The sequence below is a fragment of the Emydura macquarii genome, unplaced genomic scaffold, assembly GCF_026122565.2.
Source record: "Emydura macquarii macquarii isolate MOO-44397 ecotype Brisbane River unplaced genomic scaffold, CSIRO-AGI_Emac_v2 contig_1230, whole genome shotgun sequence".
NCBI classification, from domain to species: domain Eukaryota; kingdom Metazoa; phylum Chordata; order Testudines; family Chelidae; genus Emydura; species Emydura macquarii.
This window is the reverse complement of record NW_027131367.1, coordinates 14,762,837-14,875,602: the sequence shown is the minus strand read 5'-3', so window position 1 is coordinate 14,875,602 and position 112,766 is coordinate 14,762,837. Positions and strand designations below refer to the sequence as shown.

General features: G+C 47.8%; 2 protein-coding genes across 11 annotated transcripts; both read left to right on the top strand.

Annotated features, from left to right (window-relative positions):
* The first annotated feature begins 4,522 nt into the window (after window positions 1-4,522).
* MXRA7 (matrix remodeling associated 7) lies at window positions 4,523-56,813 on the top strand. Of its 4 annotated transcripts, none has more exons than XM_067547622.1 (5): window positions 4,524-5,165; window positions 29,928-29,988; window positions 36,988-37,087; window positions 37,806-37,890; window positions 49,608-51,349. In XM_067547622.1, the coding sequence occupies exons 1-4, from the start codon at window positions 4,671-4,673 to the stop codon at window positions 37,867-37,869; spliced, it is 720 nt and encodes a 239-aa protein (XP_067403723.1). In that variant the 5' UTR covers window positions 4,524-4,670; the 3' UTR covers window positions 37,870-37,890; window positions 49,608-51,349. The 4 variants fall into 4 exon arrangements, with proteins under 4 accessions (XP_067403722.1, XP_067403723.1, XP_067403725.1 ...); XM_067547624.1 differs by lacking the exon at window positions 37,806-37,890 and adding an exon at window positions 41,893-41,973 and having other exon boundaries at window positions 4,525-5,165; XM_067547621.1 differs by lacking the exons at window positions 37,806-37,890; window positions 49,608-51,349 and adding an exon at window positions 55,581-56,813 and having other exon boundaries at window positions 4,523-5,165.
* A 3,198-nt stretch (window positions 56,814-60,011) lies between these two features.
* Window positions 60,012-105,106, top strand: ST6GALNAC1 (ST6 N-acetylgalactosaminide alpha-2,6-sialyltransferase 1). Of its 7 annotated transcripts, XM_067547620.1 has the most exons (12): window positions 60,012-61,954; window positions 64,249-65,034; window positions 65,861-66,039; window positions 68,312-68,381; window positions 70,310-70,404; window positions 94,999-95,167; window positions 95,846-96,017; window positions 96,664-96,799; window positions 98,947-99,050; window positions 100,898-100,987; window positions 102,611-102,710; window positions 103,770-105,106. In XM_067547620.1, the coding sequence occupies exons 4-12, from the start codon at window positions 68,321-68,323 to the stop codon at window positions 103,938-103,940; spliced, it is 1,098 nt and encodes a 365-aa protein (XP_067403721.1). In that variant the 5' UTR covers window positions 60,012-61,954; window positions 64,249-65,034; window positions 65,861-66,039; window positions 68,312-68,320; the 3' UTR covers window positions 103,941-105,106. The 7 variants fall into 7 exon arrangements, with proteins under 7 accessions (XP_067403721.1, XP_067403720.1, XP_067403715.1 ...); XM_067547619.1 differs by lacking the exon at window positions 60,012-61,954 and having other exon boundaries at window positions 64,034-65,034; XM_067547614.1 differs by lacking the exons at window positions 60,012-61,954; window positions 64,249-65,034; window positions 65,861-66,039 and adding an exon at window positions 89,598-90,141 and having other exon boundaries at window positions 66,744-68,381.
* Window positions 105,107-112,766: the final 7,660 nt, after the last annotated feature.

The following is a 112,766-nucleotide window of genomic DNA, read 5'->3' as shown; positions in this document are numbered from 1 at the left end:
ATGCTAGAAGAGCAGTGTTCCTACACAGCTGCTTAGGAAGGGCCACTGAAACAGCACTAAATACCATGTGGCTGCCACAGTTGGACTGGGGGAGTCCCTGTTATTAAAATAATCAGGTGCATATATACTGGCCTTTCCATGCAGGGATCTCCTGGTGCTTTACAAGACACCACCCACAGCACCCAGCTGCACCTGGTTTGTAAATTTTGGACAAGGGCAAACAGGCATGTCTGGCTAATGTTTTCCATTGGCCTTAATGAGTTTTGGGAACCCAACATGAGACTCCTGGTGTGTGGTTTTCATAGAAGCTGGACTCATAACGCCAGCTGATGGCAGTAGGAGTGCTCAGTAGTTCTGAGAATGAGGGGTTCAGGTTGGCCACTCAGAAATGAAGGCACCCAGAGGTAGCAGATGCTTGAAAATGGTGGCTTATGTGTGTGAGTGGGTGCAGTCAGCACAGAATCTGCAGTGAGCAGAGACAGATGATACAGTGATTAAAACAGCAGTAGCTGATCTATGCTAATTTTCCTGCCATTGCTAATGGAGATGCCCTAGTGCTAGAGCAGAGTAGGGGAATTTCCGAAGCACCTCTGTGCAGATGCAACCTAGGCCCCAGTCTCTTGTTTGACAATAGATGTGACCACAGAACTACTGGGCTGTAATTGAAACTGATTTGGTTCCTGGCATGGATGGAGTCAAACTCCTCTCAGTGCTTGTGACAGAAAGCATGATGGGTCCCTAAATTATAAGTCAGTTTGGCCTTCCCTTTGGGGACATGATCATTCTAGTCATTTATTTAAAATAGTACAGCAAATAACTGCTGTCAGGACCCTATGCTAGCAAAACTACTATGCTGGAAGATCATGTTCTATATGTGTTGAGGGGACTGCTGTCTACCCTAGCCAGAAAACAATGCTAGAACCCTCTCAGCACCAGCTGTGGGTATTCACCGGGGGGACTGCCCCTTGCCATTGTATCCCTCAGCCTGGACCCAAACTATTTTCAACCTCACTTTGAGAGAAGGCGGGGTTGATGGTGCAGAGGGGCTGTCGTTGACACTTGGGTCATTTCCCTACTACAGCCACCTCCTCTGAAGTTGTCCATCTGCTTCCAGGGGCCATGTCTGATGAGCACTCTGCCTTCCTATGTAGGCTCGGCTCTCTCCATGGATTATATTTCATACCCCTTTTCACAGGAGGATGTCTGGGGTGTACACACAACCTTTTCCCTCTAGAAGGCAGCATGTTCTTCAAAGATGGCTCACAAACACACTCTGGCTTTCTCGGAAGCTAGCACTGCCCATTTAAAAAGGGCTTTACCCGCTAACAAACAACACTAAAAAGGTGGGCAGCCCTAGGGAGTCGAGCTCAGGTTGATGTATGTTCCCAGAGCATTAAACACCATCCTGGTTAGCACTAACTAATTCCCTTGCAGGCAATGGTAGCAAAGAGGTCAAAGATTCAATGGACACACAGAGTGGAGGGGTGGCCCACCCTGGGCAACCTATGCTGCCAAGGACCCTGCTAACTCCTTTTACACAGGAGACAGGAGCAGTGCTGGAGCAGGGCAACAATCAACAGGGAGGGGATCCTAAACAGCTAATTTGGCAGCTAACCTGAAGATCCAGCAACGCGGAGCAAGCTGAATGTTTCCACCTTGTGTTCTTGCTATTTGAATTCCCGGCCTCCTGTCCCTTAGTCTGTTGCAGTCAGACAAAAGCTAGGGGCATTAATCCTGCTGCTGGCTTGGACTCCCCTCCTCATCTTGGTCTCTAAAGGGACAGGAAGAAGATCTCCCCCCTTGGCAGCCCTCCATTGGGATCCAGGAAGGGAGCTCACTTAGGGCTAAGATCCCTGTGAGTCCAGACCTTCAGGGAGGCTAGTGGAGGAAGCAGCCAGCTTATATGAGCTTGGCTTTCCAGGGGCCTAGCGCGCACACAGGTGTCAGCCTCACAGGGCAGTTTAGAGGGGCAGCAGGCCTAGCAGTGAATTTATGTTAGGAGGAGATTGGGGAGCCTGGTAGCCTGCCCAGCCTACTTCTCCCCCAGAAAAAAAAATATACCCCTGGACTGGGGGTAGGTCTGTCTGGCTCCTGCAAAAAAAGATGCATGATAAGCCAGCATCCAGCTGCCCCTTGAGAACAACAGAAGGGCAGGGAGGGCCACCAGCCATCTTCGGCAGTGGATGAATGTGTGTGGTGTATTCAAGGCCTGTTGTGGGAGATTGTTATTCGGAGCATATGCAGCAATCACATACAGGAAACCAAAGAGCAACTGAAGGGTGGAGGGAGAGCAAGGTCTAGTGGTTAGAGCCAGAGACTGGTCTCAGAAAATCTGAGCTCTCTTGCTGCTCTACGACTGATTCACTGGGTGATCTTGCGCAAATTGCATAGGGTGACCTTTTAAAAAATGTCCCAGTATTACTGGGTGCCAAACTTCCAAGACCTATGGCTGGTTTTTCAGAGGTACTGAGCCCCTGCAGCTCCCACTGACTGTAGCTGGAGTTGTAGGTGCACAGCATCTCTGAAAATCAGGCTCAGGTGTGTACAGTTGGGCACCTGAAAAATGAGGCTCTCAAACCAGAGGCAGCTATTGAACAATTTGGCCTTAACTCCTCTGTGCCTCAGTTTTCCCCTTCTGTAAAAAAGGAACAATGTTACTTCCCTGGCTCACATGGGAGTTGTGAGGCTCAGCTCATTTGTAAAATGATGTGAGATCCCCTGTGATGGACGGTGCTAACTGAGGCGTGATCTCTCCCTAGGAATATCAGCCAGAGCCAAAGACTGGGGTATTTGCCTTGCCTTAATAATATTCCTTTCAGTGCAAAAAAGGGAGCCGACAGAAGCCAGGCTCTCAGTCTGACAAGGCCTAGGTGGGGAACACTGGGCCATTATAATGGGAGACAGAGGTAGCCCCCACCAGCAATAGTACATAAAGCAATTGAGGTGATGGAGGATGCTTTCTGTGGCATGCAGCATTCTTTCTCCATTACCTCTATTTAACTAGTCAAATCTCTGATGCCCATCATTGTACCAGCCCCAAGGGTGGAGGGGAGAAGTAACAACAAATGTGGCTGGGATTCCTGAGACACTGCACTGAATCTCTCTGAACCCCACCGAGTAACTGTAAATCATTCATTGTTGTTTGAGTTGAGCTGTAGTCTAGCTATGATGATCTCCCATGAAACCTAAAGCTGCACAGAGAAGAAGATTAAGTGCTGTGGTTGTTTGTTATTGAGAATACAATTATCCATAGGCTAATGATCTCTTGCTTGATAGGATTACCCATAGCAGCAAGAATGGGCTCCAGACCATTTCCCCCCTCCACTGGGATTTAATCTGGATTTTTTTTTAGCAGGGTGGGGGCTATTTTTTTAGTCAGTCGATAAAACACCCACTCACACATATACAATCACTGAGTGTTTGCTGATGTAGAGCTGGGAGCCAGATTCCCACGTCTGCTCCCCTGGTATGCTCCGATTGTGGCAACAATAATTAGCACTCATATAGCACCTGCTATTTTCAAAGTGCTGTGCAAACCTTAACTCATCCTCCCACAAGCAGAGAATCCTGGATGGCAGAGACCTGAAAGGCCTGACAAATCACCCAGCCAGCCTCCCTGCCAATGCAGGATTGTTCCCCGAGAAGCATTTTGTCCAGTCTAGTTTTAAAATGTCCCAAGCCTTGTGCCTCCTTTCGGGAGACCATTCCACAGCCTAAGTATAACTAACCCCTATTTTACAGAAGCAAGTAATACAGGCATTTACTTTTCCCCGCTTGTCCTTTTTATCCAGGCAAAGGACGGCCTGCCCAGTCCATGAGCTAGGGTTTCCTGTCATTCCAGCATGGAGAGAGGAAGAGGAGGCATTTTGGAGCATTGGCATAGTATTACCTCCAGATCCACCCTTCCCAAGGGGTGCAAGACCAGCCCTTCCATTGCCAAAGGGATAAGACCGTGCAAACTGTGCATGATAGGGTCCCCCAATCCTGCAGTCAGATCCAAGTCGGAGATCCCCGGGCACAGCCCCACTGAATTTAATTGGGCTCCAGACGGAGCAGGGTGTGTAGGAAAAGGGTAGGGTCTGAGTGCTAGGAGCTCTACAGACAAGAACAAGGGTGCTTCCTAAACAATGCTACGGTCTAAAGAAGGCTCATTGCAGTGAATACTTAGATGACTTCCTAGGACTTTCTGGAAAGAACCCTTTGAACACAGCCAGCTTCCTGCAGAGCTGATTATTTCCATCAGGCTAACTTGCTTGTTCCAAAAATCACCACCCAAGACAAACCCTTTCCGAGGGGAGTGGAGACCCGGTTCCCAATCGTCTGGGGGGAATGGACCCGGGCGGAAACTAAAATGAAGGAGAAAAGGGGATCCGAGAGACAAGGGAAAGAGAAAAACATCCTAAGTTGGGCTGTCTTTCTGCGTGGTGGAAAGGCAGCTGTGGGCAGGGCCTCGGGAGAAATGACGCTGTGTTGTGAAACCCTATCCCGCTCCAGCAGAGCAGGGATTTCGCGAGCAGCTGGGGGCAGATTTGCGCTGCCCGTTGAAATTAACCAGAGCTGGTCAGACCCAGGCAGCAGCGCCAGGGAGGAGAAGGGGGCAGAGGCGGAGAGACAGCAGCGCCCTTGGTCAATTGCAAGCCGGGTCCGCGGGGTGTAGGAAGGCCGCAGGGATGGATGTGGCCGTGGATTTGTACCTGGCGGTCCCGCTGCTGCTCACGGTCCTGGCGGTGATCCTGGCTTCGCTCTTCGTGAAGCTGAGATCGGCTGAAGGGGACAAAGTGGCCGAGGCGGGCAAGGGGGAAGAGTCCCAGGGCGAGGAGGCAGGAGCGGGCGCCGCAGCCGATCAGGGCGAGGGGGGGGAGGAAAGAAAGGACGGCGAAGGGGAAGGGAAGGAGGGAGAAGAGTTGAAGGGAGAGGGAGACAAGAGGGGTGAGAAGGATGAGGAAGAAGCGAAGGTCGAGGGGAGAAGGATCCCGGTGGAGGAGATTGGGGCAGGCGAAGGGAAGACGAAGAGAGCCGAGGAGAATGAGAAGCAGCAGCCGGAGGCGGCAGCAGCAGCAGCAAGGAGCTCGGAAGCAGAAAAGCAGAGTCACCCTCAGGAGATGAACATGCCCCGCCGGGCTGCGGTGGAGGAGGAGGAGGAGGCCGAGGAGGACGAGGGCAAGGTAAGGTCGGGGAGCTCTGCGGAGCGGAGCGCCGCTTCCCGGGGCGGCTTTGGGAAGTGGTTTTGGAACCTGCGGCCAGGCCCTGTGGGGTGGTGCGGGACTGGCCCCGCAGGTAGGCGGGCGCTGGCGGGCGTGTGTCAGCTGCAGCAAATGCTACAGCGAATGCTACCCTTGGCCCGAGAGCTCCTGCTGGTCCTAACCCCAGGTCAGCACATGCACCCCCTGCACGGCCGCCTGCACTGCCTGTCCAGTTACTGCTGCCCCCGCATCTCACTCCCTCTGCACAGAAATGCCGATAACCAGCCCGTTTTGTTTCTCTTTGTGGCTTCCAGATCATCCTGCCACCTCCTTCCCTCCTCCCCCCCCCCCCCCCCCCCCCCTCAGATCTATTTAATCTCTCCTTCCCACCTCCACTGATCTAATGAGTTATGACAGGGGACCGGCTTGTTGCTTCTGAGAGTGTGAGAAAAAAATGCTGCTTCGTGTTGCTCCACTGAAATTTTGATTTAGGATGTTCGCTCCCAGCCCCCTTCGCCCCCATCCCTCCATAACTCTTCTAAAAACAGATTCTGGGACCTTAACGCAAGCCAAGTTGAGCTGACTGGACTTTGCAAATCTGGTTTGTGAGACTCCTCCCTCTCCATCACTGGCTTAAAGAGAAGGGGTTCAGAGGGTCCATCCCCCCATCTCCTTTTTTCACCTTCTATCTAGATGTCTCTGGTGGAAGCTGTCAGGACTCCCGGGTCCTATTCCTAGCTCTGGGAGGGGGTGATTCCTAGTGGCTAGAGCTGTCTTCTTGCTGCTCTGAGTGCAGTCAGGATGGGCCTTTGTGGAGTTGACTCCAGTGCCCCTTCTCTCCCATGCCAAGGAAGGTGAGATTTGAACACACTGTTCTGCAGTTTCCGCATGAGACTAGTCCCAAAGTCTAGACTCAGCGTCAGAGTAGCCCTGAAAAGTGCCCGGAGTATCTGCAGTGTGTGCGTGGCAGCCAAGCCCACAGACCCCCAGTGGTATGCAGGAAAAGTAAATCCTCCCACAGCACCAGATCTTGGCTGTTTAAAAATAAACGAGCGATCCAAGGTGCATGAAAAGTTCATGCTTCACTGCTACCTGTCCTCCAGCACAGCAAGGACTCCTGGCGGGCAGTTACCAATGGGCGGTAAACTGGAGTTGTTGCTTTTCTCACTCTCTCTTTTAAACGTGAATTGTCTGAACCTAATACATTGCCGTTACCAAGCGCTTCCCCCTGGGATTTGCCTGGCAGTTATTTTCAAGGGCACTTTGCATCTGTGGGTGATTGGGTGCGTAGCTTGAGGGTGGCTTTAAAGAAAAAATAGGGAAAAACTTCTATTTAAAATCCCCCTTCTAGATAGGTTGTCTCAGTGGAGAGAGCACAGGCCTGGGAGCCAGGGATGCCTTGTTCTGTTGTTATTGGTTTTACTTGTAAAATGTCCTGGCCGCTATACAATAGACACAACAGAGCCAGCCCCTGCCCTGGAGAATTTACGATTCTTGGCTCTGCCACCAACACATTATGTGGCCTTGGCCTACTCACTTTGTTCCTTCATAACCTCATTTTATAGACAGGGAAAACGCTTTGTAATGGGCTTTGAGCTCGATGTATGGAAATCTGCTAGGTGATGTGCCAAGCCTTAGTAGTTAGTACGGAAAGATCGAAGCAGGTATTTTAACCTTGTCCTTCCTGGTCTGTAACCTCTCTGTAGCGGGGCCTATGCAGCATCCGTCCTAAACTTTACTTAGCTTCTCACTTTCAGAGATGCTGAGCTCCCGCAACCTCTCCTGAGTTCAGTGGAACCTGTGGACGGGCAGCACCTCTGAAAATCAAGCCCACACTAGCGTGGTGGGTAGTTCCTGAGGACATCCTTATCTCTTGTGCCACTGAGGATTGCCCCTGTCATTAGTCTTGTAACGTGGGTACATATGCCTCCAGGTATCATTGTCTTTATTCTAGTGGAAAAGTTGGGGAGATACTAGACCTGGTGGTACCAGACCTGTTCACCAAGCCAGCTGCAGGGTCTGCTATGTGTCCTAGCTTTTCTGGCTGGAAATAGGCAGCATCCCATTGAAGCCACTGACTTTATAGAGAGTTCCCGACAGTACCCTTGGCTTCCCTCCAGGCTTAGTGGTGCTGTTGCAGGACTCTTTTGTTTGAAGGGCTCTTCATCCTCTCTTGTATAGCTGTTCTGGAGCCCAGCTCTCTCTCTCATACATACAATATATGCACACCCTCACCCCACACACATTCCCTCTTTCAGAACGTCACTAACCAAAGCATCTCGGATCCTTTTAAACAAACACGGCTCTGTTGGGGTTGGATGCTTGGGCTCACACCAGTAACTCAGTCAGGGTGACCTTTACCATGCACCTTGGCTTGCACCATCCCCCAGCTTGCTCAGCGTTCACTCCCGAAGCTGGCTGGGTTTGGTCAGTGGGCGGAGAATCTAGCCAGGTTTTCCAGGCCGAGTGACAGGAGCTTGCCAGCTTTGCTCACAAGGAGAGCAACTGCAGCTGAAGGCGGCTCTTCATGCTCCGCAATGGAGCTGGGCAAATGAGATGAGACCACCATCCGCAGTGAAGACGTCTCACCTAGCTTCTGTCTGGTCTCCCTGCCCTGTGCAATCCACAGGCTTGCTGGCAGTTACATTTCTCTGCCTCTCTACCCTGGCCCCATCTTAAAACAAGGCTTGTTTCCCCAAAACTTGTTTAACCCTCTCAGCACCTTGAATTGTGTCCTGGCTGTCTCCTTGGTAACGTGTGGGAAGAAGTGTGTGTGTCAGGCACAAGAGAGACCATAAAACATGGGGCATATGTGGGTGGATTAGGGTCGGTGCCAGGGCCAAGCCCCAGCACCTGTAGGCTTGGCAGTTCATAGCCCCGGCACCTCTGGGTGGCATCCATTATGAATGTAAAAAAATGGCTTGAGTCCCGGTACCTCTTGATTTACAAATGAAGCATTGGGTATGGGGATGTGTACACCAGAGAGGTCTCCTACAAACTGTCCGCCAACGTGCTCTAGAGGGAGAGGCGTATACAGGGGCAAGGTGTGTCTTCAGGCACAACGTAGAGAGTCCGTGAGGGAGAGTCTGTCTGTTTGTTTGGAAGAGCAGGAGCTGCGGAGTAGGGGGCTCCTGCACCCCCAGCGTTGAGCTCGCGTGAAGGGATAGAGCAGGCCGGTGCTAGATGAGCGCAGGAGGAGGCGAGCATGAGGAGGCCCATGAAACAAGCAGATGGCAGTGGAGGGGCTGGATCCTGAAGCAATTTAGGGAGCCAGAGAGATGAGTGAATCCAAGTGATGCCCCCTTGCATGCCTGCAGCTTCCTGTGTTGCTTGAAGGCTGGTGCACTTTGCTCCCCAAAAGAGCCCACCGTCAGTGAGAGGAGCGCAGCTGGGCCACTGACCCCACTGGGCAGGGATTCACAGCAGCGCTTCCTTCGACCAAACAGGCTGAGGGAAACTGTTCTGTGTCACCAAGAGAGGGCCCGGCCTGCCCTGGCGACCCCCACGAGCAAAGCCGAGTTGCGTGGCCAACACGTTCCCAAGGGAAGCAAACTTGGGGCCGTAGTTTGGTTCCCTGCTCTGCCATTTTCTCCTCTCCCTGCCCACCCTGCTCCCTGACAAGCACACTCCTGGGCTGGGCCTTCTTCCCTCCTCATCCTCTCATCCCTACCCCAGCTTCCCAAAGCAAGTTAAAATAGGCCCCCTCTGCCATGCAAAGCACTGTTTTGTTTGGGTTTTTTTTGGCCTGGAAAGAATGACTTCATTCCGGTCACACTGCAAACAGTGGTGGACCTCAGAGGAGGCCGTGGACGGAGAGGGTGGGTGGGAGACACTTTTCTGTGCTGAGCAACTGTGTGTCTGTCTGTCCGTCCTAGCTTGTGCTAGGACTCCTCTGAGCAGGCCGTTTGTTTAGCTAAAGCCGTTGCTGTCAAGCTAATCTGATTCAGGACAGCAGTGGAGGGAAGATGTGCCGTCCAAAAGGGGGGGGTGCGTTGGGGAGGGGTGGCTGGGACTTAGCTCTTTTGTATTAACACCCCATCACTCAGCAGCTGCTCACCTAGACAGAAAGGCATCTTTCTCTGACTACTGTAAAAGAAACAGAGTTTCGGTCTTGGGGCAGGTATTTAGTTCACTCGACGCCCCCTCTTTCAGATGAAGTTTCAGAACATGCCACGTACCCCAAGGTTGGGGGGTAACTCTGCCAGTGACTAGCCTAATGAAGACTCTCCCAGCAGCCGACTGTCTGGGTCTGAGAGCCCTCACTCTCCTCCAGCTGCTAACCTTACCCTGCACCCCTGGAAAGGAGGGGCCAAGAGAGGAAGGGTGAGTGGGGGGATGGCAGCTCTGGGTCATGTTTGTTTGTGAGCGGCAGGAATGTATGGCAGTCGTCACAACAGAGCCCAAACAGAAGGTGTTTGGGGCAGCAGTGGGCATTCTTGTGCCCAATAACTTGTGTTTAATGGACACAAAACATGCCCCGGAATGGGGAGGGGGCCTAGAGAGGTAGAATGGAGGTGGGCTAAGCTGGTGCTATCCAGATAGCACCGAAGTCAGAATCAGGAGTGTGGAGCTGTGCCCAAACCTCAGGAAGGGTCTGGGTCTAGATTCAGGTCCAACATCAGGGCAGCCCGTGTCTTATGGGCAACTTTTGGAGCTGGTAGAAATGTGTCCTATCGAATGGGTCCAGTCTAAATCTGGAAAAGTGCAGTCCCCCGGTGACTCAGCACACAAGATTCCCAGACGCTGTCTGCTTGGCTGCCTGTTCCATAGCAGTGGCGAGGGTTTGCTGGGCGGTCTGAGAGCCTTTAGAAATGAATCAGTACATCAGAGCTGGGGCAGAGGGTGTTCTACGGCGTCAGTGTGAGTTTCTTCCCTTGACTAGAGGACTGACTGGTCCGAGTGGTCCAATTTCACTGCAGACATTATCCAATCGACCAAAACGTTGATGGAGAAACACGTCTTCTGAACAAGCAGCACTGGTGTGTCTTTGTCTTTTAGTGCTGGCTGGCTGGAGTAATGAATTCTGTTGTGTCTCAAGGCAGTGATGATTTTCCCTATCATATGCTAATGGTATGCTGTGCTTTCCCGTAGCACTGCTCGCCAGCAGTGTCTGTTTAACATTCTTTCCTCCTCTTCCTCAAGTTGGGCAGACAACTTCAGGTGTAGGCAGTGTCGTAGCCATGTTGGTCCCAGGATAATGGAGAGACAAGGGGGGTGCGGTGATATCTTTTATGGAAGAAGTTGGTTCAATAAAAGATATTACTTCTCCAACTTTCTCTCGCTTCAGAGTCTGTTACTCTTCAGTGTACCAAGATGATGTGCAATCTTCTGGCTAGAGAAGTGGAAGTGGGTACCAGGACTCCTGGGTTCTATTCCTGCCTCTGCTGCTTACTGTGTGAACTTCTGGAAGCCCCTTAGGAGTTCTGTGCCTCAGTTTCCCCTTTTGTGCTCTGGCTACAATTGGCCCCACATCACTGGGGTGCTGTGAGGCTTAGCTAATGTCTGTAAAGTGCTTTGATACCATACGACGGTATGACAGAGATCTCACCTCTGCTCCCCCTCCCTCCCTCCTGAAGATATCAAGACTGCCTGGCTTGTTTTTTCCACTTGTTTTGATCTATGTAGTCTAGTAGGATGGAATGCAGTGACCCCTCTGCTATGGGGTGGGGGGGTGAACAAATAGCATGCGCTCTCCCCACCTCTGCTCTTGCTGGCCCTGGCTGCAGGGTGAGTCATTGCAGGGGCCAGGCGGCCAGAGGCGCTTGCGTCTAAGTGTCTTACCGCCGGGTGAGCTGTCTTGGGCAGGTTCAGAAGCAGTTCAAGCTTCCCATCTGCTTGTCATGCTACAAAGCTTTGATGTGGAAGCAGTTTTAAAAGGGATCTAGCGCCTGGCCGATAACTGTTACGGATCAGATGGGAAGGGAGCTGCCCCCTAGCAAAGAGTAGATGAGACAAGGCCTGGGGTAGCTTGAGGCTAACAGAAGACCACACTCATCCTTTCTACGCACACGGCCCTTACAGACACAACCTCGTTTAATGCTAGTGGAAAGGAACAGAAATTCAAAAGCCATTAGGGCTTTACAGAGTACTTTCCGTCCCTAGATCTCAAAGTGCTTTGGAAAGAAGGGTGGGGGAGAGGTGTTACCATCCCACAGGCAGATGGGTAACAGATGCAGTGACCTAGCCCGAGGTCCTACAGTAGGTCAGTGGCAGATCTGGGAACAGAACCCAGGTCTTCTGACACCCGGTCTAGGGCCCTTGCTACCAGACCCCACTTGCATATGAGAATCTCCCTCTCCTTCTGGTGACTTGAAGTTTTTTATAGACAGTTTGTCCATGTGTTGTTCTGAAAGTGAGCTCTGTGTCTGTTTTACACACGCACACACTCTCTCTCCCTCTGCTGTTGCCTTCTCCAGATGCTTCCAGCTGTGGGTGTGAAAACATCCAGGCAGGCACCCAACTTCACTGGGAAGATCCTAAACCAGAGCAGCTGAGGCCACCACTGAGTGAGAAAAAGGGATCAGACCCTCACCAGCGGGGCAGATAAATGCTCCAAATGGCTTTATTGTTTTGGCTGTCACAATCTGCTTTGCTGGCAGAATCCTGAGAGCTGGGAAGTATGCGAGGTGGGGGAGCAAAATGTCTCTATTCTAACAGAGATTCCTACAAGCTGCCCTGTCCTGTAAGGTGCTGAACATCCTCAACTCCTACTGAGGTTAATGGCAAAGTGCAGCACTCGGCACCTTGCAGGATTCAGCCCTAGGTGAATATAATGCTCAGCACTTTTTGTGGAAGGATCTCAAAGCATGCTACATTCATTTTGTGAAACAGGTAAAGATTCAGCCTCATTTCACAGATAGGGACACTGAGGTGAAGCGACTTGCCCAAGCTCACAAAGCAAGTGAGTGGCAGAGCGGAGGAAAAGAGCCAGGAGTCCTGACTTGTTTAATTCCCAGGAACACTTCTCCCTTCCTTTGGTAAAACTGATCACGCCGAAGTACTTTGTTTTGATTGGTGTATAATCGTCTGCTCTCTGATAATCACCGCCCACTCATGATGTCATCTCCATTAACAAAAGATGAGTTTATATCATGAATTCCTTCCAAGTGTGAGAACCAAACAAAGCCATCTTTGAAATTGTACAGCACCTAGCATCATGGACCCCCAACAGCGGTTGGGGCTACTACAATAAGAATAGAAGTGGGATTTTCTGATTAAATTTCTCACAGGAACCAGACTGGTCGAACACCTACTGAGAGAGAGAGTTCCTGCCCTGGAGATCTTATGATCCAAATAGACAAGATGACAAAGAGTGGGAGGAAAAACAGAGGCTGAGACAGGATGTCAGTTGCCCAAGTTCAGCCAGCTGGTCTGGTGGCAGAGATGGGAATGAAGCCCACGTCTCCTGACTCCCAGTCCAGTGCCCCAGCCACTAGGGAACCCTCCTCCCCTGCAGTCTGTTCTGATGAAAGCCTCAATACCATTGTCCGAGGCACGAGAGAAACGTTACAAAGCACTGGTCAGCCCAGAAAAACCACCTTTTGCAATTTTCCCATGTGAGTAGCCCTAGTAACAAAAACCAAAATAGGGAAAGGAGGTAGGGGTGAGGGGGAACAGACAACAGCCCCGACAGAACAGTCTTTTAAAGGGATTGTTTTCCCTGAGGCAGCAGAGAGGATGCCTGAATGTCTTGGGATAGGACGTCCTCACATGGCAGAGGTCTCCGGCAGTTAGAGATATGGGCAAGGTAAACAATCTCCAAGCCTGTTCCTTTCCTGGGTACCTCTCCCTGTGCTTGGGATTTGTGATCTCCAGCCCACCTGCTGCCTTATCCACAGTCCCCTGAAGTCAATGGGAGGTTTATGGGGTTTTTTTTCCGGTGACTTCAGTGGGCTTTGCATTAAGCCCGTGTCTTACAGAGGGTTAACCACCAGGTCCGAGCGCTGCTGCCTTACACTAGACAATGCCTTACACTAGACAGCGCCTGTCGGCCCAAGCAACCAGAGCAAAACAATGACTGCAGAGCGTGAGCAGGTTTGGCTTCTTGCAGGGAGCCCTGGCTGCGAGAGGGCAGGCCACATGGAAGGTGAACCGTGCTAAGACAATGCTGGCCTTCTTCTCGGGATGAACTGACACTTCCCCCCTGCCAAGTCAGCTGGCCTCCCACCTGGGGTATCACTTTGCAGGCAGACAAGGCCCTGATTGATGGCTCGGGGTGGATATTAGCCCAGCTGCTCTGCTGGGCCTGCTGTGTCCGTGGCTCTGAGGCAGTGATGGCTACCCCTGGCATCAGCTGGGCATGGGGCAGCTCTTCTGAATAGCCCCTTGGGAAGCTAAGACTGGGATTTGAACAGGGCCAAAAGGGGTGGAGAGAAACTGTTGAGAAACTTAGGAAGGAGCAGAGTTTGTGTGCGAAGGAATCCAGCTGCTGCTGTACGTAAGCCTCAATCCTGCAAGCTGCCCTGTGGAGCCCATCAGTTCAGCATGCCGGATTGGGACCCAAGTCAGAGCAACTTTGCAAATCATCAGGAAAACATACCAGCTCTGGCACAAAATGCACTTGTCCAGATGCTTCCCCCCCACCCCCCTCCCCACCCCATAGCGTGAGTCATGCCAGCATCGTTATTACTATGTGCACGCACTCACCCACAATGCATTGCAGCTTTTATTTTCTTTGGATTCACATGAAACATTGCAAAGCACTCATCCAAGGGCTCTGGGTGCCTCTGGCATATTGTATGTTTTAAAAATATGATTGCCCTGCTACAGACAGGGATAAACCTAGCAGCCTCCCCTGCACCAGGAAGTAGCTAGTTCCTCCCGCCAGTACCAGTTCTTGCCATGCCCCTCCCTTCCCTAGTGCCTGAGGGACTAGATCTTGCATTGTCATAATGTCTCATGAGACAGGCTTGAAGTGGCTACCAGCAGCTCTTTTTGGGGGGATTTGGGCTTGCTCCATGCTGCTGCAGGAGTATGGTATATGCCCTTCCGTCCCCTCCTCCTGATTTGGCCTGATATGGGCTGCTGATGAAAACCACCTTTTCCAATAGGCTTCCGAATAAGTAATTTGGGACATGAGTGGGACCTGAATGTCATCTCCCCTTTGTGTGTGTCTATCTCTTTCTCTTCCTTGTGTCCCTGTCTTCCCCCAAATCTGTGGTGTGCTCTGGATGGTCTGATGAGACTGCCTACGTTGGCATGTAGCCAATCGGTGACTGCTGGCAGCAAATATCCTTAATGGCTGGTGATGGGACAGGAGATGTGGAGGGCTCTGAGTCACTGCAGAGAATTCCTTCCCAGGTGTCTGGCTGGTGGGTCTTGCCCACATGCTCAGGGTATAACTGATCACCATATTTGGGGTCAGGAAGGAATTTTCCCCTGGGTCAGATTGGCAGAGACTCTGGGTTTTTTTCTGCCTTCCTGTGCAGCGTGGGGCCTGGTTCACTTGTGGGTTTAAACTAGTGTAAATGGTGGATTCTCTGTAACTTGAAGTCTTTAAACCATGAATTGAGGATTTCAGTAACTCAGCCAGAGGTTAGGGGTCTATTTCAGGAGTGGGTGGGTGAGATTCTGTGGCCTGCAATGTTCAGGAGGTCAGACTAGTTTCTTGGTCAAGGTATAATCAAGATTCAGACTCCAGAGAAAATAATTTAAAGGAAAAGATAACCATGACAATAATAAGGAAATACAAAGATTTTAGGGTCTGTTCAAAAGCGTCTGGCGGTCCAGATTTGGCCTGCAGTCTGCCTGTGGACTACCCCTGCCTTAAAGTTTTATGCATCTATGATGAGGTACTAACTCTAGAGCTGTTACTGTGTTGTACACTGTAGCCACTTGGAATTTCCTGAAGGGATAGAACTCTGATCCTCCTGCTCTAAGAAGCACAGGCTCCGTCTGCTGGAGCTAAAGGAAGATCGCCGTTAGCAGTATAAGGTCTATGATGCCCTATCACAGTTCTGATTCCAGCCAGTAGCGGGCAGTGGTTCACAGAGACACCAGCCAGTTCATGGCACTACTAGATAACTACTCCACTGGGTCTGGGTGGAGAGTTAGCATATATAAGCTCCTTTCTTTCCTCTGCGCTCCCGAATTCAGTTTTCTTGCTAGCCACTTGCTAGGTTTTTGAATCCAGGATGTCCATAGCACTTGCAGATTTCCTTGGAGGAGGAGGATATACTTTGTACTTAGAGCCTTTTTAGCCAAAGATTTTCAAGTTCTTTTCAATCAGTGTGTAGGTTTTATTCCAGCTTTACAGATGGGGAAACCGAGGCACAGTCAGGCGCTGTGACTTGCCCACGATCACACAGTGGGGGACTAGAACTCACTGACTCCCCCTCCTGCCCTCTAACACTGACTTAGTGAATCGCAGTAGGAACGTAGCTAGGGGCCTGGGGTTGATGGGCACAAGACCCCTCCAGCAAACTCACCCACTCAGGCAAGACATCCCAAGGAGACAGAGGGGTCTGACTGCAACGTCACCCTTCTGACACCGCTCACAAGGGAGGTCAGAGAACTCAGGCAGGGAGGGGAATAAATAGCCGAGATTTGTGCAGCTAGAAATCTGACAGTAAAGGAGCTGCCTGGGCTTGGTGCTGCCTTGGTGATGATGCCCCACTGGGACTCTGTGAGGGTCTAGGTGCAGCCGGCACAGCTGGTGACTAGCTCCTGAGAGCTGCAGGGTTCCTGGACTGCCTTGGGGGAGCCGTGTGTGCACAGCTTTCGGTGCTAAAAAATACAGGGACAGGCTAAAAAAGTGCCTGCGGTGCTGAGGCCTGCGAGTCTCCCCTGGGTGGACCTGCCCCTTTAGCCAGTTCAGCATACACCTTCGCCGTGAGCGCAAGGCCCGTGGCTGGCAAGCTGCAGCTGCTCAATGGCAGTAACTGGTGGGGGGTGGCTGAGCCAGTTGTCCTGAAAGGAAAAGGCGCTCTCCAAAGCAGGGAAACGTGTAATGTATGCGTGGCACTGGGGAGAGAGAGAGATTGCTGGCATTGTTGCCAGCTGAGCACCGGGAAGTGGGGGAGGAGAGGTCAGCTGGGCCAGTGGTTTAATCAAGTGATTTACAAAGCAGATGAGCAAAAGCCCTGTCTCGGCTTTGACTAGATGAGCAGTTTTCTTGTAGCTCTGCCCCTCTTGCTCTAGCCCAGTTGCTGCTCCACTCCTGCTAGCAGGGATGATAGGACAGACCAGCCGCTGGTGTTTAACTCCCCTGCCCAGAGCAGGTCTGCGTGACACCATGGTTCAAATGTCAGCAGCTGGTCTGCGCTAGCACCCCCAATACCACCAACAGCAGTACGGACGGCAAGAGGGGAACGTGCTAACGCAGATGAGGCCTGAGGGAGGCTTGGAGGCTACTGGGTGGCTCGGGGGCCAGTGGTGGGTGCAAAGGAACAACAATCCGTTGGGGCAGTTGGACTCTCCCTAGGAATGGTTTATTAAACCCTCGCTGCCGTCTGGCTCGTTCCCCAGGCGGCTGTGAGCCAGGCTAGGTCCCCCAGCCCCAGAGCACAATGATTGCATGGCGTCCCCCCCACCTGCCGGGGGAATGATTCAGCAGGATGGGGAGGCCAGCAGCAGGGCTCACCCAGCCCAGGAACGTCTATAACAAGGACGCAAACGTAGGTTAATTCAAAACCACCCTGGCACAGGGCTCAACCCTCCGTCCATGAGCATGGTGCCTGACTCCTTCCCCAAAATACTTCCTGGCACTGTAAGCGCCAGTTCATTGCCCTTCCCCTGAATGTTTGCGCAAGGAAAGGGGCGCCTGAGCTGAGGATCAACCCCTCAGTCACCAGGGACCAGCCAGTGCCTCTGCCCTGTCTCACACCCAGAGCAGCCCTGAATGTGGCTCATGAGACGGTCTAGGTCCCCAGGTCTGGGCTTCACGCAGCTCTGGTCTCACAGTCCTAGGAATGAGAGGTGGGAAAGAGACATCTAGTCATGGTGCCTACCCCCAGCGTCCGGCCCAGCCCAACTCTCTGCCCCCTGTTACCTCAGGATCTAGCCCCAGCAAAGTGCTGTCTTGGCCGAAAGGAAAGGTGAGTGCAGCTGGAGAGCTGCCGGCCGTGGCCTCCTGGCTCCCTGGCAGCCCTCGGCGCTGTCTCACGCCACCACGGTTAGGAAAAGCTTTGGCAGTTGGTGGAGGCATGGAGGGTGACACCCCCCCACCCCAGTGGCATCTGCCCGGCTGCTCCCTCGGGCCAGGTCTGGAAAGTGCCAGTCTGGAGAACGCTACCCTGTCCGAAACGGTCACTCAGCCCCTGGCCCGAGAGCTGCTCCTCAGATGCTCACGTTCACCGGCTCTCCAGCCGTGTCCGGGATCTCCATGTCACAGAGCTGCACCGCAGCCGGCGAGGCGTTGCTTTGCGTAGAGCCCTGGCGCCCTCGTGCTTTCGTCTGGCTGAGCCCTGCTTGGGGAGAGGCAGGCAGCGCTGGGTCCCCGTCTCAGGAGTGTGAGCGAGTTATGGTACCTTTCCCCCTCCTGCCCCCTCCTGGAGGGCAGCTTTGCCCAATCCCTTCATCCTCTGATGCGCGTGACTGACTTACCCATCACGTCCCGGCATCTCCCCCCTCCTCAGTACGTCAGACTAGCACAGGAGCTGTTTGAGTGTCCTGGCCAGGCTGGCGGTGCCAACAGCGGACCCCCAGCTTTCAGGGCTGCCTGTTAAAGGGGTGGGGGAGAAGAGCATCCCCCAGCACTGGGGGAGGGTGCTGCGGGAGCTCAGTTGCATGCCCAGTCCCAGAATGCTCCTCAAGCTCTCAGGTGGGCTAGGACCGGGTGCTGCTGCCCCAGCTGGCCAGAGCCCGTGGAGGAGCAGAGCATCTGGAGGTGGGATCTGGGGCGGAGTGGCTCGGTCACTCCCAAGTCAGGATGTGAAACAAGTCCCGGCCACCAAGGATCTGCCTCTTCCCTAGTTCTGTCCTCTCCCCTCACCTGCTCAGAAACTCCCACCCATGGAGCTCTCCGCACGCTCCCCCCAGCCTTTTCACCCAGCTGATAGATACAGGTACGTTTGGGCACAATTAGACTGGGCAAGGCAGAATTCGGTGCCTCCTTATGGACTGGAAGGGAAGAATATTGCCCCATGGATTCAGTGGGGCTCCTTTGTCCAGGCAGCTGCCCACTTCCTTCTGCAGCTCTTTCTTGGTGCATCGGAGATCTAGAACGCCCCAGCTACTTGTGCTTGGGACGGGGGCGGCACTGAGCAGGTGACTGGGTTGGGGGTAGATCTGGGAGCTCTCTGGAGGATGCCTTTATGCACCGAATAGCTGCCAGGCCTGAGGTGGCTGCTGAGCCTGGAGGGGGGCTTCCTCCATTCAAAGGCATGTCCCTCCTTGGACCCCCAGATCCTCACTGGCCAGGATTATGTCATGGGGGAGCGAGGAGGCTTTCTGCTGTAGCAGTGGCTTTCCTAGACGCCCAGACAACAAGGCTGTGCAGTGACTGTCTGCTCGGCCAAACTCCTGCAGAGAAGAAGCCCCGTCTTTCCCCTTTTCCTCCCTTTCCTCTCTGTCTGCCCCCTTCTTTCTCTCTCTTGCAATGTCTTGCATCAGGCTTGGATCAGAAAGCGCAGCCATAAATGGCAATGTGTTACTCACATCTGCGTTCGGCCTGGGAGGCTACTCCAAGGCATGCTTTTCCTCCCCTCCCCTGCAGGCTGGGGACTCGATTCTCCCTCCTCTCCCCGAGGTGAGAGACGCACTATTCTTTCCCAGCTTCTCACAGTGAAGGGTGGCTAGATGCACAAGCCCATTTGGCTCTGCCAGATTTCTGTTGCCCCCTTTGCTAGAGGGAGGGGAAATGAGCTTTAGAGAGCTCTTAGCAAGGAGGGTTTGGGCAGCGCAGAGGAAATGGGAAGAGATGAGGTAATGGTTCTCATTGTCCAGCAACGAGTTTAAAAACAAATGACAATCGACTTGTGCAGCAAAGAGCGAGCTAAGCCTCCCTCCCTCAGAACAATCTCTTCTTCTGACACTTTCCATTTCCTCTTTCTCTCACTTCCCGGTCCAGGGGTTAGCACTTGAAGTGGGTTAATCAGTAACGTTGGTATGTGTTCAAAGCACTGCACAGCTATTAGTTAAATCAGCTGCAAAACGAGTGGGAGGGTAGGTGGTTCACTATTGTTATCCTGATTTTACAGGTGGGGAAACTGAGGCAGAAGGTTATGTGACCTGTCTGTCTTAAGGTTTTACACTGTCATGTATATTGAGTGCCTTCCACATAAGATCAATAGCAAATTCCCTAGCAGACTTCTAGGGTACAGAGTGGCAGAGCCAGGACTAGACTGCAGGACATCCTAATTACCAGCTCTGGGCACGTTCCTCTGGACCACCCTCCCTTTACTTAAGTCATATAAAGGCCAAACTTTGCTCTTAACTTTTTTCAGCATTGCAGCATTCTTGCAATTCAATTGCAAATCTCATGATGATTAGTGTTCTTCTTAAAGCCTCAGCTGCTAGAGTCATGTGAATACATGAGAAGCTCCGCTGTTATTTAAAAAGCTCCAGAAAAGTATGTTTCTAGTTTGGGTGACCTAAGTTCACCATAAAGGTTCAAACACCAGAAAGCAAATAATAATAAAAAGAACCAACTTTTTTTTTTTTAGTATTATTATTATTATTATTATTTTAAAATCTCATGATTTTTAAGCCAACCTTGTGGTTTTTGGGGGTGCCTGATTCAGGATGTTTTTCACATTTGGGGTTGACAAGACTGTCTTTTGAAGCATGCTGTTTGGTGTTTTTTGGTTTTGGTGGTGGTTTTTTTTAGGGGCGTCTTGGAAAGTTGTCTTGTGGTCATGTTGGGAGTCAGGACACTGGATTCTGTTCCCAGCTTGAGTGCTGACTCTCTTTGACCTCAGGTGGGTCACTTAGCCTCTCTGTGCCCGTCTCCCGGCGTGGAATTATAACTCGCGTGTGCTGTGAGTTGTGATTGTCTGCAGAGTGCTTTGAGATCCTGGGAGAGCAGACATTTCATTGCAACGTCATTATTGTGTGGAGGCACCAGCAGGGGATGTGCTGTAGAATGGGTCAGGCATGGCAAGGGTGGGCAGAGGTCACTGAGAGTGGCATTGGCCAGGATGGCTGATCTGTGTCTCTGGGTCTGGGCAGCTGCTGCGTAATGAGGCCTGTCATTAAGTCTGCAGTAATGTGATCTTGGTGTCTTAGAGCAGCTGGCCCAAGCTGCCTGTGTAACCGTCCTCCAGATGCTCCTAGATAATTATCTCTGTGTCCTGCCCCCCCTATGGCAAGCAGGGTTTTTCACTGCCTCTTTTCTGCAGGGAGGCATCCTCCCTAGGAGCACTGTGCTTGCTGACGCAGCCAGCAAATTGTGGGGAGAAGACAGGCCGGAGGAACACAGGGTTTATGGGCTTGCCTAGCCAGGGTGCTTCAGATTCTGCTGCCAGCTGGACTCAGTCCCTGCTGCTGACCCGTGGTCATGTTCCCTTCTCCTGGCTTGCAGTAGGGTTCCCTTTGCTGGCAGGGGTGGCAGGCCCTGAATGCTCTAAGACGTCTCCCTGCGCCTCCTCAAATGGGCCGAGCGCAGGGCCCCGCTTCGCGCAGAGCGTGGGCCGTCTGCCTGCTGGAGCTGCTGCCGTGGGCTCAGGTCCTGGAGCCTCAGTCACACTCAGGACATGGCCGAAGTTAAAAACCAAACCCCAGCCTCTTGACTCCGGCCACATCTGCAGTGACTGCAGTGTCCAGGCAGCGCTGCCGCCTGCTCGGAAAGTATGGTGAAGCCCTGCCCCTCCATTTCATACTGGGGACGTAAATGTGGGTCCGGAGGTAACCCTTTTTATGAGCTGATTGTGCTGGGCTAGGGATTCGGGAGCTCTCCGTTCAGTTCCTGGCTCTGCCTCAGGTTGACAGCTCAATGTCAGGAGCTGCCCAAAGGAAGCCAAAGCTGCTGTCAGAGCGTAACAACCAGTTTCCCTGGTCCTGAGAGAACCCAGGAGCTGTGCCACATATTCTAGTGTACCACCTGCTGGCCCCTTCTCTGTTGGCCAGCTATTTACATCCCACTGACTTCCGGTCTGACCTTGGGCAAGTCACTTAGCCCCTCTGTGCCTCAATTCCCCACCTGTATCATTTCAATTCCCCACCCTTTCTCCCGCCCGTGGGCTTGTCCATTTAGATTGTAAGCTCTTTGGGGCAGCGAGGAAGGGCACCAAGCCCGCCAGCTACCCCCATTTTCCCAGTGTTGCCTCAATAACCCCCCTGCCCTCGCTACTGGCTCTATTCCCATGCCATAAAGGCCTCCATGCGCTACTGACGGCCCCTCAGAGCAGTGGGGTGTCCTCAGGCCTCTGCCACTGGAGTCCCATCTGTCAGGCCAGAGCTCCCCTCTCCTTTGTGGAGCTACAGGCCCTGCGTCCCGAGCCCCCTCTCTCTGCCTCCTGTGTCGTCCCTGGGGCTGGTGCGAGGGGGAGAGCAGGCGCTCTGGTGGCTTGAGAAGCTGCCTGTCTCCCCCTGCGGGGAGGCCCCCCCAGCTGTAAACTGTGGCTCTCAATCGGTTTCTTGGTATGTTCTTCTCGGAGGGGCAGGCAGTGCTCAGACCAAACTCCCTCAGAGAGGTTGTGGGGAGGGGAGGGGAGGAGACATCCCCCTTTCTCCCCTCCCAACGCTGATACCTTCTCTGGGCGGTTGCTGCAGCTCTTGGCCTGGTACAGCCCGTTGTGAAGCAAATCAGCCACGCTGGGGAGCAGATTCTGTTTCGTGAAGTGTTGACAGGGGTGGGTGGGAAATCGAGCCGGGAAGGAAGGAATTAAACAAATGTCAAAACATCTGCACGGCCGAAGCTGGCGTGGGTTTGAGCAAACGGGCGCACCTAGCTCCGTCGCAGACTGGGCAAGTTGGCAGGTGGCTGACGGGCTGCTAAGACCCTCTGGAATGAGCAGCTGTCAGGGGCGGCTAGTCTGCCACACAGACCCTGCGAGCGCTAACTGAGTCAGGAGCCTCTCCAAACCTCTTCCTTCCGCCTGCTAGCCCAGACTCAGTGCACTGGCATCCAGGGGAGGGGCTCTGATCTCCCTGCCAGGGAATCCAGACACGCCAAGCCTTGCAACAGCCGCAAGGTCTTTGCCTTACACGTGCTTCCAGTCGCTTCCAGTCGCCCTTCGGAGCCAGTTCTCTAGCTTGGACCCGCAGTTGTATGTGCTGTTGGGAAAACTCACCACTGTAGGTTTGCTTGGCTCCTTGTATTACCCGAGTCCAAATCCTGGCAGGGGTCACAAGTGAACCAAGGTCAATCAGGGCCCAGGAGAAGCCCAGGAATGGAATAGTGGGGGGGGGGACTGCAAGTCAGCTAGGTCAGTGGTTCCCAACCTTTTTGACTTGAGGGCCACACATATCATTTTTACAACCTAAAGGGCCACCAGTCTCCGCCTGCAGGGCCTCACCCCAGTGCAGCCAGACGGAAGGAGTTAAGTGAGGAGGCTTCCTCCTTGCTAATCTCCTCTCCCTCTGGCTCCAGCAGGGCCCCCAGTGCCTAGGGACCCAGGCAGAATGCTTTGCCCTGCTCCCTGCTACAGCTAGGGGAAGGGGAGCGCTCATCTCCCATCCCCTCGGCTGCAGCAAGGAGCCTGCACTGGTCTTTTAGCTCGCGCTCCATCTGGGTCTTGAGCAGTGGCTCCCTTCTGCAGCCAGCAGGAGGGGAGCCACAGGCCACTTTGGAAGCCCCCATGGGCCACTTTTGGCCCTCGGACCACAGGTGGAGAACCAGTGAGCTATGGAGTTTGCCGCATAATGCAAAGGTTGATAACTCCAAGTTAGACATGGCCACAGGCTTGCCCTGCCATGGGCTTGCTTTCATGGGGTTTGCCATATCAGTCCAGATGCTGCTTCTGCACTTCTGGGATCCAGCCTGTATGTATCAAAATAAGGGTACACATCGCCCACCAACAGCTTTCGAATGGGCAGAGGCAATTCCAAGAGGGGCAGGAGCGCAGCTCTGGCCTTGTCTGGTGGGATTCCCCTTCAGCGGCGGCTATTTTGAAAAGTCAATTAGAGCACCATGAACTTAGCCAGGGGGGTGGGCCTGGGATGGGTGGCAGGGCTGCTGCTGCAGCTGCCTGTGAGCAATGGCAACTTAATTTTACTGAGTCCTGTATTGTCTTCACAGCTGAGGAAGTGAGGGAGGTTCCCAACCCTGAGCCATTCTTTTTAGGTGACAAATCTGAGGAACCATCCCAGATTGAGGTGTCATTAGAGGAGGTCTTGGAACTAATTGATTAAATAAACAATAATAAGTCGCCACAACCGGATGGTATCCATCCAAGAGCTCTGAAGTGAAATTGCAGAACTACTCACTGTGGTATATAACCTATCATTTAAATCAGCTTCTGCACCAAATGACTGGAGGGTAGCAAATGTGACACCATTTAAAAAAAAAAGACTCTAGAGGCCATCTGGGCAATTACAGGCCGGTAAACCTAACTTCAGTACCCGGCAAACTGGTTGTGAAACTATAGTAAAGAACAGAATTATCAGACACATAGGTGAATACAATTTGTTGGGGAAGAGCCAACATGGTTTTTGTAGAGAAAATCATGCCTCACCAATCTACTAGAATTCTTTAGGGGATCAACAAGTATGTGGACAAGGGTGATCCAGTGGATATATAGTGTAGTTAGATTTTCAGAAACCCTTTGACAAGGTCCTTCACTAAAGGCTCTTAAGCAAAGTAAGCGGTAACAGGATAAGAGGGAAGGTCCTATCCTGGATCCGTGACTGGTAAAAAGATAGGAAACAAAGGGTAGGAATAAATGGTCAGTTTTCAGAATGAAGAGAGTTAAATAGTGGTGTCCCCGAAGGGGTCTGAATTGGGACCAGTACTGTTCAACATATTCATAAATGATCTGGAAAAAGGGGTAAACAGTGAGGTGGCAAAATTTGCAGATGATATAAAACTACTCAAGATAGTTAAATAGAAAGCAGGCTGAGAAGAGTTACAAAGGGGTCTCACAAAATTGAGTGACGGCAACAAAATGGCAGATGGAAATTCAATGATGATAAATGCAAAATAATGCACATTGGAAAACATAATCCCAACTATCCAGATACAATGATGGGGTCTAAATTAGCTGTTACCATTCGAGAAAGAGATCTTAGAGTCTTGTGGATAGTTCTTTGAAAACATCCAGTCAATGTGCAGTGGCGGTCAAAAAAGCTAACAGAATGTTGGGAATCATTAGGAAAGGGAGAGACATTAAGACAGAAAATATCATATTGCCTCTTTATAAATCCATGGTATGCTCACATCTTGAATACTGTGTGCAGATCTGGTCGCCCCATCTCAAAAAAGATATATTGGAATCGGCAAAGATACAGAAAAGGGTAACAGAAGTGTTATGGGTATGGAACAGCTTCCATATGAGGAGAGTTAAGACTTAATTAAACTGGGACTTTTCAGCCTGGAAAAAAATGAATAAGGGGAGATATGATAGAAGTCTATAAAATTATTATTGGTGTGGAGAATGTAAATAAGGAAGTGTTAATTTACTCCTTTGCATAACACAAGAAGTGGGGGGGGGGTCACCAAATAAAATTAATAGGCAGCAGGTTTACAACAAACAAAAGGAAGTATTTCTTCACACAACACAGTCTGCCTGTGGAACTCTTTGCCAGAGATGTTGTGAAGGACAAGATTATAACAGGGTTTCAAAAAAAAAAAACCTAGATAAATTCATGAAGGATAGGTCCATCAACGGCTATTGGCCAGGCTAGGCAGGGATGCAAGCCCATGCTCTGAAGTGTCCCTAGCCTCTGTTTGCCAGAAGCTGGGAATGGCCGACAGGGAATGGACTACTTGATGATGACCTGTTCTGTTCATCCCCTCTGAAGCACCTGACATGGGCCACTGTTGGAAGACAGGCTACTGAGCTAGATGGACCATTCGTCTGATGCGGTATGGCCGTTCTTAGGTTCTTATTGTTTCAAGCTAATGCCATCTGCAGTGGGGTGAAGCCCACATAGTCATGTGATTAAGATGATATCAACTACTTTATAAAGAGGAGCGAGTCTACGGGATATAGAGTCGCTGCTTATAGAATGTGCACATTCATTTCTAAAGTACAGTGTCATTCTAAAGTACAGTGGTGGCCATTTCTAAAGTCATTTCTAAAGTACAGTGGTGGCCATTAACACCACTGGCCACATCCTTGGCTGGTGTAAGCTGTTGTAGCTCTCCTGATTCCCATGGAACTGCACTGATTTGCACCAGCTGAGGACAGGAAATAAGGTTTGCTTCCCGGCTGTCTGTTCTCTATTTAGGGTGGGTAAGGGCTTGTCTATGTGGGGAAACTGACTGGCATAACAACTCCCATGTGGCCACTGTATACCAAACAGTGGGGTGCAGTCTATGCACACAGTACATGCACTGTGTGCCCATGTAAACACTGAATTTCATTTCCTGATCAGCTGTGCCTGGGGGATGATTCCATCCAGCCCCCGAACATGCATGGAGGATGCCATTTGGGTGTCCTCCATGCAGTGTGACCTCACACGTGCTGTGCACGTGAGGTGACGCCTAGCATGCAAGTGTAGAATTGCATGCATTACTGAAGATGCCCTGGCACAATCCTGAGTCCAGAAATAAAAGTATCTTTTCATTCAGGAATAATTACTCCACTTCCCACAGTGTATATTTATTCTGGAGCTACCCCTGTAGTGTGTGTGTGTATGGGGGGAGAGGGATCCTGGAGACAGGAGGGAGGGCTGGCTCAGCTAAGATGTCTATGGAGTGATGGGGAATCAGAGGTGGGAGTAGAAGGGTTGAAATGGACAAAATGAGTTGGGAGCTAGACTAGCTGACCCTGGTGGTCCCTTCTGATCCTATGATTCTATGACCCTCCCCACCAACAGCAGCAGGAACTTCCCAGGTCTGGGGGTTTCATGGTGCTGACAGAATGCAGTTCTCACATCTGGCTCAGGCAATTCATGCAGGAAAATGTTGCTCCCCAGTGTGCAGAGCTGTCAGCTGCCCAGGGAGGGATGGGGCTGTGCTCGGATGGGTAGTGCCTTCTTTCTAACTGGAGTCTGAGCTGGCCTGCTGCCGGCTCTAAGGATGCTGGGCTGGATTCAAAAGCCCTCATTATTCATTGCTGCAGATATTTCTTCCCCTGGGCTGGAGCCGAGAAATTCTTCTCCAGAGGCGTTATGGGGCTGCAGATTCTGGCTGGACCCAGGACCTCAGTATGTCCCTCCCGGCTTGGTGGAACCCACAGCTCCTGGTAGAGGCTGTTTTTCCCACTGTTGGTGCCTTCCTGTGTAACGCAGGCCAGGGGGTGCACCCAAGGAATGCCTGGTATCTGTGACCACTGGGGCCCCCCACCTACAACCCTCTCCCAAAAACATCCCAGGAGTCCCAGTCCGGTGCTAGGCAGCTGGCTCGTGTCAGTGCCGTTCTAGGGCTGCGCACCACCTTGGAGGGGTTACTCTGAGGGGGAATGGAGAACGGAGCCCTTGGGGCTGAGGAATAGTCACCTGGCCCATCGCTGCAAAACTATGCTGGACAAAAAAATCAAGTCTGGGCCTGATTTTTTTTTTTGAGGAGATGAATGCCCTCTAGAAGAACCGGACAGGTCTGAAAAAGCAGGCACACAACATCCGGGAGAGAACAATCCTGTCTCCGCTTGGAGATGGACTGGATGAGCCCAGTGGGCCTAACCCATCACCCCCCTCCTCTGATTCAGTGTGGTAGCCCCTGGCAAGAACAGAATCGTCTGGGGGCACCACTGCCCCAGCCTCGGTGCAGGGAGACGACACCTCTGCAACGAAGCTCTTCGCGTTCCTGAGGCCTGAGCCGAGTCGCCGTCCCTGAAATGCCACTGACATTCTTTCCGACGCTGTTCATGAAAGAAAGGGCTCTGTGGACTCCCCCCATCCCCCCCCCCCCCCCCGCCCCCACCAACACGGGTGTGGGAAGAGATGAATGTAGCGTGAAAGGGAGTTTCCATTTTTGGAAGCATGGACTGAAATAGCTGCCATGGGAGTGTGTGAGAGATGCAGGGCGTGTGCGCTGTCTGCGAGCCAGGGACCGGAGGTGCAAGATGAGCCCAAATGGCCATGAATAATGCTCATTCCCCACTGCTGACATAACGTACCCGGGTCCGGGCTCTGGGGTATATGCCAGAATCCTGATGCTTATATAAAACTCTGCTTAGAAACCCCAGCAGCCTCTTATGCAAGGGGGGAAGCTCCTGTCCTGCCTCTCATCTCTACATCCCTGACTGAGCTCACCTGACGACGCCCGGGGGTCAGCGAGTCCGCCCTCACGGCCATCTTGTTCTCTTTGTCTCCTCGCCCGCACGACTTCTCAACCCCCTTCCTCCCTAAGGGAGTTTGGCAGCTCCCCATGGCTCTTTCTCCTCACACACAAGCCCACCCCCCTGCCCTTTGCACGTCCTGCGAGCTGGGGCAGCCGGGGAGGAGCTGTCGCTTTGAATCAAACGTGGGAAGCCAGACAAGCCAGGGGTGGAGGCAGGAAACGGCACCGCATGCCCTCTAGATTCTGACAGGCTGCGGGTCTCCTTGACAGTGCTGGGAAGGCCTTCTGCTCGCTGCCTTTCCGATGTGAATCTGAGTGTGAGACTGTCTGCACCCGTGCGTGTGTGTGGGAGAGGGGATGGGATACACTCTGGGGGCATCGCTATGATTTTGGAGTATGACGGCTGTGGTTCTCGTCTCCCTTTTTTCCACCCCACCCTCTGTGGAGAGTATCCTGATCAAAGTGTGGGGCGGTTTTCTTCCCAATCACAGTGTCCCCTCACAGCCCTCTCTGAGGTGCCATGGGGATTTTGGATCCTGCCCCATGATAAGTTTTAAAAAAATACGGTGCCTTATTCATTACTCCTTTTTATTTTATAGTTGTTAGCCCTGGCCTGGCCTTTGGGATAGAGAATATGGGCTCATTTCACACCGGACAATCGCCAGTGGGACAAGGATGAATCTGGCAGTGCTTCTACCCCTTCACATTGTTAAAGTTGCCTGACCCTTCCCATGACAAAACCCTGTGTTCAGTGGCTTATATCTTTGCCAAAATGTAATCGTTTGGGCTGACGTTTTCCAGGTTGGGTGTCTGCCTGAGGCTGAATTTTTGGGGAAAACTTCAGCCAAAACAGTTCAGCTGTTTCCAAGAATGAGGCTAGGGGAAAAAATACATTGCTTTGCTAATGTTAAAAAATTCGGGGCGGCTTTATTTTTTAAGACGCACCCCCACGCGTTGGAGCCAGGTCTTGAAATGGGGCAGGGAGATGGCCGCTGTATCAGAGATGCACCTTTTGATGTACTTGTGAAAATCTGCTTGAATGTGGCCATGTCGTAAGCCTTTGAAAACTCGCAATTGGCTAATGCAGGGCAGTGACTTGCTAGAGCTTCACTGCTTCATTCCCTGAAGAGTCCTTCCTCACTGAGCATGCACCTGCCTGGGACTCAGCAGGACTTTCCCTGCAATCGCAATTCCTGGGCCATGCTGGGTCTTGTCCAGGCACAGGAAATGAGAGGAGGGAGCTTGTCTCTCTTGTGCTCTACGTGACACCCCGCACACCACTGACACCCAGGCACGGTGAAGGAGAAAGCTGATTGAATCCAATTCGAAGCAGAGAAGAGCCAGACCTGAGGGACCTGGGGGGGGAATAGATTGGGATATTGAGCCTAGATGGGGAGGCGGGGGCTGGAAGCTGATGGAGGGGGAGAGAGAGGGAAACTGGCAGTGGGAGTTGGGCGGAGACTGGGAGGAAATAGGACTGGTTGGCCAAAGAAATTGGGACTGGAAGCCAAGGAGGGAAATGGGTGAGGTGACTGAGATTAGACTGGGGGGACTGGGACTGGACAAGATGACAGACTGGGAATCAGTGGGGTGGAAGAAGGAGGTTGTGGGTGGGGATGGGAGAGCGGACAAGGAGCCAGGGTCTGATTTGCAAAAGTGCTGAGCACTCTAACCTGCAACTGAGGTCAATGGTGCTTGACTCTATAAAGTCCTGTGTAATGCTACATGGGCTGAGAAAACAGGTCCTGCTTATCTCAGGTTGGGAACCCAAAATTAGTGGAAGCTTTTGACCTTAATCTCTCTGTGCCTCAGTTCCCCACCTGTAAAACGGGGATGATGATGATGATGATACCTCCTCATCTCGCAGGAGAGCCTCGAAAGATAAATGAATGTTTGTGGAGCGCTTAGATACTATAGTCCCAGAGAAAAGCCCAAGAGGAAATGAAGAATTCTCTCTTCAGGGCAGGATTTGAGTGGTGTGCCGTAAATAAGACCTATGGCCACCCATGGAATAATGAAGAGAACACAAAATATTGAATAGTTGAGCATTAAGTGGACACTGTCCATCTTGTGCAATGAATGAGGCAGGGGAAAATATAGCATGTGACAACGTCCTTAAGGATTGCATCATCATGTATGTGCACAAGGCGGGTAAACTAAGGATGCACAGGCAACCGTAATGGTCTTTTAAAATAGTTTTTGTGTGTGTAAGATATAATTTTGTTAATTAAAACCGGCTCTTTTCATCCACTGATCTCAATATCATTATCCCCATTTTACAGCTTGGGAAACTGAGTCACAGAGAGGCAGTGATTTGCACAAGCTCACCCAATAGCCAAATGGCAGAGCCAGAAATTGAACCCAGGTCACCTAAGTCCTAGTCCATTGTCTTATCCACCAGGCCTTGCTGCCTCTGTGAGCGCGGGTTGTTCTGCACATGGTGCTCACCCTTGAACTGTTCTGCTCTTCATCCTCTCCAGGAGGAAGATCAAGACTGGGAAAATGAGAGACTGGTGGTCAAGGAACCGGATGTGGATGATGGTAAGTGCTGGGCAACACAACGGCTGGTGGGAAAGAGCTAGCGGCCAGCTTTGGTCTGAACCGGAAGTTCCTGACGGCTCTGAGAGTGACATTTCTCTCTTCCAGGAAAAACAGGGGAGACAAAACTGGAGTGACCAGGGTCATAAAACACAAGGAGGAAAAACTATATAAAAAAACCCTCCAAACACACATTGTGGGGACTTTTTTCATACTCCATAAAAAAGCAATATCCCTGCTGTGCTCCCGTCCCACAAAATAGAGTGGCGGGTGACACCCTCTCTTCCCCTCCCCCGACCTGCCCATACAGATCACCTTTTGGTTTGGGGGGTGTTTTTCCTTCTGCCGCCCCCAAACTCTCTGGAAACACACTCAGTGCTGCAGTAACACAAGGGGCACTGGCTTTGGTGTGCACAATACAATCAGACCATGGGGACAGTAGGGGGTTCGGCCGACTGACAATTCCCAGTTCTTGAGACTCCAGTGGCAGAATCCAGGAGAGAGCCGGGCTAGACAGAGTGGTCTAATAGAAAGTGGCTTAATAGAAAGCACAGATGTGGGGTGACATGAAACAAATTGCAGCCTGGCCAGGGCAGGGGTTCACAACAGAACTCCGCCGTTTAGATCAGAACCTGATCAGTTTACACCTTCACTTCCTCAGAAACTCTGTCCCAGCAAGAATGAGGCTGAGGTCTCTGTCACTTTAAATTCCCAGCTGGCAGAGAGAGTGGAAAGAGAAGGGAGGGCTGCAGGAATGCAATAGCCTAGGCATTCCTTGCCTGGCTCATTGTGTGCCAGGCACAGAGTCTGGGGTGGGGAGGGTCTGTTCTAGGACAATGCTGGGCTCCTGGGGACCAGGGCAAAGCTGTCACTTTCTATAAATACAGCCCCTGGTCAGGAAGGACTGAAGGCTGCTCAGCTGCAACCCTCTTGGGGGAAGGAAGAGGATTAGCTCCCCTGAGCAGCTGACAGCTTCCTCTTCCTCCTGATTATTGAGCTGTTAATTCGTTCTGCTGGGCTGGAGTCAGCGGAGCACAAAGGCGACAGATAGCATCGCTGGCATTTGTCATTGTGGCAGCAGCCTGGCAGGCCCTGGGGGATGGCTGGGGAGGGGATGGGGGTGGGGATCTGGATGAGCCATGCTGCTGCTGCGTTGGATGGAGAGCTGGGGACAGGCCAGCAATGTACGAGCACAGCTGCCCCCATCCAGTTCCTCATCCTTTAAAACTGCGTGTGGCACTCCAGCCCCAAGTCCGGCTCTTGTGGGGTCCTCTCCCCACCCGACCACCCCCCTCTCCTTGCAGGCCTCCCCAGCATTCTGGTTTCACTCCAGCAGCCCCTTCCCCTGACAGATGTACCGGTGCTTTCTGCCTCCAGCCATTGGGATGACACAAGAACAAAGCCTGCCAAAAAGCTCCGCGAAGGCACGCTGTGTGTGTGCGGAGTCTCCAGAGGGTTTAGCTAGAGCACTGTTAAACTGATTAGTCAATTACTTAATTAGAAAATGATTAATTGACTAATTGGGACAGCAACACAGGAACGTCGCTCATAACTCCCGCCCCTTCCCAAAACAGAGGGTTACCGGCAAGTGTGTGTGTCCTGGAGACTCACTTCCACATCGTTAGTGTGATGGCTTCCAGAAAAGGCTCCATCCGGGAGGGTTTGGGTGGTGGGAATCCCTCCTCCCTGTCCCAATTTCTTGCTCGCCTGTAAGGCCCCATGTCACAATCCCTCTGGCTCAGGAGGCTTACGGTTAATACTAATAGGCAAACGCTAATCCTTGCAATGTGCCGTCAAGGCAGGGAGCTGTTAGTCCCATTTTGTAGATAGGGAAGTGTGTGTGTCTGTGTGTGTGTGGGGGGGGGGGGGGGCGGAAGGGGGTAATCTTGGCTCTGTGAGCTGGCCTGACTTGTCCAAGGGGACACAGCCAGTTGGTGGCGGAGCTGTACCTGGAACCCAGGTATCCTGGTTCCCAGTCTGGGCCACATGCCACTCAAATGCGCTGCCTTTTATCCGGAAAAATTCCCTTCGCCACCCGCAGACCTAAAATGCTACTGAAATGCAGCCACCTCTGGGGTGCGAGGTGACACACAGCATGCAGCACAAGGGAGGGAGGGGGAAGTTTGGGCCAAGGATATGGCGGCAAACTGCAGCTGCTCTTGCAACCAGTCTGTTGTTCAAATTGTACGGGAGGCCCACTCCCTGCCTCAGGAGGTGGTCAGGCCGGGCAAACGACACTGGGATTGGAACCTCTGCTATCAAGCAGTGGAGGCTATGGCGAAACCATTGCCCAGGTCACTGAGCCATCCGCTCGTAGCGGGGCAGGATTAGAATTCCCTCTATGGGCCATTGGCGCCCCTTTTAACTGGCTGGTGAGGTCAGTGTTGAGCAGCTCACGGTTCTTCCTTCTTTTCTTCTTGCCTCTGGAAAAAGCACCCCCTCCCCCTGCTCTGGGGTGAATGGGCTGCTCCAGCCCCTCAGCGCAAGGCTCTGTGCAGGGTGTCTTCTGCAGGCCGCTTGCCTGCCGGTACAGAGCGTTAGCAGTTTGTTGCCAGAGCGGCTTGTTTTGCTAAACGAGGGCCTTTGCAATGGATCGAGGCTCCAGCCTTTTCCACACTGTAAAAATACCATTTCTAGATTCTCCTTTCTGCTTTCAAGAGCCTGGGTGAACATTAACAAAGCACTTAGGCCGAGATTTTCCACGCTAAATTCCTTTGGCTCTGTTGCAAATCCCAGCCAGGGAAACTGATCAGAATCTCACTAAGCTGCCTGTCTCCAGTCTCTGCATTTCCCTTCCCAAACTGCTGTTTGCTAGGATAGTCACTGGGTTTTGTTCCCAACTCTTGTCCTGATCCACCCAGCGCTCTCCGGTTTGGTTTCTCATCATCATCATCAATCATCATTATTATTTTATTAGTTTGTTTAGAGTTGGTTAAAAAATGGTCAGTATGGGGGTTTTTTTTTTTAAATGAAAATCTTTTGGTTTTGACACTTTCTTTTGCAATATTTTTTGAGATGGGGGACCTTTCTGATTTTCTTTTTTTCAACAACGAAAACAAAGAAAAAACATAATCTGAACCCTTTTCTCTCTGCAGATTTTTTCCTCCTGAACCTCCTTGTTCAGTGGTAAAATGGGGAAAGAAGGTGAAATAGGGAACCCCATTCTGCCTGCCTGAATCCCTCCAGCAGTTTGAAATAGATGCTGAAATAGTTCCTGTCCTAAACTGTATTGCTGGGTGCTGTTAAAGTCTTACTATGTTCCACCGCTGAAGTGGCTGCATTTCAGGGTTAGGTTAAGTGATCCATTATCCACTGCCAGGATGGGGAGGCAGGGGGAGTTGTAAGTCTTAACTAACTTGAAGTCCTTTCTGTCCTTGGATAAATGGTGCTGTAGACGTGCAGGCTGCTATTTATTCCCTTTTAAAGGAATGTTCTAAATAATTCAGACATTTTAATGGGCTACATAAGATGCTGCCTCAGTCTGGCCAGTGAGGATACCAAGCCATGAGTATGAATCTAATATAACCAGAAGGGTCTAGGATTGATTGCCAGCTACCTTTTTATTTCTTTAATGCATTTCCTACCTAAGCACTTATGTGGCCTCCGTCACAGTAGTATCTGAGCACCTCACAGTCATTAATGAATGCATCCTCACATCTTCTGTGAGTTGGGAAAGTATTATTGTCTCCATTTTACACACGGGGAAACCGAGACACAATGAGATTAAGTGATTTACCCAAGATCACACAGGAAGTCTGTGGCAGAGCAGGGAATAGAATTAAGGTCTACCTAAATACCAGTTTAATGGCCTAAACACAAGACCATTCTCTCTCTTTTCTTTCAAGAAGTAAAGTTATACAGGAACCTCTGGGGAGCTGGCAGGTTCTTGGAGTTATTAGAGCCAAGGTTTCTGGGAGAGTAAGAAGCACTGGCTGTGGAGAGGTAAATTTGAATCAGGACTCTTTTCCTTTACAAAATGACAGCCAATAAGAAATAACCCTGTGAGCCCAGTGTCTTGGCAATCTGCAGACATTGGAGGGGGAAATACACAAGACAAATGTCTTTTTTAAAACTAACCTCATGGCCGTTCTATTTAAGTAGGTCACTTCATACTCTTAAATATTTTGCAGTTCATGTGACAAATCATGCCTAGAATTTTCAATGTGTTTCCTGAAGTTTGTCTGCAATCTGCAGAGAAAGAGAGTCCCCACACGCTGAAAAGTTCCAGCTCCCTCCTTCAAAACTCACATGTCGCCTCCTTTGTACAAGGACACGTTGGCAGGCAGATGGACGGATGGCAATTCCCCTTCCCCTCAATACCTAGAGTCCCTTATTCATTCTGATCTGAACTGCCCCTGTTCAGGGAGGATAAACCTGCTTGGTTTTCTATCAAGCAAAAGATTTTAAGAATAAAGATTTCTGATGTGAAGGACACAGACGAGGCCTGATTCTCCTTTGACGTACCTCAGTGAAACCACTGACTTCAGTGAAATTACTCCTGATTTACGCCAGTGTAAGTTATAGGAGAATCAGGTCTAATATCTCCCCGAGCAACAACCAGGTAAAGGCACATTTCGACAGCACTTTTAAGGCTAATTTTTAGTGTCTGATTAACTGAACTAAGTTTCTGTTTGCTTCCAGTTGGGCAGATTTGTTTGGCTGCCAGTGCTGAGGTTTTTCCATTGAGGGAAATGGGATTTTACTGAGTTGCGTTTTCTAGGCTGTGGGGCGAGGGCACCGTGGCAGGCTTAGGTTTGCTGAGCATACTGAAGACTGTTGGGTGATGGGTGAATGTTGCTTTTCACAAGAGGCCAGACAGCAGCCTTGGTTTTCACTCCAGCGCTACAGCTAATGATTAGCCCTTGATTTGGAACCTTCCCCAATGGAAAACTGACCAGGAACAGTGTGATGTGTGCTGACAAGCTGAGGTGCGGAGACTTGGGAGTGAAATGTGAAATATTTGTGGGGGTGGGGGATGAGGACAGGAGAAGCTCTGTCTGGGAACCTCTGTTTCCTGTTAAGTCTGCAGTTTTAGCAGGTTTTACTAGTAAACATCGGTTCACACTAAAACCTGGATGCATGCTCCAGGGTTTTTTGTTTTTTTTTTTGCTCTAGCAATGACTATCATGTAACAACTAGGACACCTGGGTTCCAGTCCTGGCTGTGCCTGTGTGGCCTTGGGCAAGACAAGGTGGGGGAGGTGATATCTTTTAGTGGAGCAGCTTCTGCTGGTGAAAGAGACAAGCCTTCCAGCTTACCCAGAGCTCTTCTTCAGGTCTGTGTAGCTCAAAAGCTTGTCTCTTTCACCAGCAGAAGTCGGTCCAGGAAAAGATATCACCTCACTACCTTGTCTGCTCATATCCTGGGACCCACACTGCCACAACACCACAAGTGGCCTTGGGCAAGTCATTTCACACCTGTCTCTCTCCTCCCCCACCATTAAAGGGAGGCTAGTACTTGCCTGTTCCATGGGTATGCTGGGGCCTGGAAAGTGCTTTGAGCTCTGCTGTTGACATATACCCCAGAAAAGCAGTGGGGTGACAATTTTTTAAATCTGTTTCTCCAGCCCTTGAGCTTGGGGAGTAGGAGAAAATGCCTTGATCAGGCACGGACCAGAGGAGGCTTATACAGATTAGCTTCCGAGGTTCTAAAGTTCTCTGCTTCTCTCACTAGCTAAGGCAGGTACCAAGGGTATTTACAACCCCGGTGGTCTGTATCCTTCTCCTGTGCTGGAAGGAGCCATACTAGAATGTCGGGCAGAAGGCAATATGGCACTATGGCCCCTGGAGTGTCGACTTTATCATAACACAACCCTTAGACGTTTTATTTTTTATGAAGCCAACAATATGCACAAGCCCCTACCCTCCTGGGATGCATTTTGGGTTGAGTTCCTGCAAGAGATAACCCAGATGAGTGGTTTTAAAAATAAACTAAGAGCCAGAGAAAAATCTGCTTTGAAAAGATAAAGCTCTGGCTCCACATCTGTGCGCTGCAGAGATGTGATCTAGGGGCTTGGGGCAGATGAGCAAATGCGTGCACTATCGTAAAGGAAGGCTACGCAAACTGGTTAATGTCCTGTGGTGTGGAAAGGGGATCTTTTTCCCATTGTGTCTATCCATTGGCCACAGAGGGACTTTGGCACCACTGTAATCACAAGCTGTAGATCCGGTCAAGAATGCTTTTGACCATCTCTGTTTATAGCCCGGGAATTTGCAGCACGGTGTCTCCCTTTTCCAAGGCCGTTTCTCAAGCTTTCTTGACATGCTCCTGGTTGGCAGAATGTTGTGATTTCAAAGCCCAGGTCACAGCCGGGATGACTGAACCATCATGAGTTGAAATAGATTGTGTTGCACATGCCTGGTGCTCTTGTAGCATGGTCTCCGGAGTGATTACTCACAAACCTAAAGCATGAGCCAGGGGGTCTTAGCTCCTGGGGAATGGGAAGAGGGGGGAAATCAATGTCGAGACAGAAATAACATGAATGCTGCAGGCTAATCAAAGTGGGGGTTAGCATCCTCCTGATAAGCCCAATGGGTCTCCAGAGCTTTGACTCCAAGGGAGAGAAATAACCCAACAGTAGGTCCCTATGCGCCAGGATTTAGTTGCATCCCATTCCGAAAGGGATAGATCACTAACAATGGATCTCAGGTTGGTGCCAACTCTATGTCAGTCGGGCAGACCCAGTGACTCCAATGGCATTAGATGGTTTCTGGTGTCAGTCAGCTGCAGGTAGGACTCTGATACTGGCCCCTGAATGACCAGGCTGGGCTCTTGTCAAAGGGACCATCGGTCTCCCACTGAAATCGTGCAGTTTTGTTGAAGCTGCTCGTGTCTCCAATCGGTCGTGCTATTCAGCTGTCAAGGGTGCTCCTAGGGTGGCCTGTCTCCCAGTCTGGGGGGAGGGGGGGGCAGGGAGGAGCACAAGGGATCCATCCATCCCACTGGCCACCTGCCAGAACTCACCATGGTCTCCTTTCTCATGCGGCTGCTCTCTTTCCCCAGCCGCAGATGAGCAGATCTCCTTTAAATACAGTCCTGGAAAGCTGAGGGGGAACCAGTATAAGACGATGATGACCAAAGAAGAACTCGAGGAGGAACAAAGGTACATTCAGCTTCCTCTTCCTTTTAGCACAAGGCCACCTTGTGGCCATCCTCTTGCAATACGTTGTCCATTTTAAGCTATGGCCTTGAGGATCAGCGGTGGGAGCTGTGGTGTGAACATCTGGCCAGTGTATGTGGTGCACACCTGTCCCTTCCAGAGAAGCTGGAGAGTTGTCAAAAGCTACCTGGATTTGGAAGGTGGAGGGATCATGACACTGAGTTCTTTTGTATCTGTGCAAGCTCCTTCTGTAAACATATAGGGTCAGATCCTCAAAGGCATTTAAGTGCCGAACTCGCATTGTAATTAGTGGGAGTTAGGTGCCTAAATACCTTTGAAGATCTGAGCCTCAGAGACAGATCCTCATCTTATGTAAATTGGCACAGCTCCACTGAAATTAAAGGGTGGATCCTCATCTGGTGTAAATCAGCATTGCTCCACTGACTTTACCAGAGCCATGTCGATTTACTCCAGCTGAGGCTTTGGCCCTCATCTCCCTCACTTACCTGCCACGTTTTCCTGGAAGGTCTCAGAAATGGGAATGTTCAGAATGAGATTGACTAAAACCCCGAAATGCTGGAACCCAGAAGTGAATGTAGCTTTATTGTTATTTTGTATGAATACAATAAATTGTGCCCTGCAATCTGAATGTAAAGGGATGATAATAGCCATTAAAGGAACTGTAAAATCGAATGAGACAAAATACCCCCAGACATTCTAGGGCACAACCCAGACAGGGTTTGGTCGGGGAGAACGACAAAGAACAAGCCATTCGGAAGTGCTGAGCACTCACATAATCGACGGAGGTCAGTGGGACGTGCAGGTGTTCAGAACTATGAAACCCAGGCCCTAGCTGGCCTCGTGGCTCTTTCCCATCTCTCATGTCAAGGTAGTGATTTCACTTTCAGTTGCTGGGCGTGCCTGAAGTTCGCTAGTCCTCTAGCGTTCCACCTGGGGCACCTGTCAAGGCTCTTTCCATGGCAGGGCTTTCTGCAGATTACAAGTGGCCACCTTGCAACCTGAGAAACCCCAGACTAAGCCCCCGCCAAACCACAGCCTGTGAGTAAAACCCCATTTTGCATCAACCGCTGCTCTCAGTTCAGTGACTCTGAGCAGTGGCACCAGTTCACATACTGTATTTGTTAGGCAGAGCAAATTCCATTTCCTCCCCCCCCCCCCCAACAGCGGGGACCCCATTCCAGTCCCCACTCATTTCCCCCCCATGCTTCCCCCACAGGGATCCCTCAGCCAGGGCGTCTCCTCTCTCTCTTACCTACACAGTGGACAGGCTGGGGCTACCAGGAGTCAAGTTCTTGGTGACTCCCATGCGCTCTGTGGAACAGGAAGAGACTCCCTGGGAACCAAGTTGCAACACCCTTTGGTCTGGCCCCCCTGTGTCTGGACAGAGGGGTGGCTGGGCCAAATTTGAGTGGCATCGCAACCGCAGGCACCAGGATGTGAAGCCACTCGTGGGTCAGATTTCAGTGGCACTGTGACCATGCAGCTGGAGCAACGCTCCATACTGCTCCAGCGCAGCTGTCTGGTTTAAAAGTGGTCGGGCCATGACCCACCTGGCTCCACAGCCTAAGACATTTTGTGCCAGTGCAAAAACTTTAGTAGTGGGGACATTCCCCCACACCCAGTCCCTCCTAACTGGTTCCACTAACTACTAGCAAACTGGTGTATATGTTGCTGGACAGTCACAGCTTCTCTGCATTCTGTTAACTGGGTATGTTCTTAACAATTACCTCCAGACAGCGTCTAGAGCGATAACTTTCTTTATTGCACCTGCTACCCACCCAACTTCTGCAGTTCCCTTTCATTCAGGCCAGGGGGTAGGATTTGCTTTATCTCAAAACAGAGCCCAGATTTTCTCCCTACATAGCACAACATGTTCCGGGTTTTATCCATTGCCTTTTCAAAACAGTTCTGAAAGTTGCTTCGCTGACAAATTCTCAAAGGCTGCCTAAGGGACTCTGCCTGTTCATCCCCACGCAGATGACTGTCTCCACTGCGCAAACACACACACACGAATCTCTCTCAGCTGTCTGATGGACTGAATTTTCTTGGGACAATTACAGTGGAGCAAAGTTTTCCAGACCCAGTGTTTTAGTATGCTATAAAAGTCTAAGATAGATCTATGGTTACTAAAGACTTGAAGTGAAGTGAAGTGAAGGAGGTTTATACCCTTATCATTGCATCACATACTAAGCTGTTAGGCAAGTCTAGCTTCAAGGCCTTTATGATTCCTGCTGTTCAGTGTCCAAGGTTGGGGATAATGTTGATTTTCTCACTTACTAACTTGCAGGGTAGTAAGACAGGCAGCTCTCTTCCATTGGCCTTCATGATGTGATGAGTGGGGTTCAAATGATTGTCCTTCCATTTGAAAGTCCACTTGACCTATGCTATAGTGAAGCAAATACCCACCTCTGCTTCTGCAGTGGAAGCCCTGGAGCCTGATTCTCGGTTCCTGTGCACCTTGGGTAGTCACTTATGCCAGTGCGGAGTGGGCATAAAATGCTGCTAAATCGGAAGGGTAACATTTAAATCTACTCTGTACTGGTGTAAAAGCCTGCACAGGATGTGGGGCAAGGGAGGCTCAAGCCCTCTGTTTTATCCCACTGCTCTGTGTGTTGGGGCATGGAGGAGCCATGGTCTGATGACCTGTTGAGAGCAAATTGGGGACTTGTGACGCAGCCAGTCTACCAGAGAATCCAGCCCAGGACGTGGGTATCACAGGCCAGGTTCCTGTGGTCTTGGGAGGTATAACTGAAGGCAAATGAATCATAGGTGGCTGCCATCTTGACCCCTGAGCCGGAACCAGCAGTCTTATGGGATTTTCTCCTCAGAAATCCTTTAAGACTGTTTCTTCTTGTGATGAGATCCTAGATATCGTCTTTTCAGTGCCAAGCAGTGAGGGAGGGGCCTCGCCGGCTTTGAGGAGGTAAAGGAGCAGGGAATGACTCAGTGTCTTCCTAGTCTCCTAGAAGATTGTCATGTCCGCCTTATAAAATGCACCTTTGGGATCAGATGGGTCTAGTTCAGTTAGTGCTGTCCCTCTCTCTGGGAGGGAGGGTTATAATCTTAGGGGAAGATGCGCAAGATAGTCCAGCAATCAGGGGGTTATGTGCAGAGAATGCCTCGTGAAACCAAGCAACCACTCAAGCAAGCAAAAAAAAAAAAAAAAAAAAAAAAACCAACCCCCAAAAACAAAAAAAACCCCACTAGGATTCCTGTTGTATGCCCTGCAGTTAGATTCCCAAGACTGAGCCTTGCTTTCCCCTGGTAACCTTTCCAGCCCACTGGGTGGAGATCACCTTTAACAGTTACGCTGCACTAGAGTTAGAAACCTTCAGGTGACCTTGCAGCCTGATGGCATTTTACCCGCATCCTTCTTACTGGCACATTGGAAAAGCCAGCTCGATCTAATTAAAGTGCTGGCATAGTCAGAAGAGTGATTCTCCACATAGATGACACTGTGAGGTTCTGTATTTAGTCTTGCTCCAGATCAAACTTGCTCCAGTATATAACTCAGGAGAGGATTTCTCCCCCTGCACCCTGGAAGTTTCAAACTCCCCTTGGGAACTGAGAGTCATGCTGGGCTCCTTCTATCTCTTGCACCATCATCAGTAGTAAAGAATCTGGAACAAATCTTTGCAGCTAGTTTTGTTGCTGATTCATGAGGCAGAACAGGCACCAGCTAGCTCTGTTGTAGCTATAGTGAACCCTGTATTGGTGACAGCAGTAAAAACTTGATTTGCATTTCCCCTTTCTTTATATTTCTATCCCGACCAAACTTTCCACTCACTAACCTGTGGCAAGTTGGTCATGTCTGGTAGCTCCATCCCATCATTTCCACTCAGACAGAGCCCTTGTGGACAAGTCCTGTAGAACTGAAAGTGAATGAAACCAATAGGATTTTTTAGAAATTGAAAGACTATCCTACTACAGAAATGTCTAAACCAACCTCTGTCACACAGTGTGCTCTAGCTCAGCCAGACGACATGGGTTGGATGCAGGACTTACTGTTTGAAGTTCCATGGCCTGGAATTCCTGTTGTGCAGGAGGTCAGACTAGATGATCATAAAAGGCCCTTTCTGGCCTTAGACTCTGTGACTGAAATCCTAGCCCCACTCAAGTCAATGGAAGTTTGGCCATTGACTTAGACAGGGCCAGGATTTCACCCTGTGAATCTATTAATTCTGTAGAAAGATTGATTCTGTAAGATGGCATCCTCATCAGGTGCCTTGACACACCACCCCTCGCCTTCCTGGCACACACAGGATCCACCAGGTATTTCCATTTAGCTCATTTTTCAAGAGGTTTCCCGTGTGGTGTCTTTGCACCGGGAGCCTGTCGAGAGCCCTGGAGTTGGCTCTGCCCCTTGGGGGTTCTTTTCAAAGTTCTTCTCAGCGTTCCACGTGAAGGGGCCTCGGCAGACTGTTGTATTTCTGCCAACTGCTCCTTTATTTTCTTGTCAATGTTCCATATTTCTGTGTGTTTCGTGTTTTTGTTTCTGGTTTCTTTTCCTCTGGATCTTGGCTTGTGGCATCAGCAACTTTTCATTTCAGGCGTCACAGCTTCCTCTTCTCTAGCTGCTAGATTGGGGCAGGGCTGCCCGCAGGTAAGACGCTAACCAGATCAGTTGAGGGTAGCCATGCAGCTCAGCCTCCTCCTTCGTCCTGCCTAATACCCGTTTAATACCCCCTCCCTCCCCCCGCACACACGTGCAGCTCGGTGCTGGCAGGCACCTCCAGACAATGCTGCTGGTTTTGATATGACCCAGGTTTGCTGCGTTTATATTGCAGGATTGAACTGACCTCTGACCTCACATCCCTGTAGCAAGTACCTTAGGTCCTCGGCCACAAACATTCTTGCAAATCTTTTTGGTAAGGAGACGATGTTTCTTAGAAGTAGTGGTCCCTCCTTATAACCTCTGCGAATGTGTTTTTTTTGAAAATGAAGTAACCATGTCTGTCCCACCTCCCGCACCTCCTCCCCACTTCCTCCTCATAACAAATTAATAAATCTGCCCTCCTCCGGGCCCCCATCTCATTTTCCATGAGCACCACAAATTGATCTAGAGAAACGGGCTAGACAGACCTTTGTCCCCTCTTGCTGTGGCTTGATCCTGCCTGTACTGAATATCTGTGACCCCTGCAGTAAAAGCCACGGGTATTCGGCCTCTCTGAGGCTCTGTCCGTTACAGCCATGTACTCAGCCTTTGAAACTTGGAAGCCTGAAGTCAGGCGCCTAAATCCACTTTGGTTTGAAAACTAGGGCCACAGATGTGGTGACTGAGCCATCGTGAGTTGTGCTTTAGGTTGCACAGGCTAAAGTTGCACAAAGAGGCACTCTGGTGGTTTTTCGGGTAGCGTCTCTGGTCTGTGCATGGAGGAGTTGTCAGCTGAATTTTCAGCACAATCACCTTTCCCTGGTGGGTGTCAAGCATCATAGATGCTTCTAATTCTTGCGTGGGCTGCAGTGTTAGGAAGGGGCAGTCCATGCGCTCCCTACATTCTTGGGTGAAACTTTATGGTTACAGCTTGTAGTGGTGTCGGGATGGGCTGAGGGAGGCCATTAGAAATGGAGCAGGGAGGCATTGGTCCCCAGTTTTGCTCCTGGGAGAGGTTGGTCCCAGTAGCGTCAGGAAGGAGAGTCGGAAGCCAGATCCTGAGTGTGGAGAATTCCTCCCCAGCCTTTGAGCTTCAGGGTGTTTTTTTTTTCCAGCGAAGACATAACATGGCTAGAGTAGGAGTGCCCTCTACAGGGTGAAGTGAACCCTTTTGACTTCAAACCCACAAGCAGGACAAACTAGTTCAGAGGCAAGATTCCTTAGTATGTGAGTTTGCTACTTAGTGGGAGCAGATGAAAGTAGGGATTAGATGATCCACTCCGCTGTAGTTCCTCGATCCTGCCCTGATTATTTCACGTGTGTTGTACAGCTGAATCTGCAATTGCCTTGAGAAATCCTTGCCTTGCTCAAGGCTGCAGAAAGACTATGAGGATGGGGCTGACTGTCCCATTTGATGAAGTGGGATCATTATCCAACTAGCCAGCTGAACTACAGGAGGGAAAATTCTCTCCCTCCTGCTGACCTTCCCCCCTCCCCTCCGCTCTGCTGGCCAGTTCTTAGTAGAAAAGAGCAGAGGGTGTGCTATTTGGATATGGGTTAGGTTTAGGCTAGGGTTCAAGGCTAAACTGGAGTCCAGGCCCGTGGGAGCCTGAAAGCAATGAACTGATCTCATGAGATTTCCATCTTGGGCCACAATTTAGAACTGGAAAATTGGCCCCTCCCACTTTGGATCCAGACTGGAATCTGAAGTTTTAGGGTTTTGAAATTCAGAGGGATGGGGTGGGAGGGCAGGTTTTCTGCTTCGTGCTCACCCCTAGTTTAGAATTGGGGAGGAGAGACCCTGCCCTGAGCCACCATCACAGCATGAACCTAGGATTGAAATGGGGCTGGAGCCGGACCTTCAGAGGGAAAGTTGTTGTTTTAGAATTTGGGGTGACGACTCCTCCGGAATGGACAAAGGCCGCCGGGGGCTGGTTGACGGTCCGACAGTCTTAGTCTATTTGCTGTCTTTATTTCAAACCCCTCCACTACTATTTCCCCCCAGGAACAAAACTAGGTACAAAGGGGTGGAGCTGTATCTGGACAGGTCTCTGTTAGCACTCCCAGCCCCTGGGCTCTCCCAGCATCTCCATCGCATGCACCCCTCTGCTTGCTCCTCCATGCATTCTGCTTGCTTTCTTCTTTGTGTAGCATGGGGACGGGACGGGCATGTTCCTCCTCCATCATCTCTCCCCCTTTGCTGCTTGCTTTCTCCCTTGCCCCTTCCTTGGCAGCTGTGCTTTCCTGACCAGCATGGCGCTTCTATTGGATGAGAGAGGCTGGTAAGTTTTTGTTGTTGTTGTTCCTTTTTTTGCTTTTCATCTTCTGCAGCACGATAGGTGTCCTGGGGTGAGGGGCGAGCTGCAAGGAGAAGTGGTTGGCACCCGCTGTTTTATTTAGGTCAGAACGATGGCCCGGCCTAGCAGCAGCGGGCTTTATGGGCGATGCAATGCAGATTGCCATTCAGTCAGACGGAGATCCAGCCCCAAGAAATGTTTTCCCCTCCCCACCACATCTCTGATGTGAGTCATACATTTCTTTTGTGGGTCTATGTTGGTCCCTTTACTCAGATCTGCCACACTGCTGTTGAGGTTAATCCACCCCCTTGCATAGCTGCAGAAGTGCCAACCCTCCTCTATTTAGGAGGGATAGTCCCTTTTCTGGCCAAATATTTACTTCTTTCCACTATGTCCCTACCAAAAAGGCCTTCTAATCTAAAAGTGTTAAGCTCTGCCCCATTTATTGTTTTCCAATGTAGCCACAAATCTCACTGCAGCCATTAACGATGCTTCCATAACAGCCAACAGCGTAGTGGAAAAGGCCTTGTCTGCCACTCTTCTTTTCTTTTTGTATGTGTCTCCCTCTCCCTCCCCACGCTTAATACCCAGACTTAAACTATTCTGGGGCAGGGGTCACATAGTCCTCTCGGAAGAAAGCAAACCTCCCATCCCCCCTTGGGTAGATCACTCTCTACAAATGGGATGTTGCACATAAAACAAACATATATGAGTCACATACAGAAAATATTGCTCGGGTCCTGTGTGTGGCAACGGGAGAGCTTTGAGAGCTCCTGGCAGCTTTTCCATAAGCTTAGAGTCTCTTCTCCTGCACTATGTTGGACTGAGAATATGAGCCCCTCTTTGATATGCTGGGTTCTTTCTTTCTTTCTCTGCTCAACTCCCCTGTTCTCCTCTGGCTCACAGCTGCTTCTCTGTGTCTCCCTAGGCCATTATTCATGACATGTCTTCATCCGCTTCTGCTTTGCTTAATCCTGTGTTCCCATGGGAAGCTTGCCATTCTTCATCTGCTAACTCACTGGGAGTCTAGGACCGCTGGCACGCCTGCATCCTCCCATATCAGGGAGCAGCAGTGGGCTGTGGAGAAACTTGGGCTGAATACCAAGGCAATGCATAAGTTACAAGCCAGTAAGTGGGTGTTCAGACCAAAACCTAGCGTAATTTATGTGCCAAGGGGCCAGTATAAGCCTGCCTCTTGCTCCACTTTGCCCATCACTTTGGAGTCTGGCCCTTTGGGCAAGATTTCCAGAAGTCGAAGTGACGTAGGCCTGGTCTACACTAGAAAAATCAGTTGGTTTAACTACGTCAGTCAGGGTGTGAAAAATCTCCACCCCTGAGCGATGTAGTTAAGTCCATCTAAACCCTGGTGTACATAGCGCTAGGTCAATGGAAGAATGGAACTCTCGAGGAGGTGGATTCCCTATGCTGATGGGAGAATCCCTGCTGTCGGTGTAGGTAATGTCTACACTGAAGCTCTACAGCACTGTGCCGCTGTAGCATCTGCAGTGTAGACAAGCCTCTAGGAGCACAAATCCTATTGAAAGTCAATGGGGCTTGTGCGCCTAAATCATGGAGGCTCTTTTCAAAATACCACTTGCCCCTGTGAAATGATGGCTAGGGTGGAGCAGCTGGGCGCTTCTGGAGGTCACTTTGTGTATTTAGCCTTTTGACTTCTTGTTAAACGCCATGCGGCAGGAGGCATGTGGCCTCATGTTGATTAAAGCTCATTCCCTAGCCCTTCACCTTCCCTCTTCTTCTCTCATTCTAAGCATAAACTATCTCTAATGTTTTCTCTACACTGATGCAGTCTCTCCATGCCTGTCCCACCGCAGAAGCAACTGCCCCTTTTGTGGCTTTAGAGAGAACTCAGATTTGATGCCTCCTTCCTCAGGTTCAACAAACCCTCACAATGCTGTGGTGAATCAAGAAGAACATTTCTGTCCCAGCCACGGTGGGCGTTTAGGTTCAATGGGCGTGCCAGGCTAGACGGACACTGCCCCAAATTTAAGATGGTAATTAAAAAGGGGCTCGGTAGCGGCAAAGGAAGGTATGGGGGAAAGGTGATGGTGGGGTGCTGAGAGAAGCTTTGCCTGGTGGCAGCTCTTCCACCCAATGTCACGGCCTACCCAGTCCCTGTGGCCCTTTGTCATCGAAATCCCATCAGAAGCGAGAGCGTTTGCATGCTGGAACGGGAGAGCGGGGTGGCCCTTCCTGGAGCCAGCCAAGCATCTACTGCCCTTCCTGGATTCCATCGGCATCAAAGGCTGAGCGTCTGCCGCTCCTGGCAAAGTCAGCGTGGGTGAAAACCAGGCCCGAAGTGATTCAGCTGCCACAATATGCAGCCTGAAAAGGCATTCCTATCTCCTTCAGTGAGCAAACGGGACCTGCTCTGGGCGCTACGCCATTTCCCCCGCAAGTCTGGGTCTGTACCCGTACGTTTAGCAAAGGTTAATCCAAGTGCTTAATATCTGGCCCTCCTGGTGTGGTTTTCATGTGTCTGAGGGTCAAGCTGACCACACGGTGCCGCACATCTACCCTCTTCTGCCAGTGTGTAGAAACTGCCTTCCCACCTTACCCTGTCTGCACTGCTTAGGCCATCCCACTGTCCCTAGAGGCTGGTGCTCAGTCCCATTTTATGGCTGAGGAAACAGATCCACAGAAAGGCTAAGGGACTCTCCCAAAGCGCCAGAGGAAGCTTCAGGTTTCAACTGAACCCTGATGTATTAGTGTTGGACGGTGAAGCAGGGAGGTATTTGAAAAGGAGAAGGAAGGAAAAGGACTCCGGAGCTTTTAGCTCCAGTCCCTCTGGCCAGTCGCTAGACCGTGCTTCTCCCCTGTTTCTCTCTCCTCCATGGGTAGGCCATGGTGCCACCATTTCCACCCCACCCAGCCAAACACCCGGACTGGAGGAACTTCTCAGCGGGCACCTAGCGTGGAGCCCTGTTATCTCCCATGGACTGGAGTGAATTCCACACCCTGTCTACTGTGCCCCTGCTGCGACACATCAGCTGTGGGAAGAGGCAGCACTACCCACTACCTCTGAAGAGGGAGCTACATGGCCAGAAGTCTTGAAACCCTTCACTCAGAGGTGACCAAACAGCAGGGCCAGAGCATCCCGTAGAGTTCTACAGCCTGGCCTGCAGCTGCTCTCATCTCTACTATGGAGGTGCCACCCATGGACACTGTATGTCTCCGCCTGACAGGATTCTGCGGGGATCAAGATGGAGCATGGCCTTCTGGGACCTGCAGCATCCAAACCTCCCCTCATGCTAGGTAAAGGTGGCTCTGCTAGGTGCAGTTTTAAGCCAGCTGGGTGCAGTTCTGGGCGAGTTACCAATTTGGCCCTCGGGCGGGGGAAGTTTGGACAGTCCCTGCCCCAGCTGAGGGGTTAGGCCTCCCTCTGAAGGAGAAGCCTAAACTGAGCCTTCAGCACCGTGTGAACTCATGTGCCATTGAGTTAATGACATTTGGCACGGAGAGAGACTTTGTAGCCGTGAGATGAAAGTGTGGGGTGAGGGGTGTGGATCTCCATTAGCGCCTCCCTTGAGGAGACTTCCAGGCTTCGATGCCCAGACAGTATGTGACAATCTGACTCTCTCCGTCCCAAGCTATTTGGGGCTCTTTGGACTTCATTGCAATGTGCACTCCCCATCTTCCCACTCCCTCGCCCATCATATTTAAAAATCTGGGTACAAGGTGAATTTTCCATGCCGTGTTTGGGGATGAAAAGCCGGAAGGGAGGGGGGTGGAAGAGGAGACATTTAAACCTTGCTGCTTTTTAAAAGATACGTTTTGTGCTTTAATCATCTAACAGCTGCAGCGGCCTGGGTCCTAGATGGAGAGGTTCGCTGAGAGGCTCCCTCAATGTGTACAGCCACGAGCCAGTCCAGAACAGGAAGTCTGGGTTCTACCTGTCCACAGGAACCCAGAGCAAGATCCTCATTTACGTTACGGTCCCTTTAGCCCATGCTGGCACCTTAAAGAAGGTGTAAATGTGATTTACTCCCACTTTAAAGCCAGACCAGAGTGGTGCAAAGGGAGCCAGTGTAAATGGGGATCTGGGCCATAGGGTTTGCCCTATCAGATCACAACATCTCATCTTGTCTGGAATCCTGCCCCTGGCAGTAGCCAATACCTGAGGCTTTGGATAAACCCCCCTCCTGGGATCTTCCCCACCCACACACTCACAAATTTATACACTTAGCCAGATGGACCTTTCTGGCCGTGGCGAGGAAACTCCTTATTCCCTGAAGCATGACATCTGATTCTCCTTCTCTTCCCAACCATGGTTGGACAATGATGACCTGACTGCCTGCACAGTGAATCCCCCCGAACAATTGTCCCCTCGGAAGGATTTCCTTTATTTGTTCTAAACTGGCCAGCCGCGGAGCTTGCTTGGGCATGGCACAGTAGTAGAGACACCTGCCTGATGCTCAGTGTGCATCTCCAATCTAGAATCTAGCCCATAAACTGGGCTCACTTAACTGTTGGAAGTGTGAGGGCATTTTGCACGGGGAGGTCTGTGCCCTTGCCTGATGCTGAAGACACCACGATACTATAGGTGTGGAGATCTGTTTCAACTGAAATTACGAGCAGAAATACTTCAAGTGGGACTTAGCCTATGAAAGAAGTGGCCGTGCAGCTGAACAGCTGAGGCTTGTTTGGGCTCTTCTGCTTACCTTTGGAAGTTGTTCCTGCCTGCTCCGACAGGCATCCTATAGAAAGTTTGAAAGTGCACTAGAAATGAAGCTAAGCCTTTCCAAGAATGGAGCATTCCTAATGGCTCGAGGCGGAGAGTAGTGGCAGAGCTACTGTGTTCTAGTCCTGGCTTTGCCAATGACTTGATATGAGACCTTGGGAAAATCATTTAGCCTCTCTGCACCTCAGTCTATCCATCTATAAAACGAGTCTAACGAGTCTCCCCTGCCTCAGTGGGATGTGCTGAGCTTTACTGCTCATAAAGCAATTTGAAATCCTCCAATAAAAAGCAAAGTAGTAGTGTTTATGGATTGCCCCCCAGGCCTGCCATGTGACTGTGTCCTGTTTCATACAAAAAGGGGAGGCAGTGCTAGAGCAATATTTTTGTAGGAAGATTTTAGAAAGAACAATCTTTATTCCTTTTGCCTTGCATGCTCACTCCTGCAGCCCATAGCATGAGAACGTTAGAGAAGCAGTCATATATTCATGACAAGGCTTGCTTCCCCCAGTTGGCTTGGTATGAACTGAGGAATATTCAGACAGGCAGGTAATCCAGTTGCTCTGGAATGCTCTGGGCCGACTCATCATAGGAGCAGCCACAGCGCCCAATTTGTAGGTCAGGAGGGTTTGAATTGGATTGGGTTCTAATCTAAGCAAGAAGGTGCGCAGTCATTTGGCTCGCTCTGTTGCATGGGTTTAGACTATCTTGCTGCAATCGATGAAGCAAAAGGCCTCTTACTTTGAGGAACTACAGTCTGCAAATGGCTCTTTGTGATTGAGAAACTTTCTTTGCCTCCCCCTCCAGCACCAAGTCCTTTTCCCTTGCTCGTTACAAAAGTAATTAACAAACCAAACTCAAAAGGTGAAATGACTGAAATGAATTATCTTCTTTTCTCCTTGTTTCTCTTTGCAGACCTGAAGACTATATGAAGTTATCCCTAGCCTCCTCCTAAAGGCTTTTCCCTTGGCATCTTAAAGGCTTGACAGAAATACCAAAACCAACCAAACACAAACAAAAGAAAAAAAATAAATCCCCAAAACTCGGGACTTTCTCCTTGGCTGAAGTTGGGTTCTTCAAAATAACTCCTTGGGATATCAAGGTTGAGGGGAACCGCTCGCTTGGGTCCCTGGACGCAACCATGCTAGAGCCGTGACTGGAGTTGTGTTTGGGGATTCAAGACCTAACATGAGACTGAGACCCCCCCCCCACCCCACCTCCAACAGAACCCAAAGCGGACACCAAAAATTCAGTGAGTCTATCGAGTTGTTAATCACACTCTATCTGCCCTACCCTGAAAGCTGTATTGTTCTTTTAGAGGGAAAGGACAAAGGCCAAATACTATCTTAGATCAACCCCAATGTTATACCAGACTATCCAACCCATTTCCTCCAGGGACCAAACTCATCCTTTAGCTTTGAAAACTACAGCTGAAGATTTAAAACCTTGTGTAGCATTTTTAGAGGGTGGGGTGGCAGGCTCTAGCTGGACTGACTTAATCTTTCTCTGTAATCATTTTCGCAGAGAGCTGATCCTTTAGTTTAGGTAGGAGGAAGACCTGAGAAGTGAGATTGGTTTGTCTTGTAGCTGTACTGTTTGTGGTGAGTTCCCATTTAGGTGCCCAAGCTTTGTTAACAATTGGTAGCGCCTAGATTTACTTTTCCCTGCTTCAGTTCCCAAGAGGAGAGACTTGAGGCGGTAGCCCTGCAATTGAGGGCTCCTTCTGGATTTTGATGGGTTTCTGGGGGTGCCAACAGAGATGTCCCATTCCCTTCTCCACACCACCGTGGTGTTCCAATATCCTTTTCTTTCCGATTCCTTTATGTCACTGTTGCTGGCCTGCCTGCTTTGCCCAAGGCTCAGATCCTCTTCTGAGCCTTGCTATGTACAGGAGGTGAGCTCTACTGGGCATCAGCACCCGCTCCATTGAGATGTGACTTCACACGGGGTCAGGTTGGATTGCAGGAAGTCCTGCCGTGGGAAGAGGATCTTGAGTCCTCTGCTGATATTCCTTCCTGTTCTGCAGCATGACAAGCTTCCATTCATTTGTGTGGAGAGGCTGCCTCTTAGCTAAAGCTTCGAACATATCAAAAACTAGGCTGCTTTTTTTTTTATTCCTACACAGACAATACTTGAAACTATTTCCTCAGTCGTTCTTTGCAGCGCCTGGGTTTGGAGAATGTTTGTCTGTAAAAAGGGCTCATTTAATGAACGGCAGGAGGCTTCAGCTTTAAGGAAGCTGCCCCTCCCAAACCAGTAACTGCTAGCGCAGTAAATGGATTGCTTATGAATCCTAGACACATAAGGACACTCTGCTTCGAGGTACCCACCATTACTGGCCACTCTGTCTCCAACTCATGCTGGCTGGCAGATTCGATGTTCCAAGCGTGTGACTATGCAAAGAATGCCTTATCTACATATATGTTTAAGTTATATGGAAAAGTGTACATCAAGCAAGCAAAGTCTATAGCCAAGCCCAGATTTTGCTAGTGGCAGTGAGTTAAGCTATTTCTTCAACAACAAAAATAGCTCTCTGGGTATTTTTTACTTTTTTTTTTTTTTCATCTGAAGGTGGCTCTTATACACAGGACTGTAATTCTAGTGGCTTGAAACTGTAAATTGCCTTTGTTCAGTCCAATAAACCTTTGAATAGTTTATTTGGATGGGCATTGCGTTGTTTTTACCTTTTGCTTCCCTTACTCCCGTCTTCCACAGATTAAATTACTGCCTTTCTTGTCTAGTTCTGGTTACTTTCTAGGGGTGATTTATAGCAGTACATCTGCTTCACGTATCCTTCACTGCTTTTGCAGGGAATTCTTATTCAAGGGAAAATACCCAATAAGGACTAGGTATTGTATAGAATGTGGAGGAAGAGTCTCTGTCCTTGCTGCAACAAAACAATCATGATGTTTTTACAGGATGTTACTACTGTGGAAAGTAACTATAGAGAAATTGTAAAGTCTTATATTCAACACATTTGCTTCCTGTGTGTGACCATAGTCTGGGCTTTATTGAGAGAGGGCCAGACTGTGTGGTACCCTTAGTCACGCTGAGTGGTATCTTACTCCACAAGTAGTCCCATTGCCTTCAGTGGGAACAGAGTTAGGCCAAAACTATTAAAATCACATCCTGAAATCTTTTTATTTTACTACTGTTGGAGCTAGACGGAGCCAGCAGAGCTGGGAGAGATGAGTTGTGCTCTGTTTGTGCTCCTGCATCATCAGTAGTATTAGTGAGGTCCCAATCTTTGGCCAAGATTTTCAGATGTGATGAGTGATTTTGGGTGTCTCAATTTTTGGGTCGCCAAGACCTTGTACAAGGGCCTGATTTTCAGAGGGTGGGTGCTCCGCACTTTCTGAAAATCAGGTTCATTTACAGTGTCTCAAGTTAGGTACCTCAAATCACTAATTTCTTCTTTTGAAAATCTTGAGTTGGGATTTTTAAAGAGCTAAGGGAATAAGGAATACTATAGACTTTCAACAAGAGTTCAACTGCTTTGAAAATCCTCGTCTTAGCCTATTTGGTCAGTGATGAGTGAAAGCCAACTGGATTTCCAAATTCCAAGCTGGTTGTAAGAATAGCAGTTAGACACACACACACACACACACACACCATCTTTCTACTTGTAAGTGGAACGGATCTGATCTGGAATCATTCAGACAATAAACATGGAGTACGACGATTCCATTTTTACAAGATCACCTTTCATATCACAAATACCCTTTACGTTCAGTTTCACTTTACAATACTGATAACTCTTCTACTTGCCTTCCAAGACTCTCTCCCCCAATAACCTTTGTCTTCCACTCAATGCTATGGAGAATAAGTTCATGGGATGTCAGCTGTCTTTATATTTCTGTTTGTAGATCTGTAACTGATTTTTAGGGTAATTTCTGTCAAAAGGTCAACCAGAATGCATTGATGTTGGGTTGAAACAAAAAAAGCACACTTTGAGACTTTCTGTAACCATTCTAGATTAAAACTGTTGATCACTGAAGGTTGCAATAGTGTTTAAACTTTTTCCCAGTCTATTAAGTTTCTTGGAACAACAAGGAAAAGAACCAGAACTAGTTTTTGTTCCCAGCTGGAATAAGCCTCAAAGATGCCTGTGTAAAGAGAAGAACATATACTGAATTTCTCTGACCTAGAATGGAGATTTGCCCCCTGGAATCCCATGAAGTTCTTAATATTTTAATCAGTAGCTGCTCTGCCTCCCTCCCCTTTTCCTATTCTGAAAAGATCAGTTTAATGTGTTCTCATGCAAATGAGAAAAGTATGTGAGAGATGGGGATTCTTGAGGTTTATAAACTTGAGATTCCATTGTTTCAGCAGGGGTATAAGCTCAGTTCCAAGGCAAGGTTGTACAGAGAAGCTTTCATTTAATAAGAAAATGATCCCAGTGCATTAACAGAATGTATATAGTCTTTAAATGCTACAACCAAATGCATTTTGATTGTATAGAACAAAATAATTGGCAAAATAGCTGCTGCTGTTTGCTAAGCTCTGCTTTTTCAGAATTCTGTTTCCACTGCAGGTGATAGCACCGAAGATAAAGCAGGATGAGAAATGCTGTTTGTCACCATTTCTGATAGGTATTAGTGTTTATCAGTAGGTGTAAGGAAACTGCACAACCCTCCCAGGTTATGCTGGCAGATGGAAAGCTCTTCTGTTCACCTGTGACTATGGCCCGTCTCCTACCATTGATTTTGTTTTTTAATGCAAAATTCCCATTGGGATTGCTGTTGATGGATCAGTGCTGTACTCTGTTGTTTCCCACACAAATTGAACCTGTTTCTGTCTCTAGAGAGAGAAGGTGGGTAAGGTAATATTTTTTTATTGGATCAACTTCTGTTGGTGAAAGAAACAAGCTTTCAAACTACACAGAGCTCTTCTTCAGGTCTTCTCTAGACATCTATATCACTCCCATCACCACAATTTCTAAGCAACTTCCCCCCCCCCCCCCCCAGGTTTTAAGCAGCCATATTCCTAAAACTGTGATTTCACAACAAGAAAAGGTGTATTTCTACATCAAGATAATTATCTTTATGTAAAATCCTAGTGTAGACAAGACACAGGTAATTTTTAACTTCATGTATCTAGTTGAGGTTAGGTGGTGGGATGGGTATAGGATTTTCCTCATCTAGCTATATTAACTTGTCTCCCCTAGGATTCTATGTTGATATCATGATCTTGATGTAAAATCATATTTTATTTCAGTGAAGACCTACCTTAACACAGGCTGAGTTCCAGGCTTCCATCTTCTTGCGCTTGTGAGATTGTCACTTGTAATATTTGCTTCCCAGCTCAACCGACAGAGATTCATTCTATTGGTATTTTAGCCTGAAGTGAAACAAAGTTATCATGCTTTCATTTTCTTTTGCTGCAAACTCTCCCATTGTCAGTTTCAGCTGTGGCAAAAGTTTGAACAAATGAGATGAGTCCCTAGAAATTTTTATTACTAGGATGGGGTGCCAGAATATCTGGCAAAGACGGAAGGGACTTGTCAGAATAGGTTTGGCTATTGAAATGAGAATGAGATACTACTATTATAGGCAGGAGGAATGACTCTGGCAGAAGAAGAGAATCCTGGGAAGGTTGCTTTTGGGACTGCAGAAAGCAAAGGCCACCTACTGTCAGCAGTCTGCTCCAGGGACCAGTGATGCTGATGAGGTAGAGGGGGGTTGAATCTGTGTGGAAATCACCAGATCTGCATTTCTGAGCTGTTGTGGGTCAAGGGACTTTCTTCTCCGGTGAGTAGAAGAGCAGTAAGAGCTTTAAGGTGCATATAATAATAGGAAAGCCTTGTTCCTCCCTTGTTACAGTCATAAGACACCACAGCTCCTTTAGTTCTTATAATCTTATGTAGGAGAGCCAAGGACTGTATGTAATAGATGAGGAACTTGCAGAACTCACAATAGCTTGAGAGACTTGCAGTGAGACTACATCATTCCTGTAATCAGTCCTAGGTAATAATGAAACAGCTCCTCTTTCCCCCTAAAAAAAATATGGATACATATAACAGAATATGGCCATCTGCTAGGTTCAGGGCCAACTCCTGTGTCAAACCAGCATTGGAGGTTGAAATATATTCTACACCCCCTCCCTCTGTGTGCGCACACACATTTGATAATAGATATTTATATGAGCAATATAATCTGTAGTTATGCTTTCTCAGATAAAACTGTTCAACAGACACCAGTCTTCATGCTGCAGGACATAAGCCACCTATTAACCACTTCAGGTTAGAAAGAAAGACAGGAATCTGGGCTAGATGGTCTACTGATCTGACGTGTTACGGCAATTCCTATGTTCCTCTAATGAACGTGCCAGTGCTGAATTTGCTACATGACCATGTATTTTGTGTTTCATAATGAAAGGATGCTCATTACTCAACACTGAAAAGAAACCTAGTAAATCCCAATGCCAAGATTGATTTCTCTCTCTGATCACGCATTTCCCAGTAGCAGACTAAGGGCTTGTATACATGTGGAAGTTAATTTGGTAGTGTTAAAGTAGTATTTACAGTGTAATAACTATTCCAGAATAACTCCGTGTGTGGACATGCCTATTCTGGAATAAGCATGTCTGGAGACAAGTCCTAAGAAAGCTCAAAATAAGGGGGTATATCTGGGAATAAACGTGATTGCTTTGAAGAATTAGTTAACTTGCAGTGTGTGTATATACACACACATGCACGTGGGAGTGGGTATTAAGGAGATGAAGGACTCGGGATCAAATCCTGATCATTTTATATGTGCAGATTTGCTGAAGTCAACAGGACTGTAAAGTGAGCACCATGTGGCTTCGTGTCTCATTTGACTCCATTGTTCCTACTCTCAGTGCCGCGTGGAGAGTGGCTATTTCTCCTTTCACTTTTCTTCTTGACAGGGTTCAGAGAGAGCAGCTGGCTGCCATCTTCAGGCTCATGAAGGAAAACAGTGAGACATTTGGAGCGATGTCTGAAGGAGACATGAAGGAGCAGCTTAAACTTTATGACATGTAGACTTCAGCCACTGCAGTCTACGCTAGGGCCTGCCTGCTGGCTCAGCTCTTATCATTCGAGACCCTGGAGACTGTAGTGCTATGAACACGTCATGAAGTGCATAATCAGTTTAATATTTTGGATGGTTTGCAAAATTGTATAGGCCTCTTTCAAAGACTTGCAATTTCTATCCCTTTTTACTGATTTTCCTAAAGGAGCTATTGCTGTATTTTTGTCTCATGCAGAGACATTTCATCTCTTTCTGGCCAGTGAGTAAGAGCCAGTCCATTCACCACGGTGGAATTTGTAACTGTATTCTGACTATGCTTTGTACATATGCATTTCTTTACTCCAATCTTCCACCACCTTGATGTCTGAAGGAATCAGAGTACAGTAAAACAGCAGCTGCTGCACCCTCGAAGATGGATAAAATGGAAGGTTACTCTTTCAGAGTATGTGTGCACAGCAGCTTCCTGGTATGGATAGATAGACACACACCAGTGTGAGCCAGGGTGGCACAGGCAGCAGCTTGGGCTAGCCACCCAAGTGTAATCATGCTCAACCACCAGTGTACGTACGTGGGCGGCTAGTCTGAGCCAGTGCCCATGCTACCACGGCCACGCTGCTATTTTGGTGCACTAGCTCACGCAGAGCTAGCATGTCTGTCTACCGATGGGGGAAGCATGTCTTCCCAGATGCAGTGTAGACATACACTTAGTCAGGATCATGCCCATCGATTATTCAGACAATATGGGGCTGATGGCAGATGATTCACAGAGGTGTTTGGCTGGAAGCCAGTGATTCTGAAGGAGGATAAAGCTACCAGGCACAGTATGTGAATAACTTCTTTAAGTGCATCTTTGCTGTCATCCTATCATTCCAGATCTTATATTTAGAAGGGTAATCAAGTATCTGCTTATGGGTATGTTTTGCATCTGTAATCACCATCGAAACCTACCTGGAACTGAATGTTCATGAATCTTTCAGGCAAATAACTTTTCCATTCCAGTTTAAAAAGTGTCATGCCCCTCAAATTTTGCTTCTCAATAAAAGTGTGGGGCAACTTCTGTTTTTCTCATCACATAATGCAGAAGCAGAAAAGGCCACGTTTCTTAGAAATTTTGAGTGGAAGCAAGACTGTGGTCATCTTTGAAACTGATCTTTGGTCAGAGGAAAGAGGATGGGAAGCACAGTGAGAAACTGATTTGCATTTGATTTACATCTGAGAAACTGATTTATGTCATAGCCCTTTGTGAGAGAGCGCAGGGTTTAGATATAGTTAAAGTAGGTTGCAGTTGTAGGTAAGGGATGGGGATCAGGTGAGGTGGTGTAGCTGATGGTGGAGGAGAAAGGGTAGAATATCCAAAGTTTGGGGATACTGTTCCTTGGATGAATAATGGGCTTGTGATGTAATTTTCAGTATGGATCCTAGCCATGGTCCTAGGCCCCACATAAGGAACAGAGCACACATCAAGAACACTCATCAAATGAGGTTGTCGGTCCTGCTGCTGGGTGCCCAGCCATGCTCTGACAAGAGTGAAAAGCCACCAGCATAGATGCCAGCAGGCATGAATACCTCTTGCAGATCGTAAACTCTTTGGGGGCAGAAACTGTCTTTTTGTTCTGTGTTTGTGCAGCACCTAGCACAATGGGGCCTGGTCTATGATTCAAACTTCTAGGCACTATCATAATACAAATAATAATAATAATAATTAATAAGGGGGCATCAGCATCAAGAGGGGCAGAATTAGACAGTTCACTCACAGTCTGGTTCCCAATCCCACTGTTTATTAAATAAGTAGCCAAATCTAATGCATTAGTTCTTAGATTAGGGGTCTGGTCCAGTTTCTTGTATTTTTAAGGGCATTTTTCTTCCTCCTCCATAACCTAGCCTTTCAAAACAAGTCAAGATGGTTGCTCCTGATCCTCTTGAGTGCATAAGCTCTGCCAATCAGGTAGCCTGAAAAAATACCATGTAACATCAACCAGGTAACAAAACCCTCTGGTAAACACACTACCAAAAGATGCACTGAAATTATCAAGCGGAATTACCATGCCCAACTTGGATTAAATGTGCCCTGATGTGGGAAACTGCATTTCGTGGAAGCACTGTGAACTCACAAAAAAGGGCATGTTTCAAATGTGTTTTATTTCATGATAAGTATTTTGAACGGTTCTGACCAGCTGTTAGCACTTTTAGTTCATCAATAATATTGTAGTGCACTCCATATATTCTGTATGCACCAGTTTCTCTCACTTCTTTTATGAAATCCTTTAAATCCCTTGATTTCAGGGAAGATTTCTCAGTTTATGCTAGTGCTGATATCACCCAACTTCCATTTATCTTTTTCAGCCCCATTCTAAGGAATAATTGAGTTAAAAATTAAAATTTCTTTACACTAGCCCTTTGGGTTTGAGAAACCATCTCACTAGCTGAACACTTCTTCACCATGTATAGTCCATAACATAATAAGAGAGAACTTTTTAAAAAACATCTTGCTTTCTAATTTTTTTCACTTGGATGGAGGACTTTCCTGCAGGCATATTTACTATGAGATCATGCTAGCTTTACCATGAAATCATGGTTTAATTTGATTTTCATGTCTGAAAATTACCTCTTTTTAAATTATATTATTGGGGAAATAAGTAAGCCAGAGAAGTTGCTTGATGTGAAAAATCAAGCAGGCTAATAACTTGCTTTGCATATGCAGTAATTTCTTTGTCAAATGATTTGTACATGAAGAAAAAATATATTAAATAATCTCTGATACAGATATGTATCTTCTCCAGAGTTTGTGCCTGTTCTAATTTTCACTGAAACCAATAAGGTGTCTCGCTATTTACTTTAATGGAAGTGGGAGATGACCCTTAGTCTTTGTCTCCTGTAGTTTCAGGATTATTCCCTCAGCTTTTTTGTTTTTTCCTTTACATTTGGGCTGCTTCTACCTCTGTCTGATATTAGTTTGTCTTGTAGAATAGAAACACAGTCACTTTGTGTGCAAGAGTTTGAAGGTACAAAAACTTTGGGGAAATCCCCTTCTTTAATAACCTGACTACAAGTTTCTTCTCCACTTCTGATCCACCAATAAGGGCTTGTCTACACTTGAAAATTTACCAGCCTTACTATACTGGTATAATTATACCACTGTAGTGATACTGCTATAATTCCCCATGTAGACAGTCTTATTAGGAATAAAAGTAGCCTTTTTCTCCTAAACTAAACCAAAAAAATGGCCACTGTTATTCAGAATAACACTGGCCATTTTTTTTTTGGTTTAGTTTAGGAGAAAAAGGCTACTGTTATTCCTAATGATACTGAATAACAGTGTCCCCACAGGGAGCTATATAAATATAGCAGTATAATTATATCAGTATAGTAATGCTGGTAAATTTTCCTGCTGGGCAAGCCCTAAAATCCAGAGATGGGATTTCAAGGGAAGGCAGTTCCCACTTGACAGGTTGTGGTTCAATATTGCAATTTTTTCTTTTTAAATCTACAGGCCACCTTTAATTTGGATATTACTGATTAAATGTATCTGAGGCACATTGAAGGAAACTGTTCATTTAAATTTTAAAAAGGACCAACAGTCCACTATAGCAGCCACTTTAAATAGCGTGCCCCCATTCTTTTTTAATTCCTTAAACATTTATATGAGTTTTTCCGCTCTAGTGTTGATGTCTATATGAGATTTTCAGCAAGGAAAATGCTGATTCATTGATCTGGTTTTATACTGAGACACTACAAACTCTTTGGTTATGTTTGTACAGCACCTAGCACAGTAGGAACCTGATCCACAGCTGAGGTTTCTGGCTATTGCCACCATATAAATTATGAATGACAATAATGTTCAGGGAAAGCAGCAACTGGTTGTACTCCGGGCGATGGCAAACACACGATTAAACCTGGAACCTGCTCCAGAGCGGCAGCCAGACACAGGGCGCTGCCATGGGAACCCGAGCTAAGACCCTGTATGGCTGCCATGGGAACAGAGACCTGTCCTGTCACCATAGTAACGCCAACCTAAGCCTATGTGTCGCGCCATGGGAACAGAGACCCTGGCCTGTCACCATGGCAACCCGACTTGTAAGCGTCTGGGCGCCGCAACACCTCCCAAGCTGTGGGGAGATGCCGTCGGCGGCGGCATCCACGGGCGAGGATCGAGGGCACGCCCACCACTTCCAGGGTGTGACGGCCCCCCCACTCCCCAACTAAACTGTGACTTTGGCTTGAACTGTCCCTGGCAGGCTGCCGTAATCAGCCCACGGACCCGGCTAAAACAAGTACTCCGCATGCGCGTTCGCACCACCCCGATGAAAAATATGCTCGGTGCGTCTCCCGCCTCAAGAAGCGGCTGGAAAAAAAAACCCACCAAAGTTATTCGCGTGAGCCGTTTTAAGAGCCGCCCTAAAGCGCGCTCTGCGCGTGGGCGGCGGGGGAAAATGCTCGTATTCTGCGCATGCGTGACGGCCGGACGATCCCGAGATCTTACCGCTCTAAACTTCATACGTGACATGCGCAGGTTGAAGGGGAGCCGGGATGGACGTATGGGGGAACTCATTGTGCGCATGCGCAGTGGCAACATGGTGTGCACTGGGCTGGGGCTGGACCTGTGCAAACCGTGGCTGCTGCTGTGTAGAGCCGAGCCAGGTAAGTAGGCGGTTGGCGCGGCCCCGCCCCGCCCCCAGCCTCTCTCCAAAGGGGAGCGTTTCTTGTCTTCGTTGGTTTCTGTGTCTTCGCTCCTCTCCCCGCCCCCCCCCCCGGCCCCGCGTGTCCCGTCTTCGCGGGGGGCAGCCCGGGAAGAGCGGCGGGGTGTGAGGGGTGCCTGTGGCGTTAGCGGGCGCGGGGCTCTGGCAGTGCGGGCGGGCAGGGCAGCCGGCCCGCGGGTGGGAGACCAGGAATTCACGCAGACGACGCCGGGCTGTTCGGTCACCATGGGTGCTCGGAGCTGGCGGTGGGCCAGAAAATCAGCTGCGTGGCCTAGGGAGTGTAACGGTCCGAGCAGCCTCCAGCCCCGCCTCAAGACCCATGGCCAGCCCCGTGAGCGTTGCGTGGGCAAGGCAGGTGTGCCGGTAGGAGCGGGGCGAGTTGACACTCCGAGCCTAGCAGGGAAGGATGTTTGAGGGCAGCTGGGGGCGGTTTCAAGTCTCTGTCTATTAAGGAAACCGGCCTGCTCATCATGGGCGTGGTTTTTACTCTCTCCTTGTTTTCAGGAAGACATCACCCTTATTTATATTGGATATTTATAGTTTTCAGTCAGCTGGACCGGTTTTACTGGGGTGATGGAGTATAGACCTTATAGGGTCCGTACAATGACTAACTCTGTGGTATTTTATTTTTAGGAGGTGGTAACTTTATGCGAGCCGAACCAAAGGAATTACAGATTTGTGGCCATTGTGTGATTTTGGTGACAAAGAGGAGGGCAGGCACTCATCCACATGGGCTGCAGCTGGGTTTCCCAAGTTCAAGTGCAGTTTTGTATTGGCATGGCATACAGACAATGCTGTGGGATCAGCTCTTGCCTCTTCTTCATGACGTTTATCTCAGATCTTTTCTGTCAATTATAGTATTTCACCTTGGGGAAAACGATCTGGTGCAACACACCAGTATGTGTCTCATTGTCAAAATGAAAAATGACTTGGGCATCCTTAGAAGGGCCTTCCCTGATGCCCATATAATTTGTTCTTCTCTATTGCTAAGGCGTTTTTGGAAAGGAGCTGAAAAACCAGTGAATATAGAAAAGGCACAGAAGGGGATTAACAGGGAAATGTCCCATTATTGCAGTGAAAATGGCATAGTATTTTTGCAACATGTTTTAATCACAGTACGCCAGATATGTTCCTGCCTGATGTAGATGATCTGTCTGATGTAGGATTTGATGTTTTTTAAGCAGATTTGAAAGGGGCCCTGCATTCCTGCCTGGGCTTTGGTAAAGGCTAATCAGCTTTTGTCTGGGGAAATTAATTTTTCAGAGCTATCCCATTTGTGCACGGGAGTCTAGGTTTTTGGGGGCAGGGAGGGGAGATGGTCATGCTAGTTGAAAGTTAAAGCTTTGCTGCTTGAAACTGGCAGGAAGGAACATTCTGCAGTTGCCTGCACATCTCATTGTACTTGGCAAGTTGTAGATGTGGAGGAAATTGGGTTGGAAGCCCAAACCCACCTCATGGAGTTTCACAGGCCTGTCAGGTTTATGCTCAGGAGACTGTGGTAACTGTGGAATTACCGACCCCCTACCGCCATCAAGAGGGGAGACTGAACAAATAACCTCATGAGCAAGTTAAGGTATATTAATTGTGTTAATTATATTGTTCATTTTGATCCCTCATAGCAGTATTCTTCTAGATGATAAACTGTGATGCAGGATTTATGAATGTGAGATGGCTTGTTCACATGTTTCCAGTTTAAATTAGGTGTGTGTGGAATAAACCTTGCATTAATTAGAAGTTTGTAAATAAACACGTGCACACACCATAACACATTTAAAATGTAAGAGGCTAGCATGATATGCATTCTCTTATTCTTTGGTGTAATAGACTTATTGTTGGAAAGTTTTATGGAAATTAGGACTATGACTAAACAGACTGTTTCCACACACCTAATAGTGTTAGTATTCATAGAAATATAGGGCTAGAGGTAACCTCAAGAGGTCATCAACTCCAGCCCTTTGCTCTGAAGCAGGACCAAGTAAACCTAAACTGTCCCTGTGTTTTTTAAAAACCTTTAATGATGGGAATTCCAGAATCTCCCTTGAAAGCCTATTCCAGTGCTTAGCTATCCTGATAATTAGAAAGTTTTTCCTAATATCTAACAAAGTGCTACGCAAGTAAAACTTAATTCTTTTGATTTATAAACAAGTCAAATAACAAGTTTGTGTTACTCTTATGAACTGCTGTATTCTTTTCTATTTATGAACGAGTCTTGTATTCTTATCTCGTAAGTTGCACTTTCCCACAGATATATAGCAGCAGTTTATGTTGAGTACTTGCATTTACTTAGGAAAGACAAGTATCTTATTGTTTTCAGTGTCTGTAATAATACTTAAACTTACATAGAGCCTTTATCCGTAGATTTCAAAGTACTTTGCAGACTTGGGTAAGTATCAGTAATGTAAAGAAAAGAGAAGGGAAAATTGGAACATAATTATTAGTGCATATATGTGTATGTGAATGTATCATTTTTGTCTGGTTGTTGCTGACAATTTAATAGTTGATATGAAAATAAATATGTTCAGAGTTTTGGCTTTGTTGCTGTATTCTATTTTTCTGGAAACTACATAGTGAACCCAGGTTGTCCTATAGTCCTTGTCCATGCAACGATTACTTATAGGATACTAAATATGGGTATGCCATGCCCTCGGTGAGGAACTGTGACATTACCCAGTGTACAATGTGGACAGCTGTGTCTCCTCAAATCTCCAACCTGGCGTGTCCTTTGCACTGCTTTGCTGTGAGAACAACCACTCCTGGTCTTTCTCACACACAGCCTCTAGCATGCAAAATCACTCCCAGGTGAATTACACAAATCCTCTGGCCAGTCACTCATGAATTGGCAACACCAACAATCAAGTCCCAGACTTATCGAGAAATTGTTTACTGGACAATGCAAACTCATATAAAGTCTGTCATTTCATCAAAGGAAAACACTTGTTATCTCAAGTGGAGGTTCCCAAATACTTGAATCCAAATACAAACTGGTTTAGATAAAACAAGTTTATTAACTATAGAATGATAGATTTTAAGTGATTTCAAGTAATGAATCATAAACTTCAGAATTGGTTACCAAGAAAATAAAAAGAAAACTCAAACTAATACCTACCTTAGCGAACTAAATAGATTAAAAGCACAGGTTTTTCTCACCGCATACCCTTTGCAGTCTTTTATTGGCTGGAAGCATCTAAACCAGGACTCCTCCCTCAGTTCAGTATTTCTTCAGGCATTGTTGCTGCCATGAGCAGAGAGGAATGGTAATTTGTGTTGTGTATGTTCTCTATTCTTGTACCTTTCTCTCCCTTGAGAGTCATCTCCAGCTGGGGTTCAGATGACAGCCAGTCTGTTTACATGGGAATCCCCAGCTGTTTTCCACTGCTAATATGTAAATTTTTCTTATTTACACCCTTCCTGCCAAAGAATGGCTTCTTAACTAGGTGATAGTCTACGTGACTTTGTTGACACCTGGCTGGTTTGTCTTTTGTTTTCCGAGGAACTGATTGGTGCCTGCTTTTTCTAAACTTGGAGCATGTTACAGCAGTGTTATACAGTAGAATCTTATAACTTTACATACAATGTTGATACATACATTTTACCAGGACAGTAATGTTCAGCAGATTGAGTTTTAAAGTGATACCTCACAAGGCATACTTGGTACAAAATATATCATGGTCTTGTAAAAAGGATGGACTTAGGGGTACGGTCTGTCACAGGGTCACTGCATATACAGAACCTGATCCAAAGCCCATTGAAATTAGTGGAGTTTGACTTCAGTGGGCTTTGGCTCAGGCCCACAATCAAGTAAAACTGTTTATGAGATGGCCATTGGCTAAACGGTTATCTCTTCTTCCTCCTCTTATGTCAATGTAGTCTTCATGATAGCCTTGGAAAACGCTTGGACTGACAACTCTGGAAACAGCTTCTCTCTACAGAAAGATACATTTGGAGCAATGAAAGGTGTCCCATGTCACCCCCACCAACATTCCTTGTTGGACAGCATACTGGAATGAGGACTGGACAAATGTCATCCAAGACAACAGAAGGCGGCAACTTTATTTTGATGTTTACAATTACAGAATGTACATATCCCTGCCCTCATAATAACTGTACTATAAATCTGGAGTTAGTCCTGGTAGATTAAGGGGCAGACTGTGCTATGGTGATCTTCTGCTGGGTGGAGCCAAAGGAGTGCTGTCAGAGAATCATGACTGGCTCGCTGATTTTCTCCCCCAATCCTGATGCAAGTTAGAACAGCTCTTAGGCCAGGGACTGCTGGAGTGTTACCCATTTGGGAATCTCCCTTTCCCTGAAAGAGATGTTTCCTTTGCACTAGGGCCTGCAAAGAGGGAGCTCTTTACATATTGAGCATTCTCCCACATGGGGATTTGGCAGCAAGGGACTTGTGTGGATTTGTACTGCCTGAGTGCAAAGATACTGTGCAAAGACGGAGGTCAGGAGCAGTGAGTCTGCCCCTAAAACTTGAAAGGGTCTTAGTACAATCAAGCTGTCAAAGCTATGGCCCACTGGTCATAAATTGTATAAAATGATATGTTGCGATAACTCTAGACACTCTCAACTTGCCTTATCAGTTTGATCAAACTACCAATACTCAACTCCAACTCTGCCTGTTAGAGGAGAATGCAGCTAGATCAGAAGGTAAGAAATAGCCAGAACAACAGACTGTTTGGCATTTTGTTTGGCTGCTATCTGAAATTAATATTTAAGAGTGCCTCAAGCAATGGGTGGAGATTGGGGTGATGAAGTTTGAACTAACCTCTGCTAAATGCATTTTATCAGAACAAAATAGCTTGTGGCATGGAAAAAAGTCATAAAGAACTCAGGTTCGTCCTATTGCAGGATTTTTATTTATTTATTTTTAAGGGAATATTCTTTCGATAAAATCACGTGTTTGAAAGCCTAGAACCAGAAAACTTTGAACTGTGGGAATGCACACCTGTGGCCACTCAAGCAACCTTAATGCTACCCCTGTACCCTGCCAACTTTCCGTCATCTCCAGCTGTTCTTAAAGAGTAAGATGGACACCTTTTAATGCAGGGCTTTAAAATGAAGGTGGTTTTGGTAAGGACTTTAAATTCACAGCCTGTGGCTGCAGACATCTTAAATCTGCTCCTGTCTGCCTGTGGGCTTGAGGAGCTGTGGCGTGTGTGGGTTTGGTTTTGTACAAATTTATCCAATATGAAGGTGTGATCTGCATCACACTGGCTCATGTAAGCTACCTAATTTTTTAGTCTAGCATTCATAGTTCCAGGTACGGTAATTGTCTATGCTAAGGGTTGAAGTAAGGCGCTCTTTGGGGCCTTGGTAATTTTCTGAATATGATCCATTTTCAGTGCAGAGATGCAGTAGTGTGCTCTGCTGGCATGGCCTCAAAGACAGCAGAAGCCATTGTAGATGTAGCCATGTGGCTTTCTTTCAGTCCTAGACTGGCATTTGAGCGCTCAATGTAGCTTTGTTCCTTTAGGCTGCACCCCTGTGTTTCCTGCCCGCTGCCTTCCCTCTCACTGTGGCCGTCTGCATTGGAGTCATGTCTTTGCAAACAGCATCTAAGCCATAAGGTATGGCGATGCATTTTGAATAACTTCCACCAAGAAGTTCCTCAGGACTAATCAAAGGCAGCAGTTCTCATTAAGATACTACAAGGTAAAACAATAAGGAGTTCCTAGGCCAACCCATTGGGGAGTTATGATGAGCTAAAATAAGTTCAAGAAGTCGGATCACTTTTTAAAAAAATTTAAACCCTCATATTTCCTAAACTCCATATCCAGTTTTACTCTTTATTTTCTAGGGTCCTAAGATCACAATCTGTAAAAATGTTCTCAGTCAAAATCAGATCACAGGTAATAAATTTGCCATACTATAGTAATCAGTGTTGTGTACTGTAAGTTATAGCAGTTTTAATCAGTTACTTCACTCTAATTAGGTCTCTAACCAATCCTTTTCTTAATAATCAATGAGATTAGGAAATATGTAATCATTGCTCTAAACAACACTGTTGGTAATCAGACATTAACAAGAGAATGCATGCTGAATGTAGCTTGCAAGTTGCAAAAGCAGCACTTATTTTTTCGCCAGTATTAAAGAAATGATCATCAGTGCCAAAGAATCATGTATTGACAAGGCAGAAGGAATGTATCAGGACTGAAAGGACAAAAAGGCTTTTCAGTTGCTGCAATGTTAAGGTTATAAAATTATCTATCTAGTTTTTTAGAGGGGGCTGCCCATCACTGTAGTGTCTGAACACTGCAGTCTTGGGAAAAATATTAGGACTGGTATTTACCTTTTTTTGTTTTGTTTTTATCAACTATTTGGATTTAGTTTCTTCCCTCAAAGATAAGACTTATATAGATTTTGACTGATTTTGTGGATATGATCTCTTGTGTAAGTCCTCTCTAAATGTCAAATGGAGGAGCCAAGTTATTGGCTCCTGGGCATGTGCACTTTTCCAGATGACATTTGTGGAAACGAATTTACAAAGTTCAAGGTAAGTCCTAGTTATAGGAATGCTTTTTTTCCAGCAAAGTATCATGTATCACAAACTCTGAATCCCTGAGTGTTCCCCAGAAACCAAATGCTAAGGTTGCAGGTTGAGCTGAACATATAGTGTAAGGCACAATATGGAGTTGCTATTTGAATAAAAATGTCAGCTGCTGAGAAAACAGATTAAATTTTGGCAATTATGAAGTTGGCATAGCAGAAATTCAGAAAGATTCTGAGAACTAGAATGTCAGTAAAGAGGAGACTAATCTGTATAGGAGAAGATTGAAGGGTGGCACCATATGTCATGTTTACAGTATGAATGATCTCCAAAGTGTCAAGTACAATTTGGGCTGCATGCACAGAGACAAGTCAAAAAGCAGGAGGTAACATTCTCTTACACATCTCCAGTGCAGCTGCACCTGGAAATAACCCTTTCGTTTTTAGACAGCTCATAACCAGCAAGCTAGTTGGAGTTCAGAGAAGGACACTACAAATGATTAAGGTGTGGGGGTGTGACTTAGAAAGATTAAAACAGGTAAATGTGTCTAGCTTTCACAAATGATAGGTGACGTGAGTTAACAAATGTTTGAGATGAGTTTTAGTGTGGTGCACAAGGATAGAACTAAGAAGTTGACAGGGAAACTCAGAATTGTAGGAAAAAAATTCTTGATCATGAGATGCTTTGGGTTATGGAATAGTTTTGTAAGGGAAAAGGTGGAAGAACTAACCCTTAAGACTAGGCAGGGGAGAGCACTAGAACATATACTGTAGGGAACAATGTGAGATTGGCAAAGGGACTACAGGCATATTCTACTGGGTCTTTTCCACCTTTGCTGTCTGACATTGATGTATTTAGGGTTGTGTGTTGTGAAACGGGGGGGGGAACGTATATTTGCTTTAATTTACTGTAGTCCAAAATGAAGTGTGCTCAATCTTGTCTTCTGCACTTGGTGTTTGTATCCAAGCCCCTGTGCCAAATATTTCAAATAGTCGTGAAGACGCAAGTTTAATCTCTGAGAACTTTATAGTCACTCACAGTGAAGCCTTTTAAATAAAAAAACTCGTCTAAATAAAATCTAGAGGAAACTTAGTTTGTATCTGCTATGGACTTAACATAGCAGCTTTGTGAAAGCTGTTCATTAAGAAGCCTAATATTTATAGGGCCTGATTTCAGAGGTGGTGAGTATCCACACCACCATTGGAAGTCACTGGGAGTTGTAGGTGCTTGGAGCGTCCGAAAACCAGGTGTGTATTGACTTAGAAATATTAAATGCTTCCACTGAAATACAGTCGTCGTCTGGACTCCCAGTTTTTTAAAACTTTGAAAGGCAGACCAGGGACTGCAGCTTGTATGTTTGTTTAGTGCCAAGCACAATTGGGCCCGACTTGGTTGTGATCATTAAGCATTACCATAATGTAAATGTTAAACTTCCAGGTGAGAAGGATGGGTGACAATACAGAGAGCCCTGCAAGCTGGAAAATCTGGGACATCTCTCTTCCAACAGGTAAAATGGAATCCTGTCCTTTCCATGTGCTTTTCTCCCCCTAGTAATAGATTGGGAAGGTGGCTGTTGAACTGTTTTATGTGTAGTAAAAGGAAATGGAAGTGTCACCTGTTTCAGATTTGCAATGCTCCTGGTTACTGGTGCTTGTTAACTACCAAACTGTATTGAAAATGGCAAAAATAAACCAAGAAAAGATAAATATCTTGTATTCAGTCCGTCTGTCTTCTCCTTATTTCCATCTCCAAAGAGGCAGCTAAACATGATAAAAACAACCTGCACTTTCTGTTGGCAGCAGCCTGTTAATTTTCTTGGCTGTGACTGGTTTTTATATAGTAGACCAAACTACTGGGGACATTAGGAAGGGAAGACGTGAAGAAGCCAATCACTTCCTCTCTGGAAGAACCGATAGGATCTCACTACAGCCCCCAACCTGGCAGCGCTGACTGGGGGAGGGGGGCGGGACATGTTGCTAAGATTTGATATATGTTGCAGCACCATGAGAGATGAGCAAGTAATGCACAGATGTGTTTTGCATTGCGCTGTTAAGAAGTTCGGGGGGGTAAGTGCAAAAGTCATCCTGAAGGTGGCAGCAAGGGATCGTGACATCCTTGTTTAGAAGGCAGTGACTTCATTCACTTCTGTCTTATTAAAAATGGAAAGAGTCTGTCAGAGAGCACTCTTCCTCTGGATGGATCTTAAAGTATTTTGGTAGGTTGCCTGCATCTGCAGCTTGGAAGGTGGAGCTATTCAGCAGCACACAGCAATGCTATCCTGACTTTTAGGAGAGAAAGCAAAAAATACAGTGTCCAGATGCAGCTGCAGCATGAGCCATTTCTGCTTCTCTAGCCCTGACTATTTCCCAGTTGCTGGAACTATTGCTAATAGCCAAACTGGAATTTGGTCAGGGCATTACTTCAGGAAAAAAATGCTCTGAGTTTGTGACCACAAGTGGTCACGGTCTTGATTAAACAGCTCATCCTGGAGCTGGTACTTCTAGTAGGTTAGTGCCTCCCACCATTATGCTAGATAGAGCACTGATTTAGTACTTACTCAGGGTAGAGTGCCACAGATTGCATCACCAGCACTGCTTCTCTCAGCATGTTGGGTTTTTCTTGAAGGTCTCCCCTGCAAATATCAGCCAGACCTGACTCTAGCTTATGAGGTCTGACGAAACAGTGAGTAGGTATGGCTGCAAAGGATAACAGGAGGTGTGAAGGTTGCATCTGTCCAGGATTTGAAGATAGGCTGGTGGTGTTGAGTGGTTCCTCCCTTATTTATGTGGGATGGTTCCTCGCTTCAGTGACTTCAATGGGCATATTGGGGAGTAAAGCCCTGTTCAAGATGAAAAAAGGGATCGGAGTCTGTCCTTCTCCTTCGGTTCTCACCTTATGCATAAGGCTCTCAGACTCAATGGAAGAGTTCCCTGCTGGAACGTTTTAACACATGCCTTCTAACTTTCTGCCTGTTACCTAAGCCTGAATCACTTGTAGCTGACAAATGTGTATTGAAAAATATACATCCTCCTTTACATGCCTTTTTTGAAAATCTGGCCATTCAAATGTGAATGAATCTGGGACTCCTGCATGTAACAACATTTCCAGCCACAGAAAGGATATTTCCAGCAGAGAGGGAAATGTCACAACCCAACAGTTCCCGGTGACAGTTACAAATTTCAGAGAGGGAATTGATTTATTATGGAGATGAATGATAAAGGGAAGAGCAGGACTGCCTGGGAATACTGGATGTGCATGTGTTTTTGCTGTTACTCACAAGTGGTGGAATGATTGTTTGGCTTAGTTTAAAGACTTCTAAAAAAATCTCTCTGCTCAGCCAAGGCTGTTTTATGCGGGTTGGGTGTGAGTTCTGGAAACTGCTGAGATGTGCTGCCTGTGGTGGCAAAATAACTATGCACTTGTTTCTCTCCACAGCAGATCATTGGATTTCCTGCCAGCCTTGGTTGGTTGGTTATTCTTACACAGATTATCTCGCCGCCGCCACCATGCCCTTGCACTTTGAAGCGGATGTGAGTTGGCTTTATTGTTTTATGGTATGATGTGCAGATATGATCCTGTTGAGTGAAGTGCACAGATGTTCCGCCTGACAGTAACAGCGTGAGCCATGGAGAGCTGATGAGAAATATCTGCATGCAGTAGAACTGGTTGGGGGGAATTTTCCCCTTCTACTGAAAATTTTGACAATGTGTGTGAAGGGGGGGAAAGGAAGAGAATGGAAGCGTAAGACACCCAAACTGCAACTTCCGTGGGATGTTGTAGTGCTATTTTGAATCAAAACATTTTGATGAGATATTTAAATATTCTACAGAAATCAGACACTTTTGATGAAAAATTTCCCTCAAAACAATTTCAACAGAATATTTTAGCCAATTCTAACACACAGTTCTCATTTTTTTCACTTGGCTGCTTGGCATAGCTCCCAGGTATCTGAGGGGTTTCTTGGGTTCTCAAGGCTGCTGCACAACCTCAAAGTAAGGCCCCACAGGTCTAAACCCAGGCCTCTAGAGCTACACCAGGCAACTGACATTTCCAGGCTGCCACTCAGTAGCAGCTGTAACTCATTTGCACTGCACTTCCTTTGACCTGCTGTGGACACAGATCATGGGAAGTACCGTCTCGGGTTTGACTGACAGCAGCCTCTTGGTTCCTGATTGGCTCCCTACTTTATAAAAACCCCAAGGACGTTCCGGGAAGTGGTCAGGCAACAGCACAGATCTTCTGTCGCTGCCATGGTCACTCCAGCTCCTTGCTCTTGAATTCCTGGTTTGACCTCTGCTTGATTTGGACTTCGCCTCCTGACTTGAACTGTGAAACCTGACTCGGACTCTGACCCTTGGTATCGACCCTGGCCTGGACCTGTCTACAAACTCTTCGGCTACTCCTACCCCCAGTTTTGCCCCTGCTCTGACCCTTGGCCCTGATTGCCCTTGTTGGGATCCTGACACGTGTCACAATGGAGGGTAGCGCTACTGTGACAGTGGCGTTAAATAGAAGAACAGAGGAGGGCTGGAAACAAGACAGTTTTGGAAGTTTGAGCCCAACTTTTGTCTAAGTTCACTTCATGTGTGGGTTGTAGTCCTGATCTAAAAAAACCATTTAGTCTCTTCTCCACCCCTCCCTCCCCCAAAAAATTTAAAAAGCAACCCAGCGAGGAAACCATATGGTGGTAGATGTAGCTGAGAGGACAGGCAGGTCTACTGTAGTGGCATGGCAAAACATTCACTGTGATCCAACCTTTGCTTTTTGGCCATGCAACCTAGACCTTGGAGAGGTCTCCATGTGTGGAGACTCCATTATTTGAAAGCGGGAAATCTTGCATCTACCCTGGGATACGGAAAATGGGTACCCAAGGATCCTGCTTCAGAGTTGTTCATCACTGAGAAAAGCACTAGCCATCTTTTTTTTTTCTGGGAAAGTCCCATCCATGGCACTCTACTTGTTGAGAGGGCTTGTCAGGGCAGGGCTCTGGGTGGCTACCATGCTATTTCATGCTATCTCATGCTTCTCAGAGATTGTTCACACAATGTGTTACAGACACCAGCCCATCTGCACTACTGCTTTCACTGTTGCTACCGCCAGAAGTGTGGCACCAATGATCGTAATGGTTGGAAATTGCAAAAGGAAAGAAGTCTAGTGTAGACAAAACTCCACATAAGATCTGTCCACTGTGTGGTGGAGGGGGGCAACGCTCTCTAGTTCTCAAGCACAATCCATTTCAGGGGATGGCACCCTAGCAAAGTTGAAAGTGAGGATCTTGCTGGGAGGAAGAGCACCAAGGTCTGACCAAAGGTGGGCTCTGCACAATAGGAGGAAAGGATGAATGCTGCCCAGTATGTTACTGGGGGCTCTAGTGGACCTTTTCTCCAGCTCATCCTACAGCCTTTTGTGGGCTCTAGTGCTCAGTAAGTCAGCCCTCTTATTTCCAGAGGGAGTGACTGTAGCTGACAAATCTTCCATGGCAGGCTGAAAATGCATTCATATTTGTAGTGAAATACCTGCAGGTTCTGTACCAACTTTCTCATTAACCTTCCCAAGAAAACCCCTGTTCAGGTCACTGGCCTAGATAAGCATATCGAGGCAAGTCCTGCCCTCTGCTGCTGTAGAGGAGGTCCTGAAAGACTGCAGTGGAAGCAGCATAGTTCTGCTGCATTGGGAGAAAGTGGGGGGAGGCAGGATATAAAGAAACAGTGCGATAGTCCCCAACTGTTCTTCCTGTCCCCCGTGTGGGAGGATAGAGGGCAGCATCAGGACTATGTAGATCCACCCACCATTCTCCCTTCTGGGGTAAAGGCTCGCCATGCTTTGGAGGAGTATGGAGGGAGATAGGGAAAGGGTTGTGGCAGGGGAGGGAATTCATCACCCAAGAAACTTGCCAACACATGGCAGGGATATGAGTTCTGGGCCGTGCAATCAAGAATTCACCCATTAGTGCAAACCTCCTTCCCCACCTCCCTCCAATAAATAAATAAAATAAAAATAGTGTGCACACCTTGCCCCGCCCCCAATAACAACAAAATCTCTACCTTAATGCAGTAAAGTTGAGTATTTGGTCACACAAGAGTTGGGACATTCAGCATCAGACATTCCCCTAATGTCCTTAACTCTGCCCCTTTGTGTGCATGAAGTGCCATGCAGCCTTTGATCACAAAAGACACAAAGGCAGTACTACAAAGAGCTGCATATGTGTATCTAGAAAAAAGAGTGGGTTAGAGACCAAAGCACACCCCTGAGGTTATTTACAGTAGTGCTAGAAAGTACGTGATTAAAAGTCAAGTTTAAATGCAGTTATAATCAGGAAATGGACGGTGTGAAAATGGCACATTCTCATTTCCCAACTTTGCTCCCCGCAAGTATCATTTCCACTTGATGGTTTTAGTGACTCTGCTTCTTTAGTCCCGTTAGCCCTGTGGAGCCAACCTGGCCCTGTGTGGTGGGAGCTGGACTCTAGTTTGACTGGTGCATCAGCACTAGAACTGTGAATTGAGTTCCCATGGCTGGCACCAGGGTAACTGAGGCAGAATTTGGCCTGCAGGAGTCTTGTTACTGGTGACAATGCCCAAGGCAAAGAGCCTGGCTTGAATCTGCCATTCTAGGTGGAGTTTGCAGAGCTGGCAATTAGAATAAACATCATTTTGCTTGTAACTTGAACCCATTTAGCCTAGAGGCCCTGCTACACATTGAATATGGAGCCCAGGATGCTATGTTTGAGTCTCTGTTCAGAGCAGAGATGTACTTTAAGAACATCTGCAGGGTACAAAGTGCTAGTTACAGAAGATTGGGCCAAGAGGCTTTTTATGTAACGGTGTTTACTTTATAAGCATAAACCAAACATTCCCCATTAAATAAACTGAAAATGTTACGAGTTGACAGTACTTTGCATTCTGCAGGAGGCATGCGACAGCTGGCAGGATTGGACTCCTTTTTTCTGAAGGAGCAGTGTTACAATTGTCATTGAAGTGCATATGCAAGAAATAAGATCATATGGTAACGGATTGAAAAGCCCATCTCCTTGCTAGCGTAGGGGATAGTCTTTCTGGCACACAGGATATGTTAGATATTAAACTGATCATATATGAGATTTGAGGTTAAAAACATAGAAGACACAATTTTACCTAGGTATATTTACCTTGTATAGGGGGAAAGTTCAGTTCTTTTTTATGATGTTATTATGTAGTATTGGGCAAACAGCATGTCAGGTTACTTAGTGTTCGATTATAGCTGATCCCCAAATCCAAACATACAGGTGGGGCCTCTGCCATAGTCGAACTTGTGCAAGTGACAAATTAAAGTTTATTGTATTTATTTAACATGTTACTAAGGCACCTGTTAAATACATTCTAAATGATATCTAATAAAATAAACCTATTGCCTGGAGACGTTGTCAGCTAGTAAGAAAAGATTGGGCAAAAAACAAACCCAGAAACCCACCCCAGATGTATTGGTGGTAATTCAGCTGACGGCACTCCGAGTCAGGACTGTATCAACGATCTGGGGTACAGTGATAGAGGACAGTGTGGCAATGGAGGTGCCATCTTTCACATGAGGTCTAAAGCCAAAATACTTGTGACCATTACATATCGTATTACTCTTTTGGCAAGAGTAGGCCTGTTAGCATTGCCCTGACCAAATTCCAGTTTGGCTAGTTACATTAGATCACTCTGTACTCTCTCCACAGTTTCTCCTGGCTACTGTGTTGTTCTTTACTTCCCCCTCTAAAGTGTTGCATGCTGTTAAACAGCTGTTGCACTCCTTCACAGAGATGACTGCATTTCAAGAGTGAGTGAAGCAACTGGAGTTTGTGGCTTGTAAAGTGTTTTAGGATGAGGTGTGTCATGGGGTGACATTGACCCTTTAAGAGGGAAGAGGTCAGTACATCTGTGACAGGTGATTTGACCCTCACTGGGCTTAAAGGAGGACACCTGGGGCCTCGAGAGGTGAGGCTGGCAGATGAGGCCTGCCAGAGACCAGGAGCCTGTTAAAGGTTTCTGGGGGAAGGCTGAAGGTTTTGCCAGTTGACCTCCCAAAGACAGAGAGCCAGGGCTGAAGGGAGCTGCCTGCTGACTTCTATGCCAGAGAGATGAAGCCAAGGGCCAGAGATAACTGAAGGCAGAGTAGCCGCGGAAGGGCTTACCTGCTGATGTCTCCATCCTGTAGAGGGCTGATGGTCAGTGGGAATGAAGGATGCTCCCCTGGTGAGGATGAACTCCTAGCGGAGTGGCCATGGAGGTTCCCAGTGGAGGAGCAGGCTTACACTGCAGCTGGAAGGGCTGGGGTGGCTGTCCTGGTAGGAGGACAGAAGACCAAAGAAGAGTCCAGGTGTGCTGGAAGACATCAGAGTGTGATATGTGCTATGCTGACGACCTAGAGAATGTGGGATTTGAAGTACTATATGGCCTGTATTTGGGACTTTTGTTATGGATCATTTGAACTATTTTTTGGTAATAAACTGTCCCCCAAGAGGGTATTAATGAGTCAAGAAAGCCTACGTGGAGTTACTGGGGACTCTGAAAGATGGAAACTGAGATGGGTGTGCTTGTTCCGCCACTGGAGGGGGTGCAAGGTGGGGTGGGGGCGCCCTATTACAAGGTGCTACATAAAGCTAAGAAACCATAACGTCTGTTATCTGTGAATAGACTTTTACATACTTTGCCACACAGTTAAGGACAGCAACAACAAACATTAAAAGGGATACATTATACCTCCCCATCCCCTTCCCACATCATTATTTTCTCCTGTAGTTGCCTGCCTGCCTCTTACCCTTAAATAATCTAAAAAAATTACTTTGCCTTTTTTTAAAACCTAGCTAATTGTAAAATCAGTCTTTTGTCAAGACCTTGTTTTCTAAACATGTTTTTATAAACACTGCCTTAGACAAATCCTCAATATCAGATGGCTAGGAAAAAAAACACAAAAGAAGAGCTTTGGAGGATGAGGAAACAAATTGATAGGACAGAAAATTATGGAACGAAAATGGAGAGAGCTACAACACAAATGGCAGATAGAACCAAACAACATAACAAGACAGGCACTGGACTGGAATCCCCCGGGCAAGAGGCAATGAGGTAGACCAAGGACAACCTGGAAATGCACAACAGAAGCAGAACTGAAAACTATTAATGCCAGAGGAAGAAGCTAAGACTGCAGCAAGAGACCTCCAAAGATGGAAGGCAGTGCTGAAGGCTCTGTGTTCTACATAAAATCATAGAAGAATAGGACTGAAAGGGACCTCAAGATGTCTTCTAGTCTAGTCTCCTGCACTCAAGGCAGAACTAAGTATTATCTAGACCATCCCTGACAGGTGATTGTCTAACCTGCTCTTAAATACCTCCAATGATGGAGATTCCACAGCCTCCCTAGGCAATATATTCCAGTGCTTATCCCGTCTGACAGTTAGGAAGTTTTTCCTAATGTCCAGCCTAAACTTCCCTTGCTGCAATTTAAGCTCGAAGGTTAAGGAGAACAATATTTCTCCCCCTCCTTGTAACAACCTTTTATGTACTTGAAAACTGTTATCCTGTCCCCCCTCAGTCTTCTCTTCTCCAGACTAAACAAACCCAATTCTTTCAGTCTTTCCTCCATATTTTCTAGACCTTTCAGTCTTTCCTCCATAAGTCATATTTTCTAGACCTTTTAAATGATCCATCATTCTCTTACTTAGCGTCTGCTCCAGGAATCACTTTTATGATTCTAGCCTCCCTGGCTAGAGCTGGGCAATGGGCATCTGGAGATCCATTTCCTGCTCTGCCACTCACTGTCTAACTTAAGCGAATCCCTTAACCTCTCCTTTGTCAGTTGGGAATAAACCTCCTTTATTCAGTGTAGATCCTTGAAGGGAAAGTGCTGTCACTCAAAGTAGTATTGTCCCTCCATTGATGAGGCAGCACCACCTCCCTCTTCTGAGTTGGCTATGAAGCCCTATCGGTGGACCAGCTGTTCAAGACGGTTATGAGCTGGGTGAAATCCTGTAAGGGGTTGAGTTAAAACCCCATTGAGACTGATAAATGTTAACACAACTGTAAGTAAAGATCCACCTATGACAAAAGGTGTGTGAGTGTGCATACGAGAGAGAGAGCCTGCCTGCCCGCCCAGGAGTTTTTTTCTGAGTATTGTTTAGTAGATGTGTTGGGGGTGGGGAACCGGGAAGACAGGCTTCTCAGAAACTGACCAGAACGGACTGAGTCGCAGAGACCACCTGAAGGAGCAGCTGAAAGCACGGTGCCTGACTCTGGAAGAGAGCTGGGAAGAGGTTGATGGGTCAGGCGTGCAGGCTGAAAAGTGTGTTCTTGGTCTTGAGAGCAAACAAAGCTGTTTCCTGCTCGGCCTTCAAAGGACGTCGTACATTCTTCATAAATAAACAAAACTGCATCAAAGAAATACCCAACTACCACCAACTTCTGCTCCCAGCTGGAACCTGCACATGGCCCCAAACTTTGACTAGACTGCTTAGGTTGAAAAGGGGGCAACAAGACTGTGCTAAAAGAAAAGTGACCCGCGAGCTCTGTGACACTGGCCCCTATGTCGGCACTGGATTTAAGCTGGGTAACTCCATTGGATACAGAGGAGTTACGTGCCCACAAAGTGCTGCTGAGTGCGTCCTAAGATGCTTCCACCCTTCCAGCACAATGCACTATTCTCCTGGCCTAGCCAACTTCTTGTTTGAGACTTCCCAGCAGGAGACGGGTAGGTTTTCCCAAAACATGGTTTCCAGCATGGTGGCAAATGACCAGACTTGCTATAAGGCTGGAGTAGACTCTGCCACATGAGCTGGAGTGGGATGGAGGTGATGATACTTGCTGTTGCTTGACACTCATGCCTGACGGCTGCCGCGTGCCTTCATAAAACATGAGAACTCCTCTGTGCTGGCGTTTTAGCCTCTGATGGAAATGGGGAATTCACTGGTGTAGCTACCTTGGTATAGCTGTGCCAATGGCTTAACACCTTCATGTAGACAAGCCCTTACTCTGCTCCAGTCCTAGGCATTGTTTCACGCAAAGGATATTTTGCCCATTTGATTCAATTGTATTTGTCACGCTTTCTGGGTAATTGCTCCTTTGACCCCCTCCTTGGTCTGTTTTAGGAATGCCTATCCAGGTCTCAGGCCTCTAGTCTTCACCTCTCTCTGGGCACAGACCTTCATCCCTCCTCTCTTTAGCTCTGGGGTTTAAAGCTGCCATTCCCTGTGGTTCTCCCCAGCAAGCAGATGTGACTGAGTTCAGCCCATGTGTGGTGTTTTCTCTCCAAGAGCTATAAACGGTTTATGCCAGCAGTTACAAGTTACCACACAGCTCTTTGCAAGCAGCGCATGTGTTCAGGATTGAAAACAAAAGGATTTATATGTATCAGAAATCATCCATCAGTCCTAGGGAGCCCTGGCAGACTAAAGTCCTTCCAACCCTTTAGCAAGGGCTGCCCCCAACTCCTGCTCTGGATGAAAGATGATGTCTGTTTGTTGGATTAGAAAGAGGGTCCTGAGTCTCTCTAACTCAGCCTCCATATCTCAAAACTTTTCCCTCCCAGCTTCTTGAAAGCAGGTAAAATCTTCTGTTCCCCAGGTTCTCAGGCTGCAAAGGCAGGTATCTGCATAGCCAGCCTTTGAGATTTTGCAGTAATCCCCTCGTGATTCCAGATTTCACAGCTCTCCCCTTCCCCCCCATCTCCTCCTCCCCTGCAGGCCAGAAGCATACACCTCCAAGTCACCACTGTTGATAGTAAGGGTGATGAATGTTCTGTGGCTCAGACTGCTTGGCCCATCTCAACAGAATGGTATGTTGAGGTTTTCATACGTTAAATATAAAAGACAATAAGGTTCTCAAAACCAGTGCAGGTGTTTGCAATACCTTTCACAGTATTTACTTAGTGGCAGGACTCAGCCTTATCCCATTCTTCGATCATTGTGAGGAGTCTTCTGTCAACGTGTGGCTGGCTTGAGTTTGGTGAATGATACAAATAATTTCCTGCATTCTGCTTGCAGACAGCTGCTTTTTTCCTTTGAAATGATCCAAGGATGGCTAAGTTCACAGATGGCTAGATAGATAGATGTGCAATGGTGCTATCTATAGGAAGTGCACATAGATATAACTCCTTATGTTTCCTTCAAGGAGACACAGAGAAAGATCATGTTAGCTCCTTCCCTCCAATGACACTTTTTTGAACAATGGAGTCAGGGACTTGCATAGCCAGCTTGCTTTTTCTGCAATCTGATGCAAAATCAGCCTCTCCTGCAGCCCTTTCTAGGATCTGGTTTGTTTACTTGCAAAACAAGTAAATATATAGTTTTTGCACATCCAATGTGTGTAATGAAATGTATTGGATCACAAATTAGAGATGGAAAAGTTCCACCAGATCACTATCTCATTCACCTTCAAAAGCAAAATATAGTCCACAGATATAACATAGACTGGATGAGCTAATACTAGATTTCATTGGAAACTCTAAATACCTTTTTGTTTTCAAAGTAGGTTTTATATCATCTAGTATCAGTAATGTGCAGGCGAAACATTACCCCAGGCCTGTTTTCATTACTTATGAAGATAAAGGGGAAACTATCTGTTTTCAGTGGAGAGAACCCTGTGTATCTCTGGAATTATACTATCTTTATTACCAAAGAGCGTTATCCTCAGGGCTGACTTCCTTCAACTCCCACTGAAGTCACCCCTGAATTTTGGTCCTGGATCAGAATATTACAATACAGGCCTATGTCTGGTTGGATCCATCCTGTGACCGTTCACATATCTGAATGAAGTGATCTAAACAGGCTAGCTGGCTAAGATCCATGGCGTGTCATTTCCAGCAAACACTGTTGACAAAAACCCCAAGGCTGTTGACCTTGAACTAATACTACAAGGGAATTAATGTCTACAAGGAGTTTGTCTTTGTAAATCCTCTTTCAGCTTCTCCTAGAAGTTTATTGTTAGTTTGACAAACTTGTCTTTTGTCTGGTGTGGAGCTGAGCAAATAAGTAATTTTTTGGTTTGTGGGGCGGGGAGGAGAGGAGCTGAGCTGAAGAAACAAACTTGTTTAATTTGAACCAAAGTGGAATCTTTTTTGGTTTTCATGCCAAAAATAAATTTTTGTTTTTTAATTGACAAAACACCAAAAACAAATAAAAAAAAACAAAATTTTGAGAGCTTTGTTTTGTGTTTTCAGGTGTCTTTCATCCTTTTTTAAAAAAATATAGAGCTACATTTTGAAACAAAGCAACATTTCTAAATGAAAAGTTGAAATGTTTAGTTTTAAAATGGTCATTACAAACCATTTTGACTTTTTTTGTTAATCCATTTCTTTTTCACCTGAAACTATTCACTGAATTCATCCCCCAATTCACAAATAGTTTTGGTGCCCTGAAAAATGCAAAGTTTCACCCAGCTCTAGTCTGGTGTACCTGCAGCAGATTCAGACACGTTACAGTCCCACTCTACCCTATCTAATGAGTCTTATCGCTGCCATCTCTGGCAAAATTCCTTAACAGAACAAAGAAAATATTTCTTTTCCGATCCCCAGGGACCTTGCTAACCCTAAGGTGGCTGCTTTCTGTGTAACGACAAGCATGCAGGGGTAACATGGGATTTCTTTTACATCTGTTGTACTGCATCTGTGTTCCAATTTCTTCAGTAATTAGATGCCCACTCTTAATAATCGGAGAAAAATTCTCAGCTGATTTGGTGTCTCTGGTCATACGCTATTTGCATGTGTTTAGAAATTCATGCTGGTAGAGATATAAAGGCCAGAAGGTTTGCAGAAACTGCTGACTTTGGTCCCTCATTTTTTGGGTCTGGCTTTTCATAGATGCAAAGATTTTAAGGCCCAAAGGGGACCATTATGATCATCTAGTCCAGTGGTTCTCAACCAGGGGTACGCGTCTGCCTGAGTGTACATCAACTCATCTAGATCTGTCTAGTTTTACAATAGGCTACATGAAAAGCACTAGTGAAGTCAGTACAAACTAAAATTTCATACAATGACTTGTTTATACTGCTCTAAATACTATACACTGAAATCCAAGTACAATATTTATTTTATAATTATATGGTAATGAGAAAGCAATTTTTCAGTAATAGTATGCTGTGATATTTTTGTATTTTTTCTGATTTTATTAAGCAAGTAGTTTAAGTGAGGTGAAACTTGGGGGTATGCAAGACAAATCAGACTCCTGAAAGGGGTACATAGTCTGGAAAGGCTGAAAGCCACTGATCTAGTGTGACATCCTGCATAGCACAGTCCACAGCACGTCACTCATTGTTTCATGTACTGAGCCCAATAACAGCTGAGACACTGAGGGCCAAATTCATCCTTGGCTTAACACTATTTTTCTCCTTTGCAGTTATGCCAGGGTTCAATTTGGGTCTTAGGTCCTGATTTTCAGAGCGGCTGAGCACCTGCAGCTCCCAATCGTTCCGCTTGGAGCAGCAGGTGCCGTGTGAATGAGTGCAGCATGGGTGTAACTCCTTGAAACCAGATTTCCCTGTAATGACTTTACTACAGACTTCAGTGAAACGAACAACTTCTCCTTTTTTTAACTAGACTGGTTCTTACCCAAACACTACCTTGAATGTTCTCCTTTCAGGCCTCCTTTAATTTCACCGTCCACACAAACATTTGACTGATAGCTGTGCTTAATGACTGATAAGAATTCAACAGAAGGCAGTCTTTCCACTGAAACAGTATGATCCTGTTCCCTCTAACCAGCAGGGTTAATACTTTAACCTTTCCCTGTAATAACTTATCTAATCCTTATAATATAATTTATCCTTATAATATGCAAAACAGCCTGTGTTGGTGGTGGTGATTTTCTGTTGTTGTCTGTTAGAATAAAGTGGGTTGGGACAGGCTGTTCGTTGGGATAAAATAAATGCATGAACGTGTGGAGAGAGTTATTTTAAAATGTCCAAGCTCCTTTGTTTGGGTGGAGGTGGTTCAGTTTATACACAGATCAATTTGAGTAGGTGTGACATTACTAGGGTATAATCTGGACTGATGAACAGCGGTGGCCCTTTAGTTCTCCAAGCTGGGGTGCCTTTTACACTGCTTCGCTGTGAGAGTGACCATGCCTGGTCTGCTCTCACATGGCCTCCAGCGTGTCAGTTACTCCCAGTTATGGTGTGAGAGTGCTGTAGCCAGCCACTCATGAATTACATTGCAGAACAACACCAGCAAATCCCCAGTCCCAGACTTTTCCCCAGAAATGTACTGCTTGTACTGCCTAGCTCTCCCCTGGACAATACAGCTTCATATAAAGTCTGTCATTTTATTAATAGAAAATGATATGCACTAATCCTGTTACCCCAAATGGAGTTTCCCAAACACTTCAGTCCAAACACACTGGTTTATGGAAAAAACAAGTTTATTAACTACCAAAGAGAGATTTTAAGTGATGAGGCATAAAAGTCAGAATTGGTTACGAGAAAAATATAAGAAAAATGCAACTAATGCCCAACTTAACAAGCTAAGTGAATTCAAAGCAAAAATGTCTCTCACCACATGGTTTAGCAGTCCTACTGGCTGAATCACTTTCAGTCAGGATCACTCCCCAGTCCAAAGCTGCTTCCTTTGTTTTCCAGGTGTTGTGGATACCCTGGATAGAGAGAAAGGGAGGAATAACATAGGGTGTCTCCTCTTACAGTCTTTTCTCCTCTTCAAAAATCCTCTTCAGCAGATGTTCAGGAGACAGAAAGTCTGTATGGACAGGAGCTGTTTCTTTGTCACCCACATCCTCTTTCCTGCCAAAGAATAGCCACTGAACCAAGCGATGGACTATTTGATTTTGCTGACACCTGGCTGAGGCATTGCCTTTTTTCTCTGGGGAACTAGTTTGTGGCTCCTTCTCCCAGATTGGGAACGTGTCTAGTAATACCATAGAGAGGAATCATATAACTTTACATGCAGTGTTGCGACACATAATTTACCAGGACAATAATGAGCAGCAAGTTATGATTTTTTAAATGATACCTCACAAGGCATACTTTATACAAAAATTATCACAGTCCTGTAAAAGGGGTGAACATAGGGGTAGAGACAGTCACAGTAGGTTAACTAAGGTAGCATGGTAATCATACAGGAGTTGAGAGAGCATCACATGGGACAAATGAACCAGAAGCTGAATTCGTTCTGAATCTGACTCTGTGATAATGGGCTCCATTGGTCTCAGGTGTACCTCCATTGAAGTTGGTGGAGTCATGTCAGGGATGAATTTGGCGCTGGGAATTTAACGACTATATTTCACCACTCAAGCTGTATTTTGACTGTTGTTAATTGTTAAGGCTCCAGAGCTGCTTTGCAATACGGCTGGGTGGGCATGGAGCCAGGCTGAGCCCAGGTACCATAGTCTGCCCACCTATCACTCAGTGTGGAATTGAGACCTTGGTCGACTCTTGAGGGACTGATATACAATTAGGAGAGTGTCTCATCCACGAGAATATATTGAAAGTGGTTTTTTTTTAAAAAGCAAATGAATGGTTCTTTAGGGTCGATTCTCCTCTCCATGTGCCGGCTGGGATGGGGGCGAGAAGTGGGTTACACGCCTGTCCACTGCATGGCAGGGAACCAATGAAATAAAGGTAGTTCTCCTTGTCAGTGCTATTCTGAGATTCTTTGTATTAGACCTTTACAGGGTTAGGAGTATTGTGGTAACAGAACAAGCTTTCATGCTGATCCTGGTTTTTAAGAGGTGCTGTGCACCTGCAGCTCACATTGGAGTCAGTGGAGCTGAGGGATGGGTAACAGCCCTGTGGGTCAATCCCATTTTGAGTAATTTCTATAGACAAAGAGTTAATACTGTGTAAATGGAGATCTGTGACGAGGTTGAATTGTTCATGAGTTTTAAAGGAACAATGGACCTGATTTTCTATTTCTTTGCAGCTGGTATAGTCATAACACCAGTGCAAATACACAAGATTCTCTGGACAAGCCATTGAAAGGACTGTTAGAGCCAAGTGTGAATCACAAACCGTGATAACGCCTGTTTACAATAGCAAAATGTCTTGCCTGCATATGAAAATTAGGTAACTGCATGCACAAACGAGTGCTTGTGTGGGAAATTACCTGAGCTGGGCACACAAAAATGGAGGAAGAAGGGGACTGCACAGCTCAATAATTTCCCAGGGTTTTTGCCCGTTTAGTGTCTTAGAAAAGTGTTGGAAATGCCTTGAAAAATCATGGTGATGCAGTGTTCTCCTCCTGAAGTTTGTAAGATATTATAGGCATGCTGTATGTTCTACAGTACAGCCATCAAACCTGGATTAACTGTACTGATGCATGGGGGAGGGCCTCTTGTTAAAATGCCACTGTGAAAATGAAGACCACTTTGGGGTGATTTCCCTGCCTCTCGAGGAATTCACTGCTCTCTCTTTCCAAGCTGCTAAATTACCCCTCCCAGAGATGATAATGAGCCCTGTGGCTCATAAAAATACCTCCAAAGAGCAGATAGTTTTGCCTTTGAAAGGGGACAGATTGTACCAAGTCTCAGGTACTGCCTCCTCCCATTTGTAATTTCACACACTGAACGCAGTTGTCCTATCCACACACCCATGTTCAAATCCAGCCGTGGCCTAACTCAGTAGTGATCAAAAGTTGTTGTCCAGGGGCCTGTGTGAAATGGAGAGGTGGAAGTTCAATACAGTTCCCAGTGGGACAGAGGCCCGTTGCTCAAAAACCAGTCCCACAACTGGCCGTAATGAAGAAGCAGTCTGACTGGTAGTCCCAGCAGAGAGGTCACAGGCCATGGAGACTATCCTGTCCACATAGCTTTATAAGTGGTTCAGAGTCAAAGCATGTAGGCAGTGGAGCTGGGCAGACAAAGGTCACTCTTTCATGGAGGATTTTGGTATTTCCAAATTTGGTTTTGGTGCAAACCCCATAAATTTTGAAATTTTCCACAAAAAGGAGCGGAGAACTGGCTCCACCACTGTCCCCCAGTAGGCTGCGCGGGCGCTGCAGACCCAGGGAGCCTTGGGGTCCCTGACTCTGTGGCTGTCCGGCAGGTAGGCTGCCCATAAGCTGGCAGGAAATCAGGCAGGGTTTGAAATTTGCCTGGCTTCCATTGGAACTCGATCAAAGTCACACCATCTTTGCGGAACATTTGATCCCGACAAATCGGTAATTTCCAATGAAAACATTCCAAGTAGACAGGTCTGGGAGGGTGGGAGGAAGCTTACATTGCCACTGCCAGTACTGTACTTGCTTTCGAGACGAAGAGAAAATTCCCCTCCTCCCCCAGGCCTCTTAATGTGGCATTTTACACAAGTACTAAATTAACTTTAAAAAACAAATCCATTATCAGGCCTCAGGAATTTAACTTTAGACTTACTTATGGGTCATCTTGGGCCATGTTTAAACTATGGCCTGTGCTATACAGGAGGTCAGACTAGATGATCAGAATGGTCCCTTCTGGCCTGGGAACCAGTGTACAGTATCTAGCTATTAAGCTTTTTCGGGCAAGGACTGTCTCTTACTGTGTGTCTATACACTGTCTGGCACAATGAAGGCCTGGTCTTAGCTGGAGCCTCCAAGCATTAGTGTAATAATATAGACAGGTCTTGGGACACAGCTGGAACTGACCTGAACCCATACCTAGATGCTTTCCTGAAATCTAGTCTCGCTGCCCTTTAAGTGTAGCTAACCATGTCATTCACACAAGCTTTTATTTGCTCTTGTTTTTGCCTGCAAAAGAGAAAAGGGTTTTATTTTACATCAATCATCAAGAAACACTTGCCAAGCAAAAGAGAGCTGAGCAGATCTACCTATTTGAACAATAGGTGTTTCTCTGGCCAAGCCCCCAGAATCCTCACAAAGCTGCAACAACATTGACATGGGAAAGAAACAACAACAACAAAAAATCACCCAACCTCTTCTTTTGGCAGAGAAAGCTCAGCATACAGAATTTATTGCTATCCCTGAGTGTTGGGACAAAGGGTGTGCACCAACTGGCCAGGGATATCTGAGGAGTGAATCAGCCCGCATGTTCATTGTGCAATGCACCTGGGAAAGGGAACAGCTCCAATCCAACCTAGAGTGAGACTATGCGGTTGCTCAGGTGGAGATATGCTAACGTGCCCCGGTTGCTCCTGTGGCCCATCTTTGTGACAGCCTTTCTGTTCCTCATTGTCTCTTTTGGCTCATTCTTCAGCTGTACAGAAAAACGCCTTTCCAGGTAAGAGATCCAGCGCCTTCTCAGACATGCTATCCATGCTGTGTACTTTCTTTCTCTAATCCCTCTCGGCTGTCGAGCTTTGTGCACTGAGGGGGCATTGACAGCCCTGCTTAGTAAGCAGTGCCCTATCTTTAGTGACTACTTTGGTGTATCCCCAAGTTGAGTATGCCCTGTAGTTAAAGACCCATTTCTGCTAGACCAGTGATGCCTGTAAAGAACCTACCCAGCTCTCATTTCCACCCATGTAAATCTGGAGGAGCTCCATCCATCCATCAAGTTCAATGAGATTCCTCCAGATTTACATCTGGGTCAATGAGAACAGAATTTGGCCCAACAACATATTGCGCAATGAGCCTTTTTCCAGAAATATTTCACAAGTAGATTGAATAGTGTAGAATATTTTCATCAAAATAGAAGTTTTTAAAAAAACAACCCAAGTGTGGTAACTGTAAATATGTCCGCATACAAAATGTATCTTATACCATTCACAGGGCGCAGCATTTCATATTACGTACACAATCTACACTTAATTTAAAAGAGAGGTAGGTAAGGGGTACTTGTCCCCGAGTTCTGTTTGTATCTAGGAAACATTACATTCTACAATCATTCATTCATTGATTCATGTTGTTGTTTTATTTATTTGTGTTACAGTAGCATTTAGAGGCCTCAGTTGAGATCAGGGCCCCATTGTGCTAGGCACTGGGCAAATGTAGAGAGAGACAGTCCCTGGCTGTAGGATGGAGAAACAGAGAGGGGAAGTGACTCGCCCAAATGAGTCTCCTGCAGGAAGAGCAGAGCCAGGATTAGAACCCAGCTCCCCTGCCTTTCACTCCAGCTACGCATCCACCTGAAACAAACTTGTGCTGCAATAAACCCAACTGTAGAAAACTTGGACAGGACGTACGAGTTTGATACAGCATCACTGGAACAAGTCAATCGTTTGTACGCTTTTCAGCTGTATTTAAATATCAGCATTCAAAATTGAAAATATGAAGGTCCATGTTTTTAGACTGGCTTTGACCATTTTTTGTGTGTCCCCCCAGTAATTTTGGAGTGCGAATAATTGTGAGCATAATAGTGAACCTGCAGTTATTTGTGATTTAGACCCCAGAGCCGCAATTTGATCTAGGCAGGCCAACCCTTGCGTCCATTTCAAGGTCCATTCATGTACGGCACAAACATCCACAGACATTGATCTGATTGTAGGTTCAGGGCTTCTGATATATAACTTGGATGTCTCTGGTCCTAAGTGTGAAATTATTTGTATACTGGTTTGTGTATGTGTGTGCGCACACAAACATACCCAAAAACTCGCGCTAGAAAGCAAGATCTGGGTAATACGGGTAGAAGAAAAATGGCACATTATATACAACATCAAGTGTCTTTCATATAAGTATCTAAATGTTAAATTAAAACGTTATTTATACCAAAAATACTGCAGATATTCCATGAATACAATGGTTATTTATGCAAAATATATGTCAAGTTTTCTAAAACCTCTAATTCAGAATTTGTCTAAACTAGGGACATTTGCATCAAAGCAAGTCTTTAATGCAAACACTTTTTGGTTTTGTTTCATTTGAATTTTTTCGCATGTATTTTTTTCATTTTTCCAACAAAAAATTTTAAGGTTCTGCAGGAAGGGGATTTCAGAGAAAATGTGTGTGTGGGGGGGGAACCCTTGGGTTTTTTTTCCCACTTGAAAGGGGATAGGGAGTAAAAATGTATGGAAAAGTAACACTGTAAAAGTGAGTGAACCCATCCAAAAAACAAAAACAAAACCCCAACAAAAATTAAGAATTTAAAAAAACCAACCACCCCCCAACTCTGCCATTTTCATTGTGATCAAAAGGTCTGTTTCTTAAAAAAAACAAAAAAACCTTTTTGACACGTTTTCCAAGTAGCTCCGCTTAAGTAAACCCTGACAATGCTGAGGTTTATCAGAGACACTACGATGTGGCCAAGGTCATACATTATCCATACGAGAACTGAGGTCAGGACCCAGGCATCTGAATCCCACTGTTCAGCCTTCCTATCTCGTTTACACTGGGGTAAATGAAGTCGGTGGAGAACAAGAATGGTCATAGGATAAAGGTGCTTGATGTGGATACTGTTCCTGACTCTGGCAGATTTGAGCTGTGACCTTGGGCATGCTGCTTGATCTCTCTGTGCCTCAGGTCCCCATCTGTACCATGAGGATAATATTTCTTTTCTCTCCTCCTTTGTCTGTCTTGTCTATTCTGATTGTAAGCTTTTTGGGCCAGGAGCTGTGTTTGTGCAGCGCCCAGCACAGTGGGGCCCTGATCCTGAGTAGTGCTCCCCTAACACAAACTTGATGTGGGCTGTGACAAGGTGACCTTGTTCGAGTCCCTATCTGCACTTCCACCTACCCATCCAATGGCTCTGCTTTCCTCTCAGGATGCCAGCCGCTTGCCCTCTTGCAGGGTATTGTAATGTCGGTAGCTATGGAACTGCTGTGGGGTGTTTTTCTCTGCCATGGGCGTGAGCAGCACATTTAATTAGGGTGTGCATCCAGGAAATTTACATTCGGGTGTGTACATTTTCATTAGGGTGTGCACCCAGCTATTCAGGTAATCTTTATGAGGAATGTCAAACTGAACTCCACTGGCGGGCGCACACCTATGTTCTCTGCCCTGCATCTGAAGCATTTCCAGTGTGTGCTGGTAAATGGGAAAACCGTCCAAAGCTCTTCCACCCCTCCCCATTGGCCAGCACTAGGGGAGAGTGCAGCAGGCAAGCTCCCCTGCTTGGGGGGCAGCTCCTGGAGGCTTTGCACCTCCGAGGCACATTGGGCTTCCCCCATAAAGTCAGTGGAGCTGAAGTCTGGTCCACAGCACTCTCAGAGCTAGTGAGCTCCAACCTGCTGCCCAGGGACCTGCTAACAGTGGCTAGGGTAGAGGACTGGCAAAATGCAGGAGGTCCCGATTGAGCCACAGCTTCTATATAAACCCTAACCCAGCACAGGACGTTGTCTGTGCAACTGAGATCCAAGCGGCTCTGGGGTGTGTGCCTCTCGCTGCCCATCCTCGGCTTGGCTTTCTGGCATTCCCCCAACCCAGCTTGACTCCTGGTGTCTGACTTGTGGTTCCGGCCTCCAGTTTGTCTCCTGCCTCTGACCCCCTGGTATCCCGACCCGATTCTGGTTCCCGATTCGTGGTTCTGCTTTCAAGTTTGTCTCCTGCTTCTGGTCTCCCAGTATCCTGACCCAACCAGCTGTTGACTCCTGTCTCGTGACTGTGGACTGTGGACCTTGGCACTAGGTCTGGCTGCCCATGGCGCTGAATAATCATTTTATGGCTAAATCATAAACAGAATCGAAGTTCAGACAGGTATCAGAACAAAGCATAATGATGATTCCCTACAGAAATTCAGTGACGGGTACAAAAGTGGAGTCCTAGAGAGTGTGGTTGGTGCATTCAGCTGTGTCATAAAATGTAGCGAGAGTAATATGGCCATTAATGTGGTGAAGGGGAAAGAGGGTGCTTCATTTGGCTGAAGTATATTTGGTGTATTTGCCTTTCTTTTGATTGCATTTAGGCAATTCATTTATTTGCAACATGCCAAAGGAATGCGAGAAAGGGACATGCACCAGAATGAGCTCCAAGCTGTGTCTGTTGAAGGGGACTCCTCCAGCCTGCAAAAAGTGATACTAGACATAAACAGCAATCGGCTGGAGCAAGATATGGTTCAGAGAAAGGCAGCAGATGAAGGAGGTGCCATGAAGCAGCAAGCTGAGGAAAAGAACATAACATTGGCATCCCGTGAGAAGCAAGCTGGGGGTAGGCGCAATCCCCCAGCACCCACGGGGAAGGAAGTCAATGTAAAGAGCGTAGACAAAGACCAAGCAAAACCAAAGGAGACCCCTGTGTCAACTAAGCCCAGTGCCCTGAGACCCATACCACAAGGCAAGGTTCATCCCACCCCCAGGGTGCAGAACGTGCCTTCTCCCACAACTCAGTATGTCACGACTCAGGCTCCTGCAGTGACAGAAAAGAGAAGGCTGAAAATTGCTGACTTCAAGTCCGAGCCTCAGTGGGATTTTGAGGACCGCTATATCTTGGACAGTTCATCCCCCCAGTCAGTAAGTGATTACTGTGTGTTCTGGCCACATATACAGCTGGGTGGATCCTATACATTTGCCTCATTGTTAGCCTCCACTTTAGTTTTTCCAAGTCGCATATTTTCCTGGGTTTTTTGATTAGCTTCTCGTATGGATGGATGGTTTGCACAGCAGATGTCCAGGGCTCAAATGGAGGAAGTATTGCGTGGATTGTAAGGCAGGGCAGAATTTGGCCTTTTGTTCAAAACAATAAAGTTTAATATATAACTACTGAGAAGGATAGGGGGTGTTCATCTTCCCCAGACCGGCCCTGGGATTAGCCTCTCACATGGGCCAATTGTTCCTATTTAGGAGGGACAATCCTTATTTTTCAGCAAAAGAAATTATTCTTCCCCCACCTTCCCCCTTCTATCCTACCAGAAATAAATCCCTCTGCCCCAGTCTATTGCATGGGGGACTAGTGATGGATTCCAGTTTTCCCACACATTAATAGGCTTGAAATATTGGCATCTTTGCTGGAGGCACAGTCCAGATCACAATGGAGCATCAGGGTAGGTCTCCCTGCAGGGCCTGAATGTGCATTTGAAAGGGAGTATTTGCATTTTTAGAAGGAATATGGGATCAAGGTGGACTCAGAGCCTATTTGTATTTGTGTATAGGTTTTTCCTGGGGAGTAATTATAGGGCCCAAAGCCAGCTCATTTTGGTCGTCTTACCACGTGACAGTTCCTGGTTTGTGGGAAGACCGTGAGAAGACCAGATCTTGTAATTTCAGCCCCATAAATGGCTTCCTGAGGCAAAGGAATAAAGCCCCTGAGAAACATAAACTCAAATGCCAAGTTTCAGGGCTTATTCTGGAGTCTACAGAACATGAAGGCCACTAGGTGTTTCTTCTGTGTCCAGGCTGGCAACACCAAAGACTTTTATCTTTAACTTCTGCTCCTTCATTCCTCCGCCCCCTGCCATCCTCACGTTCTCTGCACCTCTCAGGTCCTGCCAGCTCATAAAAAAAATATGCAGAGCGCTCTCACAGAGTGAAACGTGAGGGAGTTGAATTCGGAATCCTTCCCTTGGCAATCCTGGCCAAGCTCAATGTGCTGGTGGAGAAAGCACTCAAAGGAGCCAGTGACCATCACTTTCTGGTTTCTCATAAGATGTCTCCCTCTCCTGTATGCCAGGGGCATTAATTACTTTGGAGAAGGCAGAGATTCACTATTATCATCCACAGTCTGAAATTATTGATGACTGCAGTGAGAAGAATGGGAATATTAATGACACTAGAGTCTAGTCCCTGAAATTAATACATACTCTTGGGTGGATTTTGTCCCCCAAAAATGCAGTTTCAGGGTGACTGAAATAGTTCACCAATTCCAGTTGAATGCAGCAAACAGTTTCATCTGAATAAATAATTAAAAGATTTTTTTTAAAGTCAAAATGGTTTTTGTGTTGAAATTTAGTGAGTTTTGTTTTAAAATCTTTGAAAAGGGATAAAAAGAAGATTCCAAACATAACTAAATGAAAAACTGAAAAAAACTCATTATTGGCTGAAATATTTTTTAGTTTTAGGGTGGAGGTTGTTTTAGAGAGAGAAACTGAGAAATTTCAGTTTTTGTTCCACCCGAAACTGTATTTTTTTCAGTTTGATGCCACTGTTTGAACTAGGTATTGAATCCATCTACAGTGATGTCAATGACCATGCCAAACAGGAGATGTGAGAGAATTGCTGGGGTTTTATCACTTACAGATTTATCTTTTGGTTTAAAGAGCAATGGTGGTTTATAAGTGTTCTGGCTACTGCCATATTATGATCCTGTTGCAGGTCAGTCCCTTCCAGCCGTGAAGTGGTGATAATCATCACAATGCAAATGAGATGCCTGGACTAGCGTGTTGTTGAGTCACAAAAAAAGAAACAGCAGCACCCAAGGATGTGAGATTCACCCCACCCCCGTTCATCTTGATGGGTTGCTAAATGTGAAGCTGTTATTACAGTAATGCTTAAATAACAGTGTTAATTGTTAACCTCTGGTAATTATCTCCTACTCAATTCCCATTTACCTCTGGTAAATTGCCTTGCTCACCCATTCTCACCTCCTACTCAATGACTGTCATTAGGCCTCAAGTACCCGGCTTTCATCCACCTCCCCCGTTGTTCTCTGTGCACTTGTATATGTATATGATGCTCCTATGTTTCTCATTTCTACCTCTGCATCTGATGAAGTAAGCCTCACCTCACGAAAGCTTATGCCTGCTAAAATTAAATTTGTTAGTCTTTAAAGTGCCCCAGAACTCTCCTTGTTTTTGCTGTATACAGACTAACACAGCTACCCTCTGGAAGTGTTAACTGAGTCACTCCTGAGGGATCTGCCAGATACACCCAGTAGCAACTGCATGTGACTTGTGTGATGGGATAGACAGCCCAATTCCCAGCCTTCTGCATGGAGTGCGGGTACCATCAGGATTTGGAGGGGGCAGCAGTGTGTGCAAAAGAAGCATGCCACTCTGGGTGGATAGGATGGAAGGATGAGCCCTGCGACTGCTAGAGGTCTGGCATACCATTTTGGTTCTTTCCTATAGACATAGTAAAGAGTGTAGTCTAATGGCTGGGTCCTTGCAGCTCGTTGATGAGCTATTGCTGTTTGGGAAGAACAGTAGCTCCAGGGTGCCAAGGGAAGAGCCCTTTGGATGCTAACGTTCTTACGGAGCTGGTGTAAGGATAGTAATCTTGCATTTATATAGTGTCTTTCAGCAAATGGAGGGATGGTTCCCCAGGTATCCAGGTGCCGAATCACCTAGTTACCCTTCAGTGAGAGGGAGACTTGCTTGTGCTTAGCTGGGTCTCCGCCCCCTGACACCACCAGTCTGCTAGCCACCCAATGCTTTCCTCCGGGTGAGGCCAGCCCTTACTTTGCCTTGCAAGTTAAGGAGCCTCGGAGAGAAGATTCTGGGATGAAAATCTCATAGACCCAGAACTACCTGAGCAGCTGCCCAACCCAGTTTTGTTCAAAAGAACCTAAGAACGGCCAGGGTCAGACCAATGGTCCATCTAGCCCAGTATCCTGTCCTCTGACAGTGGCCAATGCAAGGTGCTTCAGAGGGAATGAATGGAACAGGTCATCATCAAGTGATCCATCCCATCGGCCATTCCCAGCTTCTGGCAAACAGCGATCCCTGCCCACCCTGGCTCATCGCCATTGATGGACCTATCCTCCACGAACTTAGCTAGTTCTTTTTTGAATCCCGTGTTTGCTTAAGTAGCAGACTCCCATTCTCTGCGGACCAGCCACACAAGGGGATGGTAACTCAAGCCAACTGCTGGATTTGACTCACACACATACCCCTTGTGGTGTGTTGACCTACCCACTGGATGGCAGTGGTGGGAGACTCATAGCTCGGAAGCTGGCTGTGTGTCTCTGTGGTCCCTCCACGAGGTTTCCAAATCATGCCTGCGGCATTCACAGTCAGGAGTAGGTCCCAATTATTTCCCTGCTGATCTGAAAACTGCTGCGCATGACTGCAAGAGGGGCTTGTGCAGCTGTCCTGTATAAGCCATTAAGGCGCCTTTAACCAGCGCACTGCGTTTTGCAGAGTTTAGTTAATCTTCCAGTCAGCGCTGTAGGCTCAGAACTCAACCCATTCTGTACCGCAATGAGCCTTGACTAAGCCGTAAAGCTGCAGGGATTTGGCGCTGCACAGGAGATTGGGGCTTAGCCTTACAGCCAGCTTGCTGCACGAAGTAACTAGATGTGGGGGAGTTTCTTCGTGACGATCAGCGCTCGCTTTGCCGAGGTGCCCAAAGGGTGGGTGTGGCTCGTGGGGTTTGCTACGACGCAGGCCAACGGCAGCGTCTGAGCCCAGGTAAGATCAGGGCCCTACCTTGGTGCAAAGGAGGCATCGACCTGGGCCTAGCCCAGCTCCTGCTTCAGGGAGTCCTACTGGTGGCGTGGTGTGGTGGTGCTGTTACTCCCTTTCTGGTAGGACAGCTAGAGGGGGTTGGTAAACTTTTTGGGGCAGGGACTGTCTTTTAGATCTGGGTTCGTACAGCGCCTAGCGCAATGGGTCCTGGTCTAGGACTGGGGTTCCTAGCTGCAACCACAACACAAATCAATAATAATAATAACAGGAGGGGCTGGCCCGTGAGTTGCATGAGACGCAGGCTTCTGAAAGAGCAAGACTGCACGCAACCATGCAGTTCGCTTGTGCTCACGATCAGCCCTGCCCCAGCTGCTCCCTCCCTGCCTGTAGCTGCAGGTTTCTGTTGCTGATGCAAACAAACAGTCGATTCCTGGTCATTGTCTATCAAGCCAGGCGCAGGTAGCAGCACACCGAAAGGATGGGTGTTTTTACCTTCGATTCTTAAAATGGGTTAAATTCAGAGCCGGCAGCGCGGCATCTGCCCCGTGGGAGGAGATGCAGAAAGCAGGGAGATGCGTAACTGTAACCCCGTGGAAGCCCTACTAGCAGCTGTAAGGGGATGTGCACCACAGTGACTGACAGGGAGGTCGAGGGGGTTCTTCTCCCAGGAGCAGAGGCGTGGTTAGGGCCTGGGCAGATATGCACATTCAGAGCTGGTGCAAGGGGACTTTCTGCTGCGCGTGGTGTTACTGAGCTCTGTCTGTGTCGAGCAGAAGGGCATGGAGGGCAGCAGGCACATTCAGCAAGGCCTGGTCAGCCACTGCCTCATAAAACCAAAATGGCATTTTTCAAAGGCAAGAGCAGGTACCCCACGGTGGGTGCTCGGGCGCGCCCTGCGTCTGGAAGGGCTTGGCTCTTAGATGCTGCAGCGTGAGCCCAATGCTTTTAGCTGAGGGAGGCCCCCACCTCAGTCCCTGGTGTCGCTGCCAATTTGGACCATCACATAAGACTCGCTTTGTGCTTGCAGCGCTGCTCCGATGGGGTGAGGGCCAACGCCGCCAAGTCTGACTGGCTGCGGGATCTTTTCCTGCCCAACATCACACTCTTCATAGACAGGCGACACTTCAGCGACAGCGAGTGGGCGCGCCTGGAGCATTTCAAACCGCCGTTCGGCTTCATGGAGCTGAACTACTCACGTGAGTCCGGGGGAGGGATGGTGGGCTGGGCTGGGACCAAAGGACCTGCTCCCTCCCTGAAGCTCACAGAGTACCACCCTCCCCACTTGAAGTGCCAGGACAAAACTCCCAAGCTCGGACACACCTGTATTGGGCAAAGGCTGGTTCCTCCTGCTGGGGCAGGGAGGTGTCTCAAGTCGATGACGTTTCACTGAAGTCAAACGAGCGACATAGCGGTGAATCAGGCCCAGGGTTTCCTTTCCTTGCAAAAACTGGTCTTTTTGGTGGCTGCTTTAGTTGAGGGACTCTTGAGGCAAATAGCTTAGCATGTATCCAAGAGGTTATTTGCATGTGTGCTAATAAGCAAGGCAGCGGCAGCCATGCTGGGTAGGATAACCATTAGATGGGCTGTCAGGCCACATGCTCCAGGTCATCAGCTGATTGCCCGTTGGGGTCAGGAAGGAATTTCCCTCCATGGTATATTGTTGCCCTGTGACGTGCATTTCAAGCATGTGGAGCTGTTTCCTCTGAAGCATCCAGTGTGGTCACTGTCAGAGACAGGATAACAAACTACTAGATTACTCACAGGCTGGCTCACATATGGCAATATCGCTGTGTTCCCTTCCCACCCTGAAAGCTCTCCAAAAATGCACCATTCGCTCACCTTCTGTGACAGAAAACCACCTGTCTGTTTTTCAGTTGTGAAGGAGGTCATAACAATGCTGCAACCCAACCGCTACCAGCAGGTCCTCCTGAGCAACGACAGCAGACAGATGCCGACCTGTATCAGCTGTGCTGTGGTGGGGAATGGGGGAATATTAAACAACTCTGGAATGGGCCATGAGATTGACTCCCATGACTACGTGTTCCGGTAAGAGGTTCCTGTTACTTTCCTTTCTCCATCATGCACTTTTCTCTATCGTCTCACCCCCCAATAACACACGTGCATTCCTCACTCCCCTCTACCAACACCCTTCTACTCTCTCTACAGAAATGATCCCACAAAACCCCCCAGAACATGTTTTAACCATGTTTCCAAGTCATTGCTACTGCCCTGCAAAGTCCAAGACTAGATAATCTCTTTGCTCAACCTTATTTAAACCTCCCTGTCGTCTCTGTAATTCCGGCTGGAAATCTCGTAAGGACAGGCTTTCTTTCATTATTCCCAGGTAGTTTTAATTCTGGCAGGGACAAAAAACTACCACTGTTGCTGTGGTCTTTTGTCAGTTCTAGTGCCATGCCGGGACCCAGATATGCAGAGATGACAAGTGAAAATGGGGGTAGGAATCCAAAACCAAGTGTGGAGCGCATGTTTCTGAGCCTTTGGGAAAGTTCTGTCTAGATTCATTCCCCGCTGTAGCTGTCCACCCCCAGAGTGAGAGGCAGTTCCTACATGGTTCAGGTTCAATGCTAGTTTTGGATCAAACCGGTTCAGCCAGCCCTGCTGTGAACACCAACCCAGTGATCAAACCAATATGCTGCTGACTTTGCAATTCTGTTTGATTTTTCTGGCCCAGGGTGAGTGGGGCTGTGATCAAAGGTTACGATAAAGACGTGGGAACAAAAACGTCCTTCTATGGATTCACGTCCTTCTCCTTGGTGGCCTCTGTTGCGACACTGGGGAGCAAATTCAGCAAGATCCCAATGGAAGAAGTAAGTCCAGCACGTGACACATATACACATGCCCTTGGCAAGGTGCTGCTTTGCCTGTGGCCTGCGTTGCTGATCCTGACCCGTGTGAAGGGGAGCAGGCAGAGGTAGCATCGCAGGTCACGGCAGAGAGAGCCTGGCTCTGGATGCCTGCATCTGGGAGCCTGAGTTAGCCCAGTCAAGCATGCCCACTGGCAAGCCATGCTTGAGTCATATCCAGGTAGTGGTGGCCAAACTGGTGCTGCACTAACCCAACTTAGATGCTAGGATCCAGATCCTCAAAGGTATTTAGGCCCCCTAACTCCCACTGAGTGAGGCGCCGAAATACCTTTGAGGATCCGGGCATAGGAGGGCTGGGGGTGGACCCCAGGGTTTGGCGCCCTGCACTAAGCTGGGTCGCTCTAAGAATTGTTTTGCAGCATACGGTGGAAGAACGTCTCTGTCCTTCCCAGGAGGAAGTGCTCTGAGCACACGGGCTGAATAACGTAAAATACTTCTGGCTTGCCTTGCTCCTCGCTTCCGTGGCCTCCGTCCCCGCCAGTAGCAAGGCAAGGATCCAGCTCAATACCACGACCTGTTCCAGCGGTTGGCATTAATGCAACTCCGTTCTGCCCTACATCTCTCTGAGGTAGAGGCTTTTGGCCTGCAGCCACCTTGTGCTGTGATTTTTGTCTGCTCCCCTAGCTGAGCGGCAGTGGGTTGAGTTAGTGCTTGGATGGAAAGTCTTCGTGGCACCCCCAAGTGCTGGAGAGAAGCTGCATTGGGGTGCTCTTTCCTCTGAGCCCGTCCTGGCCTGGCGTGGTGGTAGGGTGCGGTGCGGTGCTGGATGGGCCTCCTTTGGGATGAGGCGGTACACTGAGGCCCTGACCATTATGGTCATTAAATACCCACTTCTACTTATTTTGGCAAGAGCAAGGCATTGATCCAGTGTCGTGGCCGGGTTACATTTCCTTTACCTATCAATCCCCCTGCAATGTCACTTCCTGTTCTACAGCACTATGCTGTGTTGCTGTAGGCTGCTAAACAGCTACTGTGATTCATCCCAGAGGTGGCTGATGTAATCTGTGTTCATAGCTGGTATTTGTAAAGCACTTTGGGCACCTTTGAGATGCAACGTGCTGTAGAGGTGTGAGACTGCATTACTCTGGTGCACTGAATTCTGCTCAGCATAGGCGAAAATCCAGTGGCAGCGGTGCAGGGGAAGCTGGCCTCCATTCCACTTTTCAGTTCTATCTAATTTAATTTGATCTAACTGATCTGAGAGCTTGTCAATTTGGGAGTCGTGAACAGACATCAGAATCATAACTAGAGCTGAGAGAACAGTTGATTTTTCAGCTCTGTGGCCAAACCGAAAAATCTCCTCTCTCCCAATTTTTTTTCATTTTTTTTAATTTTATTTTGGGGTGTTTTACTGGTTAATGGTTTTTGTTTTCTTTTGTTTTGTAATAACTCTCGCTAAATTTATAAATGAAACATTTATTTCAAATGAAAAGTTGAAATGTTTTCATTTTGAAAATGTTGAAACAAAGTAGTTTGACTTTCTCTCCTTTCCTTTCCTTTCTAAACTATTTGTGAATTTGGTTAAGTTCTTGAGTAATTCTGGTCAGCCCCAAAGTGCATTTGTCATCAAATAAACCATTTACTGGAAAAATTTTCATCATGAGAACCCTGCCCTATTCATGTGGCTATATGGGAGGGGAAGTTAGAAAGGGGTGGGGGGTCTGAATATTGAAAAGGGGTCCTGTTATGTGACAGGGTGAGAACTACTGATCTAATGATTGTCTCTGTCTGTGTAGTTACATATCTGATCTAATCTGTCTTTTCCCTGTCTCTTACCTGCCTCTCTTTCTACAAGTGTATGTCTTGCTCATCACTGTGGTATCAGAACTCAGACCTGTATTGGTCATTATCACCCTGAAACAACAGCTGTGTCTTTTGCTGTTCTTTACAAGTTCATACATGGAAAATATATAACCATTTTCCATTCAGTTTACCTCCCTTTCCTGTTTCCATGAGATATAATTAGCAATAACTGACCCTGGCTCTATGCCCAAAAAACCCAGTGAGCCAGGGCTCCTGTTTACTTTTCATTTTTAATACCCGTCTCCCTCTGATGTCAGCCACTAACTCTTCCTTGGTGGGTTTTCTAGGGAATCAAATACCTTCACTTCCTGGAGGGCGAAAGGGATTACGAGTGGCTGAAGGCTCTCCTGCTGAAGAAGAACGTCAGGAAGGGATTTTTGGACCAGTATGGGTAAAACAGGCTACCACTACCATATGCCCTGTTCTTTAGCGGTGAAGCTCTCTGCAGCCTCCACTCCCTTTGTGCAGCGCTGTGTGAAGCCCCACTAAGAACTTTTTAACATGAAATCCTGCAAGCAGCAACTGATCAGAATTCATTTGTTACCTTTTTCTTCTGGAGGAGGAGAGCACTTGCGATCACTACAGCTCCTGTGGCACTTTTCACGAGAGGAGATGCCTTTGTATTCCAGTGTCCTGGCTTAATTCCAGTGTGAGCAGTTACCTGCTGCCAGTCTAAATTTAAAAAAAATTCCCCTTGTAGTTTCATTTGGAGAAGTCAGGTTTCCCGTCTGCTCCTAAAACTTTTGTGCATTGCTGCAGGAATGGCTGTCGCATGTGTTAGAAATAACCAAACAGGGTGTCCCGGGGGCGGATTGGGGTGCCGGTTGCCCTTTATTGCCTGCTCGTTCCACCTCGACGCCACGAGTGAGCAACGAGGGGGTTACTTTACAGTTCTTTTATCCATAACAGTATGTAAATGTATACGTTTCCAGCAACTGCCCATTGACCCTCATTTAGTTACATTGACACCTATAAAATGAATATTAACAACTACAAGGTGATACAATTATACCCATCCCTGTTTGTTGTTTACAGGATTACCATACAGCGGGCAGGCACATCACCTTAAAACCTATTAATTTTACACTAACATTCTTTGAAGTAAAGGCATGCCAGGGGGAGAAGGAAGATAATGCTTTCTTCCCACCAAAAGACCTTGCACAGAAATAGCAATAGACTTATCCCCTGCGCAGATGGCCAGGAAGGGAGGAAAAGAAGAGAGCTAACAGAATCTAACTAGAATTCATACCAATTAGCAGAAACAAGGTTTGCCCGTGCCTTGACCCCATTCCCCATAACTTAGGCCTGACCACTTGTCCAGCTTTTAACTCTTTACTCTCCTACAGCATGCCACCCCAGAAGTGGCTGCATTTGAGTGTTGGGTGTGTGAATGCTACTGTCTGTGGGTCAGTAACTTGTAAAATGCTTTGTGAGTCTCCTGGATGCAATGTGCTGTTTAGAGCTGGGTGAAATTTTTCAAATGAAACTTTTTTCTGGAAAAATAATGCAGTTTTGGGTCAACCAAAATATTTCACAGGTTTGTGCAGATTTTGGCAAGTTGTTTTGGTTGAGAAAAACCAGAAATAGAAAAGTCTGGAAACATGCAAACGTTTTGTTTCATGATTTGACATTTTCAAAATGAAATGTTATGACTTTTTGCTTCAAATTTACCCTTAACCTTATTCATTTATTTATTTTAACTTGAAGAGAAAAAATATCTTAACATCAACATGAAACGTTTCCTTTCAGGTCAAAGAAAACATTTTGTTCAAACCCAAACTAATATTTTTTTTTTACTTTTTGATGCATTAAAAATTCTAAGAAGTTTCAGTTTGATGCTATATTAATTTTTTCTTTGAGCTTTTCAGAGTAGCCAGTGGAAAAAAAACCCATTATGGGCACATCTCTAGTGTTGTTATTTTATTCATTCATTTATTTATTTGGTGTTGTGATGGCTCCTGGAGGGCTTCCATTGAGGAATCAGGGCCCCATTGTTCTAAATCCTATACACACATTACAGGAAAAGATGGTCCCTGCCCCCAAATTGCTTATATTATAAAGCTACAAGAAGGTGAAGGTTTTGTGCTGTTCTGGGAAATGCTCCAGAATAAATTAGCATCATGTCTGTTTGTTTCAGCCCTCAACAACATGCATGATGGGGCCTGATGATTTTCACAGAGTGAACTGAATGGTTAGAACACACACTTATCCAGAATCTATTTCCTTTCCCTTCCCTAGGCCCAGACCACGTGACAGATTCAGTAAGGATTTCAAACTGGACAATTATCTGGTCGTTCACCCTGATTTCCTCAGATACGTGAAAAACAGGTCAGTAACTGGGGGGTTATTTGCCAAGGTGAGTGCCATCTCTGTCTGTCTCCGAAAGGCCGCTTGCAGATTCTGTCCCCTTCATTCTTTCATTCCAGCCCTCTTCCTCACAACCCCAGTCACACAGAGGGTGAAATTCACTCCCATGGAGACACCAAGCACAAGGCCTATGTAATTCCTAAGCAAAACTTCAGCGGTGTCTAGCCCTCATGCTGACCCTCTGCCAAAGGGTGGATTTCACCTATAAGAAGCTGAGAGTTGGAGAGGGACCGGCAGGGCAGATTTTTTTTTCAATATACAAGAGAAAAGAGTAGAGCAATTGACCTATCAGGACAAACTAAGGTCCTGATCCTGCCAACGGCTCAGAGTGGGTGGAGCCTCTGCACGCACGCAGAGTTCCATTGAGGTCAAGTTACAGAATCAGGGCCGAATTGTCTGGTGTCGTGCCTTTCACAGGGGCCAGTGCTAGATACCTCAGTGGAAACCATAAACCCCCTGCAATGAACTTGCTTCCTGACCCTGCCATCATTTTATGTCCTGAAGTATGAGGATGGATAATTGTTTATTCTGACCCTGGCTAGTGTTACTGCTGTTGCCATTCCTTTATAACTGTCTAATCCTTTTTAGAAACATACAAAGTGACTTGCCTTAGTAACAACTGCTCGTAGCAGGTTCCATGTGTACATAAATAAGATGCAGGAAAAATTACTTCCTTTTGCCCCCATTTAAAACTTGTTGCCTTTCAATTGTTTTGAGTGCCCACTTGTGCTTATCCTGGGAGAAATGGACCATCCTTTATCTTACAGACATCAGCTTACTCTGCCCCTTTCCAACCTAAAGAGTGCTAGGGCTCTATTCTGTCCTACCCTTGCATGGAAACCTTGTGTCTCTGATCCGTACATCATTACACAAAACACACATGCCCCCGATAGCTTTCATTCCCTGTCTCTTAGGCTCTTCTACGTCTGCTGTTTCTGTCCTACAAGTGGATGGGATAGTGAGATACCTGACCAGTGCAACGCCCTATAAATGTTATCCTGGGGACTGTGTGCGTGCGCGTGCATCATATCATCATGAATTTAAATACTAACCCCGCAAAACCAGTACTTCTGATGGGTGCGGCACTCTTCTGGCAGCCAATCAGCCATGCGTGGCAGTTCCCTGTTGTTTTCAGAGGTGGTACTTCCTGATGGGACTCTATGCTCAATAGAGCTATTCTGTCATCCCATCGGCAGGTCAAACCACCCCACCCATCTATGCCGGGGAAGGAGGGTGAGTCCAGTTTGGCACCTGTGGGAGTCATTCTGAGCGCTATGGAAGCACAGTGTGAGCCCAGGGTCAGGATGAGTCAAGATGTTGGCGTGTCAGATCTCAGAGGGGTGGAAGTGCATGTGGGTGAGCGAGATCCCCAGTTTTCCAGCAGTCTGGCCTGAATTTTTGGTGGGACCAAACCAGAATCAAAGACTGGTTGACCCTTATCTTAATGCTGATAACATTAAGATCACAGGGGAGACAGAGACGCAGCACTGGCCCCCAGAAAGTGTGCATCATGCATTGGACGTGGGGATGGACAGGTTGTCCATCACACCTGGAAACCGTACTCTTCCTTGTGTCCTGCTGCAGGTTTCTAAGATCCAAAACTCTGGATATGCCCTACTGGAGTCTGTACAGACCCACCACAGGGGCCTTCTTACTGCTGACCGCCCTCCATCTCTGTGACCGGGTAAGGACTCCATGGTGCTGCTGATCTCCACAGCACTGCCTATAATGGGCCAAAGGCAGTGACCCATAGCCCTAGTTGGTGAGAGGGAGGATGTTCTAGTGGATTGAGCATGGGTCTGGTAGCCAGGAAGTGTGCAGTTCTAATCCAGCTCTGTCACCAACTTCCTCGCTGGCCTTGAGTGAGTCATTTAGGGCCTCGTTTTCCAAAGCACTGAGCAGCTGCAGCTCCTGTGGGCTTGCTTTGCAGTTGTGGCTGCTCAGCACTAAGGGAAATCAGGAGCCCTTAACTTCGCTGTGCCTCAGTTTCCCCATCTGGAAAATGGGTATTGTGACGATCATTAAACAAGGGAAGTTTGGACTCTATGAAAATTGAGTGAGGACCTCGCAATTTGGCCTAATAATAACAATGTATGGGATAAACGCTTCTTGCAAAATGTAAATCTTCAAGGAGCAAAATCCTAGGTTTGATGGACAGCTCTAAGTCTGTGATCATGTTACTTCTCTTGATTACGTTGTCTCAGGAAGCCCATATTCCTAGCAGACCCATGGGACGGGCACTCAGCCTCTGGCTGTGCTGGAGGGGAGGGAAGGAATGGGATGGAGGGACATAGTCTGTCATGTGTCAGCACCCGTTGTGGCCAGCTAAGGAACCGCATTGCAGACTGACCTGGGGGTAGACAATCTAAGTGTCCCACTGACTCGGGGGAGGAAGTGGATTGAGGACAACAAGATCAATGGCAAAAACACCCCTACAGGTTAAGGACACCTGACCTGGTCTTCCTTTTATGTCGGCTGGGAGTGTAACTCCCCTGGCTTCCGCGGAGTGTGTGTGAGAGCACGACAGCGGTCTTTGGAGTCAAGGTTCCTAGGTTGGTCTGGCTGGAACCCTACATATAGCAATCTGGGAGGCAAAGTACCCCTTGCCCTAGCTGCAGAGACCCCACACTTACCTCCCCATTTGGAAGCAGCTCCCCTCTTTGATATCCATGCCTGCCCAGCTTCTGACATCTCTGTCTCTGAAGCCCTCTTCTAACCCACTGAGCCCTTCTGGCTTTTCCAGGTGAGTGCCTATGGCTATATCACAGATGGCTACCAAAAATACTCGGATCACTATTACGACAAGGAACGGAAACGCCTGATCTTCTACACCAATCATGACTTCGATCTGGAGCGCAGAGTGTGGAAAAACCTCCATGATGCAAATGTCATGAAACTCTACCAGCGATCCTGACCTGGGGCTGAAGAGACATTGGCTGGAGAGCTTGACTCTCTCCGGCAAAAGGGGCCTATGGGAAAAAAACGTGAGAGGCAGGGCTGTGTCCTGACTTCAAGTCATATTCTACTGATTTTTGTGAAGGTGTGTTAATTTTTTGGCACCAGAAATCTTCTGTCTCAGGGCATTGTTCCAGGAATGTGTGCCCGCTGCCCCCCACTTACAGGGCAGGAAAGAAGCACCAAGCAAACAGCAGGACTTCCCCAACTCAGAAGAACATACATGCAGCCAGTGCAGGGCTGAGTGTTACAAAAGCCATCGCAGGTACTCGTGATCAGGGCGTTGGGTTTGCAGCACGAAGTCATTGGGAGGGAGGATTCCAAAAAGGAGGGCTCAGCAGGTCAAAGATTGTTTTGGCCTGATTCCATTTGGGAGCCTTTTGCTAGTGGCAGGATGCCATGTCTGGGGGGTATCCGAACGGGTTTTCTTAGGAAAGGGAATCACCTTCCAGGGGTGCAGCAGTCCCTGGGGAAGGGGAGTCATCCTGGACCACCGTGGTGAGTCCCAATTGCGCTGGGCTCCAGGAGTCCCATTTAAGAGCCTGCCTTGCGCTCAGAGACTAACCATTGCTCTGCTCCCCGCCCTTCTGCTGTGTCACCGTCAGCCTCTCCGTGTAATTGTTGTGGTTGTTTTGGGAAGGGGGATTTGTGCCTGAGCACAGTCCTTGTAGACCCAGTCCTGATTCTCCCACTCGGTTTTATCCCTTTTTTTGCCTGCCCTGTGTGCAATTAGACAGATCCCATCCAGGTGGGGCTCGTTTTTTTCCAGGCAGTTACCAATATGCTCCAACGGTTAGCACTTGGTATGTGGCACCAGGACTCCTGTCTTCTATTCCTGGTTCTGCCACTGACTTGCCCTGTGACCTTGAGTAAATCACATATCTCTGTGCCTTGGTTTATAATCAGTAAAATGGGCATAAAAACTCTTTACCTCTCAAAGGGCTTGTGATCAGCACTGTGTCAATAACTGGTTTTTAGTTTTGCTGGCTAAAAATTGTTTTGGGTCAACCTGAAACAAATATTTTTGTCTGCTCACTGAAAAAAGTAAAAAATAAATCAATCGACATTCATTTCAGGTAAAAAAAAATGTTTACAGCAACCCGAAAATAAATATTTTGTTTCGTTTTTGAGTTTAAACTTTTTTTTTTTAATTGAAGTAAAATTCTAAATGAAAAGTTGTTTTGGACTGAAAAAATCAAAATGTTTCTGGTTTTTTTGGATTTTTTTGTTTTTGTTTTGCTTTTTTAGACCAAAACAATTTGGCGAATTTAACACAAATTCGCTAAATGTTTCGGTCGACCTAAATCCGCATTTTTCAGCAAAAAAAATGTCAGCCAATTCAGCTCTACTTGTGAGGCTGGACTAGCAGAATAGCTCTGGAAGATGTTAGAGAACGACGCTGTATTATTAGTATAATAGTCTTAGCTCTAGGTGTTAATTTAGCTACTGGTTGTCTCCCGGCCACCATGTGCCGCTTCTTAACACATCCGGCTTTCGCTAGCCTGGGGAGCCCTGCATGGATACAGCAGCATCATTGAACCGCCAGCCAACCTGCTGAATGCAGCACAGGCGGGGGGAGACCATCTGTTTTCGTTGCAGTCAATGTGACAATTCCTCGCATTCAGGACTGGGCCCCTTCGGATTAACAATCCTCCCTCATTTGGGGCCTGACCGCTATCTTCATGGCAGGTTGAGGTGCTCAGCACCTTGTAAGACACGTTCAGGATCTCACAGGATTAGTTACTGGAAGTAGCAGGTAGCACCTGCCAGATATTTCTAGCCAATAAGTGTGGTGATTCCTGGGGCTTTGCACCCCTGCTCATCTCTGAGTGGCGTACGCAGACGGCAAAGCTGGGACCTATCACTAGATGGGGTTTGCAGGCGAAATATGCAGCGGTGTTTTGGCTAGGGAGGTTTTTGCTCTTTGCAACCTCAAGAGAAGCGTGTTTGTTTCACACTCTCACCATAGGCGTGCCTACAGGGTGTGCCGGGTGTGCTCAGGCACATCCTAATGCAGGGGTTTCAAACACACCGCCCTTTTGTATCCGGCCCGCGAACCAAGCTGAGGGTAGAACTGCCGCCGAAAGAGTGGAGGGCGCACAATTTCTCGGTGGACGGCAAGACACGGCGAGCTGCCGCCGAAAACGAAGGAGCTGCGAGATTTTGCGGCGGATGGGATCTGCCACCAAAATACCGTTCCTTGCGGCATTTCTCAGTGGAGACTAGGACGTGGCAAGAATTCCACCGGCGGGACATTCAAATGTGGCCCGCCGGTGGAATTGAGTTTGACAGCCCTAATGAAAATTCCCTGGGTGCACACCCTAATGAAATGTGCAGCGCACACCTATGACTCGCACACATGCTCCAGCAAACCCAGCCTCTTTAATACTCCTGCAGAAATTGGGATGGCGGGGGAGGGGTGGAAATGAGGGGATGTTTTCATTGACACGACCCAGACATTTCCAGAGGGCAGAAATCTTTTTCCAGAGCAGCAGCAACGCTTGGGACTGCTGCTCTGAAGAGTGTGTAGGCAGACCGGAGTCTTCCAACTGACCGTGCTGGGCGTTGGGTCAGAACCCAATTACGAATTCAGCCTGGGCTCATGGATGGAGTTTCTCTGGCTGCAAGTGACACAACTTCCAATCCTTCCTGTGATGCCATGGAAACGCCACCCCGGGACTCCTGGATTCTAAGGGGAGGAATTTCAGATCTGTTTGTCCATGCAAATTGTAGCCATCCTCTGGCCAGCTGGGCCCAGAGTTGTTTTCTTATTTTTATACGTGTGCTTTACAGAGGGTGACCAGATTCACAGAGGTCTGTCAATACATTTATTTGCTGCTGAGAAAAACAAACAAACCTGAAAGTGAGGATATTAAAACGTGCTGATGGAGGCCTGGTGTGGCCTCCGCTGACTGCTCCCCGTGGTTTCTCAGCTACCCTTGGGATCCCTCTTGGAGCTGAGATGAAATGTGCAATGTCGACTGCTGTGAATATTTTGCACAGCCCCCAAAGCTGCACCATGGAGGCACTTCCCAGAAACCCAAGTCTTCATCTATCCCGCTTGCCCCTCTAAAGTTCTGATGCAGAGCCCAGGGGAGTTAATGGGAAGACCCCCATTGATTTCAGTGAGCTTCGGATCATGCCTTAATCCTTCGGGTATCCTTATGACTGGCTCCCGTTTGTCAGTAACCCCTCAGCTGTCTGGATCCACCTTGGGCGAGGGAGAAACTTACCAGTCTTGTCTACACTAGGATTCACCCACGTTCCAGCCGTGGGGATAAATGCAGGGCTGCAAACCCCAGCGTAAACAGGGGTAAGTTCCACCAGTGCAATCCTGGGTGTGCTTGCACCCAGCAGAAGTTTGTCCTGGTGCAGCTGTGCTTGTGGCTGGAGTCAGGGCATGCCCACTATAGATAAGGCTCAGCGAGGACTGCATAGGGCGCAGGTGCGGACAGATGATGTCCCTCCAAGAGTGACAGTACACCAATAGAACCGCAGGGCTGGTTCTCCTCTCTCTCATGCCAAGATAGCTCTATTGGTATTGTTCCTGATTTACCTCAGCATCAGAATCAGGCCTGACCCCCCTCTCCCCTGCATCCCCGCAGGATCTTTCATTCCCAAATGAAGCCGGTTCTCACGCTGAACGGCCCTGCTTTTCCCAGCCTTGGCGCCCCGCCCCTGCTCGTCTTGGGAAGGCCCCCAAGCTTTGAGCTCTCAGGGGGGTAGCAAGGAATCATTGTTCCTTCCCGGCAGCATCTGGGCCCTGCAGAATTGCTGCAGGTTGCTAGGTAACCGGCGTATTCTTCAAAGCTGAATAGGGCCTTTTTAGTCCCAAGAAGTTGGAAGAAGTTTCATTTCCCCCCTGCCTTTCCCCCAGCCCCTCCTCCTCACTCTCTTCCCTCCTCTCTGCTGGGGAGAGGGGATTAGGGCATGGGGGTGGGGACAGGAAAGCATTAGCAACAAGGCTGCCCAGCCAAAGGCAAGCCAGGGTGCTGGGCTAGGAATGGTACAAATGGTTGGAGCCCAGGGGCCTTTCCAAACTGGGCCTCAGTCGCCTTTTTCAGCAGCATTCACCAGGGAGGAAGGAAAGCTGCCCCTTGTAAAGCTGCATCACCACCCGTCCCCACTCACATCAGCCAGCATCTCCTTCCCATTGCCGAGGGGGCTATGGAGGGAGAGGCGGGATGAGTGCATTGGGGGGGGGCCTGGGACAGGAGAGACTCACAGCATTGGCTGGGGAAGGCAGGCTCCCCCGTGAGCCCGCCCCAAGGTGCTGCCAATGTAGGGTCTGACCCGCACCCTCTCCTGGTCTGGAGTGGAGACCCCACGCAGCTCCGGCCACACGAAGCAGTTCTAAGGTGCTGTTCCAGTCTTGTAACCCCCCCCCGGCTCTGCCAGTGCACCCTGAGCTTCTCCTGCAGCAGCCCCAGCTCGTCCAGTCCTAGGCACCCCACGCTGCTCTGCCAATGCACCCCAGTCCTGACCGGCAGCCCCCCCCCGCTAGTCCAGTCCTGGGTTGTACAGGGATGAGGTTAGTGCCCAGGCAGGCCACTGAATGAAGTCATTTGCCTGAACTCATCTGAATAACTCACTGGGTTCAGCAGCTAGAAGCTGAAATCTCCTTGGAGACCATCAGATACACTTTCCTCAAGGGTGGAGGCTGGAAACCTGCCGAGTCAAGCGGTTGGGAGGAGCAGAGCTGGGGCACGGGGTGGGGGAAGGGAGGGCAGCAGAGAATAGTCGAAGTGACCATTTCTCCAAAACACAACGGGCCAGGCAGAACTGAGTTGTCAAAACTATTCAGGCACCGGTTAAAAAACAGCCAGCCCGTGTGAGAGGATGCGGGCTCGAGGTGTGAATGATTCACTAAGCAACAGAGGCTAAATTAGCAATAAATACTGAGCAGGCTCTGCTGCTGACTAGCACCATTTCCCATTAAACACCCCTGCGTAGTGAGTGTAAAACACGGCCGCCAGTGTGAGCAGAGAGGGTGGTGCTGGCAGGCTGCACACCTACACCTATTTGGCACGACCCAAATGACAACGCAGGGGCCGGGCATCAGGCCCTTTGCCTAGCACGGGTGGTTCAACCGAGTCTGACTTTACATGGCGAACGCTTCTACTGTGGGGGACTGGCTAGCGCAGTGCAGTGCAGTGCAGCAGGTGTTACACGCGCTAACACACTGCACCAGGGCGCAGGGGCACACGGTAGGCGTGAGCGCCAGGCAGAGGAAAAAAACCTCCTCAGTTCTCCACGCAGGGTTGACAGGACTGCAGCAACTTTGGAGGTTTAAAGTGGACAAACCTGGGGAACGCCTTGCCAGAGGGTGGTGTGAAGGCCAAGACTATAATGGGGTTCAAAAAAGAACTAGCTAAGTCCTTGGAGGCTAGGTTCATCAATGGCGATAAGCCAGGATGGGCAGAGATCGCTGTTTGCCAGAGGCTGGGAATGGCCGATGGGATGGATCACTTGATGATGACCTGTTCTGTTCATTCCCTCTGAAGCATCTGGCATTGGCCACTGTTAGAGGACAGGATACTGGGCTAGATGGACCATTGGTCTGACCCAGTATGGCCGTTCTTAGGTTCTTAATACTGGGTGGCAGTAGGTGGCAGCAGCTCTTAAAGCAGTACTAGGAGTCCGATAAGACCATTAACCAGTAGTGCAGTAGAGTGTTATACCCCCAGGCACACTGCAGCACTGCACCCCAGGGCCAACTAAGCCCCGGCAGTGGGGTTTTGTTTTTTAACAACTGGTTAGACCAACATCCGCCAGAGATAAGCTAGGTATACTTTGTCCTGCCTCAATGCGCTTGGAGTTCGGGGGTGGAATGGACCAGGAACTAGAGGACTTCTTGAGGTTCCCTTCCAGCCCTCCTTGGCTGATTCTGTGGTGCCATATTGCAGCACCAAGCAACACGAGTGCCTCTGTGTATGTGTAGCAGGAGTCCATGTTTTAGGTTCAGTTCAGAGTCTCCTCCTGCATATGCCCAGGGGATTCACAGCCTGTGACTATTCCCTCCACCAGTCAGAGCCTAGTGCAGATTTCTATAGGTTCCTCTGCTGCAGGACTTCAATGAGTCCTTCACATTCTGCGGGAGGGGGAAGGACGACCCTGGATTTTTGTGTCTAGCTGGAATTGACTCGCATCATTCAGCAGCAGAGATACAAGAGTCTTAGCACCGGCTCTTCTCCCAACACTGCGAGCTCTCGCAGGGTACCATATAATGCTACCGCTGGCGCATGAAGAAGGGCCAGCAGCACTGAAAAATCTCCATCTACTCACCTGCTCAGCCACCCCCCTGGCTGTTGCCCTTTTGAGATTTCTAACGCTGAAGAGGCCAAATAAGTTTTAAGGCTGACATTTTTAAAGCCCCTTTAAGGCTGTGGAGACCTGGTTCCCAGTCGATCTGATGGGAAGTGTGTGAAAATAGCAGCCTAAGTGTCTTCCCTAAGGAGGAAATTCAGCCAACTCTTTCCCTTCCCCCATTGCCACCCCCACTGTCCCTCCTGTAGCAAAGTTCCCAGCCTACAGCATCATTGAAGGAGCTTCTAATTACATGATACACAATATTATTCCAGTGCAATCAGGTAAGTGGAGATAAATGTGTCCCTAAGGAAAACAGATGCTTTGGTCAGCACTCATGCTAATACAAGGCAGCAGAAAGCCCGGGGGAGGGGGGAGGGGAGGAGGAGGAGGCACACAGAAGATGATACACTATGTGTGTGTGTTAGTGAATGAGTGACAGACTGGAGAGGGAAGAAGTAAAAGTGAAAGCAGTTTTCCCCATCCCAGGACACTTGGTCTCTTTCTAGTTTGAATCTGATCTCCATGGAAGCCTCCCTTTATTATTTGTTAAATCTTTGGTGCAGGGACCATCTTTTTGTTCCGTATTTGTACAGCACCTAGCACAGCGTGCCCCTGCTGGTCCATTTGGCCGGGCTCCGAGGTTCTACTGCAACAAACAGAGCAAATAATAAACAAGTGTTAAATAAAACTGTTAATTATGTGCACTGTGCTAGGTGCTGCACAAGCGCAGGACAGGATGATGGTCCCTGCTCCAAACAGCTTCCGATCCAAGGAGTCTATTTCTAATATCTTATAGCTAGCTCAGGAGGTAGGATCCTTGGGTCTGTTCCCAGCTGCACCACTCCCTTGCTGTGTGGCCTTGGTGTAAAGCTCTGTGCCTTCTGTCAAATGGGAGATTAATACCTAGCTCGATAACTGGGCTTCTGTGCTTACCCCCTCGCTGAGAGGCCTGGTAGGGAAGTTCGACACGGTTATTAACCACTTGTGTCCTGCCAAGCACACCAAGGACGCAGGGGCCTAAAGCAGGACAGGTGCCCCCTCCCATCTCCTGGCCACCGATACCTCTGGAACATCCGTGCTTCTGAAGAGCAACACAGCACCCCACTATTGCCTGGATGTTCCTGGATAATTCAGTGGGGGCAGGGTTAAATGGATGTTTCTTACCCTGTCCTGGAGAGCCAAACCACCTTGGAAGCAAAAAAAGCCTCAACATCTATTTAGCTAGGGAATCTCTAGGGGATGAGGTGCCCAAATCCCCTAGAAATTCAATGGGAATTAGACACCAAGAGAGAGGATGGATGGTCCAGTGGTGCAGCCCTAGCCTAGGAATTGGAAGACCTGAGTTCAAGTTCCTGCTCTGCCACAGACCTGGCGTGTGATGTTGGGCAAGACACTTTGACTCTCTAGGCCTTGGTGCCCTAGCTGTACAATGTATTTCCCTCCCTCACCCGGGTGCCGGGAAGACAAATGGGTTGAGACGCTCAGAGGCGATGGTGGTGGGCGCTCTGCTCTTACGCCCCAGTGAAAACACCAGGCTCACCAAGGAGAGCTACATCTATGGAGGCCAAACGGGGAGAATGTCTATTTCCTTGCCTCAGGCCTTGTGCACTGAAAGTGTGACTTGTGTTTAACAAGCCGTTGAGGGGGTTTGAAGTGAGCACTGCATTCAAACACCACGGGCTGTGGTGACAGCGGTATTACAAAACACCTTCATATCCGGACACCCTGTTTTCTTTCTGCTCTGACACTGGCTTAACAGTCAGAGAAAGAAAACATTCTTCCTCAAACATCAACCCTTTTGTTTTCAGAACTCATGCGGCACTAGCACAGATTAACTAAGACTCCCAACCCCCCAGCGTGGTAGGTACTGTAATATTAACTTCATTCGATAGATAGGGACACCAAGGCAGAAATGTTAAGTGACTTCCCTAAGACGTCCGCATAAGACTCAGGACTTCCCAGTTCCCAGCCCCAGGTCTACACTACCGGATCAGACCTCCCTTTGAGGGGGTTGCGTAAGCCTCCTGAGACATCCGCTATTGAATCTGTCAGTGCGCTGCAGCATTGCCTCCGTAAGCACCATGTGCTCCACTTTCCACAGCAAGGGTGCACATAAACTTTGTAACTCCAGACTTTGATCTTGCGAGAGATTTCCTTAGACCAAATTTTCCACAGTTGGCTGAATGCACCTCCAGACTCTGCTGAACAAGCTGTGGTATACACACAGTCCTCTTTGTGATCTGTGGGGATCTCCGAACTCCAGCATGATCGCGCTTCACAGTGCAGCGTGTGAATTCAGTGCTTCCAGCAGCAATTTGCTAATGACAGCCACAAGATGCAAAATGTTCTTGTTTTTCTCTCTCTAGCAATGTTAGTGGCTTTGTTTCCAATAAAAAACCATGGATAAAAATGATACGTTCTGTATTTTATCTTGATTTCTTCTTCTTATATTAATTTTTATGTGGCAACTTTAGCA

Bases quoted from the DNA above. Each gene is read 5' to 3' on its own strand.
- ST6GALNAC1 (XM_067547613.1), top strand. From the start codon at position 85,909: ATGCGGTTGCTCAGGTGGAGATATGCTAACGTGCCCCGGTTGCTCCTG. The intron at 90,142-94,998 runs GTAAGTGATTAC...TTGTGCTTGCAG, and splicing joins ACAGTTCATCCCCCCAGTCA to CGCTGCTCCGATGGGGTGAG. The intron at 96,800-98,946 runs GTAAGTCCAGCA...TGGGTTTTCTAG, and splicing joins GCAAGATCCCAATGGAAGAA to GGAATCAAATACCTTCACTT.
- MXRA7 (XM_067547621.1), top strand. From the start codon at position 4,671: ATGGATGTGGCCGTGGATTTGTACCTGGCGGTCCCGCTGCTGCTCACG. The intron at 5,166-29,927 runs GTAAGGTCGGGG...CATCCTCTCCAG, and splicing joins CCGAGGAGGACGAGGGCAAG to GAGGAAGATCAAGACTGGGA. The intron at 37,088-55,580 runs GTACATTCAGCT...TCTTCTTGACAG, and splicing joins GAACTCGAGGAGGAACAAAG to GGTTCAGAGAGAGCAGCTGG.